Below are 121,950 nucleotides of genomic sequence, written 5' to 3'. Positions count from 1 at the left end.
CATAGAAGAAAATCATGATATGGTTGCCTTTGCTTCTACTTTTGGTCTCACAAATGGTTGTGATTACACAAATTCAATTATAATACAAGATACAGAAGCCCAACATCACTTAAATAGCCTTCTGCAGTTTTGACTACGTTATGATCATTTGGAAAAGTCTACCACTAGGTTTGTCTCAGGACAAGTTTAGGTGGCAGTAATGGCAACTCACTAAAATATCAAGGGGGAAGACATGTTGGCTCTTCCTCTTGGAATATCCACACCAATTTGTTATATTAGTGTTTTCTTCAGTGGCCAATGTGAGAGCACGAGGATTTATAGATATACGCACAGTGAATATAACAATCCTACATCGCACGCCCCAAACGCATCCCCATTCAAATGCCATGTTTTGGTGATATAAAAAATGGAGACCAAGATCAATTCTTTTCACTTTTTCCCCAACCATGAACCTGTCAAGTTCAATTAAAAAAAGGCAATCTTTTTAAGAGGGGTAGAGTAAAAGTCGGACATACAGTATTGTGCAAAAGTCTTGGGTCACTGCGAGGTTTGTCTTTATAAGTCTTTGGTTAATATGACTTTTAAAACATGAGTAATAGGACACAGCAGGTTTACACAAATTAAAAGACAAAACGTAGAGGAATGGAGTTTGAAGGGGAAAACAATTCCATTTCAATTAACAACTCAATGTGTCTCATTACTCTTTGGCAATGATCTGGATATTTTATTTTCATTTCTACAATGTGAGTCAATAATTGGAATTGTCCGATCATCGGAATTATTTTGGCACCTCACGTATTTTCCCCATCCTTCATTAACAAGATGGTAGTTTGCTAACTAAGAAGTAGATGGCCAAACAAACCCAAATGCAAATCTCTACAGTATGAATTGTTTGCACATGTATTCACAGGTCAATTTTTGAGGTAGTCTTGCTTTTATGACCATGGCATTGCCAAAACAACAAATGTTGTGGTTGCCCAAGTGGCCTTTTGCACAGTATTGTAAAACAACAAGACATTTAAAACAATAACAAAATAACATTAAAACAGTAAACACAATAAAACACTCAAACAATGCAGTCTCATGCTGAGTCAAAAGCAAAGTGACGTGGGGAGTGCATGTCGATTGTGAATGTAACTGCTAATGTGGGTTTGCTCTCTCTCCTCTGATGCACAACTGCATTTTTGGGATGGAAGATGCTGTGTATGATGCCTGACACCTAGTGGTGAACACTGATACAACAACTTTCAACTGTTCTGTGTCAGCGAGTTTTTTTATTTTCAAAAATTAATCGAGGGCCACACTTCACGTGCCCTCGTGCCTCCTTTCCTCTCCCCAGCCCCTTCTTCCAACTCTCCCATTGGCTTCCCAAGGCATTCTCAGGCCAGCCGCAAATTATTGTTTCTTCAGGGTTTCCTGGGTCGTCCCCCGATCCCCTCTTATTGGGACATGCCTCGAGCTAACAAAATGCCCAAGCCACCTCATCTGGCTCCTCTCAATGTGGAGGAGCAGCGGCTCGACCCAAAGTCTCTCCCGACTGGGCTTCTCACACTCTCTTCTGCAGAAGAAACTCATTGCTCCCACTTGCCTCCAAGCTCTTGTTCTTTCGGTCACGATCTACAGCTCGTGAGGGTAGGAAACGTAGATTGATGGGGAAATCAAAAGCTTCCTTTTTCAGATCAGCTATTTCTTCACCACGACGAACCGATACAAAGTCCGCAACACTGCCGGATGGAGACTCGATCTGCACCGATCCGCCTGTGGATCTCCCGCTCCATCCTCCCCTAAATTGTGAACAAGACCAAAAGATACTTGAACTCCACATAGGGCAGGATCTCATCCCCGACCTAGAAAGCCACGCCACCTCTTTCCGACTCAGGAGCCATGGTTTCAGGATTGAAGATGCTGATTTTCATCCCAACCGCTTCACACTCTGCTGCAAAACCCTGAAAAGACTGTCCCCTTTCATCAGGAGTTGAATCAGCCACAACATTCTTGCTTTTTAGATGCGTGTGTATCACTTTTGTGCTGCCATGAAAGGCTGCAGCCATCGCTTTTCTGGCTGTGTCATGGCCGAGCTGGTTCCGACTACTGCGCATGTGTGTCATCACGGAAGGCAGACAATAGTGGCATCAGCCTATTTTGAAATGATTGATCTTGCTTGATCTTTTTATGTCACAAACAACTGATGTTTGACAGGGATGTGTCGACCTTTTATTGTATATACATGGCACACTGTGTTTGTTACAAAGTAGTATGTTTTTAGAAAACAGTAGGAATTAAACCACGTAAGTAATGTATTACCTTACTCAGACAAATTCTACTTGTCTAGGTACATATATCACAACTATGATACTGTAACGTGGAGACTTCTGATGGGAGACGTCGTGTGCCTTCACAACCCTCCATTTCTACGTCTGTTATGGCAACCATTTTGTGTTTTCCACAATCACTACTCATTTATCTTTCCTCGATGAAAGAGAACAACCAAGGATATAAAGTAACAAAAGTGCTTCGGGCAAGAGTCAATTTAAGTTTGTTTTTCGTCTTTGAGTAGGGGTAGACTTGAAAGTGTTGCGCACCAAAAAGTCGCCGCTTCGACTCTTATTTTAGAAGCATACAAATCCACCTCCCTCCACATTTCTGCAACTGACGCCATCTCACAAATTCCAGACAACTGGCGCCTGAGTTCTGCCTCCAAGAAGGACATGATGAATAGGACACACCCTTGGTATGCTAGAGAAGGCTCGAATATAAGGCACACTGCAGTGTTCTAGCCCAGATTCATTACAGTCTCTAATCGTTGCTCGCAGCTCTTTTGAGTTTCGTTTTCTGTGCTTTTCTCTCCCTGTTTCATGCCGCTCGCCTATTTTTAAGCTTGAATTTGAGTGAAATGCACACAGGCACCAGGAAGGCGAGCCACTTTTCCAGCGCTGGTTCCTGATCCACCCCTTTGTTGTGGTCTATGCATGCCTGCTCTAGTCACATGACCACGTTTCCATGGCAACTCGGGTTTGAGTAATCATTTGCGTTACGACCTTTATTCCCTTGAGGAAAGGGGAGGGGGAGGTTAGACTGAGCCTGTAGAAAGAGAGAGCAAGAGGGAAAAGGAAAGACAGGCAGAAGGGGAGCGCCGTTGAAGCGCACAGAAGGAAAATAGGCAAAAACAACGGCTGCAGAGGGAGAATGCGGTCTCTTCTTGCCTTCATATTTTGTGTTTTATGTTGCTTTATTCCTACTCCATGCCAAATTCTACCTTAACACACATTTGGCAATTGGAACTAAAGACAAAGCTGCCACTAAAAGAGGCTCTGTACCTCACTTGCACCATAATGTCTGTGTGACTCACTGGGCGACGTTTGAGTTGGAGAAGCAGTAGGCATGTATGTTTCATAAGGCGAACACACGCACATGCAGGCACACACACATTGACACCACACACACGTCCCCTCCACTTCTTCTCAGAGGAAAAGCAGCACTGTGCCACATGTGCAAGTCTCAGCAGAAACAGATTCTGTATGTTCCTGTTTCTTGCTCTCCCGGCTGTGTTGTCATGGTTACCGAGCTAGTCCACCAAGGCAAGCTCTCTCTTGCTCACTCTGTCTTTCCTCTCTTTCTCTCTCTCTTCTCTATCTCGCTCCCCGTCCACTGTGGGGTGATTCAACCCATCAGTTGGCTTGTGTCACCGCCTAGGTGAGCTTTCAAGCTCCAACATCGCTTAAATTTAAGTGGGCTTGTAGGTTTGAAACAGAATAATACTTTGGGGAGGAGGGGATGTTTTCCAGCGCTTTGGGATGAGGTGGGCTTGACTGAAGGGGACGATGATAGACAATGTGGTTGTAACGGGGACGTGCTCATGGTGGAGGTGGTGGTGCTGGCTGCTTCCAGGTGCCTGTGACTGGGGCTGAATATGAATGAAGGGCCCCGGTTCTCCAGAGATGGCAGTTGGGGAGAGAGCAGCTCAAACCAGAGACCAGAGGAGTCTGGCTGCTTGAGAGGTCCCCCACAAGCTGCTGACAGGAGCTAGAGCTAGCCATCACGTTAATTAGTGTATTTTTTTTTTTACTCCAACAGCACCGAATAGGGGGAGTGGGTCAGATGGATGTGGGGGTGGTATATGACTCATAGACACAGTATGGTTTATTCATGATGGAGGAAGGGGTGTGTGTGCCTGTGTCTGTGCGTGTGTGTGTGTGTGTGTGTGTGTGTGCGTGTGCGTGTGTGTGTGCGTGTGCGTGTGTGTGCATGTGTGTGCGATAGAGAGGGAGGGAGAGAGAACATTTGATTTGCACATAGTCCTGTGTGTGTGTGTGTGTGTGTGTGTGTGTGTGTGTGTGTGTGTGTGTGTGTGTGTGTGTGTGTGTGTGTGTGTGTGTGTGTGTGTGTGTGTGCGTGTGCGTGTGTGCGTGTGCGTGCACGCGCATGCTGCTTTGGTAGATTGCTGATTGGCACCAAGCCAAGGTATTATTATGGTTTGAATATAATAACAGCCATGAGAGAAAGTTCATGTGAGTGTTCGCTTTATGTAGTTTCAAGTTATATACTTGAAGGAAAGAAAATCGTGCGGAATGATGCATTTGTATCCCCTACATTGGTGATATAGGTGAATTTAAAACCTGATGCAAAGGCATAGGCGATCCTATAGAATATTGGAGAAATTTGTGCTCTGCAGTTTGTACAGATGGATAATGTGATTGATCCGAGGTGCTTGCATTCTGTCCTGGCATCATCAGACTGATGAAATAGGTTGAAGGTGGCGCTCTCATAAATGACCTGACCTTGTCGTCCCTGCCTCGGCCCCTGACAGTGATCCTTCCCCCTGAGGGATGCAAGCAAGGAGTCAATAGTTTTGTCTTTGACTCAAACCAATCACCCAGGATTTACCATTCAAGTCCGGTACAAAGTGAAGACCCTCAGCAATTTGCGAAAAGGTATCTTCTCTTCAGTTGGTTGCCTTTGCTTTGTTCTTCATGTCAGAGCAAGGATTTGCAGGCTCATGGATTTGTTTGGGTGTGTGCAAAGAGGGTGTATGGGGAGGTTACGTTACAGCTATACTACATTCTAATTGTCTCTTCTTATCATTAGTGACAAGCATGACCTCTGTTATTGGCATATCTGCATTCTGCCTGCACTGCAGAGCCTCCACCACACTACGCGCGGCATTTTTCTCCCAAGAGCGGCAGGGCCCATGCCTCATAAATACAAACACAATCTCTCCTACACCTCCTGACTGCAGGACAGGACTCCACACATATCTGCCCGTGGAGCGAAGCCCATTTGCATACATATTAAAGTGACGCCTCAGAAAAAAGGAAGAGAGAGAAAGAAGGGGAGGGGGTAGCAGGGAGGGGGAGACAGAGAGGGAGAGAGCGAGAGAGAGCGAGTATATGCAAACAAGGCTTTCATCTAATATGCAAGAACCGGCATTGCTCTGGCATAAATCTGCATCTCAGCTCGGGCAAAGAGTGCAGAGCCTATTTGACAATGAATGAGCCTGGAATGGCTGACAGATGCACAGGGAACACTGCGCCCCTCAGAGGCCTGGCCGATTGATCAGTATGGCATGTTGCATATAGGAGCTGCAACTATGTGCGTTTAACAATAGAACAATAGGTTAAATCTATCAATGCAAAAATGGAGACTGATGTATGGTTAGGAGCGTTTTTCCACCTTTTACTGATTAATGTTGATGTGAGTCAAACTTAAAGGCACCCCATATTTATTCTCATGAGCTACACATTTCGGTACACCATGCAAATGTGATTTTGTATTGCCTGTGCTATAATGAAAGCTCCTGCGCAATGTAGGAGCATCAAATATAGGCGGCTAATCAAATACTTTGATAAACAGCTTTTTTGTTCATCTGTTTTACACTTTGTGTTTCTGTTCATATATTGTGGCTAAAATTTCACTCCATATGTTGCAGGTTATTTAATTGTACACCATACACTGCAGTTTACAGCTCTTGAAATGGCTGGTGCACTTAATGTTTTTGTTTCTGTGTACTGTATATGAATTAAGGCAAGAAAAATAAAAGGATCGTTGTCCAGCTTCTCACACGCCAGACTCCAAAATAGCTTTCTTTAAAATGTATTAACCCTTCAGCTTCAATAAAAACGAAGCAAATCATTAGAGTGGCTCTCTTGCAGTAGAATGATTTCTGGCCCGACTTCAGCAGCCAACCCCCCCTAGTCCACACCTGTCAAAGTATTCTTGAAAAAAACACCAAAGCCCCTGATGTAGTACAGTGCACAAATGCATTATGTCTGACTGCAGGTGTCAAACTCAAGGACCGGGGGCTAGATGTGGTTCACCACATTATTTATGTGGTCCATTAAAGCAAATAATGTGCATTGACTTCATGTTTCTTGGGGAAATAGTAAATTGATTTCACTTGTTTTATATTGCAAGCTTTATTTTTGTGTGTTTTTTGTTTCATGATCAGTCTCCCTTTTAAATAGATTTAATCATATTTGAACAGTTTTTATAGGCCTCTGATTTCATAACTAGTTATCCATCAATTTGTTGTGTATAAGAATTACAAGGTGATTGTACATTTATAGTCATAACAGTTCACCAAAGGAAACCATAAATACGGTGTGGCTCGCAACATAATGAGTTTGACACCCCTGTTAGGTTAGACAATTATACTGGAAAAGAAACCCAAAACACTTAATGAATTAATAAGTCAAGGATGAGATGATTTGAGTCGTCCTGAATTTTGTGGAGACTTTTGGGAAAATTTCACACTTCCAGCTTTGTGTGAACCATTTTGAGAAAGGCCACTTTCTGTTCCAGCATGACCGGGTCGCAATGCAGAAAGCAAGGTTCTTCAAGGCTTGCTTGCGTGAGTTTTGTGATGAACTCCTCACAGAATCTTGGTCTCGACGGTATCGACTCTGCGAGTACCTAAAAACAGCTAGAAAGCAACTTAGTTTGTGAGCTGAAAATTCCCATGCAAAGTGAAATCTAGTCAAAGGTGTTGGGAAAATCATATAAAGTACTTATAAAGTCGCTCTTAACTCTTTTAAGGTTTAGCATAATCATCTGGTTTGCTTCTTCAATATCTGTGCAGTCTATATATATAAAACAAATGTTCACAAGCTAAACTAGAGCACGAGTAAAACTTTACTTACTTTTCTTCATAAACTGGAGTGCTGCCATGAGCACTGGGTTTCCCCTAACTCTGAGTATTTCATGTTGGACACCCTTGAACTCCCTTTCCTGTTTTCCTGCCTGAGCTTGTCGCACTGAAGCACGCCATTCTGTCTGCACAGGTGATCTTACGCACGGGAAATGGAAACTTCTTGCTTGTGTGTGTAGTGTGTGTGTGTGTGCGTGTGTGTGTGCGTGCGTGCGTGCGTGCGTGCGTGTGTGTGTGTGCGTGTGTGTGTGTGTGTGCGTGAATGCATGTGTGTGTGTGTCCATACACGCATGTATGAAGCATGCTGGGATACAGGGGCGGGGACGGGCCTGAAACAGGATATGTTGGGAATAACACAAAACTAAAAAAGAAAAGTGTCACATGATCTGAAAGACAGAGCTGATTTATTTGGATTCAGAAGGAATCTGTTGCATGTGGTTTAGAGGAGAAAATGTTTCCCTTCGTTGCTCTTAGTGAGCTCAGACACAACACATGGAAACATTTTCCGAGAGGCCACTGCTCTGTGAGTGAAAGGGGGAAAAAAAAAAGCTCGAGACCTTTTATTTCTCCTCCCACTTTTCATAGTGACTAAATTGCATACATGTGTTTGCCATATGTAGAAATTTCTCCTCAATGTATATTTGTAATGCACTCTGGCTTGGAAGCGCAATTAAAAGATAGGTTAAGCGGTACAAAGAGAATATCTACCAAAGCACTGGGAAAGTGTTGCAGAGATTTATCAATAAACATCCAATTTACAGCCTCGATTTCAGCGCGTAATAAATAGACTTCCACTCAAATGAGACAGTTGCATGTCTGCTCTATTGTCTGCCATAAATATGCTGGAAGGGTTGGTTAAATATTGATAACGCCAATTTTCTGCCTACCCCACACACCCTCTCTCCATCACCATCACATACACAGACACACACACCCACAGACACACATCACGCACACATAGCAAACCCCTCCCTCTTTCTCTCCTTCTATCTCGCGGTTATTTCACCCTCATAGTAACCTTGCTTATGCATATTGCATATGTAAATAACGCAAGCCACCTCTGAAGTAATCAGGCGCATCCTCTACAGAGCAGCGTATTCCTGCGCTGTGTTCCAGAGTCGGAAGACCGGAGTGCTATTGTTAGCAGACGTCCTTTTCTTGAAGGGCTCATTCGACTCAAAATATAGCTCATTTGTTGAACTGTAAAACAATATGAGAATTTTAAACTTACCAATTTCAAATGTAATTGTAGACATTTCAGTTTACAGTTGAGTCACAAATCAGATTTGCATAAATTATTAATTTAAAATAAAATTAATGAAGTTAATTTAACAATATTGAACATGTCCAGTAGTTTCTGTTTTTGTCACTATTAATTGCAAAACGTGTAGTACTTCTTATATAGTAAATTATATAAAATATATCAATTATATACAATTTTCAGTATATCTGTAGTGTTTGTAAAGCGCTATACTGTATTCTCTTGTTATGGTAAACAGGGTTTTACGTCCAATGGCACAAAAAGTGGCACAAAAAAGTATTCAGCTAGCTCACATTTTTTGTGTAGTTTCCCCACTTTAATGTTTAAGATCATCAAACAAATGTAAAAATTAGACCAAGTCAACTGAAATAAAAATAAATTGCTGTTTTTAAATGCTCAATTGAATTTTGGAGTAAAAAAAATAATCAGAGCTACCTAACCCTGTGTGAAGAGGAACTTGCCCCAGTTCATTCTCACTGACCACACCCAAGCCTGGTTACCTCTAGATCATCAAGAAATCACCTGAATAAAACCTGTCTGACAAAGTCAAGCTGGCCCAAATATCTGAAAAATCTGCGACAAAATAACACGAGTCAAAAGAATTCAGTAACAGATGAGAAATGAAGGAATTGACAGCTGTCAGTATGAGAAGGTCACACTCATTCCTGAAGCTATAGGACTTCAGACAATCACAGACATTATCCACAAATTGCAAAAGTAGGGAACAGTGATGAACCTTCTCAGGAGTGGCCAGCCTCCAGAAATTATCTCAAGAGAACAGAGAGGACCCATCCAGGGTTCACAAAAAAAAAAAAAACAGATCAACGTCAGAACTGCTGACCTCTCTGGGTTCAGCTAAGAGTGACTCAACAATGAAGAAGACACTGGGCAAAACATCCATGGCAGAGTTCCAAGGGGAAAACCATTGCAAAAAAACTGACTCTAAATGTTTCCCAAGACTTTGGGGACAGTATTCTATGCAAGGATGGAATCAAAGGTAAACTTTTGGACGGTATGTACCTTCATTTGGCGTAAATGTAAGAAAAAGAACATTGTGCTAACAGTCAAACATGGTTGTGGTAGTGTGATAGACTGGGGCTGCTTTGCTACTTCAGGACCTGGATAACTTGCTCTGATTGATGGGACCATGGATTCTGCTCTATACCAGAAAATCCTGAGGGAGAATGTTTGGCCATCAGTTTGTGACCTCACCTTTGAGTTCTGCATCACAACAACGTCAAAGACGCAACCACAACAACAAAATGAAAGTTTTGGAGTCAAAGGCCAGACTTGAGTCTGATTGTAATGCAGTGGCCTAAGACTGAAAAGACTGTTAATGTTTTCACACTGGACTTTGTAGGTTTGCATTTTTGCCCTACCTTAATAATAAAAACTGTCTTATAAAAACTGCATATTTTGTTTACTTTTGTTGTCCTAAACTAACATTTAAAATTCTTTGTTGATGGGAATCATTTAAATGTGACAAACAAATGAAATTATGAAGAGGCAAGGATTTTTTTTTCCATAACAAAGTATCCTCTGAGAAAGAGTGTGGAAAATGTTGAATTTTTTTTTTTGCAGAGCCTTATTTAATGCAAATTATGTTCACAAAACGTTTACATTTTACAAGCAAATAAATGACCTTACTGATGCTGTATTGAAAATCAGTATTTAACATCTAATCCACCAAATACAACCACATACAACTGTTTACATTTTATGTTTAGGTGTGTGACAATATTGATTGATTATAATATTGAAATCTCACATTGTATCTATTTCACATTTTGGCTTCAGCTTTGACTCCACCACTTCAGTCCAAGTGTGTCAACAAATGGGTTTTACAAAGATATTAATGTTGTAATTTGATTGACAGCATCACATTTATATCAGTATGTTCGTCACAGTTGTGAAAATACACAACGCTAACCAATACTGTTTTAATATTTGAGTAACCTGCTAAGAATGAGTAGGGGCAGAACATTAGAAACAACTATCAGTATGTCAGAGTGCAGTTTTATACTGCTGCAAGGTACAGCCACATAAATAAACCTCCACATAAAATTCATTATCTCATTCAAATCTCAGCAGTATATTTGTAAAGCACCAGTTTAGTACAATATGCTAGTGTGCACAGAGTATGTATACAAATATTTAGGTTTCTATTTTTAATGTACAGTCATTTAATTTTGATCTTTTTACATGGTATACATAAAAGTTCATAGAAAGCATTCTGCAAAAGGGTTTTAGCTTTGCGTTGTCTGGCCCTCTATGTTACTCGGTAAATTGAGCTACGTTGTATTTACATGTGGTAACTTTTGCTTTATCACATTTATCGCACTGGTGTCCCAAATGCAGTAATGCAAATGTTGAAACGGTGGCCATTTACTAATGGCATTCTTGTTTAATATCAAAGTCAAAGTCAAAGTCAGCTTTATTGTCAATCCCTTCATATGTCAAGACACACAAAGAAACCGAAATTCCGTTTCCTCATCATAATATCATGAAAGATGTGTGCTAATTTACCCTCTAATCATTTTTCATGAGATGCTGAACCAACAATTCAATGCTATGCCACACATTTGTATCAATCTGCTCAGTGCATTTTCAATTACATTGCTGCAACAGTACGTAGATCCCAGGCTCCAGTTTACACGATTATCAGAGCATGATCACCATAATAGTGGCTGTCCCCCACGTTCACCTTTTTTGGCAGCAAATCAAAGTAATATCCAGGTGTTCCGTATGATGTCAGCCATCTGCATGTGCACACAAACAGATGTGGGATGACAGATCATTTCTCTACTAAGAGCTTTTACCTCACACCTCTGAATTCTGTTACAAGGTTTCTATTATCAGAGGCAGTCCTAATGACATCATTGACAGCTTCAGACTGTACACTCATGGTTTACTGTGTAATTTACTAAAGCCTGTCTTAACACTCATGTTAACAGCTGCATCAGAAATGTTTCTCCTCTCATTTTGCTAAATAAAAGTTCTCAGTGTGATGCGCTGCAGTATCAAGATCATTAAAAATATATCTTTTAACGTTTGCCATTTCTGGAAACTCAACAAATTAACAGATCTAATTCCCTGTATATACTCTGCATTACCACTACACAGTATTTGCTATGCTATGCTATGCCATTGCATTACTATGTAACCACTTTTCTATTAAGACTATCAAATTAAAATGTAATCATAGCAAGAGTGTTGCACTAATGAGTTGCTAATACATTAATGGTTTACTAATACATTAAGGCAACACTGTTGTAATATCCCCAAGAGAAAACATTGAATGTTTTTTCATCCTGATAATGCGACACGTGCATTTGCTAGAAATAAACACGCGCACGATCGAGGTCTAATGGACATGCATAACGAGTGGCCCAAGCAGTTACGGGTTCAGTACCCTGCTCAAGGGCACCTCTGTTGTTTTTCTTGGGAAGTAGAGAGGTATCTCTCCAGCCAGAAGCATATAGTCTGCGTTAGTAATGGGCGTGATCTGAACCAGACTCTCTTTATTCTGTATTAGGTAAATCTGCACTGCATTCTGCCGTATTCTGCTCCAGTACTCCAACTATTATACTTGTATTGTTCAATATAGTCAATGCTATTTACTAAGTATATAATTTACTTGACACATCTGCTATTTAAGTAGTCCAACCTATTAGTCCACAATGTGGTTTACAGTGCTTTATGTACAACTGCACTGAATCCTATGGAGAGGTGTTTTTTAAATTCAGATTTTTTTCTTTCTCCTCCGCTACATGAGTGGAGCAAATTATTCAGGGGAATTTACAGTACATCAATGACAGACAATAAGACGTTTATTGGTAAATAATCCCAGGAAATTGTCAAATCAATTGTGACTATTACCTTATAAAGGCCTTATTCTGTTTTATGAAAGTGGACCTAATGAAGCCTCTTTTAAATGTATATATCATACATTATTGTACGGTAAATTCACACTTCATAGCCAATGTAAGCATGTGTTGTTTCTATGATATCCACATATTTTCTTTATATTAGATTTGACTCTTTTCTACTTGTGAGATGTTGTTTTCAGTCCGCTAAAAATATTCTGTTGTACTGATTATTCCGTGTTACTGCATTATCCAATGCACGAGTCTGCTCCGCAATATACATTAAAATGTACCACTCCAGTCCTCCCTTCAAACAGTAAGTTCTCTATGTGTTTGGCTCTATGCATCCTGTTGTATTCTGTGACCACTAAAGTCAGGTGACTGTTGCCGCACAAAGATTCAAAAAGCCCGGAACACATTTAGTGAAATGCAGCATGGCCTTGCTTATATGTGCATTTGAATGAGGCATGGAGTGATATTTGCGTATAACAGAAGCACCACCTCCCTCCCATTGGACAGCTCCTGTGCGAGGGCGTGGCAAGGAAATATGAGAGTTGCAAACCCATGCCCTTACTGAGTAGACATGGAGCGCCATGTACATGGTCTACTCGAACCAAACAGGAGTCTCAACTAGAAACCTTGCCATTCCTTCTGTTCAAAAGGCAAAGGATTTGAAAGACTGGAGGAGAAGAGTGGTCCTGTCGAGGATGGAGTGTGCTTTTGACGCACAGAATCTGATCTCCATTTCTTTGAGGAAAATCCAGAGCTCCAGGACGCAGCGAGGAGGCATCAAGCTCCACAAGAACTTGCTGGTAACCTACGTGCTGAGAAACGCGAGGCAGATTTATATGAGCAAGAACTTGTCGCCGACGCCAAGGACGCAGCAGTACGAGGATGTCGCTGCAGCCCGAGAGACGCAAGAATACCTTGAATTGACCGGGAGCTTTACGGAGTTGGCCAATGACTTCTACTGCAACTTTGGCGGGGTGGACTCTGACACTTGGCACTGCGGAGCGCCCCAGCACCACTCCAGCTGCCAGTCGGCGGAGGTGGCGCACCAAGACGCATCGGCGTGCGCAATGGTTCCTCCAGGTGACTCTGACCTCATGGTGGCGGAAAGCTTTTGGACTTGTGCGGACAAACCCGCCTGGGAGTCACACGCCCCGAGCACGCAAGTTAACCACAAGACTGTCCTGGACTTGGACACGCATGTTGTGACGACTGTCACCAACGGATACTTCCACTCGGACTGTTGCGCGCAGCCAAAACCGTCTCAGAGCACGCAGTGCTACGCCAAAAAGAGACGGATGGACACAAGTTATCATATTGTTGAGCCAGAGTTCTATTTGTCTGACTTTGGGCCGCTGCCGTGTAAACGGCCAAGGACTGATGAAGATACACATTCAGACTCAGAAGCCTTGGACTCCACGAACATCTCCAACCTGATCTCGGTGTTGGGTTCAGGTGGACTATCTGAGTTTGTGAGTTGGCAGCACACGGACCTCGAGCAAATATTTGCCTCGCAAACTATTACTTTAAAACACACATTGTTAACAGGCAGTGGTTGGACGCGAGCAATCGAAGCATTTTGATTTGTATCATTGTTAGCTTTGTACCGTTTATTTCATTGCTTTCTAATAAAATATGTCACCACTGAAAAGCTTCTCTCTGCTCTTATTGAACGATGTCACATCCCTTTCACATGCAAATAAATTCATGTACAAAAAGGCAAACTGCCAGGTGTATAAATGGCATTTTGATACCAGGAAACATTGACAATATGCATTTATTAAATGCATATGATCTGTATTTGCTGGTGCGTTCTTGTAGTTGCAAAGTCTTTGGATTGTTTACTGGCTGGGTGGTTTAATGCGGGATCTTTGCAGCGACGCTGGAAGAGCTCCACCATGTGGCCAATATGGAGATGTGCATGCTCACGAACCACAGGCCGTGTTATTTTATAAATATTCACTAATATGTATCCGTGGGCATTCTGTCTGTTTAAAGCACAGTTATGTTTACATTAATGAAATTGCATAAAACGTTCAGCATTATCCATGACCAGTGTATCAAACAAACAGTATTATAAAGCTTCGACGCGGCCAATTAAGAATTGATATTATAATGTAGTTATTGGGGGCTGAGTTTATTTGGTTAACAATATTTGGTATAGATTGCGTCTGCATCAAAGTTGAAAAGCAGATATTTAAAGGGCTCGCAGTTGCCTTTGCGCGTTGGGTCCAAGGGGGGCGGGCGGCTCAGAATAGACGCTGAGCTCGTCCTTGAGAGAGACATGACCGCTCGAAGGTTTGACATCTTTAAAGACATCGGTGCGTCGATCTGACGGGATGTTGGCCGTTTTTGTCAGAACCGTGGTGAGTGTATAGTGAGTTTATTTTGCAAGCGCTTGCGTAATCCAAAGGTACGGACAATAACGTGTGTTTACTTTGACTGCACCGGGACGGTTTGACAGGGGGTGGGGCGCAACCTGCTTCGGACTGCAAAACTGTTTCGACACTATACCTTCTATTTTTCTCGTCTCTCTTCCATAGATTTTTATTTGCCAAGATGCAATGAAAATAAAAATAAATGCGTCAGTGTCGTCATTCACAAGACTAGCCTGCTTTTTAGCAGGCTGGCGTGCGTCATTACGTTAGCTTACTTATGCTTGTGCAGCCTTCTCAGTGACCTAATATCGCACTACCTGACGTTTAAAAGTTTTGCATTTATATATAAACGCGTGTTTTATTGAAACACACTGTCGTTTATTTGGAGCTTTAAGCACTGCTGACGCAACCAGTACGGTTATCTTTTTTCTAATTATTATATTTTGAAAATATTAACCGGATGTTTTTGAATAAACACACTTGTGGTAAACAAGACGGGCAACATTCATATTTCATATATCATGTTTCTTCTTCTTCTACTTATTATTATTATTATCATTATTATTATTATTATTAGTTAATTCCTAAATAGATATGGAATGGGTCATTGGTCAAAATGAAATGGGTCATTGGTCTGAGTAAGGTTCATGACCGGTGAGGTACCATCTGGAGTCGGATATGTACTCAAAATAAAAGATGAGCCTGTATTTTATTTTTGACTTTCAATGAAACATGTTTAAAGTCAGATATTTTTTTTTCAAGATTTGTTTTCAAATCTTTTAATGATTTCTTGATCAATTCCACATTTTTTCAACAATGTTATAGCAAGAAAAACAAAATAATATTTAACATAAGGTCAATTTAATGGGTTGTTGTTTTCAGATTGCTTGCACTCTCTCTCTCTCTCTCTCTCTCTCTCTCTCTCTCTCTCTCTCTCTCTCTCTCTCTCTCTCTCTCTCTCTCTCTCTCTCTCACAGACTTGAACGTACATGTGAGATCAAATGTTTGTGTGTGGTAACTGGAGGCAATGCTTCAAAATCAGTAGAACGCACAGATCATTGAAATAAGATATAGAACATAATTTAATGTAATCATTGCGAGTTATTTCCTTTCTTTTTTTTCTCTCTTTTTTGTACTCATGCAGAAATGTCTCACTTACCTACCCTGACCGCAATCCCTGGTGTGTCTGCACATGTTTAAAATGGACGCATCATGCACTGTTTCCGCATTTGGGGTACAACGACGTGCTACCTTTCAGTCACTAGTCAAATGCATAGTGAGAACATTGATAGAGTCTTACAGCTTTATAACATGTCTCCTGGAGAGGCATCAAGTTACCGTGAATGAAGTATTACCTTTCTAATTGCTCCAGTTATCCAAGTGTTGGCGAAGCGATCAAAGCACCCTATTTGCTGTTACACAGTACAGGCAGGTTTGTGTACAGACTTGCACGGCTTCCTTTTTCGCGCTCAACTCAGCTTTGTTTATCGAGCGCATAACCACTACAACAAGAAACAGTGAATAAAATGTAATAGAAATGCTTTATTGTCACTTACTGTGCTGCAGATGTAGCAAAATTGAGGTAATGAAAACACAAAATACAACTAATCATGAAAATGACAAACATACTACTAATTGCAAGATGAGGATATACTATGTCCCTCTGGCTCGAAAGTTGCTGAATTCCTATGCCCACAGCTTTGTAGCAGACTAGCTGACTTCATTGCCCCGCTAGCCGGCTACAGAGCAGGGATCCAGGGAAAAAGAGGGATTTTAGCTCTTCTGACACAAGCAGGGAGAAACGGAGAGACGGACACATTATGTGTTTGTTTCACCATTCCAAAGGTTCAACCATGGCAACCTTCTATTTTAAGTGAACATGGTGCAATAACATATTTGCTTTGTTGCTTTGTTGTTTTGGTGTCAGTTTTCACAAACCTACTGGAATGAATGTTATTTGTAAACCCTTTGAAATGATGTTCGCAGTCCTAAACAAGCTCCTCACTATTCTTTCTCTGTTTGCTATCCAAGTCTTGTGTTACATTCTGTTAATCTTTGACAACATGATGACATATTGATTAATGACCATCTAATGTCAGATTTGTTGGGCAATTCGGTGCTTATCCAAATCATCGTTGGGCACGTGGGTGACTCGACACAAGTGCTCAATAGTCATAATAGTCCATCTGTTTGTTAGCAGGACTGTGCGAAATCTATTCTGCACAGCTTTGTGGAGGGCCATGGCCCAACAAAGTACCAGTTGAATGTAGATTATCCAAGTTAGGATTGTTCTCATTTGTCAGAAATCTTTCTGATTCTAATCTAAAAATGCCCTCTACAGCTGCGGCCTGGCGTGGTGAAGCCATGCCGAATACTGAGGCCAGTTACACACATCCAGGAGAGGTCTCTGGTTCACCAGGAGGGTTTACCTAAGTTGCCTGTGCCACCCTTGAAGCAGACGTGTGATCACTACCTGGCTGCACTGGAACCTATCGTCAGTGAAGAGGAGCTTGAACACACACGGCAGCTAGTGGAGGAGTTCCTCAAAGGTGGTGTGGGAGACCGCCTGCAGAAACGTCTTGAGCGACGGGCACGAAAGACAGATAACTGGGTAAATGTTTGCCTTTATCATTTGCTGAGGTGGTAAAAGCATTTACAATATCTACAGCAGTGATTCTTAACCTTGTTGGAAGTAACGAACACCACCAGTTTTATATGTGCATTCACCGAACCCCTCTTTAATGAAAAATAAAATAATTTCTTTCAAATTCAAGACATAGATGTTTTTTACTGGTGCACAAAATGAGCCGTGCATGAACGTCACCTTGTTCAAAAAACAAAACGACTTCTTGTTCAAAGAGCAAAACGACTTCTGCTGCTGCCTTTGCAAGACCAGTTCAGATATCGGTCATCACCAATTTACACAATAAATCAAGTGTGTTCCGACCTCTGCAGTGGAGGCTCTGCCGAACCCCTGAGACCGACTCACCGAAACCCTAGGGTTCGATCGAACCCAGGTTAAGAACCAGTATACAGTCATATGTTATGTGTCGCCACTTCTGATTAATATTGTGTTTATGGAATATTAGGCAGCAAAAGCAGCTGTTTTTATCCATCTCATGGGGTGGCCATTTTGCCACTTGCTGTCGACTAAAAATGACATCACAGTTACCAGGTCTCAGTTCACAACCAATCACGTCTCAGGTTTAGAAAACTGGTGAGCCGTGAGATCTGGCAACTGTGGCAAAAAAATGAACAGGTGTATTTTGTCTGTTTAATTCATATTCCACTCATGAAATTTTGAACATTTTGAAGTTGACTTCCCTTTAAGTAGAAGTACAGATTGTGAATAGTAAAATTTGACTGTCAATTACCTGTCAAAGTGTATTTGTACTTTGTTACTTCACTCCACTAATCATTTGGTGTATATCAGCAATGACAACTTTTGTAATCTAATTCTTTGTGGCCCTCTTGGCTTTTTATTTTATAGCTATCGGAATGGTGGATGCAATCAGCCTATTTAGACTGTCGGATGCCGGTGGCTGTCTACACCAGCCCCGGTGTGGTTCTGCCACGCATGCACTTCCAAGATCGCCAAGGACAGATGAGGTGAGCCACCACACACAAACCTTTTCCACCTTTGGAAACCCAAGTGTCCAATACTATCAAATGCCCTGCTTTGTCACGCTCTTCCTGCACCCTATCAGATATGAACTTTTATAGACAATAAATATTTTGAGATTAACTATGTTAGTTTAGTGTAAACAAGTATGCATGCAACTGACGTTTCAAACCGACCTTTACCCATGCTTTCTTCGCCATGCTGGCTATTTAAAGCAGGCCGTCCCCAGGATTGCGCAGCTGTTTTTGACTGCTGTGACCCACGGGATATGCAGTGAACATGACAGCCACATTTTACAGGAGCCAATAGTGTATATGCTTCAGCAGTGCATTTTTTTTCATTCAATATAGCACTTTTGTACTATTTAGTTAGACATCTAATCAAATTATTATTTATACTTTCCTTTTATTACATTATTTATACTTTTGTATCAATAACACAGTGACATCTCCTCTGCAGGTTTGCAGCTAAATTGATTGCAGGAGTGTTGGAGTTTAAAAAAATGATCGACAGGTGAGTTTGACCAGACAAAAAGTACAATGGAACCTCTAAACTAAAGTCCAATTCGGAAGTCATGCTTAATGTAAGCGTATCACACTAAGACTTGAGTTCAGTGAGCATTGCATTACATATGCATGTTTTGCTCTAGTACGACACACACAAAAAAAATCACCACCTTCAATATGGGATGTTTAGACAAGAGTCAGCAGAGATTCACATTCCATGCAGTAATGATCTAGTTTACCTATATGAATCTTCACATATTAACAAAGTTGAAACACATTGTGTTGCTTTTATCTTTTAACATAAATCACACCATACATAAATTTATAGAATGTTAAAAACATGATTCATTCGAGTCTGATGCCTTTGACAACCAGTGGTTTACTGTTTCTACTTAGGCTAAGATTAAAAATGGTTGACTTGTTTTTATACTCTTAAATCAGTGAAAGTTAAGTGGCTGTACAGTTACAATGTAAAATGTGTATTTGCTTCTTCTTGAAGTATTCTGAATCAAATTCTCATTTTGAAATGTTATGTCAACAGTTTAGGCTCAGATCAAATTAAAACACTTCCAATATTTCTAAAATCCCAAAAAATCTTAGGTCAACCATGATAAATTGTGTTTAGCCTCCAAGGTCCCACTGTATCAATGTGGATCATCATGCAAAATAATTTTCTGATGTATCACAGTGACACCCTGCCAGTAGAGTACCTGAGCAAGAAGCCTCTTTGTATGGACCAGTATTACCAGATCCTGTCATCTTGCCGTATCCCCGGACCAAAGAGAGACACTGTTGTGAATCACGCGATGGGCAAAACACCCCCCACTCACATCACTGTAGTGCATAACTTCCAGGTACTACTCTAGATGGCACTGTTGTTCTTCTCATACATCCGTTGCACAGCCCATAACAGAGTGAAATGATCCTGCCCGTTTTCCCTTGCAGTTTTTTGTCTTGGATGTATACAACAGCGACAGAACCCCGCTGACAGTGGATCAAATCTACATGCAACTGGAAAAAATTTGGAATACCTCTTTACAGACCAACAAGGAGCCTGTTGGTATCCTGACGTCACAGCACCGTAACACGTGGGGAAAAGCGTATAATAATCTCATTAAGGGTATGGTGACACAAAATAGTCTTCAGTCCACTTCTAAATTGTTCTCAGATTTTAGCATAAAGTGACTTTTATGGGGTTTTTTCTTCACTCTGCAGATAAGACAAATAAAGAGTCAGTCCGTGCCATCCAAAAAAGTATTTTCACTGTATGCCTGGATGCTCCGATGCCTCGTGTGTCAGACGAGCTGTACAAGAGCCGCGTAGCTGCACAGATGCTGCATGGGGGTGGGGCTCGCTGGAACAGTGGCAACCGCTGGTTTGACAAGACGTTACAGGTGAGTGAATGCCTACCTCCTTAGAAGATAAAAATATGCAGATGACTGAGAATTACAATTCTGTATGAACCATCCACAGTTTATCGTTGGTGAAGACGGTACCTGTGGACTGGTGTACGAACATGCAGCTTCAGAGGGCCCGCCCATTGTGTTTCTCATTGATTATGTTGTTAAATATATGTAAGGTTACTTCTATTGTGCTTGGATAAACATTTTGATTATTTTTAAATGGACTGTAGATGATTGATAATCTTTTTTTTTTCACAGGCAAAAGACAGAAATAGTCCGTTCCCCCATGGTTCCTCTAACAATGCCTCAGAAACTGCGTTTTAATATTACACCCGAAGTCAAGAGAGACATTGAAAAAGCCAAACAAAATATGAACATGTACGTACATGTGAGCCTGTGTGTGTGATTGAAAGTATAATAACCACCTCTACTTGTTACAGTTAAAGATTTCATGCAACGTCTTGTTTTGTTTTTTTTGCATTGCCAGAATGGTACACGACCTGGATGTGAATGTTCTTATATTCTCTAATTTTGGAAAAAATGTGCCAAAGCAACACAATCTGAGTCCAGATGCTTTCATTCAAATGGCTTTCCAGCTTGCCTATTTCAGGTAAAAAAAAAGCCCCATTGACTTTAAATACTAGATGGTGCACATTGATGGAGTGTATGCATGACCAATTTGTCTAATTGTTGCATTTCAGGTTGTATAACACATGTTGCGCCACATATGAGAGTGCATCATTACGAATGTTTAAATGCGGAAGGACAGATGTGATACGTGTAACGACGAAGGAGTCTTTGGAATTTGTCCAAGCAATGCAGGACCCAACTAAACAGGTGTGGTTGTTTGTTGAAATATACTCAGGCCCCTGAATCACAATTCTGGTAGACAATCTATTCTGTGTCCTGATATTAAAATGACGCGGATGCATGAGAATATTCAGACTTGTTGACTTAATTTTTTTCCATGTTTATATGATCTGACTCTTGCCTACAGAACGCAGAGAGATTAGCACTATTGCAGAAGGCTGCTCAGAGACATGAGGAGAACACATACAATGTGAGAACTCAAGATTGGAATCTCAGACTTCATATCAGTTTGGATCTTAAGCAACAATGTATTTTCTTTTAAGGCCATTCATGGACAAGCCATTGACAGACATCTTCTAGGACTGAGGTTGCAGAGCATTGAAGATCTCACATCAATGCCTGAGATATTTATGGACACATCTTTTGCTGTGGCTCACCATTACAATCTCCTAACTAGCCAGGTATGGTTATCTAGACACAGTATAGAAAGCCAGAAAACAGTAATGCACAGTTGATATATACTGTATTTTTAAATCTGCTATTCTGCTTACTGCTCCTAGTGAAATATTTTTTTTATGTAGCATTGCTGTATTAATGATACATTTAATTTAGTGTAATCATCCCTGCGTTGCTATAATAAGAACAAATCAACTAAGGCATAACTGCATGCCCATTATTGAAAAGATAAAAAAAATATTTTTTTTCATTCCATCTTGACCTCTATAGTACTGTTTTAAACACAGCAAAATTTAACTTGATCCAAATAAAAATGTGTCCTTCGGAGGGATACAAGCAGCAATTGAATGCTGTTCTGTTGATAGAAGTTTGATTGATTGAAGTTGAAATAGTTTTAAGAGTCCTTAAATAACATATATTTAATTTTTTTTGGGTTCGCATCTCATTTGTTTACTTGTGCATGAGCCATCGTCCTCACCATGTCTGCTGGTTCCAGGTTGGTTCCAAGACCGACTGCGTGATGTGCTTTGGTCCAATGGTGCCAGATGGCTATGGAGTGTGTTACAATCCCACGGCTGAGCACATCAACATTGCGATCACAGCTTTCAACAGCTGTGAAGAGACAAATGCAGCCAAGTATGCACAGACTGTAAATGATGCTCTGTTGGACATGAGAGCTTTGCTGGAGGACACGGCTACAGCCAAGCAGTGAACCCAGAAACAAGCCTGGAGTGTTTTTAGGGGGGGGGGGGGGTACCGGGCTGTGTGCAAGCTGCAAATCAACCGGCGCTCAATGATAAGGAGCCGCAATGCACCCAAAAGTCTGGCAGGGCAACTTATTGTTTGTAAAGTTTCTGAGACGTGTGAGGCAGGACTCTTGAGGATGACTATTGAAACAAAACACAAGTCTCTCTGATAAAAATGATATATTTTGTTACATGGTGTTGAATGTCTATATATATATATATAAACATTATGAACTGAAATTGCACCTGTACTTTTTAAATTTAAAATCTTAACGCTAACATTCTGAATGCTTGCTCATATTTACTTGTTTCACAACAACAATTACGGTACATTGGCTATATCCGAAATATCTTGTAAAAAAGAAAAATAATTCTATTCATTAAGAAGCCGAAAAAGTTCCTCGTTGTACAAAGGAATATTCCGCTCTGAAGCTTCCCGGGGTGTGCAGGTAATCTCCATGGAATTCAACCTCGGCCATATTTCCAGAGGAGTGCCATTGAAACAGCTGTGAGCCTTTAAATACATTGGTCTTCAGCATATCCAAGTCCCGGATCTGAGCAACATGCAAGACAGGTTGCAGGGAATACCACACATGCCCAAATATTACCATTATTCCTTGCACAGTATTAAATGCAATATACTAGCTGAAGTGCCCACCATAATGTATGAAGACTGTGAATTTGTGGCATTGAGTTCCAATCCTATGTGCACTGCTTGGATTCTTATCTTCACTGAGGGAGGGGCATTGATAAGCACCCGACAGGTATGGTTAGTATCAGAAGTTATTGGATTCTCAAATACCCCGCTGGAGGAAAACAGCTGCTTGTCACAATCTTTGGAGAAAACCAAACATTTCATTTGTGAGAAATACATAGATACAAGCATCTCCTGGTTAGTTTTGTAACCTGTGATGTTAAAACAAGTACTGGCAATTTAGTTTGTGTTTTGTTTAAAAGGAAGTTAAACTGCACCGTGATTACCCTCACGTCTTTAAAAAAAAAATCTTTTTCGAGAGATGGGTATTAACTGAACAATGATTGATATAAAAGTATCGTAATTCGTATTAATATTCATGCAATGATTCACATACAGAAAATAATTGGGCATAAAATGAATTGCTTACTGTTAAAAATGAATCTGTATAAAATTAGCCAAAAAGAGAGATTTCTATGCCGCAAGATATTTTAAAAAACTAAATAATCCCATTTTGTGATCATGCCAGATTGTGTGTATTTGTGTGTGTGATGTGACTACTACTTTGACGGTGGCTCTTTTTCATGTTTCTCTGTGAGCTGTAGGTGAACACAATGCCATTCCCCGAAGTGAGCAAATTCTGCCGCACGAGAAGGACGTTGGTTCTGGTGGTCAGTGAGCTACCAGCCGCCTGGTCGCACTTCCTCACGAGTGCCAGTCGGTCAAAAAACAAAGCATATTCACCTGTGGGGACACATCCAATCAATTATTTTAGTTTTTTTTTCTCAAAATGCGGCATATGTAGTTAAACTATGTGTACATGCTGGGTAATGCTCACTCTTTCTGCAATTTAAGGAACTTGACTCGACTTTGATGTGAATGACCTCATCCAGCGGTCGGCCAATGGCCACCATGCAGGGACCAATAATATTGCGCAGGTCAACTCTACCTGTTTCTTCGAGGAGCAGCTCTCCACAGGCATCTGGTAATGAGCAAACACACTAATAGTAAACTCTTTAGTTCTTCATTAAAAAGCGTGATTTAAACAAATTACTGGGTTTAGTTGAAGGACCAGTGGTTGCGGTGGACTGCAACATGGTGACTGTCCAGGGTAGACTTAGAGGAAGATTGCCCATACGGTACTGTTTTGTTATTCTATATGGAGTATGAGACAGGCGAGAATCCTCCTCGAATGCAGGATGCATAGCTGGAGTGACTATTGAGGTAGGTGGCACATGCGTGCAGATATCCTTGCTGCAGCCCTGGATGGTAATGGGCTTGGGCATGTGCATGCATAAAAGTGGGCTGAGGGGTTCCGGCTGAGACGGGCCCATGCATGACACTGTCCTGGACTGAATGCCATAGCCACAGGACACTGAACACTTCAAAAAGAAATAGCAATACAATTATATATTCCATATTCACAGTATGCACAATCTGTAAATAACCACTCATATCTTGTATTTTTGTTGTCATAATTTATTCTACATGTTGACCTGACTAGTATTGCTCTAAGTCAGCTACAGGCTCCAGTTCAGCTATAGGCTCCAGTTCACCTTTAACCTTAATGGGGCCAAGTGGTAAAAACAATAGATGGATGGATAATTCCGGCATTGATAGATGTTATTGTTGATTTCAAGCTATAGATGTGTTATTTTCATGTTTGGATTCAATTTGAATGAATGTACCTGGCTCCATGGCTTTGCTTCCCACCTAAAGGTGCACACCTGCACCAGGCAGGGCACCGTGGTAGCAGGTTTGACTGATGCATGACATCTGTCATCCAGCACCACACTTTCTTTGCCTTGAACAAACTGGACACAGGAGACATTCCTGTGAGCTACACCCAGATTACAAGACACAGAGCAGGGTGACATACTCTGAACCCTCCACCTGAACACACACAAAAAAATATTTTTGTAATGACAGAGGCAGGGGGGAAAAGGTATTGTGTGTTTGTTTAGTTCACCTTGCCGGACAGTTGTGGGTGTTACATGACACCACTGCTGTGGGTTTTGGAAAGTCACTGCACTCAGAATTGTCCAGCACCTTCTCCTCCCCGTCGATTTCCTGAGCACAGTACAGCACTGTGTTGGCAACCCCTCCGCCACATGTTGTACTGCAAATGCCGATCTTAGATCGCCACCTGGTGGAGAAGAATATCTGTTTTTTCCTCCAAGATACAGTATAATTTATATTAGCACAATCAGTCAGTACTCTGGCAATATCATTAATTGTGTATTTTGTGCTTTTTGGGGGTCCCCAAATGGCCAGCGGGGCTCAAGCCTCATGCCTTCATCATATGAGATAACAAAAATACACACCACCCTGTATGATGTTTTTACATAAGACTACAAATTTTCTGCAAGACAAACATTTATGTCTTACATAGGAGGGCAAGGGAGTGTATGACAATTCTCGGATTTAGGAGGAGGTTTGGTTGAAGAGTCACAGTGGAAATCAGGTACCAGCCATCTGGTGTGATGGTCCGCACAGGAGAACCATACTTGCATTGATCCTACAATGGGAACGTACTTTGAATGAGTGATGTGCACACGTGACTTGGAAGTTATTGCACATGTGTGCTTACCATTGCCACATGTCTTGGAGCACTGAGTGACAACTGGACTCCACACAAACACAGGAGCTTGTCTGGAGCGTGATATCAAGCCAGACTTTAAATCAGGCTGATCCTGTTCAGGAAAAACAATCCAAAGAGACCCTTCAGACTTTGAAACAAGACAACATGGTCATGTCTTTTTTTTTTTTTTACCTCTATCGTTACGTCCCAACCAATTGGACAGACGTCCACTACACAGGGCACCGAATCAGGAGGTCTTATTTGATTTGAGCAGAATCTGTCATCAACTCCAACCTCTTCATTGTCCTCTTGCCGTACACAGGATATGTTTCTTTTTACTTCTCCTGGCCCGCACACTGCTGAGCAGTCCCCTGCCTCTGACACATGCCACCTTAGAAAACAAATAGCATTGTTTTATTTGCTTTAATTCAAATATACAATATCTGTCGCCGCAAAATGAATTGATGGTTAGGGTGCACTTACTACCTGGCAGGACAAGGTTGAAGATGACATTTTTCAACAGCATTCGGAGCTGAATCAGCCGGGCACTCCGAATCTGGAACTCTCTCAGCATCAGTGCCATGTTTCTGAACACATGTTACAGAACGTATCCTCTCTCCACTACCGCAGGAAGTGCTGCAGGATCCAAACTTTCCCGTGATCCAGCTGTAAAGTGCCGTATGAATATACCAGTGGCACAGGACAAAACACAGCTGTGTCGTAATTTTGGCATACTGACCTTGGCGGGCAGGCTGGAAGCTGACAGGATCTATGCAGTGGTAGAGGTGAAGGAGACTCATAACAATAGTGTTCCTCTAGATGTGTATTAGTAGTTTCTTTATCGACACATACATATTGATGCTTCTGCACACCTGTAAGAAATGTCTGCATGAGCCTATGCTGCATAATCTGGAGTGTAGATTGTCTCCATAGAATGGCATTGTAAAGTTTCTATCCCAAAGCATATAATATAAAAAACATATAATGATATATAATTATATATAATAATGCAATGATGAAAACATATACAAGCGCCTTTATGAATTGTACAGCTACAGAACAGATACACTTATCATGTTTGACACTTATAGCGAGCAATTTATTATTTCTTTGTATTCAGTATATGCCAGATGCACCAATCATTTTTCTGAGAAAAAATATCTAAACTTCTAAAAAGCATACAGATAAAAGTTGCTCTGTTCCTTATTGCTATACAGCAGTATTATGAATAAAAAAAAACTGCTTAAATTGACTGAATGCAATGGTTAAATGGCCAGTTTTTGGCTGTAATCTTTTAATTTCAATGTTTTTATGTTTACTATTTTAGCAACAGATTGAGTTTCACGCATCCTTCCTTACTCATCTGAATAAATAAAAACGGTGGCATACCTAATCCACAGGAAACAGAACATGGTGTTGTAGTAATGATCCATAATCCTTCAAGTTTTTTTTCTGTCATGTTGCTGCGATCATTTGGAACGTAAAACTGATATCTAATGTTGGGGTTTGTTTTCTCTCCATATTCTTTTCCATATTTGCGATAAACCTGCAATAAGAATACAATTTAAATGACAGGTGTTAATTTACCTTTGTTTATAATCAAAATGTTTATTACATCCTGACCTGAATGTTTATCTGCTGTTGTACTGGTCCAGGCAGCAGTAGCTCTTCCATATCAGGCAAGAGGTCAGGAGTCAGATGGAGGCGGTACTCAAGGCAGTTATCATCCAGTGGGGAGGGATATGTCATATTTAAAGCCATTCCACCCATTCCAGAGACAATATATTGGTCTCCATATAAGACAGCTATCGATGCAGAGGGCAAAAACAGAAATTTGCAATCCTGCCGCTGTGTGATTCTAAAGCGGAGCAAATATCACTCACCCATATGAGTGAATAGAGGTGCCCTGTTTATGATATGAACCTGTGTAGCATTTAATGGCACAGACAAGAAAGTGGTGTACTCTGAAGGTGAAATACAGGAAGTAATGAACAGAAGACAATATATTAGTTCAGATTAAAAGAAAATGTGGTAAAACTTGAATAAATGACGTGAAAATTGAGTTTTTCAGAGGTTCATAGATATGGCATTATTCTTACCTTTTGCCTGACCTCCAGTGTAAGAGTCAGAGGTCAGTGTGCAGGAAGATCCCTCGCCACCACACAAACCACACACGTCTCTCACTTTCCCAGAGTGTAACACACCGTCACAGCCGAAGATCTGATCAGCAGTAAATATTTACAATGAAATACAAAATTTAATGTAGCAATATTTTTACATGTATTCTTTTGTCTCCAAACGATCTCTACCAGACATTTCCCTTGCAGACAAGCAGCTATTGAACCAGGAGGTGGTTGGCCATCAGCCTCGCATCGTGTCCCATCAGCAAACTGAGATCCACGGCTCACAATGAAGGCTTCTCCCTTGGATTGGCACATGTATCTGCATTGCTCATCGCCTGATTACGGTGAGAATATTTCAAAACTAATTTCACAGGAGGAGTAGCTTTTGATTTCCCACCTTGTGAGAAGCCCACTGCAGGGATCCAGGTGTAGAAGGAGGCCTGGTCCGGATGAAGGAAAAGCGGATCAAGGTCTGTTTTGGAACATTGCTCAGCCATGAAATCTAGCTGGCTATTTTCACATGGCTGCAATGGCAAAGTTGCAAAGTTATTTTTAATAGATTGCTGTGACATTAATGATGAGGTAATTTAATGATGAGAAATTTACCCAGACCCAAAAACTAGGAAGAAATCTTACAAATTTTCCACTGCGTAAACAACATTGAGCTACTGTATAGAGGCCCTATGTAAACAAACTGAGAACTCACCTGCTGGTTGCAAAGTTCAGCCTCAATACCCATCCCCATGCAATCATTTCCACCAAAAGCAGGTCTGGGAGAAAAAAAAATCACTATTATTCATTAATCGGCTAAAAAATGCTGTCTTGTATTGACTATGATTTGTGTTAACCTTGGGTTGTTGCACTGGCGTGTGCGGTGAGTGACTCCACCGCCACACGTTCGTGAGCAGGGGGAGAACCCAGACCAGCCTGACCAAGAGCCATGCATCACTGCAGAGGTGCTGAGCTGATCTGGGGACACACAGCGCCCCTTCAAACACCACTGTGAACAAGAGAAGGGTAGCTTGTGGAAATCATGCCAGTATGTCGCTCAAAAATCAACAAAAGCTCTTATTACATTACTTGATTAGGTCCACATTGGGTCCCATCTAGCAATGGTACTAGAAGACGTTTGCAAGAGCTGTCATCATTTGGGTTAGTGTGACAAGATAGAACCCTGCACATTGGCTGATGGTAAAAGAAGCAATCATATTTGTAAAATGTCAACTGGTTATTGAACTATAACAGTATGGATATTCGATATTACCATGTCTGGATTGGTAAACGAGCAGCTTTTTGCATGACTTCCAAAAGCTATTCGACACTGGTCATCAACCCCATAATAGAGGCCAGGCTTCCAGTCTTGTAGGGAGCTTTCAAGAGCTGGTAGGTCTTTTACACATTCACCATTCCCTTTGCTGGGAACACAATTGCATGTGATACCCTTTTAAATTTTAGAGCTGTAAAACATGTTACTAAAAGATTCCCAGAGGATATTAGGTAAAAGAAAAAATATAAGTCAGGTGAGTATAAATCACCACATAATAATAAATGTTTCATGAGGAAATGTCAACAGTTAGATTATGTGGAGTAAAAAGATTATATTTGGCAAATGTTTAGATTTAGATATTCAAGATTCCTGAGAATATAATCACAAAATAAAGTGGAAATAATCTGTCTCTGTGTTTGCATGCGTGTATTTGTGTGTGTGTGCGTGTGTGGGTTTTGGAAGCGTAGCTGCCTCACCTGAAAAAAGTGAGCAGTTGATGTCTACTACAGGATGACCAGGTAAGATCCACACTGTTGTAGCCCCCGTCAGAGGCCATCATGAAGCCACTCCTACTGCATGTATTCCCCACACCATCATGATTGATGCCAAAACTGAGCAAAAAAATGTAAATCCTTACTTCACAACTTTTTTTACGGGGTATTTTAGTTGGGTCGCTGCATGCTATAAGAATACTTGACTGCACTGGCGAGGCTCAGGTTTTCTTGGGAGGGTCATTAGAATGGGGGGGGGGGTCAAAGATATTTCAGGGTGTCCTCAAAACAAATATTCTTTTTTTTGCAAGCCCAGAATTTTTTTTTTTAGAAAACACTGATAGAGTAAGGGGATTAGTGGTATTGTGGAAAATAAAATCCTGTAAAAATGGGAAAATACCCAAAAGCCATTGCTGGTCTGGTACCTGGGACGTCCAAGCATATTTCAGGGGGCAGCAGTGCCCCCTAGCTCTGCCACTGCTTAACTACTGGAAATATTTATTGAGGATTTATACTTGAAACCTCCCATTATAGTTGCCACCATAGGACAACCTGTTGTCTTGAAACAATACAATTGTGAGATAGACTCTGCGGTACCTGTGTGCAATCTCATGAGCAATGGTGATCCCAAGGTCAAATCCAGTATCCTCTGTGATCACACAGCTCCACTCACTGGAACAAGCACCTCCCAGCTGCGTAACTCCTCTGACCTGCTTGTTTCCATCAGGCAACACCAAGTCATACCTGTTTATAGTAAAGGTCATGTGAAAATAAAACATTGTTTCTCCATCACAGCCATTACACCTTATAACCACAAACCTCGTAATGTACAAGAGGAGATCACCATGCAGTGGGTCTGTGTCGTTCGACGGGTTTAACCGTGAGCCCCAGTCGCACACGCTTCGGAGAGAAGAGGTGATGTTTGTTGACATTTGGATCTCCGACTGAAAAGGGACAGAAGAACGGAATACTGTAAAGCAGGAGAAGTTGTGATCTGTCCGACTTCTACAAGGGGTTGCTGACCTCTGGTTCTGACAGGATGATCATGCGAACTAGGTGTACCCTCATGTTGGCGCCCAAAGTCATGTCTCTCAACAGTTCTGAGGCCTGTATGGAACAGTAGAAAGGATTGAATAGAAGGTGCATATTCTTTTCATAAAAATATTCCCAAAAATACATAAATTACAGGTTTTGAAATGCACACAAAGCTGATAAAACGTACAGAGATTTTAGAGATTCGTTGCTCATACTTACAATGTTGAGGTTGGTGAGTATGTAGCGTTCTGTATCCTGCTTGTGGACCTGCTGGACATCAGGTCCAACAACTACCAGTAGTTCCAAATGTGTGACATCAGGCATCGGAGTTGACCGACGAGGTCGACCTTTCACTGTTTATAATATAAATGACATGAGTTTTTTTATGCTCCAAACGTTGTCAGTTTTTTTCATCTCACATAGCTCTCATACCTGAGACACCAGGAGAAAGAGTATGTGAAACCACGTCTCTTTGTCTGCTCGAATAATCAAACTGCTGCCGAACAAAACAAACAAAAACAAATGTTCATTTCGGAGGTTTTGGAAGCTACCGATTGAAATTGTGAAAGACACGTTTTTTTATTGACATATTTTAGGGTTCCAGAAAAATAAAGTCCAACTCTGCAGGCAGTGGGTGTTTAACAGATGATAAACAGTTTAAAGTTGAAAAGTCCAATGTACTTAGCAGAGGCCCAGAGCGGTAAAATCACAAGCCACAGTGCTCACGTCGAAGTGAGCGTTTCTCTTACCTCGGCCGATGGATATCTCATTAGAGTACCGAAGCCAGATAGGAGTAACAGCAGACAGAGCAGAGTCAAGAACACCATTCTGGCTCCCCTTCCGGAGCACATACTTGGTCTGCTTTAGTACTATAGGACAATAAGTGATAGTCCCACACTGCAGGTTGGGATCCTGCAAGGGGGAATGACTAACGTGTGTATGCAAACAGCAGGGACAAAGTTGATGGATGAGACATTTCATTTGCTGTTTTTGCCTTGTGTGGGACCGCAGAGAGGCCCCTCATTGGTTGCCTCGTGTGTTTATACTGCGACTGTAGTTTGTATTTCAGCACTTCTGGCTACTGAGCATTCCGTTCCCCTTTTATTTGATTTATACTGTCATTGGGAGAATGACTGATTAGTGTCTTAATGAGAGAACATACAGCACTTTTAAATACTTTCTTTTCCTACAGCTGGCAGCACTTCCAACAGAAATTTGGAGACGCATGTTGCTGCTATCTATTATTACCAATAGAGGGCAGACACGATCCTAAAATTGTCTGAAAAAAAAAAGGGAGGATTAAAATCTATCCAGCATACGTACGTATCTACACGACCCATGACCACGCCGGGCAATTTTCAAGGCTTTTGTGACAGTGCAACGAAATTAAACGATGGAAACATTTTTGTGTATAATGACAAGTACAGAAAAATAGTATAAGTACTAGTATAGTATAGTATATAATGAGTACTCCTGGATAATAATTAATAATAATAATAATGAATTGTTATGTTTGCAAATACTTGTCAAATGTGAAAATAAAAATAGTCATTTCAGATTATGATGATTAATTTGAGTAATATGCACCATGTGGAAGTATTAAGACACCAGCTAAAAGTGAAACTCGATAAAAAAAGGACATATTTTTTCGTGCAAATGAACATTTTTTCCAATTTCCATGTTAAATGCAGAGTGACTGACCCATTCCTTCTTTTTTTTCCGGTTCCTCTCAGCTTTTACAATCCTGAGTGGGATTTTATTTCCATATAGCTTGGATTGAAGCCCCATGTGACATCACTGAGCTAGATATCTGGCCATTGTCAGTCTAAATCAAAAGCTGTGTGACAGGCATTACACCAACATTACTGCACCTCAATTCTGGATTTACAAAGTGTAGTCGACTGTGATAAGTGTTGTTGGACTCCCGTGGTCATGTCTGTTGAGGGATTGGATATTTATGATGGAATAAATTATATATCATGAGCCATATGGTCGCAACAGATAATGCCACAGGAAAATTGTGTTTGTTAGAACGAAGGAAGTCCTTTAACAGAATTGATGCAGTCCAAAATATCAGGCTCCTTAGTTTGAGGAAAGGCAAAATCTTAATTTTGACAACGTGATATTGAAATTATTGAAGGGGGAGCTCTATTACTTCTCTTCTCCACGGACTGACAGTTGGCTGGTGAAAAGTCTGCAGTGTAAAGTCCAACCTCTCAGTATTTCATTTAGAGATGATTTTAAGTAGAGTGGCTCTGTTGTGTACATAAAAGGATTCTCGTTCATCTGCTCCTCGCTGTTGATTTCTCCATCTGTCATGCTTGTAAAAAATTAATGTGTTCACTTCAACTATATTTAGATATTCTAAGGATGATGAGGACTCCTATTCAGACTTTTTTCCCTTACTGCTACAATGGTGTTAAGTTCATTATCTGGAATGTAAATCATATTTGAAAAGATGGATGTGACATACTATCTTCACTAAAATGATCATTGAGCTTGGTCCTGCTATTTTCTTATCTTGTCAGAACAGTCTGATCGAAGGCTGGTGAAATCTAGCACATCTTTCATCTCTGGCAGCCTTTTTTTCTTGCAAAGTTGGGCAAGCATTTATTTATAAAAGTGTCACAGTGATGTATCTTTTTCAAACAAAGATGAAAAAAATAAAAGAAGCATCTTTAATAAAAGGCCACATAACATAAGTTTTCTAAATATATAAATGTTCACAAGCTTGCTTTGTTTATCTGTGAACTCAAGAACATTCCCCACTGCTGATAGTTTTTACAACCTTCTTGTGTTTTCTCGGTTAAATTTGTTGACAGTAATTTCTCGGAAATAAAATAAAGGAGTTTCCTGCCTGCAATCTTTTGCCAAGCGTGACGAAATTCAGCAATAAAAAAAAAGAAAATACACACTGTGATAATTTCCAGTGGCTCCCCTAGTGGATTCCCCAGCTATTTTAACTGTCCTTGATTCAAAAGACAGACAATGACTTTTGTATGATTTTGTATTTAGTTTGCTGGCAAATACAAAACCGTCAGGCAAGTACGGTACATTCAACATTTTAACAGTACTTGGTACTTAAAATGTCGGGTATACATTGACATTTATTTATCCGCAAAATAAATATATTGACAGCTTAGCACATGTCCTGTTCAGGTCAGCGGGGAGTTGAAGCCTAGCCCAACTAACTTTTGGCAAAAGGCAGACTGCAACCTGGACTGCTCGCCAGTCAATCACAGGAACACGACACATGCATATAGACAACCATTTCGACTCACATTCACACCATCACAAAGTGAGAATTGAGCCTACGCTTGGAATTCCACCACATGGAAGTCAAGTGAGTGAACCACCAGTACACTGTCAGGCAATCCTTTGAAATCATTTTGAATGTAAACAAAAAGAAACATTCATGACAAACTATAAATCCTATTTGCTACATCAGTGACACAAATGGCATATTTCCAGTATTCATCATGTTAAAACAATTTTCCAGTTACCGAAAGCAGATTGTATTGGACTAAATATCTGCTTCATAACGTGATGCGCATAACCGCATTCATGATAATCGAGGAGATGCCACTGATCTCAGCATGAGAGAGATGAGGAGTCTCTCGTTAATCTAACCCATCCCAACGCTCAATTCCCCAGCCTTGCTCCCTGCAGTTGATTACAATAAGACGCTGCAGGTATAAGTGCAGTCCCAGGCATTTGGACGCAAGCCTCCTATGCGTGGGTAGAAATTGTCCTGCCGGGAGAAAGTCTTTTTTGCACACTGCTGAGGGGGAAGTGCATTTTGATGAGCTAAACATGAAAAATGCTTGACTTTCAAGTTTAGAGGAGTGTCATTCAGTTTAGTTCCATGTATTCACGTCACCCTAAATAGCAGCAAGAATTAACTGTACACTTAGATTAGGGATCAAAAGTATAGGGACACAGCTCTTAATAAACTAATCAGAGGCTCTTTTCTTAGTTTCTATTGAATGAAACGATAATAATATAAGAATACATTGAGAGTCAAAAAAGTGGGCTGGCTGTGGTCTGGATAATCACTTGTCAGTAACACACAGTTATCCTCATTTTGAATATCCTCCTTATCCCACAGTTTTTTTAAAGTCTGAATTTAAACTGGATACATTTTTGATTAAAGTTTGCATAGATGATGCCTCAGATTGTTCTGCCTAATACTCTTAGCTGCATCTTTCACATTTAATGTCTGAATCAGTTGTGATGTACCAGTCACTCTTCCACCACCTACTCACTGCCTTACAAGTCAAACTCCCAAGGAAACTCCAAGATTCTATTTAACACCCTCAACGATACTATCTCACCCTCCACTTCAACTGGTCTCAAATTAATAAACTGTAGCAGTTTTCTTTCCTTGGCAATCCTGTTTTCCCCCTCCCCTATCTCACCATCTGTTACCACACTTGACTCCTTTCAACCAATGTGCCTGCAAGACCTCGATGAGAATGTAAAGCTGTTGTGCTGCCGATCAGCGATAACCTTCACTTTCCTTATTTCTCTAAATGATACCCACATTTGCCCGTGGTTTGAACAGAACCACATCATCTGCAAAAGACCTAGAAACCGGACGCCTTCAATGCCTTGGTTGGCTTAGAAATTCTGTATAAACAAATGTTATGGACAAAATCTGGGACAAAGGGCAGCCTTGATGGAGTCCAACCGTCATTGGAAATTAATCCGGTTTTCTGCCGGAACCATGAACCAAACTCTGACATCTTGCCTGTGGATGGCATGATAAAGAATGACTGACGCACACGCGACTACCCCTCGTCCACCCCTTGTGGAGGCCACCCCCTGAAACATTTCTGTGTATACGTCCCTGCTGCTGACCACCCTGAAATTATGAACATTTTCTGTTCGATTTTTTATTTTTTATTGTGTTGCCATTGAAGGAAAAAGTTTGGTCTCCCTTGTTTTAGAGCGTAAATGATGAGCGCACGCTCGCGCGCGCGCTTGCAGGCGCGCAAGCACGCACCGCGTTGAGTCACGAATGTGTGCGCACTGAGTCCAGCAGCTCGATTGAACGTCACTCCCTGTCGGCGACTGGCTGGAGTAGCACAACAAGCGGCCATGCGCGAGGCAGCAGGGCCAGCACTTCATCTCTGCTCTCTCCTACGCTGACGGAACAGCGCCTTTCCTTTTCTGAGACTTCAGGTAAAATATTGACTGGTCATCAAATCTTATCCTTTGTATTTTCTCACTTGTTTTCATAGCTTCGCGAGCATGCATTTTAGTGCAAAACGTAGCGAGCTGAATGACTAGCAAGACATTGTACTGTAACCATAAACTGTGTGTTGCTATGGTATTGCCAGGCAACATCCTTCCGGCAGCCGCCGCCGCCGCCGCCTCAGCCGCTCACGATTTCTGATGCTTTAAAAAAAAAAAAAAAAAAAAGCCACGTCATACGTGGAAAAAAATCTTAAATATACCGATACTCTCTTTGCCCATCGTTGACATTCGTTTTATATGGTCGCGCTCATATGAGTTGATCGTTTTTTTCCCACCTGTTTCTCTTAGGATACTAATTTAATTGACATCGGCTCCGTTAGTTTAAATGTGAATGCCAACACTTTCCTTTTTCGTTCAGCTCTGACTGGTGAATACTTTAGAGATTTTTCTAAGCTTCTTTCCAGCAGTCTGTGGTTTGAGGTGACCACATACGACTCATTTCCACTACATCATCATCATCTATTCCTGCTCGCTCATCAGCCATCTATTACTGTTCTCTTGTGTGTTCAGGTCCATAGGAATACCTTGCAGCCCAGGACTTGTAAGGACACAAGATGATCTTTACCAGCATGACTTCCCTCAGCAGGACATCACTGGCCATTGACACATGCAGATGTGTGCAGTGAAGGTGCTTGCACACGACAATACTTCACTCATGTATGGCTTCAGTCCGGCATCAATGTATCCCAACAGCGGGCCTCTGGTTCAGAGAAATTCTATTATCACTCATCTCCTGTCTGCTGCGCTCGTAGGAGAGGAGGAAATCACCGTACCATGTTGTCTTGAAGCCAGCAACGAGGGGGCATTATGAGTCAGAATGGAGGAGGAGAGAACCTTTACTCGTCAAATCTGCCTATAAGCTTGACAGACAACTTATTTTGAGAGCAGGGGGTGCTCCTAAAATTGTACAATGACGCACCAAACAGGCTTCTTGTTGTTTTCTGGAAAGGTTCTCTATGTTGTTTTTGTTTATAGTTTTCCTAGTGCAAAGTGCCTGTGACAACATTTGTTGAGTGACAACTCCTCATCTCATCTGTCAAGATTGCGTGTTTATATATATGTGTGTGGGGAATATTGCGGAAGAAGGGATGGGAGAAGAGCAGTAATGTGAATGTGGCACGTGGGAGTGCGCTTCACTCACCCGCCGAGTGGTGACTTGCTTCCAAGGATGAAGGTAGAAAGACATCCAAGCGCCGTTCTTCTCCCACGGATTGCTGTGAAGAATGGAGCTGCTGCATGCTTGGAGATATCGCAACAGCCTGATGGCCCTTCATTACGGGGACCTTTGGCTCAATGGAGAGTGTATTCAGATTTGCGCTATAGTCTCTCGGTTTGGCGGGAGGTGGATTCATTCTTCCGCACCAAACCTCACTAATGTGTGTTTCCTTGGTTTCACTGGTGTCATTGCATTGGCCTGAACTGGTCTTTCTTTGTTTATGTTTCTGGCAGATCGAGGTAATACCAGGTGGATTTGAAGCTGTGGAGGGCTGAAAATCATGGGTAAATCCAACAGCAAACTCAAGCCAGAGGTGGTGGAGGAGTTGACGAGGAAAACGTACTGTGAGTATCTTCTGGTCTCTTTTTGCATGTCTTTAACGAGCAAATCCTGCGGGCGCTTTTAAATTGCAATGACAGCTTGCACAAAAGTTAAAGAGCAAAATGTGCATTATTACAGCTTCTTCTTATGGCACACTTTTCACTTTTTTATTTCTATTGTAAGTGAATAGATTAGAATGGCACCAATTAGATTCAGGTTGCAGGGAAAAAAGCAATCTGATTTCTGACAAATTTTAATATCGATAATTCAGGCTCTACGTTATAGGCGTACATTGTGCATGCTTTCGTTGAGCCGTAGGTTTTAAAAAAAATTTACATGCTGCATGCCATGTAATTAATTTGCACAGAAATAAATACACTGACACTACAAAGGCAAATTATTCATCTGGGACAGGAGCACTCGTCCACACTGAACGTAGATGCACTCTTGTATTTCCTCCTGATAATTCTTTTTCATTCCGCTTGCAGAACATAAACTAAACATTAACATTCTCCCCCTTGGTTTTCAATCAGCTTTGAGCTCAGTTTGATAATGACCAAAATTATGTCTTTCCTGAAAGACACCATTTCTGTGTGTATTATTGTTGGAGCACAACATCATCATCATTATTATAATTGTCATTGTTGTCAAGTGTGCAGGTGTGAGTGGGGGCTGACATCCATTGGCTGCTTAATCGCACAATGTTGCATGGTGGCACTCTTTGCAGCAGAGGGAAGGAGGGTCGCTGCGGCAGGAAATTGCTGTGGAGGAAGATGTGGGTTCATGCTGGGCTGGCCTGCTCGTTGCTGTCCTCTCGCTCATCCATTCTCTTTGGCTCCATCCACTAATTGCCCGCTTTGTGCAGGGAGGGGAATAGTAATTAGGATCTTATCTGGTTACCATCGCTGAGGATCCTCTCATCTCTGGTGATCCTACCAAGCTGTTCTCCTCCAGATCCTTCTCCTATCTCTCCTTGACTTGAGCCTCCCATCAATCTTATTTTGATACATCCTGCTACCTTCTTCTTGGTCTCCCATGACAACCTTTATCTCCATTTTCATCACCATTTTCCTTTCATTCTTGACAGTTTTGGGACTGAGGAAATGTCTCTTTCTACGTGTCTCTTTGTTTCCATTGTGAAAAAAAGAGTGTTTTTTTCTGCAAAATAATAGCTTGTGTTGACAAAAAAACAACCAAGGCATGGCCGGCAGTGAGCGCTGTCAAGAGTGTGATTTAGAAGCAGAGACATTTTTCTAAACTGAACATGAAGACATTGTACAGTCATTGAGAAGCTTACAAGAGTAGAAGAATGCTTCAAGAGATCCCAGATTCGGTCAGAATTAGTGTTCAGTCTAACATCGCATGGAAACACCAGCGGTTCTATTAAAATGTCTCTAGGGTGAAGGCTTGGCCTATCTAATAGCGTGATGATTCTTCTGTGTTGTCAGAGCTATGAAGAAGCTCACAGTGACATAGTGCAAGCGGGACGGGTTTTAGCAGACCCTCCAGGGCCAACCGGCCGAGTAGGCGCTGCGTTTTCTTGCATGGACGCATTACATTATTGCGCATTGGCTCTGACTGAGTTATATAACATTTCTAAAGTCAAGCTTAGCCATGTTGAACTACTTCCATTTCATGACTACATTGGCAATTTAATGGAAGTTTATCTTGGCTGACGGGCGTTAGATTGACTGTGACATTCAATGCCAAGGGCACACGAAGCCTTTCTAGGTGAGTTGTACAGATGAAAGCTACTCGACCCGGCCTCCTGCGTAATAGCCCTTATATGAGCAACTATCACAGATCACACAATTTTAAGCTTGAATATGGCTCAGATTACATGCCCTGCAACATAGGGTGTTAAAAAGACATGCTGAAATTGTACTGACATTTTTCTGGGACCTTTCGTTCTTCTGCTCTGGTTGCCCTTTCCTTTGCACGCACTACAACCAGAGTTGCTTTATGTGTTGCTTAATAATCACCAATTAAACTGGACAGATTTTAAGACAATGTAAAGCTGCAAGATAGTGCCCGTGCAGCAATGATAACATATCAAGCCATTTAAACTGTCCTCTTTGTCAACGCTGTGGCTGAGTGACCCTTCTTTGCTCAGCCTTTATGTCTCCTCTTGACAGGTCCTGAGGGTTCACTTGCACTAGTTTCCTCCTAAGTAGCCTGGATAAATTATCCTTTCATGAAACCTTTTGATACCATGAAATATTGGAGTAACTATCCACTCAAATTAACCTAGACTCTTGCTATTTTCACTTGAGTGATTGTTGCCACAGTTTTAATGTCCAAAACGGTGATCTTTAATGGTGCTATGAGTTTTCTCCATAAGCTAATGCCACTACTCTGTTTCTCTTGCAGTTACAGAGAAAGAAGTGCAACAATGGTAAGTGTGGGATTTCATTTTTCAATTATTTTTCAGGATACAAGTCACACATTTTGTCATAGTTTGTCTGCAATTAATTCTGAGGTGTGACTTGTATATATGATGCCATGCAATCAAACTGCAGGTTGATACTTTGGCTGAGCCAAAAGACTTTTTATTATTTGAAGTACTGTTCCACCCTGTTCTGTTCTGAAAAAGGAATGACTTTGAAGCCTTGCCGGTAACGCTAATGTGTCAACTACTTTTTTGCTCCATTTGGACCAAGACTGTCTGAAAAGAGAAAAATGCCCATGGCAAAAAGAAATTTGACTTTCAAGAATTTGAACATCACAAAACCTGATACTTCACAAGGCTTCTGGGAAGTATTCCTTCCATCTGTACCCCCATCCTTTTTCAGATCAGAGCCCACACGGTGATGTAACATTGACAGTACTTGCATAGATCAAAATGACACATATTTACGCAGAAGAGGCACCCCAGACCAGAAGAAGTCACACAACAGTGGTGAGAGTGATTATTACTGTGAGGGTGTGAATTTCCAAATGTAATTGTGAAGGCACTATCTGACACCCGGGGGCGCTGGGGTAGCAAGCAATTCACCTTCATTACAAAGATGATTCAAGCATGAGCGCAGTCCTCTCATTTGTTTGATGAAGGATGCTGCGGTCGTGGCTATTGTTGAGGAGGATGAAAAAACAAAGAATAGCACATCTGATAAAAAGGAGCACTGTAATAAAGCAATCATTCTCCAATGTTCCCACTTCAATTCTCCTGCTTTGTTTTTGTCTTTTTCATTTCACAATCTAATTCACCATGCGTGAAAAGAGGCCAGCCTTTGAGAGCTACTCACTTTTCATAAGGCTAGTAAAGGATAGAGCATTGGAGGTTTCTGTTTCTTCTAGCAATGGCCTTATTCTTTAGTGCATTGCGGTAGAAAAGCAACCCCAATTCCCTATGATGCAAGCTAGGCCACCATTACGCACTATTTTTTCATGGCAAAGTTTGCATGAATTGTCACTCGGAGATTAGCAGCAATCAACACTGCCGAGGGTGAAGGATGAGAAGGAATTCCACCAAGGGAAATGCCAGATGGCTTGTAATTAGAGCACATTCACAGACACAAAAATTAGCAGGGTTAGAAAAATGCTTGTGTTTTGCAGAAAATCAGTTCCCCTTTGTAATATCCACAAAATAATTAGAATTCCTACCTGAAATCAGTACCAACATGTCACTGTGACCTGAGGTCCAGTGCAAGGAATACTTTCCCTTTCAGTTCTTAATCATGGTCTTGTGCCCAGTTTTACTTCTGCTATGGCCCTGCAAGTGCATCACGACCCCAAGCATAGGCTCTATATCTGTCACCAAGTCAAATGTCTAATATGTGCTCATGTTCTTGACAAGTGAAGGTGATTGTGGTTAAGGCTGTGAGGACTGGCTGACACTGTGCTGACACTGTGCTGACACCGTCTTTCATCGGATTCCTCATTACGTGTTTGGTGAAAGTCAGTGATGGTGGAGTGATACACTCGACTAACCAGCGTGGTTTCAGTTCTCCCCTCAGTGATGGTGTGATTGGTTGTGAAACAAACAGTAGTCACTTACCAATAAGTGAAATATTTTATCGACTGAATTTTAAAATGATTTCAGAAAAATCTACAGCATACCATTGATTCCTTCTGCCTTTGAGCCACATTGCAGCTTTTCAAAGGATCAGTATTTGACTAAATTTTAGGACTGAGCATCTCGCCAATAATGGATGATTCAAAACTTATCTCAGTGATGCATAGTTCACAAAAGTGACAGACTTTAAATTACCTTCCCTAGAGAAATTTTCAAACATACATTTTGCAAATCAAATATACGTCCTAGTTTTTCAAAATTGGGAGCTTCTAAATTTAAAACCCCTTGGTTACCATACCATTGACTTACATTAACCTAAACATATTTAATTTGTATGGAAAGAACACATTGCTGGAATACGTCTGACATACAGTGTATTTGATGGACTAAATGCGCAGCATCTCATGACGTATTTCCCGTAGAAAGATTTGAAGGCGATCATCCCATTTCCATTTATTCTAATGATGAAGAAATCGAGCTTCATAAAGCAATAAAGCTTTCCAGCCATCAATGATAAAAAAGATCAAGCAGTAGAATATACATAGTTTTAGCAGTAGATGTTTTGTGCAAATGTGACAGAAGTAAGAAATCTAACATTGTAAGTACAATATTTATGAGTATCAATAAATCTGAGTTTAAAAGTGCCAAAAGTTATTGTGAGGATCGCACGCAGGACTCAGTGGATGGAAAATCAATGTTCTATCAAAAACTGGGCACACGTGCATGTTGACAACAAGCAAACATTATGATGTATTGGTCACACAAAAAAAACGGCGTACTTTTAAACACCAAGTATTCTTTTCGCGCACACAGTGACTCTCCAACTCGCCAACTGAAGGTCGCAACGCTGACAACACCCACAAAGTAACATGAGGTCCCGAGTGTTATTATGCAGGAGGAAAAGTAGCCAATTATACCAAAAATATTGTTAACGTGTATTTTTCGAATAGGTATATTTAATAGCTCGTGCTTCAAGGTAGAAAAGTCATCCAAATTAGTAACTTTAAAGACGAAGCCTTAGCTCCTCTAGCGAACACTGTGGAGTTACGAAGCTGCACTTTCTCAGTCCCGCAAGTGAGATACGATCACTTCAATATCTGATAGCCTGATTGATTGCTGGTGCTGTTATTTATTACTGCCAACAGAGGGCAGACATGTTCCTAAAATTAGTCTGAAAGAAAATAAAATGAAGATTAAAATCTATCCAGCATATACATCTATCTGCATAACCCATGACCACGACAGGCAATTTTAAAGGCTTTTATTACAGTGTAACGAAACTAGAATATTGCAATATTTTGTGCATTAAGAAAGGTGCGTAAAAAAACGTACAATGCGTACTACTTGATACATTTAAATTGTGATGTATGCAAATACTTGTTCATAGTAACTTAAAACTAATTTCATATTATGATTACTAGTTTGAGTAGTATGTGGCAATATTACAACACCGTATAAAAATCATACCCGATAAATAAAAAAATAGAACATTTGTTTTTCAACATTTAAATGTTTGATGTGGTTTATTATGTCAAGCGAGTTGAGCCCTTTCGACACCTGTGCCCTAAACAATTTGTCAATTGATAAAATGTCTACATACTTTGTGTGTGTTCCTTTTTTATGTATGTCAATTAATTCATTTATTTACAAAACGTGGATCACTATTATGCAACATAATACAACCAAATTGGGATTCACCGTGCAATATGTATCTGTATCATATTTCATTGACCAGAAACTCTTTTCCATGACTATAAAATGCTTCTTTTTATATTGTTATGTCTAACCGGAGAACAGCCTGTGAGCATGAGTTTATGTCAATGAATGCATTATCCTGCCTGCTAGATATAATAACCTTCAGGTAAAGCTTTCTGGGGAATTCCCATAAATTGCTTTGGCCCTGAAAGATGATACAGATTATCCATAGTGCACTGTGAATCCCACTTTGGTTATATGCTGTATAATAGTGAGCCATGCTTTCATCCCTCCATTTTTCTCCCAATAATTTAAATGTGATATGTTTTCTACCTCTTTTTTTCTGTACCTGTAGCAGCACTGCATCAAAGCACTACCATCTTGACTAGAAAGAGCTTCTTTCATCAGCTCCAGAGTAGATTAAAAGTAGTTTAATAGAAGTTTGGAGCCAGCAGTTATTCTCTTCATCAGAGCACCCCACCCATGCTGGCTTATTGAAAAGCATTTTCTAACTTGCGTGAGTGGTGTTATTATCCTGACATTTCTTTTTGTTATTCTGTGGGAAAGTGATTTTAATGTAATTACGATTTTTTTTTTTTTTTTTAGTATAAGGTTAGATTGTCTGCTGCATGCGCCACATGCACTGATCCCCTCATCTGACCAATAATAGTGGCATAATGATTGTGGTCCTGCCGCCATGAATGAAAAAACACTTTTTTTCATCTCTATGGTCGTTGTGTTTCTCTGTCCAACTCAGGGTTGCTTGAAAACACAAAGTTACAAGTGTGGGTGGGGGCACCAATGGCTCATTTGTCAGAACCGTACAGGGCTCCCCAAACCGATTGGTTTGATTCAGTGTTATAAGAGGCTGCTGCAATTTTGAACACTTAGTGTATTTTCACTGAAAATTCAAGACACCTGGAATTTTTTGCATGTTGTGAAAAAGTCACTGATGGTGTTGTGCCTTACTTCTTTACTGGCAGTGCACGTTCAGTTCAATGACGCTGTGAATGTGAAAGGCCGTCTGTCTATATGTGCATGTGCCTTGTGATTGACCAAACGCCACGCAACCAAGAATTGGATACAAAATGGATGGGAGTCTCTAAAAACAGAGCCATACAGAATTCAATTGAAAAGTAATGGACATTTACAAAAGCTCACAAATAAGTAAGTCAGAAAGATAGTTGACGTCATGCACTTTGCAGAGCCTTTGAATGGCCTCACCTTTTGATGTCTCCTATGGTTTGAAAAAAAAAGTTGGTCTCTGCTGGCATAAACACTCTTTTGCGTGCCGTAATGAAATTATTAGTGTTCAGTGTGGCTGCCTTGATACGTACTTGATTGAGCTGTACAAAAAAGCCTCCCACCTTTGAGTGACGGCTTTGAAATTGCTTATGAATTGCTTCTATCTTTTTATACATAAAGTCACTAGATTCAAACCACTCTGGTCTTGCTATTGGATTGGGGCGATTTGAGAGATGAGAGCTTTGCATTTCACCTGTTTTATCAGATGTATCCTGACTACATGTCCATTGCAGACGTAAGCTCTTTAGCATGATAACTCTACTCTTGCGTTTTTTACCTTTATGTCAATTGCTTCCGTTTTTTCCCTACATCTGTGTGTTTTCCTGACAGGTACAAAGGCTTCATTAAAGACTGCCCCAGTGGACAGCTTGATTCTGTGGGCTTTCAGAAGATATATAAGCAGTTCTTTCCTTTTGGAGATCCCACAAAGTTTGCCTCGTTTGTTTTCAACGTGTTTGACGAAAATAAGGTTTGTCATCTATATTTTCAATCGTAGCACAAAATATGGGTTGGGTTGTCCAGTCTCTTGTCGATTTATTCAGAAATATATAGAAAATATTTTTATTGGAAGACAGTAGCTAGCAACAGATATCTAGTCGCTACAGGCCTCTGTAGTGTAGACGTCACCTTTTCCCGTGGTTGTTCAAAATAATTTGAATGGGAGAATTTTGAATGCATTTACACTCCATATCCTGTTTGCAATCATCCTGAAGACTCAATTAGGGGAAAATTAACTGCTCATTAGCAGCTTATTTGAGTCACAGGTTACAGGGACACATGTTTGTAACCCGTTTATGCCAAAGAAGATTTTCTTTAAGATGCTGTGTGTCTTTAAGATGAGGCAGTCCCCCTTTGGCTGATGTTTATCTATGACCTTCACTCGCATCAGGCACACTGTGGTTGAAGATCTCAACAGTTTTTATGACTTATGCAATGAAAATGTCTGCTTGTGATAGTTTTCCGAGTCTACAGTCGTTCACTGGCCATGTCGAGCATTGATTGTCATAAGTGGTAACCCCAAAGTAGGTCACGGACTAATTTTGGGTGGGGTGCGGACAGCTAGTAAAGCATCATACTCATCAGTGTTTGAAAACATACCTGTGTTTTCAGAGGCTTGTGTTCTTTATCATTCATTTATAAAAGTGGATCATGACTTTGCAACAATAGGAATAGTGTGATCTCGAGCACACAGCTAAAATGCATCTAGTCAGGAAGTGAGGCTGAATGCAGCACCAACAGGAAGCCACTTTATATCAGATGGTCGCTGTTGCATTCATCACACAGTGCGACTGAGTGATGACTCAGCCTGAATCCACAGAACATGACCGTCCTGTCCAACCCAGAGTGTAATGATGCACAATACAAAGCATACATACTATCTGCATAGATTATGAGCTGTCATAGCTCAGGGAAAAATACGTCAGGTATGATAAAGGCATCATATTGAAAAGCCTGAAAGGATTACTTTCTACTCAGTCATGTGTCTGTGGAGTATAAGTTTTTAGACTCGGAAGCCATTGGCATCCATCTAACTAATGACCAGAAGTGTCATATTTCTGCCTCTAGAGAGAGCTAGATACTGGGCAAAAATAGCAACAAACTTGGAATAAATGTCTGGCCCTGTTTTGTGCAGCATGCTGCAAGGACATCGCTGAAGAAGTGTAAATGTCAACTAAAAGTCTTCCATCTTTATTTCTCACTTGTGCCATTTTCTAGGATGGACGCATTGAGTTCTCAGAGTTCATCCAGGCGTTGTCTGTCACTTCTCGCGGGACTCTGGATGAGAAACTTAGATGTAAGATGTACCCTCTCTCACTATTGTTGACATTTATATTAGAGGATTCAAAATTGGGTGTCACTGGTTGATTTGCATTTTAAATTGCTTCTGTTTTGAGTTTTGTTTAACTATTGAAGCCATTTTTCAAAAATCCTTTGAACTATGGCTAATGTGCTTTTTTGTTAGTTGAATTTATCAAGGTCACTTTTGAATGATGGCATTTGCTCACTAAATGCCTTTGCTCACTTTAATACTTGATTTCTCTTTTCAGGGGCTTTCAAGCTATATGACTTGGACAATGATGGCTACATCACTCGTGATGAGATGCTAAACATAGTCGATGCCATTTATCAGATGGTGGTAAGTTAATATTAGTAATAGTTTAATATTCAATTAGCCAAACGTGGTGCTTTTTAAATGGGGGAGGAAACTGAAGCACCTGGAAAAAAGGGGTGGAGCGTATACAAACTCCTTACAGGAAGTGCTTCAGTGGTTAAGTCCTGGAAAAGAAGGGCAAAAAGCCAAAGAAAAAGCAATAAATACACACAGTAATGGCTTTTCTATTAGGTTTGGTGTTTTTCTTATATACAATCTCTTTGGGCTGTTTGAAAGATTCACCTACTTGTTTTTAAAATGCTAATGAGTTGGTATTTCAGGGAAACACCGTAGAGCTGCCAGAAGAAGAAAACACACCAGAAAAACGAGTTGACCGTATTTTTGCAATGATGGACAAGGTTAGTGTTTCTATACTGCTTCTACAGACTTGATGTGCATTGAGTACAAGAGCAGATTGTGTGTATTGTTTACCATTAAAAAGAGCGTAGCGGCTACCTCCACGGAATTGAGATTGGCACTGTTAAATCTACAAGTACAAGCTGTATCTATCATTGTGTCATTCATACTGTCAACATTTTGTGGTAGTCTCCTTCCACACTGGCCCTCAGTGCCAGTGGCCACTCTCTAAGCTCAGGAAATCTATTTGTCTTCTGTGAATGATGAGATGAGCTCTGCATGGGTGTGTCCGAGCAGCACTTGGCGATTTGTGTCACAAACTGGCTAAAGTCCAAGCCTACTGAGCCAGCATAATTCCAATAGCAGCGAAAAGCGCCAAAGTGCTGTGCACTCTGGGGCCTTGTTAGCCCCCTGCTGGTAATATTGTGGTGATGGCGTCTGTGTCTCATGTTCCTTTTCCAGAATGCAGACGGGAAACTGACTCTGCAGGAGTTTCAGGAGGGCTCCAAGGCCGACCCCTCTATTGTGCAAGCACTCTCTCTCTATGATGGTCTAGTCTAACAATGTAAGGTGAGTGAAGTATTCATGTGCAAGCCACATGCACACTTAGCCAAGGGGAAGTTCGGACCATCCAATATTATGCCATCCTTATGTCATCTGAGCCAATAAAAGAAACGAAACAAAAATCAGCGACTGGCCTGAATCCAAAGCAAAGCAGCTGCTTTCTGTTCTCAGTTTGTTCTTATGAATTATTCAGGCGACCCACTTGTTTGCTGGCAATCAAATGGTCTTTCAGTGCCGAGCGAAGAGCCTCTTTCGCCGCCTCATGTAATCCACCAGCCTCTGCCAATTGTTGCTGACATCGTGCTCAGCGTTTTGTCAGCTGTGAAGTGATCTTGTGAATGCATATTTTGAACGCACCATTGAAGTGATTATCCTGCATGGTCTGAGCATAGACATGTTTATTTCAAATGGCCATCTCTCGCCTCACTTCGCTCGACGGATTCAATTTAGCATTGGAATCACACGCATCCAGCACCATCAAACGAGTGCATCGCGGTCTCCTAGCGATCCGTCCAGGATGAGGATTTGACAATCTGAGACAATTGTATAGGTTCCCATCAGGGATTGTGGGCACATTTTGCGATGCCATTCAAACCTGGCAGCAAAACCCACCGTCATTTCAACATTTGTTCTGCTGCTACTGTGTGCATCTGTGCAAACGTCGCAGCCGTCTTCTTTCCCTGCCAAAGTCCCAGGAGCTGAATTCCTTTGGAGGTTTTTGCCAGACTTTTCACAAGTGGACGCTGTGCTGTCATCATGGACTCTCGAGTTTAACATGGAAAAGTGTCTTGCATGGTGATAGAGTGAGCACTAATTTACTTGGTAAGTTACAAAGCAGTGTATTGTAATATGTAAATATAGTATTATGGCAATTTAGTTCCTGCTTTGCTGTATTCAGGAGTTTTCACCTTTTAAAACTGGAATGAAGTTTTATTTTTATCATATATGTTGAAATGTTTTGCACTGCGTTTTTCACTACAATTGTGGGATTTTTTTGTTCTCACGCTGAGTTTTCTTTCCCGAGAGAACTGAATTTTTATTTGTGGAACAGTGTTGAAGGAAAGGCAAGTTTCTAAGGATTGTTTTACTATATTTGCAGCCTGTGAATCCTTTTGTGTTTTCACTTCCCACTGAGCTTGAGTGTCTAGTGTCCGCAGTGCAATGGCCGAGCATCAACGCCTAAGCTCAAGGCTTAAATTTAAATTGAGCGTATTACCTTCATTCGCATTCAGCAGACAGCGACAGACACAAACACCAGTTCTGATTGTAAAGCTTTTGCGAGCTCTGCGGCTACTATTGTCCACTTAATAGTTGTCCTGATGTGTGAAACCAGAGCATGCAATCATGCCTTCTACCAATTTTTTTTGTTTTGTTGTTGAAGCGGTCACATTTAAGCACTGTCACTGATGTTATGCCTTATGCAAATAATAATTTACTGAATGACAAATGCCATTTACCTGTCATTGATCAGTAAGAGAGCACATAATAAAATGCATTTAAATGGCTGTGTGTTCTAGTATTATTTCTTAAGTCTTTTACATTTCACTACATTAGCACATTTTGTTTCAGTTGTTATAGAAACAGATTAAATGTTTGAGACACCGTCAATGTTGTGTTTGAATAAATAATGTTTTTTTTCCAAGTGCTGTTTGGTGTGGTTGCGTTCTTTTCTCCCCTTGCTTTTTCTGACTTTTAAATACTAAAGCACTTCTAACTAAATAAATAGGTTTATTCTTTTGGTGTCAGAAACATTGCTGCAACTGTCAGCGTTAATGAAAACTGAAACCTTTGCCCACATTTCTTATTATCAGGTTAGTTTGCCATCCTTTGGAATGTCAAGCTTCTGCTGTGTTAATTTACATTCAACCAACTGAATAAAAAAACATGTCAATAAAAACTAGACGTGACAATGTTTAAACATCGTCCTTGTGGTGCTTATGTACGCATATAATCTACCCTTTCTAAACGCAAAATGGATCGAAGGGGCATGTTGAATCGGGTTAAAGGCTGCAACGGCGGGGTCAAGTTACACGCACTCCTGCATCCAAGTCAGGTTGGGTCTCTGCAGGAACTTTTTAATACCTATCCCCGCCCCCGTTTGGAGCGTAGAGCACACGCTTTCCAGGGGTGCCGCACAAGTGAGCCTCTCCACATTTAGCTCCAAACTTTACGCACGGATGTGCTCCTCTGGACCTATTTCACATCGCATTTGGAGGCATTTTCTACTCAAGTGTATTGCCGATTTAAAATAGTCACGCCTGCTCTTTTATACGCCTGCTCATTTCTTTTTTTTTTTTTTTAACTTTAAACAACATTTTTACCTGCTGACGCGTCTCATTCCTGCAGACGGATGCAGTAGAATACAAAAAGATGAAGTGTGTCTTGATAACTTGCCTGGTCCTGGTGCTATGCAGCGTGCACAGGCTCCTCGCATCCCCGGCTTTGGAGGAAGGCGACGGGTCGGATGACAGCGCCTCGACCCTGGCCTTTGTGTTCGATGTGACCGGATCCATGTACGACGACCTTAAGCAGGTGATCGATGGCGCCTCGCGGATCCTGGAAAAGACCCTCAACCGAAGGACCAGACCCATCAAAAACTTTGTTCTGGTTCCGTTCCATGATCCAGGTATACTGTCATTTGGATTAAATGCACGTTTTAGTAAATTATTTGTTAGTATCTGTTTGCATAAATAAATATGTAAAATATAAAATACTTTTTTGCATGAATAAATATGTAAAATACAGCCTACTTCTTTTTATCTAACTTATATGTTTTGGGGTTACATACACGAAACAACAGCAAGTTAAACTGATAGACGCCATAAATTTGGATCGCATGGACGGAAAAGTGCAATATTGTGGTTATATGTGGTATTTTACCTTTTAATATAATAACCACATATTTGAAACACCTCAGACAGTGCCAGTAAAAACATCTCCATCATAGCAATATGCTATTATCATTTTATTTCAATCGTTCAAATTGTTACAATATCAATAATAATGAATAATGAAATTTGAATAATGTGGTTTTACTCAAAACTGCCACTCACACTGATGTAAATGGCAAAAATAGCTGTTGCATACGTAAGCGATCAAATATTACTTTCTGTGGGTAATGCTTGACAACAGACCAGTTAAGAATTCAAACTGAACCGATAGTTGGGGCAGGTAAGGCTGTGATTGCTCCTTCCCTGTGGAAATGCTGGGGCTTGAAAATAACTAGTCCTCTAATGGGGGAGGGTGTACAGCCCTGATGAGAAGCATATGCTGTCTGCCTGTGTGTAATTGCCCCAATCACCCTCCACCATCCTCCAGAGAAAACTCTCAGCCCCTCAGTGCACCCAGCATGAGTTGGTAGTGGTAGGGGGAGAGGGGAAAGTTCAGGTGGTATACCTCCTCACACATTTTGTATTGGTGAATGTGACCTTTCTAAAGATTCAGGATTGTTAAGAAGCTGTGGTAGCTGTGCTGTTGTGCTGTTCGGCCTTTATGGGTGATCATGAGGAACACACAATTATTGTTGAGAAAAAAAATCAATGAAATTGGTGAAGTAGCGTCTATAAGGCAGGTGCAAAGAATCACTACTGTGCGTTACAGTGACTCTGGTTACTGTGGCGAGGAGGCGGCATATGTAAAGTGAAAGGTGACATGGGGAACAGATTTTTTTCTCCACATGGATCCTGCGTCGGCTCATCCACCTCACAGCGCTGAATGAGGTGATCACGTTGAGCATGATGATGGTGGGTGCTCCAGACATATCACTGACTCCAACTGAATTGATTCGTTCTATTTTCAAATCAAACCGTCCTCGAGTTGCTTCGCACTTCATGTCTTGAAAACTGTATCAAATCAAATCTCTTTTGAGGAGCAAGGTCTATACTTGGCTGTTTTCAAGGAACCACATCAAGCACCTTTGGGATCAATAACAACAGCAATTCTTAAAGAGTCAGTTCGTCGTAGCTGCAAATGAGAAAACAGCTTTACTTTCCCCCCAAACTGCATTTCTGTTGGGTATACAGAAACTTGATGGTCTACCTTTTCATCCATGCAGACATTGGTCCAGTGTCCATCACCACTGACCCTACAAAGTTCCAGAAGGATCTACAAGAGCTGTTTGTTCAGGTGGGAACAGAACGCATGGAGCGATTATTGCACCATTAATACACCACAATATTATCTCAGGCTTTATGTGAGTGTATGTGGACTTTGTTGGAATAGGGTCAATATAAGGCAGTGCAAACAGTAGTTTAATCCCTGAAGATTGGAAACTGGGTAACTCAGGAATGTCAATTTCAAGGGAGAATCTTCTGTAATTTGTAATTTGGATAGAAACCAAAATCTGATGGCCGTAGTAGTATAATTTCTACACAGATTCAGCAATTGAAATTTGTATTAATTATGCCCTGACTTGAAATTGTATAGAACAAATCTGAATAAGTAATCAGGTCCAGTGGTATTTGAAGAAACACATGATTGTGACTCCAACCTACACAGGGTGGTGGTGACTGCCCTGAGATGAGTGTTGGAGCCATTAAGAAAGCCTTGGAGGTTTCTCTTCCTGGATCCTTCATTTATGTCTTCACCGACGCTCGAGCAAAAGACTACCGCCTGAAAAGAGATGTTCTCCAGCTGGTGCAACTCCGTCAGTCTCAGGTAAACATGAACAACCTTACATGATTGGGGAATGACCAATTCTGTATCGTAACGTTTAGTTCATGTCATCGTTTTATCAACAAGACAAAAAAAAGATATAGTGTGCGAGCTTCTGGGCACAGGAAACAAGTTCAGTGAATGTTTTAACCAACAGAAACTGGATGACTTCCAAATTGCTCCTTTTCCACAGCACAATGACAAGGCTGTACCTGCTACTGCTGCGCCCTTGCATTGCCAAAAGTTAAAACCACTGTTTCTAGTACCAACCAGGTTTCTACCCTGCTAAAAAGCAACATAAATTAGCATGATATTGTTGCGTTTTCTTGCTGGTGACACTTGCAAGACCAGCAGCAAAAGTAATTTTGTACTCTACAGGTAGGTATACAGTCACTGAATCAATGTTTAAACCCAAATCAAATAAAAAAGTCCATAGCAACTGAAGTACCACTGCGTGTATATGTCCTGAAAAGGACAACTTGTAATACAATGGTATGAGAAAGACTTGAATTCCAATGAAGAAAACTGTATTAAAGTCTGCATGACAAAAGGTGTCAGCATCACTATGGAGGCAAATGAAGAAAGGTGTCAAAAAGTCATCGCGGGACAAAAGTAACTCATCTCTTTTGTCTTGTTGCCAGGTGGTTTTTGTGCTGACTGGGGACTGTGGTGATCGCTCTCAGCCTGGCTACAAGGCCTACGAGGAGATTGCAGCCATGTCCTCAGGCCAGATCTTTCACCTGGACAAGCAGCAGGTCAATGAGGTGAGAGCATGACAAAGAAGGCTTCAATGTCAGTCCATTTCCAGAATGAATGTCTAATCGGATAGTCAACCTTAATGCGCCTTACCAGAGACAGGAGCAGAATTTAGGGGCGCTTTTCCCCTAATCAGTCAAGCATACAGAACATTGCAATTAGTAATTTAACAAAACAGCAGTCTTTAATAATAATTGGTAAAATGAGCTTGAAGACCCACAACACATTTTAAAAACATGAACATTTGAAAATGCTACTTGCAAAAAACACTTTCACTTTTTTCACCCTGTACATTGCACCTCTAAACACACATACAATTAGGACTCATAATTTACAATTGTCATTAAATAATTAACAAGACACACAAGACACCTCCTAGGCAGATGTAAAAGAAGACCGTCTTTCCTCAACTAGACACACATCCTGCCTGTCAACACAGCGCACGGCTGGGCACTGCTGAACCGGAGCCAACAGCTCTGTGTTCTGCTGGCCTACTGAACCCGTGAACTCAAACACATCTGTGTTGGGTAGGGTGGATGTTGGTGGTGTTGGGATGTAGGTCTGCTTTCTGTCAAGTTACGCATGCTTGTATGCAAACATGCAGGCCTGTGTGGGACAACTTCATTCTCACTCAATGACCCTGCCAAAAGAGAAGTTCCTGTATGTCAGATTGATTTATTCTGTTATGTTTTCTGTGTATTTTAAGATATAGGAGACTAAATTCACTACACACCTCAACCCCACGTAGCGTTTGCTAGAATTAACATCTTGACATGCTTTAATTCCATGTAAACACTTGAGATTTCAAGCCCCCTTGTTAACCGGTCTTGGGTCACATGCATTTAGCCAATTAGTACAAATTGTTTAAGCTTCTCACCCGAGTTATGGTAGCACTAACCTCAATACCCTGAACAGCCTTTTAATAAAGTGTGGCCAAATAAAATATTCTGTATGGAGTCTCAGTCTATGGTCTCCATGGAGGGAGAGTGTAGAGCAAACAATCTTATATTACTCCCTAATCCCAGGATATGATCTGTCACGGTTCATCCAACAGCTGCCCGATGGGGTTTGTGTTGGCTCTTCTCACAACAGCTCATTGTCAGCTCTGCCTTTTACATTCTGTACGGTACCGTAATTTGACTGGTCATCAATAATAACTTGCATAACATAACCTATTAAAGTGCAGTACAGGTCAAATCACATTGTGGAACACTTCAAAGTGATAAAATTATCAGTGGTAGACTTGAGCATTATTGGTGTGAAATAAAGACAGTGGCCTTAAAGCACAACGTAACAAATGTTTTTTTTTTGTGCATGATCGAGCCAGTTGTATGTTTTAATTTTCACTCTGTTCTACCGATACACTTTGCGTGTTTAAAAGGTGAATACAATCATCCTCATGCTTTTCTCATTAGGTTGATGCAGAGGAATTCAAGCATCTCGATTGCTTGTTTGCCATAAAATGAAACCAAGATAATATTTATCCTCAGGTCATCTTTTTGAATGTGTAAAACAAAGACTGCCTCACTGGAAAAGCAGGTGGACTCACATAAATGGTCTTGGCAGGTATTTTGCAGCTCAATTAGTAGTCTAGAGTGGTCCATCTGGGACTGATTCGCTCTAATAATCTTGATTTGAAGTGGGGCAGCTTCTTGCAAATTCTCCTGAGTGTGGTTTGTAGGCCGTTATAAATACAAAATTGACCCTTGCCCAACAAGAGGTCTGCAGTCAAGCTGTCGTGGTCGAACACCTGCGGCGCCAATTGTACTCTTGACATTTTTCAAGGTCGGGTAATATACCTGTACAATGGAGTCCCGGCAGTTAGTTTAGCCCATCTGTCATGCTTCTATGAATAGCATATGGAGTCTTTGCAAGACCCCTGCAAAACTGAGACACCTTGTATGATGTTTCAAAGCACTTTTGATCCTTTGCATCCCCACAAGCTGCAACAGCTCAGCATGCCTTAGTTGAGCACTGTTGCATGGACGGTCACACTCCCTCCACTTGTTTTTATCCGTGATGTGAGGGCAGCTTAATGTACACTTGTGCTCTATTGTAGAGGCAATAGACAGGGCCAGATGTAGGTCATCTCTTAGCAGTTTCCTGCTCTGCAGGTGATGACTGCACATATGGCAGACATTAGAAGCTGTTGTAAAACATCGAGAGGAACCAGCTGCTGTCAGCAATAGATAGACCTCATAGACATAATCGTGTAGGCCTGATGATTATGGTATCAAAGATTTCCTTTTTTTCCAATTTATTTTTATATTTTTTTATAAATGTCTAAAAATGTGTTGTGGTTGGCTCCTTGTCAAAGGGTCCACTGCATTTCTTTCCTTACAGATGCAGAATGACCACAATGCCTCACTATGCATGGTCAAAATAAATACTGCACAGCAGTTGCTGGTTAAGCCTTTGGAAGGTGAAGGACAGTGGGTCCATTGTGGCAATGAGACTGTGAAATGTCATCATTATTAATATCATTTTATTGCTGCTCCTGTTTTCACATGTCATAAAACAAAAGGAAACTGTAGTTAAATTGTAATTCTATAGTCTAAGATGTTTTTCTGGGGGACAACAAACGGCTGCCGTGATGTCTGCTTTTGCAATTGAATGTATTCGAGCCATCGCACACCGTTTTAGACCTCTTTGAGCCAATTTGGAACAAATTAAAAATAACATGTTCGGCAGACAAATGGGAAATGCCTGTCTAGTCGTGATTGAGTAAAAACGGGTGGTTTTATGAAACACTTAAACGACTGCTTTCTATGCTGAAGTACGAACGTCATGATTCATAAAAGTTGTGATGAAGGAGACACTCTGTCGGGAATACAAACTTGAAAATGTTTAGGTTATCACTTTGACAGTTTAGTTCTTTAAAGGAAACATCTGAGGAATACAATTGTGATGATGAAGAAGAAAAGTCCAAAGACAGAAAGCAGACCGCTGCTTGGGCAGGGAACAGACTCTCTGGGAAAGGTCATGGTCACGTCCTTCCTGCTTTTATCCTCTAGAGAGGGGAATCTTTCCAGATAAAGTTTGACAGACCCCAGGTTCATCAAATGCGCCTGGTTAAAATGTCACATTTATACCGAGTTTTTCTATGCTTGCTAGGTATTGATGTGGGTCGAGGAGACTATTCAGGCCATGAAGGTCCATCTACTGTCCTCAAACCATGACAGTGCCCAGGAGAACCTTTGGGAAGTGCCCTTTGACCCTAGCCTCCGCGAGGTCACTGTGTCACTCAGTGGGCCTGCTCCACAAATTGAGCTCAAAGATCCCCTTGGTATATAACATAACAGTTCTACCTAAACAGTGCGGAATGTGTCGACAAGCATTGAAGAGCTAAAATTGAAGTTTCTATTCCATCCAGGCCACGTAGTAGGTCCTGAGCAGGGTCTGAAAGAGCTTCTGAATATTCCTAACTCTGCTCGTGTTGTCAACCTGAAGTTTCCCAGGCCCGGAGCATGGAACTTGAAGGTACCACTCTTGGAAGCATTTATTATTGTTGTGTTTTGTCTTATGATAACAGGTTTTTATCCTAAAGGTTAGCTGCAGTGGCCGTCATACCCTGAGGGTTACAGGAGTCAGCAATCTGGACTTCCGGGCTGGCTTTTCAAGTTTACCTGTTAAAGAGTTTAACCACACTAGGGAGAGGCCAATCAAAGGTGCTGCTGATGTCTCTGTTATCTATTCATCTGCCTAAAAGCACTCAGGGAAATGACTCTTTGATGGATTTGTGTACTTTTCAGGACTGCCAGCATATGTTTTGCTGAAATGCACAGGCCTGAAGCCTCCAGGTCATCTGAGTCACGTAGAACTAATGTCTGGCTCGGGACGTTCCCTGCGCACCATTCAGGTGCCTCTGCCCTCTGACCTTGGCCAGCAAGGGCTTTGGAGTGTCCCAGAGATACGCACCCCTTCCCAGAGTTTCTTCATCAAGGCAACGGGCAGAGACGAGGAGGGCTATCGCTTCCAGCGACTGTCCAGTGTCTCGTACACCAACATAGTTCCAGGTGAGACTCGAGCTCCGTTCAGAAATGTCTTCTTAGTTATGCTGTTAAAGTTCTCACACCTCATCAATATCTTTTGTGCCCTTTAACCTTTATTTCCTCCTTTGTGTAGCTCCCCCAGCTGTGAACATGCCTGATGTGGTGAACGGTATCTACATGCACCCTGCTACGATTCGCTGTTCTGTGGAGAGCGACATACCTTACAGGCTAAGATTTACCAGAAGTGGAAGGGCACTTGGGGCGGAGAAGTTCTTCCAGTAACATTTCTTTTATAACTTCTGAGAATTTGTTAAATTTTCAATTCCAAACTCTCTGCACTTCTAATAATATAATTTTCTCAATCACACATATTCTTGGCAGTGAGCATGCTTGGAATTGCTTAGTGTTATTGGCTCATGTGCCACAAAGATCGAGATCATAGAGTGTCTACTCACTTGTCTTGATCAATTAATAATATTTCCATGCGCATCAAGCTCAATGCTCTGGTTTGAGTTACCCGAGATTTACTTGTGGTGGAAATTCCAGTGTGTTCTTGAGATTCGAACTGAATGTGACGTGAAATAAGATCTGGTTGCTCCTGTCATGTTCAGTCACTGAACCAAGCTTGTCTTTGTCCCAGGAAATCTGCCACTGCATCATGGGAGATTGACAATGCTTCAGCCGAGGATGAGGGCTTCTATGAGTGCATAGCACAGAGTGGTGGAGGTCAAGGACATGCCTTAACCCAGCTGACTGTTAGAGGTATTAACACGACGCTAAGTACATAAAAGATCTTTCTACAGTCAGTTCAGTTGGGCCAACCGTGGTTTGTAACTTTAAACTGTGGTTTGGCTAACATTCCGACGATTTACAGGCAAATCACTGACGCACATAGTGTAACATAGTTTGATCATTTAATTAAAGAAGAGCTATGTGTCAGTACAGTGATGCTTGGAAGTTGACATTTGGCCGGGAGTAGTATTTCAAACACAACTTTTTAGTTACAGTCTAATGTGGTTGACTGACTTTATTTGGCTTTAAACTGATGCTGTGGTTAAACCTTGTGACTGTCTGTCATGATTAACTTACTGTAAGTTAACAAGCAGCTGCATGAAGACTGTGGCGGAACAAGACAAAAATTTGAGTTGTCTATAAAAAAAAGAATCGTCTTTACTTTTTTCTACAGCCTGTCAGCTAAGATATTTTCATTTCATATTTAGTTTTTAAGTTTTACCAACAGTATAAAAGCCTGCACAATATGGATCTTACCATGCCTTATAAGATATAATGGTTTAGAAAAAATTCTACCCGAGTGTATCATGTAGCTTGTCACCACCTCTGCTAAATTTTATATACATTTTGCTAAATAAATTCCAATATGACTAAATATATCACTTTATTCCATATTATTATTATTAATAGTATTGTTTGTATTACTATTATTATTATTTCTATTAAAACCTGATGTAATAGGGTAGATTCAAAATTAGTGCAAAAAAACCCCTACAAATGTTATAAATAAAAAATGACCAGTGTAATGATTGACCTATGCCTTGCCTCCAATTTAAGTGGATTGGTAGTGAGATGTCAGTCAGTAATGCTGAAACGATTTCTGAGACTTTGCAAAATGAGAGTGCAATTTAATAATGACTATAACAATTCCTCTGTTATTGTGCACTTATGGTGAAGCTGTTAAATTTTGGTCTTGTCTCCTACAAAACAGAACCTGCTCCTGTACTCAAGCCAGCAGTCAACGTGACTTCCTTAGTGGGAAGTGTGGCTGTGTTGACCTGTAAGGTAGAGGGCTCCATGCGCTACAACCTGACCTGGATCCGAGCAGGTCGCGCCATCCGAGCTCGTTCGGGGAGGGTGAGGCTGCTGTCCAACTCGTCCCTTCAGATTAGCAGCGTGAAGATTCAGGATGCTGGGGATTACCACTGTGTGGCCTCAAATGCCCACGGAGACAACAGAATCACTGTATGGCTCTTTGTCCCAGGTACGGCACGATCACACTCCAGTAGGCATCTGTTTAACTACTTAACACACTGGGCCTCCTGGTTCCTGTCGGGACACTGTCATCTGGTTTCCATTACAGCGTGAGCCACCCTACAGTCAGGTTGAGCTTCAACCTTGTCAGAAAACGTTTCTCATGACGCATGTTAAAATTTGTGTTTTCTATTGTAGCATGACCTCTGACTCTCCTGATGAATTTCGCAAACAGCAGTTTCATTGCTGGGTTGAAATCTTTACTGATGTTTAGTTTGAATAATAAATGATATAATGTCAACAAGGTCCCAAGTAACTGTCAGCTTTCTTTGGATCATTGGACTGCAGAGGCACCTTCTGTGGTACTTCACCCCCAGAGCCAGGTCTTTTCCCGAGGGGATGAAATCCGCCTCGTCTGCTCAGCATCCGGCTCTCCCCCTCCTCTGCTCTTTTGGAGTCATGGAAACATGTTCCTTGCTAATCGGCCGAGGTAAGAGGACTCTCAACCCACTCAACACCTCCGGCACAAAGGACTCATTACATTCCACTCGAGCTACAACAAGAAATTGCCACATCCTGTTTGAATCATTGTTCTGGTATAAAGATTGTTTTGCCAAATGCTGTTTATGTGCTTATTGAGGCAAAAATAAATTACTTGATACACAAGAGAAACACAAATTCTTTGCACTAATGTTCGTTTTTTAGTACATCTGCACATGTAATCAGTGCAAGACTGCTTTGTGAATTCTTCCAATTACCTGATGCAGGTTGAGTCTACACGAGCGAGGAGTTGTGACCATAACAGGGGCTGTCCCAGAGGATGCTGGGAATTACACATGTCTGGCAAGCAACGTGGCTGGGACTGCCTCACAGTCTGTCTTTCTTACTTATGCAGGTATCTAATTATATCTTCCGTCTGTTACTAAGAATAATTCCCTCACTGTGTTTTCGATTCTAAGAATTATTTTAATAATGCTTCTCAAGCAGATTATTTTAGCATTGTCTCACATAAAATGATACTTTCCTTGTTTTACCCGCATTTATTGAGTTAAATTTTGAATTTCACTCATGGCTATCAGATGTCACAAAGAAACCAGACCACTGACTTGCCATTACTGTTTCTAAATGTCCGTTTTTTTGACAATATTGATCTGACAGGGCAGTGAGAGCATTGTAAATTGTATGTGGCTGTGTTGACATCGATATTCATTGCAGTGAACTCTTCATCGTTTTACAACAGTGTAGATTGCAGAACTTTTGGGACTTTTGATTATTGGCCGACTGTTTATCTGCTTTTTTGTTTTTTATGTGTTGCTTCATAAGGAATCTATTTCAAATTGTGTTGACTTCAGGGAGATATTTATTTAAATGATCAGTTTATCACTTTATCAGTGATGTAGCTGACCTTGGGAACGCCCTGTACTTTTTGTTTTTGTTTCAAAATAAAAAAAGGATGAATGAAAGTTTAACATTTACAACAGAATAACATTTATTTTTATTTTAGAAAAATGTATTTCCTTAATTTAAAACAGATACTTTTACCACTGTTGGTGAACAGGGCTCTCTTATGGTATGCACAATAATTGAAGAATGAAGCAAGCTTACAGTAACATTTCTGTAATGTTCAGTTGTGTGCAAGTTTATGAAGGTTACCAATGTGATTTGAGATTGGACGAGGGAGTCAAGTGGTTGGGAGACCCAAAGCAGAGCCAGAGGTAGAGAGAAGTACTTTGGAGACATGTGGGCTGATAAAGCGGGTGGGGGGAAAACTCCATCCGCACGGTGTGTGGTTTGTGACCAAGTGCTGCTCCGCTAAAAAACAAGAAACAAAACAGCAAATCTAAATCTTGCTCTTTTCCTTCAGAGGTGCCTATCATAACAGTGGTGCAGCAGGTCCTACTTGTAGCTGTTGGGGATGATGCTACTCTGGAGTGTCAGGCCAGTGGAACGCCCACTCCTCTTGTCCATTGGTTTAAAGGTAACACTCATTGCTTTAATACATCGAAATGCCAAAGACAAATTGGAGCTCAAGTTCATTGTGTATTTCCAGGGAAACTTGAGGTGGGCTCCGCCCCCTTTGTTCAGCAAGATGTCCACCGTGGGACCCTGCACATTGGAGGAGTACAGGAAGTAGATGCTGGTCAATACAGCTGTGTGGCCAGCAGTCCTGCTGGGACCTCATCTGGCACAGTCACTCTGCAGGTTGGAGGTAAGACCAGATTGCCTAAGTCAAGTCAATTACAAGGAAATGGATCTCTTACCACTTATCGCACCACAGTGGGACCTTTGTTCTCTGAGGCACCGGTTGACATGGCGGCTAATGTAGGGGAAAACATCACCCTTCCCTGTGTGGCTCGAGGTTTCCCGCAACCAACTGTGTCTTGGTACACTCAAGATGGCAGACACATTCTCCCAAGGACAGACAATCACAGCAGAAAAAGGCAACTGGAGAATGGATTCCTTCTGATTGAGAGTGAGTTACCCATAATGCATTGACCCGATCCTGAGCTTTGGTCTGCATCATTTAAAGAACTTGACGATTCCCTTGAACTGGCCTGTCAAATATTGTACAAGCTATTCGTCAGCAAACAAAACAAAATATCATTGACAGTACAATAATCCTTGTCAATGGCATGTCGTGACTATTTTTTAGTAACCTGCATTTATTTAAGGTGTTTAAGTTGAGCTGAAAAACATGTTCATCTCCCAGCAAGACTGTGTAGGCCGTGTTTGTCACCAAGCTGACAGCACAGCCAAACCATCAATCCTGTTCGTTTCTATTTTTAACTCCTAATTACAGCCCAGTAAGATAAGATAAGATCACTTGTTATTGACGTGCTGACATAATTTATATTGTTTCTGCTTGTGATGCTGAGGATGCTCCGTTGCTAGGTTTGAAGCATCTTTCATGTTCAAATTTACGACAGGTATCTGGCTGGATGACGAAGGGCTCTACACCTGTGAAGCCCAAAACCAGTTTGGAACCATTAAAGCTGAGGCCAGAGTTAGTGTCACTGGACTGGGTAGGCTTCCTTTGTTTGTGACTGAGCAATTGTTTCTGACTGTATACCTACAAAGTGCAAATGCTTGAACTGGCTACTACTTGATTCATACAATTGCAGAGCCCCCACTCTTAGCTCAAGGTGCCCCTGTCATTACCACTGGCATCGGGCAGTCCCTGAGTATCCCATGTATGCTGCTGGATGGAATCCCACTCCCAGAGAGACAGTGGTCACGAAATGGGAAACATGTAAGATCTAATTGTGAAAAAATGATTACTGTGTACATTTTCTTTATTGTGTGACATCTGTTTTTGTTACTCCGCCAAGGTTCAATTGAACGGGAGAATGTTTGTGAGGAGTGATGGTAGTTTGTACATTGAAAGAGCTGTCCCAGAGGATTCTGGCACATATGTTTGCACAGCAGTGAACGTAGCAGGCTCAATGAACATCACAGTGAGCTTGGAGGTCCATGGTAAGTCGTCTTCCGCTTTCACACCCTCTTCTTGCACTTGAGAAGATTTGAAGCAAAGTCATTACAGAAACAACTGTAATTCAGGGGATTGACCACCTGCTGCCGTCATTGTGAGAGGCTTCAATTTGTTACATGCTTTGAGCAGTGGGGTCATTTTGCTCATAAGACGATAATGACAGACAAGACAGATTATGGTTCATCAGTTTGTAATGAATAAATGCCTGGAGTGCCGATAGAGTTTGCCTTCTAAGGCCGGTGAGATTTGTGAGGCCCAAGCAAATAGTCAGCTGTGCTTTGTGACCTACTTTCTTTTTCTTCTTCACAGTGCCCCCAGAGATCAACGGCGGGCCCTACCGCTACATAGCTAACGAAGGTCTAGCCATCACATTATCATGTGAGACCAGTGGGGTTCCTAAGCCGGTTGTGGTCTGGTCCAAGGTGGGAGTTTGATGTTTTCTGTTATTCTGGTGGCATGTATTCCTGACTTTGATTCACACGTCCCTTGCTAGCCTTTCTGATAAAAATAAGACATCATAGTGCCTGGAGATAGGAATTCAGCACCGGGCTGCTGACTTTCTACTTACAATATATTTAACCAAAGCGCTCAATTAAACGTAATTGGTAAGGTGAGCTCAAGGAGTCACCCATAGTATTTGTTAGTAATGTATTTTTGCAGCATTTTGCAGAGAGTTATTCAATCTTGTTCTGTGAGAACATTGACTGTATTTTGTTAATTGCTTGACCATGTTGCACTGCATGAACTTTGAAGTAAGCTGCTCTTTGCCATTCAATGAATTATTCACAAACTCCCTACAGTTGACTGGGGATTTGTCCAGCGCTTCTGCCTTTTGCCTTAAGTCTGCTAGAGTTTATCCAGCCACTGGCCTTGAACAGGATAAGCCATATAGAAAAGGATGGAACAAATGGATGACATATTCCCAACATATCAAATAGCAATTTGTTGCTGTAGGTTTCCTTCTTTCATTGCCAAGTTCTAGTTCATATGACATTCTTTAACTCCATTCGACTAAATCTTATCAATTGTATTTTATTATTTAAGTGTTTTGATCACTGTGGCGTATGTGGCTAGCACATTTGCCTCACAGTCAAAGTTTCTGAGTCTAAAACTCATATTGGACCCTTTTGAATGGAGTATACACGTTTTCCCTGAGTTGAGATTCAACCCAGAATGAGATTCAACGCTTTGACCGTGAGGCAGATATACTACCACTTGTTCGACCATGCTGCACACACGTTGGTGCAATATAATTTAACATCTGCGCACACGTGTTGGTACAATATAATTGGTATCTCAGTAAAATATATGACGGTGTCTCAGTTTGTCATGTGTGGAGGAGAGCCATAGTGGTTTTAACACTTGCTGTTTGTTGCTTCAGGGAAGGCAACCTCTACCTCGTGACAGCTCCTCGCTTCAAGCTGACCCCAATGGATACCTCCACATCCCTCACCCCACCACTGACGATGCAGGAATCTACATCTGTACCGCCACTAGTTCTGTGGGTTACGCTAGTCGAGAAATCCAGCTCAGTGTCAACAGTAAGGCAAATAAACCCCGACACAGCAGTTTACCCGAAGTATCACTCACAGTTTCCCTTTTTCTAGCAATACCCAAGATAATGGGTGTGAGTGACCATGACAACATAGTAAAAGTGGCTGCAGAGGTGGGAACAGAGGTAATTCTACCTTGTGAGGCCCAAGGGAGTCCGACACCACTGGTCACGTGGAACAGAAATGGCCAACCCATCCCCCCTGTCACAGCAGGGTAAGTGGAAGGCTTTTTACATGACTGTGGCAACAATGTCATGCGTGGTGAAAGATAAAGGTGCTCACCGTGCCTTACGTCTGATCTACGCCTGGGGGCCTGTCTGTGTGTCGTCTTGACTTACTAGCTAAATTGAGGTGGAACATCTGGTCCTGCGTGGCTCACAGTCATGTGTGGCCAGACCAGCGGGATGACGAGGGAGCCGAAAGCTGCAGTGGTGACACAAATGCAGAGTGGCTTCTCTGAAGAAAGGAAATGTGGGTGGTAGTGTGGGGGATGCCGGGAAGAGGGGAAGAAAACTAACTGACAAAAAGGAGATACAAGCCCTGTCTGCCTGAAGATGGGAATCCCTGGGGTGCGTTAGCAATAAAAGATGCTGACTCTTTACTAGTTCTGTCTGATGAGTATAACATGTCTGTGCGAACAACCCCCACACGGGCCCATGCTCTGCAAACAGAGCCACTTCAGACATGTGCAGGCTGTACAGGTCAGAAGAAGCAAGCAGGGTGCTGATTGTTGCGTCATGTCAATTAGTGGGTTGGGTAGATTTCCATCCATCCAATGTGAATGGTGAAGACACAACTCTCGCGGTCTGGTGTTTTAAGACCTGACACTTCACAAGTTAATCTTTGTATCAGACAATGTACACTAATGTGGGCACTGATGGATGGGTGAGAGCGAATAGGCAGTCTCATCCTGTGTGCTTAAGCTTGCGTAACCCTGAAAAGCAACATTTTGCTCAAAGCACCGTCACTTGGCGCCTCAAATGTCACTGCTTTTCATCACGCACTTGGAGGACTTGGGTTAACTGTGATAAGCCACAGCATGGAGTAACAAGCCATTTTTGCTTTCCACTGAAATAAACACTTTATTGTTGTAATTCAGTTGCCTAGCAAAAACACTTATCTACCATGACTGGGAGAGGTCTGTTTACATTTGTGTGTATTTTGCATTTATACAACTCTACTTTGATGCTGTTCAGATGAACACAAACTCTTTTCAAGTTACTAAGCAGCATTTCACTCCCTTGAAACATTAAACAGCTGGGCATGTTTTAGCTACGAAGCATACTTTATGTTCGTCTCTTGACAGGCGAACTAATGGCTACATTGGCACCAGTTCTTCTTGAGCAGATGTCCCAGTGATGTACGTCTAGCATCACGGTCAGGCCTTTCTTTAACTCAAATCACACGTGAGGCCATCGTGAAGAGTGATATACTTAACACACAGTAATATTCTATTGACGTTGGCATGTCTGTGACCTTTCCCAGGGTGACTTCATCAATTTAAACTCTGGCTACCCTTTTACGCCGTAATTACCTTGCACAATGGTAACAACTCAGGGGAGATCACTCGACCCTGGAGGAAGTCTGCATTCCACTGAGTGCTTTCTTTTTTTAGATCTTACATTTATCATTCAGGGCGGCACACAGTCACCATTCAGACTCTCACTGGTTTTCTCAGGGCTCCAAACAATGAAAAAAAATCCTTTCATCAGTTCACGAAATATTTCTAATCCATTTTCTACGAATTTTGGGTCGCCTTAGGACACAGGTGTCAAACTCAAGGCCCGGGAGCCAGATATGGCCTGCCACATCATTTTATGTGACCCGCGATGACAAATTGTGCATCAAATTTGTGTCATTACTAGAATTGCAAATTGTCTTCACTTTTAATAATATATATATTTTTTTAAATATTTGACCAGTTTTTACTCGTCTGATTTGAAAACGAGTTATTTGTCAGTTTGTTTTGTAGCTTTTACTGTATATAATATGAGGTGCTCATACATTTATTTGGGTTGACAGTCATAATGGCCCTCCGAAAGAAGCTATAACTACAATGCAGCCCGTGAAAAAAATCACTTGATATATTTTAGGGTAACAAATGTACTTGAAAAAAAGCGTCATTCAAGGAAAAATATTTGTTTTAAACAGGAAAATGTCTTATTAGTCTTCCACATGTCTTGCAAAAATAGGAGAATTTGAGGATTTTATTTCTTTCAATTAGAAAAATGTCCTTTTTATAAATGCAGATCTTCATTGAGTCATTACTTGTTTTTTGTGTCATTTCTTTGCCGCCCCCAACATTCCCCAGGTTCACCGTTTTGCCCTCTGGCTCGCTGAAGATAACTGATGTACGCCTCATTGATAGCAAACTGTACACTTGTACTGCTGAGAATCCAGCCGGCAATGTGTCCTTAAGTTACAATTTACGCATCCAAGGTAACTTTGTAGGGCATTAGTAAGAAGTCAGAAATATTTTGTTGAGAACACTTTCATGCTGGTAGAATTCATAATTAAACATCACTTCTCTCTAGACTGGTAAAATTATCATTAGGTATGATAAAATGTATGTTTAAGGTTGCTCTTCTGTCCTCAGCCAAGCCCAGGATTCAGCCTGCACCCCCTCTACTGAAAGCTCTGGTGGGACAAACAGTCACGCTCCCATGTGTGGTCCAGGGGGAGCCAAGCCCAGAGGTCAATTGGTTTCACAATGGACTTCCAGTTGGGATCAAGGAGACGTCACCTCTTAGGATCCAGCAGGTCAGCCAAGCTGACAAAGGAACTTACCAGTGCGTGGCTCGTAACAGTGCTGGACAGGAGACTTTGGAGATCATGCTGGAAATTCTTGGTGAATTTTTGAAACTTAATACTACCCTTTTATGGCTTGAGTTAAAAAAAAATCATTTTCGCCTCCATTAACTCATAGTATATATTTAAAAAGTGTAATGAAGTTAAAAGTGTCTAGTGCCACATTTTCCAACCTCAAAATATGTCCCAGATCACATTTTATTGGGCCACCAAGAGAGTCGAATGTTGCAAGTCATTTTTTTGCCCATGAAGCTGAAACCTATCATATTTGAAAACCATTTTTGATTAATGTTTGTTCCAATGAATATGCGGGTAGTTCGGATGAATATACTATGTTCTGTAATTGATGATTCATTTGACATTTGGGTTCTGGAGAGAAACCAAATGTGTGATTTGAAACCTTGGTATACCGTGATACCATTTTGGTTTTGCAACCCTTTCTCAGTCTTTTGATTCTGTATATAACCAAATTTTTATCCCCACAGAGGCCCCATCTTTTGCCGAACCAGGAGATTCCATCATGGAGAAAATAAGTAACAGCAAGGTAGTCATCCCTTGCCCCGCTGAAGGTAACAATAAAATGAATGAAAATTCTCCTCTCACAAACTCACAGGGTTAGGAGGGTCATTTTAGAAATGGACTGTTAAAATGTACTTTGAAATGTAATCCAAATGCCATAACATAAGAAAGTAACTTGATCACTCTCATCCATCCACACCAACCACAGCTCCTGACCGTAGGTGAGAGTATAAAGTAGATCAATCGGTAAACCAAGAGCTTCGTCTCAGCTCAGCTCCTTCACCAGCACTGACCGATAATGACTGCAGATGCCGCACTCATCCAACTGTCAATCTCCCGCTCCATAGAGTTACATATTTTGGGTATTCTGATTACAAAACACCACCACGTATGCCGTTATTCCCCGAGCTTGTGAAAGCGAGACAATTGGCTGCAGGAAATAAGAATCCCCACTCCAAGTTGTTCTCCATATAACTTCCTTCATGAGGAAGATGCAACCCAGTTTGTTATAAACACCCAGGGGAGTTATAAATTCACCAACAATAGCATTACTTTTAAAAGAGGTAATCATTTCAGAAACACATGGTGGATATCAATCAGTCGAAGTCGACCACTGCAAATAAATTCAAGAGTCAATTAAATGAGGTCTAACGTGTAAAACGAAACATCTGTTTGCATTTCCTTCCAACAATGAGATATATTTGCTTCAGAGCTCCTTAATTGTAAACATGTGTCTAGAAAGACACCAGATGATAAAATCACTGTTTTTTTTTCCTGAATGACCCGTGGGAATAATTTGGGGGATTTGAGCAAAGGTGCCATTTCTCTACACAACACCTCTGTAGAGACAGACCCAACCGGTCTATACTGCGCTCTGCTCTCAATAGTTATGAATTTGTGTTTGACGCGACAACCCCCCCTTTCACCTTTTCCTCATTCCACATTTTGTAGTCTTCTTTTACCACTTCTAGCTTCTTCCTTTGTGCCCACTTCTCTGTGGAAAACATCTGTTTGAGTTTCCGAAGCTTGAGCGTCATAACTTTGAACTACTCTTACTACTTAACACTTGTCGTAGGTAATAAATCTCGATAACACGAAGCCCAATCTTTCAACAAACCTTGATTCTACATATTGGTTGGCTTTTTTTTCTCTCACGGTGCCCTTGAAATTCCAATCTGACAGTGAAAGTAAACTGAACCCATTTTTAACACGCCTGCCGTGCTCTCTAACATGGAGATGCGTGTTTTGTTTTGCTGTTTGTTTGTTTTTTAGCTCGGGCTTGTCCCCCCCGCCCCCCCAGAGACTTATATTAAACCTCATGTATTTCTGCCTTGAAGGTTCTCCACCACCAAAGGTGCGCTGGTTCAAGAATGGCCTGGAGATACATCCTGGACAATCAGAGTTTTCTGTGACGAGGGATGGAGCTCTTATAATTAGCAGAGCTTCTGCCAGTCACAGTGGCGACTTCAAATGTGTGGCAACCAATGAGGCGGGCTCTGTGGATAGGAAGACCAGATTGAAAGTGAATGGTAAGACCTCATCCCCATTTCTATTGGGAAGTACAAAGTTCAACACAAATCTTCTGTTGTCCTGTGTTATTTCAGTTCCTCCTGAAATCCAAGAGGATGGTCAAGCACATAACCTTACTGTGACCTTAAAGCAGCCTCTCACTCTTGGCTGTGATGCCTTTGGTATTCCTTCCCCGACAATTACCTGGACTAAAGATGGTCATCTTGTGAGTTTGTGACGCGAGTGTCCCATTGAACTGGACCTGCGTGTTAATATACCCAAGTCATAAGTGATTTTTCAATGCCATCATGTGGTCTTCGTTGTAACTACAAGATGACGCAAGGGACAGTCGGGTGACTTTCTTTCTGTCCAGGTTGACAGTCCTGGGCTGTATCTGCAAAATGGGAACCGACTGCTTAAAATCTACAGAGTCCAGCCAGAACACGCAGGAATGTTTGCTTGCACCGCTCATAACTCAGCTGGAGAAGCACGAAGGGAATATCATATTGTGGTGCAAGGTGAGCTCACAATGCAATAATCCCGCCTATTTGTTAAGTGGCGTCACTGACATTTGTCAGTGGAAAAATATCGCTTAGATCATTCCTGCCATAAGCACAGCTTCACAATCTAATGATATCAATTCCACATACAAGTGTTGTATTATAAATTATGTTTGTAAAAAGATAAATATTCCAATTTTATTTACATTTTTAGAGCTTTACTCATGCACGCCTACCAATGTATTATTGTGGCAGTAGTCGCAGTAGAACTGCACTATCCATCCATAATGGGATTACATTTATGTATGGTGTATTGTAAGGCTGCTAAAATATCACGTTTTATGAATTTACATGCGTTCAGTGTTGAGTAAGTAACACCATATTGTGTGTTAACAAATTGTTGCAGCTCCACCAGTGATCTCAGGAACATCCAAACTCCAAGATATAACAGCCGTCCTTGGCCAGGAGGTGGAGTTTCAGTGCAGAGTTAGTGGGCGCCCAGCACCCAGAGTGGAATGGAGTCGCGACGGAGAGTATGCATCGTTTTTCAGACGTTTATTTCAGCATCCACTCCAAGGATATGATATACTGTATCGGTCTTTCCTGTTCTCAGGGTGCTATCCCGTGATGGAGATCCACATGTGGAGTTCCTGGAGGATGGCCAGGTGCTGAAAGTGAAATCAGCCCGGCTGAGAGATCAAGGACTTTACCAGTGTTTGGCCAGCAACAATGCGGGGACACAGCTACGGCAGTTCAGACTAACAGTGCAAGGTTTTCATTTTCTTTCCTTGCTCATAATTATGAGAGAAAAAAGTAATGAAAGTTATTAAACAATTACTATTGGGGATGAGATTATAGTCTCAAAAGTGTTTTGGTAACAGTGTTGTTTTAGGTATAAATACTTCAAATTTTTCTGTGCATGAACGGTCTGCTTTCTGTGCAGCTCCTCCAACAATTAAGGGTCCTGGTGAGACCTCAAATGTGACAGTGGTGCTGGGCTTCCCGATAGTCCTTCTCTGTGATGTAGAAGGTTCACCCATGCCGAGCATCACCTGGTTGAAAGACAACCAGCCCATTGTGTCGAGCGCCCAATTGACATACACGCAAGGTGGGCAGGCTTTAAGGGTGGGCTCAGCACAAGGGGACAGCACAGGCCTTTATACGTGCCGGGCTTCCAATCCAGCTGGCACTGCTGTCAAGCACTATTCTCTTAGTGTTCTAGGTAAGGCGCATTTTCATGTGTTTGAGGCCAAATTGGTTGTCCAACGATGCATCTCATTCTGCTTTTCTTTCCTCTCAAGTACCCCCACAAATCGACGGGGACCCAGCATCTATCGGCACTCGGGAAAAGAAAGTACGAATCAATGACAGTTTAACTCTCTCCTGCCTTGCTAAAGGTTTCCCTGAGCCCAAGGTTGCCTGGTTCAAAGATGGGCAGGTTAGTGAGACACAGCGTTTCCAAGATTACAATTAGCTCAGATGTTTTACAGCACAAACTCACAATGTTCATCGCTTCTATATGCAATAGCATATCCTGGGATCTAAGTCAATTATTTTTATCCTTTAGCCGTTGACAGGAAACAACCATGTTGGCATTTTGGTGAGTGGGGCCTTCCTGCAGCTAGAGAATGCAATGCTGTCCCATGAAGGTCAGTACACATGCGTGGTCACCAACTCGGCAGGAGAAGACAAAAGATACTTCCATGTTGCCGTACAAGGTGCGTTAAGCCGTATCAAAGTTTTATCATACGCCAGTTGAACAAGGCTCTAAACTAGTAGAAACTTGGCATCACCTTTTAGTTCCTCCGGTCTTCCATCGCGTGACTAACAGAGAAGCAGCCTGGGGTGTGGAGGACAGAGAGGATGAGGAGAATGAGGACATGGTAGCCAAGCGGGAAGTAATCCTTGGCCATCCCATCAGCCTCTCCTGCGAAAGTAACGCCATACCACCCCCCAAGCTCAATTGGTACAAAGATGGACAGAAGCTCACCAGCGCTGACGGAGCAATATTACTGCCAGGTCAGATTAGAGGTCATTATGTGAGCTCATATTTGATGACTAAAGACCAAATTGCTCATCTTGGTTTTCTCAGGTGGACAGGTGTTACAAATTGCTCGAGTTCAGAAAGAGGATGCAGGAAGGTACACATGCGAGGCCGTCAATGAAGCTGGAGAGGATCATTTGCATTTTGAATTGGAGGTCTTGGGTAAGCATGAACGCTTGTCTAATTTTGTTGCATGATAAAAAAAACAATCCATTGCATTATTTGGAATTGGCAGTATCACCTGTGATCATGGGGGCATCTGAGGAGTTTATGGAGGAAATAGGAGCAGTGGTCAACAGCACTGTGGCCCTTCATTGTGATGTAACTGGACATCCAACTCCAGCTATCTCGTGGTCTAGAGATGGACAGCCAGTTGACACGGACTCACAGCATCTCATCAGTGAGGACAGGACACAACTGCAGGTAAAGCAGTGTTGTTCCACTGAGCCAATAAATTGAAATATGACCTGATGTGTTTTGCAATAACTTTCATCATTTTATATAGCTCCTCAGTGTGCAGGTTTCAGACATGGCTGGATACTTGTGTACAGCAGAAAACAAGGTCGGGTCAGTTGAGAAGCTCTTCAGTCTAACTGTTCAAGGTAAAGAAAATATATGTTGTTCTTGTGTTGTTGGATTTATTTTCATTGACTGTCTATTCTATCATTGCTGAGTATTTTTGACTCGACTCACATCTACAGTATGTATTTTTTTGTCATAGTACCACCGAGAATATTAGGCCCTAAAGAGGAGGAGCTGAGTGTGACTGAGGGTCATATGGTGTCATTGCTGTGTGATGTACAAGCATACCCTCCACCAGAAATCACTTGGACCAAAGATGGGCAGATCATCCGCTTTAGTAGCGGTATCCACCTATTGCCAGGTTAGATCTAGGACACAACAAACCTTCAATAACGATGACCCAACTGCATGTTTGTCATACAGTATGCTGTTATGGTCTTTGTTATTCCTTTGCTTTTTTTTCTTTAAAGGATATTATTATGGAACTTTAAACAGTTCTCTGGTGTCTTTGTATGATATCTGTGACAGAACATCTGTGCCTGTGTCAGAACATCCCAAAGCTCAAGAATTAATGCATGATGATTCAATATAGATTGTTGAGTATAGATTTTGTTACTATGGCAGTGTGAGGTGGAGCTCTGGGTGGCTGAGCTGCAAAGCATTCACAAGTGCCAGCTTTGATTATTGACAGCATAGGAGCTTCCCTCGCAGAGCCGCTGAATTACACTTGTCAGTTAGTGTGCGCATCCGTAAAGGTGGTGCATGCAGCGGACATCCCACTTTGCTCCCCACCCTGATTACATCAGCACTATATCAGTGGAATGTGCAGCTTATATTGAAGGACACAATTATCCAATGTAATTCAGGGAAATTTGACAATGATGTGAAAGTGACTTAAACGACAGTTGAATTATTTTGTAGTTTCATTTCCAAATTGATGGGTGGACAGGCAGTCCAGACAATGCAAGTATTTTAAAAGTAGATTTGATATGTTGCCATTCCTACTTCATAGGTGGCCAAATGCTACAGCTGCCCCGGGCAAGACTGGAGGATGCAGGACAATACGTGTGCACGGCCTCTAATTCAGCTGGCCAGGACCAGAAGAGTCTACTCCTCAGTGTTTATGGTGAGCCATCTGCACACGTCAGCGTCATACACAGATGATTACATTTCAAAGCATTGTCTCAGCAAAAAAAAAACAGTTTATCACAGCTGTGACAGAGAATGCGTAGCTTAAAAGTGACTCATGACAAGTTGAAATGAATCACACAATGAGATCATGTTCTCATTCTAAATGCAAACCAACAGTCCTGCCCACCCTGAAGTCTCGTCTTGATGCCGAGTCAGATGTGGTGACCCCGCAGCTCGGCTCTTCTGTAACCCTGCAATGCGAAGCCCATGGTGTCCCTGAGCCTGAGGTCACATGGTATAAAAATGGACTCCAACTAGTTCCAGGGAATGGACTGAAGACAGATCACCACCAACTGGAGATCACAGGAGTTCAGGTCAGGAAAACTTTAAGCTTTCAAACACAACTTTGCTAACTCCAAAGCCATTCCATCATTCTACGCTACGCTCGCACACGAAATCCATAATTTGGAAATGTCTTTACTCCCAGATGGCAGACGGTGGCACCTATACTTGCAAAGTATCCAATGTGGCTGGCCAGGTAGACAGAACTTTCCGACTCGCAGTTTACGGTGAGAATATCTCGTGTCATGCACAACAGTAGTGAACCAAGAGTGGTGACAGTGTTTAAACTACAGTGCAAATATAAATTTACAGTTCCACCTGTCCTCGATGAGCCTCTCTCGGAGGCCCTAAACTACACCCTGGGCTCTCTTGTATCACTTCGGTGTGAGGCCTCGGGAGTCCCTGTTCCAAGCATAACATGGCTCAAAGATGGAACACCTATCGGTAAGACCATGATAAAGAAATATAAATACTATAGGAGTGTAACATGATATTGTATTTGTTTCCAGAGAGTAGCCTGCAGTGGCAGTGGTCTATCCGAGGGAACCGCCTTGAGTTGGGGCCTCTTACTCTGTCTCATGCCGGAACTTACACATGTGTTGCCAAGAACAGTGAAGGACAGGAACAAAAGGACTATATTCTCACAGTGCAGGGTAAAGAATGATGTCTATTAACTGAAATAAATGACGATCGATTCTCATTTAAAATGTGTTATCCAAGAAAGAAGAAACTATTGTTTGAGTTGACCAGTTGTCTTTTTCCTCTGTAGTGTCACCTACTATTCTGGACTCTGATCATCCATCTGAAGTTAGTGCACCCATGGGTGAAGAGATAACACTTGAGTGCAGAGCAGCTGGAAACCCCACACCTCACGTTAGCTGGCTCAAAGACGGCTTGACTTTGGAAGGTTCCGATACTCGTCACATTGCGTAAGTTGTTTCCAGTCCATATTTGCTAATAGAACAATAATGCATTGTATGAGGTCATAGTCATACTCGATTATTTGTATTTGCAAAGTAGCTCGATTTGTTTTACAATAGTCACTTTGACATTCCCCAAAGGTTTGGGGATTATATTGAAAATCATTAGCTCTAATGTTTATAAACATAAGAGATGAATGTGTAGGGATTTGTTGATGGTGCATTCATGGGGAACATTAATAGCAGCTGGCATACAGATGTTCAGTAGCTTGTATGCTAAATGGAAGTTAGTGCAACAGACAGCCATATATTTGACCGTGAGAAAGACTTGGGGAGGTGATGATAATGATGAAAATGTTGTTCTGGTGTTCATAGCATGTCCACTTTTTTTGTTCTTGTTTTTTACCAGTGTGACGCCCGATGGCAGCACATTGACATTACTAGGCCTTAGTCCTGAGGATTCTGGAACATATACCTGTTTGGCTGTCAGCCCTGCTGGTCAGGAGAGCAAGATCTACACTCTCTTTGTCCTTGGTCAGTTTTAACATTCTACTGTTGTGCTTTTTGATCAAATTACATGTTATTGTTTGACTTTTTTTCTGGTCACAGTACGACCATCCATCTTGGGCGAGACCACCGAACCCAAAGTGTTACAGGCCGTACAGGACAGTGCTGTGACTCTTGAGTGTCGTGCTGATGGAGATCCTCCACCTCAGATCAGCTGGCTCAAGAATGGACAACCTCTACTTTTATCACCCCATACACGCCTAGTTTCTGGTGACTCCGTACTTAGGTCCGTCTGTATTGTTGATTTCTGTGTATACGTTGTAAAATTATGGTTAGAAGAAATACTGACTGTCCCTTTGTCTCATTTAGGATTTCTCCCGTGCAGTTGTCAGATGCTGGCGTTTACACATGCATAGCTCGCAGCCGAGCTGGTCTTGCTGAACTTAGCTATGACGTTCAGGTCCAAGGTAGTTGATGTTTAATGCATAAAAACGATGCAACTCGCACTAACTCATTATTTTCCATCAATTTTGAAAAAGCATTATTTGTAGCATTTTGGATTCAGGTGTGTCACACATGTTCTACAGTGCCTCCTGGTGTGGATCATGTGGAACCTGTAGAACCGGTGACAGTTGTGCAAGGATCGTTAGTAACTCTTACCTGTGAGGCCCGTGGTGTTCCTCCTCCAACGTTGACTTGGATGAAAGACGGCCAGCCGCTATCACTTCATCGGAACCTGCTGTTGGATGGACAGGAGACGCGGCTGCAGCTGCCTGATGTGGCACCTTCGGAGGCAGGCCTCTACAGCTGTGTTGCTAGCAACCAAGCTGGAAGCAGCACAAAGAGTTTTAATCTTACCATTCTTGGTAAAAAACTTCAAGTGTATTGTAAAACTGAAACTTTGTTTTATCCCGGTATGAACACTTTATGACAAAACAACTTTTATTCTGATCCAGAGCCTCCAAAGATATACGAATCTGATGACCCACTGGAGCTGACGATTGCAGTAAACAGCCCTCTGGAGTTGGAGTGCTCTGCAGAGGGAGTACCACCCCCTACCCTTAGCTGGCTCAAGGACGGTCGTCCACTGGAAGGAAACGACATCATTCAGGAGGATGGACACATTCTTAGTATCAGCAAAATTCAGGTAGATAACAGCATCTAACAGCAACTAAAGCTACAGTGTATCTGCCGTGTAATGCTTTGTTGTCAAAATATGTAAAATGTATCATAATTGCACCTACTAAGCTTAAAGCTAGAGAATGGCTCTGAGAATTAAATGTTTTAAAAAGAGGATTAAAAAATCTCAAAGCTCAGCAGGTATTTGCAATTAAAAAGAGTTGAGAGCTGAATTCAAGCGTCTTTGGGTTTTTGAAAAACGCTATACAAATTTAATGAATTATTATTATTAATTCAATTGTTTGCTAGAATTGGTCACACATTGGAAGATATAAAAATGTCAGTCATCATTCTCATCACTCATTGTAGACAATGTAGTATGATGCATCTGATTTCTTTCCAGTACAATACACTATAAACAAACAAAAAAAGCATTGAATATAAATCTGAGACTGTCAAAATGTCAACATGACATGCCGCATGTGCCTTCTTCAAGGTTGAGGATGCAGGTCTGTACACCTGCTTGGCCAGCAGCTCAGCCGGAGAGGATGGAAGAAACTATTGGGTTCGAGTACAAGGTAAGAGAAAAAAAATCTATTTCTAAGGAGCACAGTGTAATTTGTGTGTAATCAGTCGAACATTCTTTCAACTACACAAAGCGATGCCGTCAGAATTAGTATGTGATTATACAAACCTTGTTCATACTTCAGTCCCACCGACCCTTCTTGGCTCTGAAGATGTTAGAACATTGTCAGTGCCAGTTAATGGACATCTGACCCTGGAGTGCCTGGCTGACAGTGACCCCCCTCCTGATATTGACTGGTACAAGGATGAGGTCCAGATGCAGGTACAGGATGTGAAAACTTTCACAAACAGCTAATGAAGTCAAAGAACATCTGTAACTCGCATAAATTGTCTACTTTGCTGCCAACCTTCTGTCCAATTAGCTGGGTGGCCGCATTCAGCGGCTCGCAGGAGGCCAGTACCTTGAAATACAGGACGTCAGACCAGAGGACAGTGGCCAGTACAGTTGTGTGGTGACCAACATGGCAGGAAGCACCAGTCTCTTCTTCATTGTGGAGATTCTCTGTAATTTGCTCTTTAACAGACATGGTTAAAACTGTTTTGACATATTGACTCCAATCATACGTCTGCCTCTCAGTGCCACCAGTGATTAAGGAGAGCACCGCAGTGGTCACAGCTCATATAGGCCAGGATGCAATTTTGCCTTGTGAAGTTGAAGATGGCACGTCTCCAACAATTATGTGGAGAAAAGATGGCTTCCCCATAACCCACGATAACAACAAGTAGGTCTTTATTTTCTTTTAACGTGGTTAAAAGGACACATTTTCCAATTTCACAGAACATCATTTTTTAAGCTTGTTCCACATCAGTTCAGGTGAAGTTCATTCTTCTAATAAACCATGTAATGTACTTCCTCCAAGTGATTCTATAGGAGATGCCATTTAATGTTCAGTACCTAAAAAGCAAAGTCAGTCAGACTGCCAATTTTGACGGATTAATTTAATTTGAAGCATATTCATGAATTTTAATTTGCAGCACAAATGAAAAGCATTTTTAGAAGCTTTTTCAATCAACAATACAATTCACACGTTTTCAAGAATTTATATTCATACTAAAATTGAGTTGCAATCACAGCGTGTATTAAATCAACCAACCGATTTGTCTTTGTCACTAAATGATGATTCATGGAGAACATCAGAATCCCATTGGATGTATTTTATGAAGATGAATCAGTATGTAAAATATTTCAGGTACACCGTGCTACCAGAAGGCTCCTTACGTGTGCACGGAGTTCAGCTAAGTGATGCTGGCCGCTACCACTGCACGGTATCAAACCAGGCAGGCTCGGACCACCGGGGAATCGATCTCAGAGTGTTTGGTAAACAGAGCAAAACTGTAAATTATAAATCAATGTGATTGTGGTCAACATGTTGGATCTGCTCTGTGTTCCATTAGTGGGTCCTTCAATCAGTCCTGGCCCGTTCAACACAACAGTAACCACAGGCATCAGAGCTGTCCTGAGCTGTGAGACAACAGGCATACCTCCTCCTAAAGTGTCCTGGAAAAGGAATGGCTCCCCTCTTGATAGTAGCCATCAGTCTAATGCATACAGGTAAATACACCGTTTTGTGTATCACACCAGTGATATTGAAATCATAAGAAAATACTTAATTGGATTATTTTTTAAGGTTATTATCTTCTGGGTCACTGGTACTTTTATCGCCGTCCAATGAGGATGAAGGTTACTTTGAGTGCACAGCTGTGAATGATGTTGGAGAGGAGCGCAGGGTTATTGAGGTCATCCTCCAAGGTAGGAATTTTAAAGTGGTCCAGGTACACACCCACTTTAAATGTCTAAATTCAAGAAATGTGTTTTTGGTGTTTGATCTTGTAGTCCCACCGTCTATTGAAGATGATGTCACAACAGTCACAGCTGTGAAAATGTCTCCTGTGGAGTTGCCTTGTCAAGTTAAAGGCCAACCTCAGCCAATCATCTCCTGGACAAAAGGTGGAGCCAAGCTGGGATCTAGAGGAGGAAGTTACCGTGTCCTTCCTACTGGTAAAATACCAAATACTTGTCTTTTAGGGATTATCGCAAAACACAGAGTAGAAAACACATCTATTTTATTGTTCATTTTCAGATCAATTTTTAACCTGAGTTAAAAAAAAAAGGAAAAGAAAAAATATTAATCAGTAAGTTAGGCGGACTTCTGAAAAGACATAAATAAATCTTTGGAAGAGTTGGATGTTAGGGTTAGGGTGGTTTCTCAAGTATAAAAAGTGGACATATTTAGGCAGACCCTGATGCAGAAGTTCATTTTTGTAGTCTGCAAGGTAAACAAAGATTGACTGTGAGGCCAGGGGTGTTATGCTTCTTCTAATTGGAGGTCTCATGCCATTGTTTCCTCCACTGTTTCTCCCATGGTTGACATAAATTAGTAATTCTAAAACTTTGCTTCTGTGTGGACCTGTGGAAACTTTGTGCGTGTTGCCAGTAACCGCTGCACTGGTGAAACTGATTAAAAGTCTGTTGTATCAAAATTATGTGTTTATATGTGACAACTGCATATGCTATATTTTCTGCAGGGGTGTTGGAGATAACTGCTGTGTTACCAAGCCATGCCGGCAGGTACACATGCTCAGCTCGCAATGCAGCTGGAGTGGCTCACAAACACATCTCACTTACGGTGCAAGGTTTGTTTCCATTTGCTAGCATCAAGGTACACGACATGACTGTATTTTATTTAAAAAGCAAAGTTGAAACTAGGGCTGGGCAAGTTAATACAATATTTTCACAGTAATTTACTAATCTATTAATGGAAAGAATTATTTTATCACGCATTAACACTGTTCATATTATTTATTATGAAAATCTGTTGCTTACAGCTCCAGCACTCACTGGAACCAGAAAACTAAATATAGTGGCAGTCTGGCGATCAGATATAATACAATAATGTCATAATTGTGTTGGCATTATTATTATTATATATTTTTTAATAGAAAGATTTCATTAAACAAAAGGCTTTGGTTTGCTTTGGTTACATGCTTTAAATTGAGATTCATAGTGAATATTATAGTAAACTGCTAGTGTATGAAAATGTCACAAGTGTTAGCCCTGCAAATATTATGGCATTTTTATTTATATGACAATACATTAAAATAAAAAGTGTGCTCTACACTACATTTCAATTTTGGGGGAATATGCGTATATTGCGATTAATTGTGTTTAATCACAAAGACCTCATGCGATTAATCGTGACGATCGTTGCCTGGCCCTAGTTAAATAATTTCACTTTACCTTGATCCGACAGAGTCCCCAGAAATCAGACCCATGCCAGAGGAAGTCCAAGTGGTGTTACATCATGGGACCATCTTACCCTGTGAGGTTCAAGGATTTCCTAGGCCGTCCATTACCTGGCAAAGAGAGGGTGTTCCCATAGCAGCTGGTAACAAAAGCACATCATGAATGCTACGAAAGGGCAAAGGACATATTGGTTCTAAACATAACTTTTACTTGTTTTACAGGTCACAGGCTAGCTGTGCTCTCAAACGGCGCCCTCAAGTTTGCTCGTGTTACTCTTGGTGATGCAGGAATGTACCAATGCCTGGCAAAAAATGAAGCTGGTGTTGCTGTGGGAAGAACTAAACTTGTGCTTCAAGGTATACTTTGCTTGCAAAAAATAAACGAGACATGCCTGCCACTTGCATTCAAATTGTATGACATGATAATAATATCATATGGTCTTACCCTTGTGTGTCCTCAGTTCCACCCGTGCTGAGTGTGCCCCATGTGGAATACATTGCTGTGCTGGGCCAACCTGTCAGTTTGGAGTGTGCGGCCGATGGCCAACCCCAACCGGACGTTACTTGGCACAAAGACAGGAGACCTTTACTTGACAGTGCTCATATTCATATATATGCAAACGGTACACTGGTGATCACATCTACCCAGCGCAGTGATGCTGGGACGTACACATGTACTGCCAAAAATCTTGCTGGCAGAACCGGTCAAGACATCAGACTGGTGATTCAAAGTGAGTCAACTTGTGAAATTACACTGCTTTGTGGATGTTGATTAAAAAGGCATCAAAGCTCCAAGAATAGATGAAGTGATTTAAGTTTGGAAAGGCATATTGAGGTTTTTGCATGGACCCTAAAGAAATAGTTGGGTGTTAAAGATATGGTAAGAGAGCAATTCAAACACATTTGTGTGTTAATGAGATATAAGAGGTAAATTGATGTTTTTTTTGTTCTAACACAAAAAGTCTGACGTGATCAGATGAAAGATTGGATAGTGTTGGGAATGACAGCGTATACCAAAGTATTGGAAAGCAGGCTTTACAATATACCGTAGTCATCCTGTCGTTGTGTTTCAGTTCCCCCGATGATTCTTCCTGGTCAAACAGAGATGTCAGTCATTCAAGGATTTCAGGCCTTGCTACCTTGTGCTGCTCAAGGTTCACCAGATCCCAAAGTATCATGGGAAAAGGATGGTGAAGTTTTGCTCAAACGTCCAGGCAAATTCACCGTCCTGCGATCCGGAGAGCTGATTATCGAGAGGGCTGAGGTGAGTGTGAGAACATTAGTAGCTTAGGTGTCCGCCTAGTCTGGATCTATTAATAAATTTGCTTTTTCTTACATAGCCAGGAGATGCTGGACTTTTCACATGTGTAGCCACCAATGAGGCAGGATCCACAAAACAGGATATTCACTTGTCCGTCAATATGCGACCTGCCTTTAAAGAGCTACCTGGTGATGTTACCTTAAATAAAGGGCAGGATCTGGCCTTATCTTGTCATGCACAAGGAACACCTTCTCCTGTCATCTCCTGGACTGTCAACAATAAACCTTACCCAGGTATCATTTACCTAAAATGGCATCGTTGTAGAGCTCCCATTACTAGCAGAAGGCCACAGCACATATTTTCCATAGTGTTCAAATGGACATTAATAGTCTCTATCGTGTCACTGTCGTTTAGTTTTAGAATCCATTAGTCTATCGATTATTCAACCGATTAGTCGAATAATCGGATGCAATTTGATTTGCTTTAAAGTGTATTAAAAATATTTTCCCCGATTTACTGTTTATTAACCAATCATTTTTGTTTGGTATTATTTAGTGAATAAAATGGCATTTTAGCAATTTAATACAAGAAAGATTGATGGTCATCACAAATACATCAGAAAAGATAAATCGGTCTGCTTTTGTGGAGGACTAAAGAAATCTGAGAATTATTACTTTTGAGAGGCTGAAATGAGAAGATTTGGGCAATGAAACAATGTTTATTCTTCCAGCCAAGATCTTTACCACTGACCTTGTTTCTAAATGATTTGTTATCAATCGCATTTTGTAGGGGCCACTGTAGATGAAGCTGGCAGGAACACCATCATAATCGATAACGTTACCATGAGTGATGCTGGAACTTATGTGTGTATCGCGGAAAACAGCGTGGGCTCCATCCGAGCGCTCTCCTTTGTCCGCATCAGAGGTAAACTTTGATAATGATGAGCATGCCCCACGCTCTATGCCCGGGCAACAATTACCACCTCAACATAATACTGTATGCTTTTCTTAGAGCCTCCTGTTCTGAAGGGTGAAGCCCACACGTTTCAAACAGTCACTCAAGGTGGCTCCGCTATGATCGACTGTCCAGTCCAAGGAGACCCCAACCCAGTTCTCCGCTGGCTCCGGAACGGAAAACCCCTGCACCGCTCTGTCCGCATGCAGGCACTTCACAATGGATCATTGATCATTTACAGCATCACCGTAAATACAAAGTTCACACAGTGTATTACCTGCACGTTAGTCAAATTTGAATCATAAAGTTTCCAAAAGCAAACTTGAGAAAAGGTTTTTCTCAACGGAGGCGCATTCATCCAATCAGGGCTTTATCTGTGTGGCTGACTGAGTGTCCTGCTTCCACCACAATCAGATTGGAGGCACTTCAGTTAGAAACTAACTGCATTATCAACAGAGGGAGGAGGTCGACAGGGAACTGGATGTTCCCATACTCTGGCCTGCTTTGCTTAGCCTCTAACCTTGTTATGTGCCTAACTGCTGCTGTAATTGCATCGCCTGAAGCTGAGATTCTCACAGACACATGACTGTTCTTCCCACAGACACATGACTGTTCTTCCCACGGTGCAATCTGATATTCTTCTACCTGGCCCCAACAATATTTTGCTAGTCACATACACTCTCAACTGGCTAACTCTCAACAGTGTTCTCATGTTTTGTCTTGATCCATATATTGAATTTAATTGCCCCCCTTATATCATCTTTAATTACACCGTCTCTCACTCTGTCAAATGGCGTAGGCTCAAGAAGAGCACCTCATGGCCCTGATCAGAAGAAGTGTTTATAGATGTATTGTCCTCATGCTTTGTTTTTATGAGAGCAAACTTTTTTTGTAAATATAGTGCCAATCACATCAAACAATAGATGTTTGTCATTTTAATCTACAGGCTGCAGATGAAGGGGATTATGAATGCGTGGCTGAGAGTGAAGCAGGGTCAGCTGAACGGACCATTACTCTCAAGGTTCAGAGTGAGTCTTTAGTTTTGTTTATAATTTAACTTTGTTTAATGAATGGACATTACTTGGACGTGATACCGTGCTTTGCTTCCCTAACAAAGTACATAACTCCTTTCCTCTTTCTATTTCTCTTCCTTGATCATTTATATAATTTATGTTTGTGACCACATCACTAGTTATTTTGGTTGTGACAAATATCTGCTCATGGCCACAATAAATTTGTCCCTATGTCTTAGTTAATGGAGGCTACTCCAACTGGCAAGACTGGGGTCCTTGTAGTAGCATCTGCGGTCAAGGCTTCCAAGAGCGCAGTCGACTTTGCAACAACCCAGAACCAGCTAATGGTGGACGAACATGCAGCGGGCCAAGTATTGACTCCAGGAAATGTCAAGCCGGCCTTTGTCCAGGTTTAACTAAAATACTATATTTATCTTTTATTTGTAAAGTAGGTACACAATGAAATATTATGTAAAAAAAAAAAATCATAAATGAACAAATATTTTTCTGCAGCGGAGCTATCAAAGACATTGATTCAGAAGGGCCTCAACTTTTAATTTGTTCATATTTTTAAAAAATCTTATTAGTGAATACATCTACAGTCACACTTCAAACGCTCTGTAATGATGCATGAGGAAGGAGTCACGTTACATCTTACCCTTATCATGCAAATGTGTCAATGACCATGACATTAATTTGTGGAGTTATTTCAAGCCCCATTTATTTTCTCACCCAAGCATTATCCACACATATTGGTAATGTATTTTTTTTCTAATGAAAGGTGAAGCCCCTCGCAGGACCAGAGGAAGTCTAATAGGCATGGTCAACGAGAGAGAGTTTGGAGTGTCCTTCCTAGAGGCCAACATCACAGATAATGAAGAAGATGGCAGCAGCACTCTCCAGGCCCGTCTTGACAACATTCCTCCAAGCGTTGGTTAGTGGTCACAACAAATACTACTTTTGGCTTTCTTCATTTTGTGTACCACGTTGATCCTAGTATCATATAGTGTACATTGTATTCTGTCTGTTTATTGATGATGATGATGTGGTAGGTCCCTTGCTGCGGGTGCTGGTATCTGTTTTTGCACCCATCTACTGGACCACTGTGCTTCAGCGAGAGACCACGAGGAATGGCTTCTCCTTCACACATGGTCAGTTCAAGCAGGAGTCTCAACTGGAATTTGAAACAGGTTTGTTCTTGATTTTACATATTCATCATCAACCATCATACAAACATGAAAATAATGAGTTCTACGTCATGATGTTCACAAAACAACCACAAGATGGCGTGACTGACTAATGTCTTTGAAGGCCAAAGTTTCTAAATGAATGTGCAAAATATCCTTTTATGATATTATTGTTTCAAAATCTTTCAACCAGGCGAAGTCCTTCGTGTCCTCCATGTGGCTAGAGGACTGGATTCTGAGGGAGTTTTACTGATTGACATTGTAATCAATGGATTTGTACCGCCATCATTAACAACCTCACATGTCAGCCTCCAGGTGTGTTCACAAAAGTCCTTGTTGTCTGAGGAGTTTCAGCAGTTTTCTTGATTTTTATGATCGATTTTATGTACTCTAGGAGTTTGATGAGTCCTATGTGCAGACGGGCCAAGGACAGATGTACTCATGGTCATCACAGACCCACCAGAGAGGAGGTACCCCCATGGTGCTGCGTTGCAACCACACCATTATCTACGAGGGCGAGGAGACCCGCCAGGGCCCTCTGCTCCAGCTGTTGAAGGTTTCCGGACTGAATAGTGTCTACAATATGCTTACTCTTACAATGGACTTCCACTTTACATCACACCTTCTCATACCAGGTCAGAGGAAATTATTTGGAGAAAATTATACAAATAAAAAAAATATTTAAAAATATTTAAAAACAAAGACATCACAGTCAGCGGTTCTGTTTGCAGATGGTCATGAAGACAGTTGCCCGAAAGGCTTTGTCCTCGACACAACCTCATACTGTGCTGGTAGGTGGCCTCTGTCTCATTCATGGTTTGGCAGTGTTTAACTTTAAATATATGTCATTGTGCCATTTTATTATTGTAATTCAATGTGTGGTTACGATTAGATGAAGACGAATGTGCGCTTCAGTCTCCCTGCTCTCACTCGTGTAACAACATCATGGGAGGGTTTTCTTGCGTCTGCCCTTCTGGCTTTACCATCTCGACGGAAACCAACACATGCCAAGGTGAAATACCAACTGCATCGAAGGGTTGTAATTTGTATAATCCATGTGAAATCTCTTATTCATCACCTGAACCTGACAGATATTGACGAGTGTGCCCAAGGCTCACATATGTGCCACTACAACCAGCAATGTATCAACACAATGGGCACTTATCGCTGCCAAGCCAAGTGCGGAGCAGGATTTAAGCCCAGCATTAAAGGAAACAGCTGCGAAGGCAAGTCACCATCTTACCATGTGCACTATTTCATCCATCCAGTCAGTGGATGAACCCCAAAGTGGTCACCAGCCAATAGATAGCTACGTAATTCTGTGTTTTAGATGTGGACGAGTGCCGAGAGTCTACCATATCGCCGTGTCAACATCAGTGTCTCAACACTTTGGGATCCTACCGCTGCATCTGCCACCCTGGGTATCAGCAGTCAGGACACCAATGCATCGGTCAGCCATTTAAACACAAAATTGGTCCTTTTATACCACGTCTACTGCAGACTAGTGTTTGATTAGAATGATGAAATGACGAACCCCTTTTTCCAGACATCAACGAGTGCATGAGGAATGTGTGCCCAGCTCACCAGCAGTGTCAAAACACTGACGGAGGGTACCAGTGTTTCGACAGCTGCCCAGCTGGCATGACCAAAGCAGAAAATGGAGTGTGCATGGGTTAGTGTCTGTTCTTTCTCACTTCATTCGTTTATGAGAATTTCCACTGCCATCCCAGTTTCCTACTCCGCAGGAGTTACATTATGTAAGATAATCATTGAAAGCTCTAAGAAATGTTTGAAACACTTTTTTCTTGAGTGGGTGAAGATGGGGATGATCCCATTGGCACTGCATTTTATATTGTGTAACAGAGTTTCACAAGAAATCTGCTGCATTGCTTAGCGGCAGCACGCAGCCATTGGTTTGCCTCTATAAAGTCAGCAAGAGCTTTCTTGAATGCTATAATTTCTTGTGCAGATTCCACAGAAAGATACTCAAAAGGAGTACCAACAGACTAAATACAAAACCACAAGTCAAACAAGTTGGTCCAGTTTAGTTGACTTCGCTATGTTAGATTTGGAATCATAAACCTTGATTTGGCTTGTGTTTACACTTCAGCAGGGTGTTGCCGTCATGGGCAGTATTTTGGATGTGTGCAACGTAATGAAACTAAGAATTAATGCAGCACATTGTCATGATTCACACAGTTTTTTTTAAAAAGTAAAATAATTGTTTTAGGTACTGTTAAATCTTGGTGGTGGCCATGTTTGGTTGAATTTTGGGAAAAGCTCCAAAAACTCCCAACGGCACCCTGTGTTTTAACACTTTCTCACTTGTGCTTTTAAAAAGTTGATGGACCTTTTCTCTTCCAGATATTGACGAGTGTCAAGATGGAAGTCACATGTGTCGCTACTCTCAGATCTGTCAGAACACAGTCGGAGGTTACGGGTGTATATGTCCCAGAGGGTACCGGTCTCAAGGAATTGGTCTGCCATGTCTGGGTAGGTAGTTTATTTCTTTCAGATTAGACACAAATCTGCCTTTGTAATAATGACTCTCCTGTATACATTCAGACGTTGATGAATGCCTGCAGACGCCAAGCCCATGCGTCTTTCAGTGCCGCAATGTGCCGGGCAGCTTCAGATGCTTGTGTCCACCTGGAACTGTGCTGCTTGGGGATGGACGCTCATGTGCAGGGCTAGAGAGAGGACAGATCTTTACTAATGGGACCAGAGTCAGAGCGAGACTTCGGCCGCAGCTGGTGTCATCCCTTGGCAGGCCAATTTTGTCCCGTTCTCACGGGGTGTCTCGTATTACCAGGCAGAGCTGTCCTCTAGGATATACCAGCAGAGATGGCAAATGTGTTGGTAAGCTTGCATCAAAGGCTGACTTTAACCTTGACTAGTTTGTTGGCGGTTTTGTTCAGCCAGGGACCCAGAACCAGTCACATCATATTGTGGTCCAAAGCAGGTCTCGATCTGGCCATTTCTTACAGAACTATACTATCTGGGCTTGAATGCCTAATGATTTTTTTTGTAGTGAACTATAGTGTGATAAAAGTCAAAATAAATTAATTCATGATGTCTGTGTTCTGCATTTCAATTCAAATGTATTCTTCAGAGATAATTGCACAAATAGGATGTACTGTAATTATTTTTGAAATCAGTATATTTCAGGGGCAAAAAAGTATTACTATTGTTTATCATGATAGTTTCTGGGACAATATGTCATCCTAAAAATTCATTTTCACAATTACCCTTGGATAAAGTTTACAACTTCACACACTACTCACTATCCTGCATTGTCATTTGTGTAGATGTGGATGAATGTCTGCTCAGGAAGCCCTGCCAACATGAATGTCGAAACACCATTGGCAGTTTCCAGTGTCTGTGTCCTCCAGGCTACCAGCTGCTACCCAATGGCAGGAACTGTAAAGGTACCAGAGAATCCGTTTGTGATGATATCACCTTCATCTCTTCCACAATTACAACAAGTGGACTTTCTTCCCCACTCTAGACACTGACGAATGTTTAGAGCAAGGCATTCAATGTGGCCACAATCAGATGTGTTTTAACACCAGAGGAGGATACCGGTGCTTGGACACTCCCTGTCCTGCATCCTACCAGCGGGGAAGAAGCCCGGGGTAATACATGAGTATATAATAGAGATTGCATTTCAAACGCATTCAAATGTCTCAACATATGCCTCCCTTTCTTGACTCTTTAAAAGGACATGCTACAAGCCATGCTCTCTGGACTGCGCCACCGGAGGCTCTCCTCTGCTCCTGCAGTACAAGCTCCTTACGCTTCCCTCTGGCATACCAGCCAATCACAACGTAGTGCGGCTGTCCGCGTTCTCGGAGTCAGGCATCCTGCAAGAACGCACATCTTTTATCATACTAGAGCAAGAATCTGAGACGGGTCTATTGGGACAAGCATTTGGCATCAGGGACGACACAGGCCGGGGGATCATCTACACAAGGCGGCTTCTTGACAGCCCAGAACTTGTACGCCTCAAAGTGCAGGCCACCACCATTTCACAGCAAGGCCGTTTGACATACCAGAGTATCTTTATCATCTACATTTCCATCTCGTCATTTCCCTACTGAGCTGCTTAACAACTCTAGATACTTTTAAGGCAAATCTCCAGAAACCTGAGCCTCGGATGCATTACGTGACTGATAAATCCTGTGGATACTTAGGACTGAAACATGGTGAAAGAACTTAACATTGCATTATCGTGGCCGATACGACTGGCCAGAGAAAATTGAATCTGTCGCCCCAAAAATGGAAAGAAATGTATTAATTGCTTCAGTAAAAACATGATCCAAAACTTCCAAGCTTGGGTCTTCCGGTGGATAATTCAATGTCTGGTGGTAGTGCTTCTGATTATGCCTAATTAGGGCAAATAAATGAAAATGCAAGAGAAAAGTAGCTTGATCCGTTTTTAAATTTTCATCATTAATGACAATAAATTATATTGACATTAGGGATTGCTTATTCTACAATTTAAAAAAATTCTGACTGCTTGAGCCACTTGTTTAAAGTGACAAACCAGTGGAGCGTGTGTAACTGTGTGATCGTGTTGCATCTATGCAGCTTTTTTGTATTCTGCATTTGAATGTAAATACCGTAATTTTCGGACTATAAGTCGCGTTTTTTTTCCATAGTTTGGGTGGGGGGGCGACTTATACTCAGGAGCGATTTATATACATATATATGGGTTTTTTTTCACTTTTTTGGGCATTTTATGGCTGGTGCGACTTATACTCCGGTGTGACTTATAGTCCGAAAATTACGGTATGTTTAAAAGTGCCTTTTTGAATGTATCTGAGTAGACTTTCTTGAGGCTGTTACTCAAATGGTGCTAAAATTAATTGCTTTTCTTTACAGGTATTGACTGCATTCATTCTGTTGATTGGTGCAGATCCAAATGTCTTCCGTGCTTACATGACCTTTATACACAATGCTGATATGGGATTTGTTGGTGTAAAAGAAGAGGAAAAGGGTCATTTGCAACCCACGTTAGCCTGCGAAAAAAGAGATTATACTGTTACTTATACTGTTGACCCTACTCAAACCGTGTTAACCCACTTTCACTGTAAATTGTATGTGTGTTGAGTACAGTATTTGCAGAAATAAAAAAGACAATTTTTTTAAAAACTTTCTGTTGTTCCTGTGCCACCATTTTTCTAAGTAAAAAAATGGATCATCAGCACCATATGGATGTTTGGGGGGGGGGTTGATGACAGCAAATACCTGTTTTAACATTGATATTTAAAATAAGACGTGATCCATTAACACTTTGAACAATCCACTATAACTTTAAACAATACCACTGACATCTGTTTCTAAGACAAAAAGTCAATGTGGAAAAATGCCTTTCATCATCAGTAAATAATGTGTTTGTTACAGATGAAGTGCTGAGGCATCCAGACAAGAATTAGGTTTGTATTCAGGAATGGAGAACAGAGTCCCGGCACCAAGGTGCTCCTGCTTGTGCTGGCTACTAATGAAAGCAGAGTGGAGATACGAATGACGTCAAACTCAGACAGCATTCATATCCAGGTCAACGACTAATATCTGGAAAAGCAATAAGGAAACAACTATTTCCATGAAAACCTGGTCTCCAAGAGACTTTTGTACGCACAGGAACTTAATAAGGTAAAACATATGGTGGAATGCTTGTGTTTATTATAGACTATTAAACCATCTACATTTTGAACTATTTCAACAATGAACGCAACTTTATGAATTTACCATTATACACCAACACAATGAATTTGAATTAAAATCGTCAAGATGGTTTCATTTCCTCATTCAGCATCAGTTTTGTAGCATTTGACTGAATATGAGGAGTGTTGTTCTGTCTTTGAATCCTGGCTCCAAATTTACAATTTGTTTAGTGTGCTGCGTGTTGCTAAGTGCAGTGTGGAAAGACATGTCACCGCTGTGCCATATTTTCTCCAATTGATGATGAATTGATTACTTCAGATAATAATTAGAGGACGTGAAATCTTTCTGTACACCATGGCTTTTTGATTAAGATGTAAATACGAAAATGGCAGGAAAATCCATCAGAACTTTATTTGGGGGTAAACCAGAGGCATTTTAAACTGACTCTCATTCAACACGAGTTTGAATGCAATTGTTTAATTCTGAACACAGCTATTAAAAGGTGTGCAACCATATAATCTCAGCTATTTATTTTAACCTCCCCACTCATTTTTTTATTTGAGCTGTTCAAGTTGAAGGTCACATTAATAGCAAAAATGGGTATGTTTCTAAATGTTTGATCTTGGTCTCGTTTTTTTTTAACATCGCAAAAACTTTGCATTTCAACAGGGGTGTGTAGACTTTTATATCTACTGTGAAAAGGCAAAATGCCTTATCGAACTGTAGAGTGCAGAACACTATACTGCAAGTGGAAAGAAGACAGCACTAAACCATTAAATTAATCTTGTGGAAATCGATGTGTGGCTACAATCCAGCAGATGTCTGCGTTCACTTCTTTTCAAAAGGCTGTACAAGCACCATGAAGACATCCGTTAAGGTAGCCAGCTTATGTATGTTTTATTTCACTCTTTTCATATGTTTCACATACCATCATTGAGATGTTGAGTAATACATAATATGCCTCATAAATATTTTCAAGTACTGATTTTATCTCTTCTCTTGAGATTTCTTTGATTTGAGTCTTTTCTTAAAAACCAGAAGGAAGTTGGCTCGGGTAATACCTCAGCTTCTCAGCAGATGGAGCTGATGTCAGATTGCTCTATAAATGATTTTAACGGATCATCTGCATCACTGTGCTAGGGGCTGTTGGGTCTCTTTGCTGTCATCACTGTCAGACGTGAGCTGCTGATAGTAATAACCGTGTGTGTTGAAGATTATAACAAAACAAAACAGTGCAACTAAGATTGCTCTCAGCAGGAAGCGTGTTCAGCATTCAGGGGAATTAATTTAAAAAATTGACACCTATTTATGGCATGATTGGGTTTTTGCAATGTGGTTACGTGCATAAATTGTGATGTAATTAGTCAATTCACAGAAATAAATTATTTGCTTGTCATTTCCTGGAAATGAGCAAAACTGAACATCAAGTAGTGTTGGCTCGTGAGTGAACGATTCGTTCACAAGAACGAATTTCTTTCAGTGAACTAGAGTGAACGAATCACTTCCTAAAGTGATTCGTTCTTTTTTCAGTTCATATGACTTCAACCAGTAGGTGTCGGTAATGCGCATTGACGCTGGTGCTACCTTGCCGTAAAACAAAACGAAGAAGAAAATGACGTAACTTCCCGTTCACGAACGAGTCGTGAATTGCATTTCCCGTTCACCAACTGAACGGATCTGTGAGTGAACGAGCCAGTGAGTGAGTGATTTGCATTTCCAGTTCATCGCGAGAACGGATCAGTGAGGGAACGAGTTAATGGGTGAACTGCCTTCCCGTGCATCAACGGATCAGTCAGTGAACGTGTTGCGTCTCCTGGCGTGAACTATGTAAGCCAGAATGTAGATTTACGATTTGCCAAGGAAAGAAAGAACCACTCACTGAAACACCACTTCTTTGGTATTATTATTATTATTTTTAATAAACATTAATGTTAAAACTTGTCTGGTGTTTTATTCCTTGTTTTTATATCCGCCAATTAAAACATAAAAATCAGACATTTGGTTAACTGCTTTATATGACAATATGTGTAGGTACACCTCATGGACACTTCAATATGTACACTACACGAGGTAAAAAAAAAAAAGAACAAATAAATAAAGGGTTAATTGCACAATAAAAGCACATGTTTATATCGTCTCACACCTGGGATCGAACCAGGTTCATTCCGAGTAAGAGCCCATGTCACTAACCAGTCGGCTATTTTGACCAGGCAGCCCTTTGCTGTTTGCAGTCTTATGTACTAGTGATGTGCATTCCAGTTGTATGAAAATCTTTAGAATCGTGACGTCACTTGGACACTCCATTAGGTACACCGCCATTTTCAAGTGTCCCTAATAACAGGCCACTTTATTAGGGAAATATCATGGTCGAAGGTCACACGTGTCAAGCTCTAGTCCTCAGGGCCGCGTTCCAATATGTTTTCCAAGTTACCCTCGTTAAACACACCTGCGTGAAAAGATTTTGGTCATTTTCACGTTCTGCAGGAGCTAAAACTTTTCACGCAGGTGCACTTAACGAGGGAATCACACGGACACTCCATTAGGTACACCGCCATTTTCAAGTGTACCTAATAACAGGCCACTATATTAGGGAAATATCATGGTCAAAGGTCACAGGTGTCAAGCTCTAGTCCTCGGGGCCGCGTTCCAACATGTTTTCGAAGTGACCCTCGTTAAGTGCACCTGCGTGAAAAGTTTTAGCTCCTTTCACGTTCTGCAGGAGCTAAAACTTTTCACGCAGGTGCACTTAACGAGGGAATCACACGGACACTCCATTAGGTACACCGCCATTTTCAAGTGTACCTAATAACAGGCCATTTTATTAGGGAAATATCATGGTCAAAGGTCACAGGTGGCAAGCTCTAGTCCTCGGGGCCGCGTTCCAACATGTTTTCCAAGTGACCCTCGTTAAGCGCACCTGCGTGAAAAGTTTTAGCTTCTTTCACGTTCTGCAGGAGCTAAAACTTTTCACGCAGGTGCACTTAATGAGGGAATCACATGGACACTCCATTAGGTACACCGCCATTTTCAAGTGTACCTAATAACAGGCCACTTTATTAGGGAATTATCATGGTCAAAGGTCACAATGTCAAGCTCTAGTCCTCGGGGCCGCATTCCAACATGTTTTTCAAGTGACCCTCGTTAAGCGCACCTGCGTGAAAAGTTTTTGGTCACTTTCACGTTCCGCAGGAGCTAAAACTTTTCACGCAGGTGCACTTAACGAGGGAATCACACGGACACTCCATTAGGTACACCGCCATTTTCAAGTGTACCTAATAACAGGCCACTATATTCGGGAAATATCATGGTCAAAGGTCACAGGTGTCAAGCTCTAGTCCTCGGGGCCGCGTTCCAACATGTTTTCGAAGTGACCCTCGTTAAGCGCACCTGCGTGAAAAGTTTTAGCTCCTTTCACGTTCTGCAGGAGCTAAAACTTTTCACGCAGGTGCACTTAACGAGGGAATCACACGGACACTCCATTAGGTACACCGCCATTTTCAAGTGTACCTAATAACAGGCCACTATATTCGGGAAATATCATGGTCAAAGGTCACAGGTGTCAAGCTCTAGTCCTCGGGGCCGCGTTCCAACATGTTTTCGAAGTGACCCTCGTTAAGCGCACCTGCGTGAAAAGTTTTAGCTCCTTTCACGTTCTGCAGGAGCTAAAACTTTTCACGCAGGTGCACTTAACGAGGGAATCACACGGACACTCCATTAGGTACACCGCCATTTTCAAGTGTACCTAATAACAGGCCACTATATTAGGGAAATATCATGGTCAAAGGTCACAGGTGTCAAGCTCTAGTCCTCGGGGCCGCATTCCAACAAGTTTTCCAAGATTCCCAAGAGCTCTAGCCACTACACTATGGAACCCTCGCTCACATTGCATAAAATATATATGGTTTTATGGAGCAGCTCACAAGCAAATAGTTATATGGGACAGCACACGAGCAACTGTGTTGCAAATTTGTCTATGATAAAATTTTGTAGATCTCACTGGGATTCGAACCGAGGTCACTGGGGTGAGAGTCCAGAGCACCAACCACTACACTATGGATCCCTCACTCACATTGCGTGGAATATACGTATATGGTTTTATAGATCAGCTCACAAGCAAATAGTTATAATGGTTATATGGGGCAGCACACGAGCAACTGTGTTGCAAATTTTTCTATGATAAAATATTTGAGGTCTCACTGGGATTTGAACCTGGGTCGCTGGGGTGAGAATCCAAAGCACTAACCACTACACTATGGAACCCTCACTCACATTGCATGGAATATATATGGTTTTATGGACTCTAGCTCTAACTCTAACCCTTGCACTAACCCTAATCCTAACTCTAACCCTAACCCTAGCTCTAACCCAACCCGAGCTCTAACCCTAACCCTCGCTCTAACCTTAACCCTATCTCTAACCCTAACCCTAGCTCTAACCCTAGCACTAACCCTAACCCTAGCTCTAACCCTAGCTCTAACCCTAACCCTAAGTCTAACCCTAACCCTAGCTCTAACCCTAACTCTAGCTCTAACCCTAACCCTAGCTCTAACCCTAACCCTAGCTCTAACCCTAACCCTAGCTCTAACCCTAGCTCTAATCCTAACCCTAGCCCTAACCCTCTAACCCTAGCTCAAACCCTAACCCTAACCCTAGTCCTAGCTCTAACCCTAACTTTAGCTCTAACCCTAACCCCTAGCTCTAACCCTAAGCTTTAGGGAGGTGTATGGTTATATGGGGCAGCACACGAGCATCTGTGTTGCAAATTTTCTATGATAAAATATTTTAGGTCCCAGTGGGATTTGAACACGAGAGAGTCCAGAGCACTAACCACTACACTATGGACCCCTCGCTCACATAACATGGAATATATATGGTTTTATGGAGCAGCTCACAAGCAAATGGTTATAATGGTTATATGGGGCAGCACACGAGCAACTGTTGCAAATTTTTCTATGATAAAATATTTTAGGTCTCACTGGGATTTGAACCCAGGTCACTGGGGTGAGAGTCCAGAGCACCAACCACGATCCCTCACTCACATTGCATGGAACAAGCAAATTGTTATAATGGTTATATGGGGCAGCACACGAGCAACTGTGTTGCAAATCTTTCTATGATAAAATATTTGAAATCTCACTGGGATTTGAACCCAGGTCGCTGGGGTGAGAGTCCAGAGCACTAACCACTACACTATGGAGCACTAACTACTGTATACACTATGGAACCCTCACTCATATTGCAGGGAATATATATGGTTTTTATGGAGCAGCTCACAAGCAAATAATAGATCAGTGGTCCCCAACCTTTTTTGCACCACGGACCGGTTTCGTGTCAGAAATATTTTCGCGGACCGGCCTTTATTTATATTTATATATATATGTATATTTATATACATATATATATATATAAGCACTTCACTTTTTCCATTATTTGTTAGGTTACAGACGCAGTTCAAAATGGAATATATTTTTCAACCTCAACATTTTACACACAAATCTTTATAATGAAAATAAAAAAAAAGTGTTTTTAATTTTTTCCAAATGTATTAAAAATGTAAAAAACCTAAAAGTACATACACATTCACAGTCTTTGCCGCGGTGCTCAAAATTGATCTCAGTTGCATTACTGATCATCCCTGATAGGTTCCAATAGCGTAAGCCGTAAATGGAGTCTAACTGCAGGAGATTTAGTTGATTTGCCATGGTTTGGAAAGGCACACGCCTGTCTATATAAGGTTCCATGGGTGTCAGAGCACACCAAGCATGAAGTTGTACACCTCCAAGACAGGATTGTCTGGGGAAGAGTTCAGAAGAAATTCTACTGCTTTGAAAGTTCCGATGAGGACTGTGACCTTCGTCATCCGTAAATGGAAGAAGTTCAGAACCAGCAGGGCGCTTCCTAAAGCTGGCTGCCTGTTTGAATTGAGCAATCTAGGGGAAAGGGCTTCAGTCAGTGACGCGACCAAGAACCCGAAGGTTTCTCTGTTAGTGCAGAGAGGAGAGCTTTCCAGAAGGACAACCATCTCTGACCAATACCAGCCCTATAGTCAAGCATGGCGGTGGCAGCATAGTGCAGTGGAGATTTTTGTCAGCAGTCAGAACAGGGATACTAGTCATGATTGAGGAAAAGGAACAATACGCAAAGGTCCCAGGCCCAGATCTTATGAATCCAATCGGAATTGAAAATTCAGCTGGTACAAGCATCACAACAAACATCTGATACGAATAAGCCACCTCGCGGTTGTGAGCAGCATAGGGGTGACATTAGAAAGCATGAGGAAAAGTCAGTGCTTACGCTCTGTCGCCATGTGACTCATGGTTATTAAATTCATGACAGTAGATCTTAAATTTCACTTTTTGTGCCCATATCGATTTCATAGTCTGCAACTTTATTCCTTACTTCTGTCCCACACCTCCACTGAGCAGACATTTCCTACAGTAAGACATTTTCTGACAAAGTGATTATAAACCCGTTGACATGTTCCAGACAGCAAAGAGACAAAGTTAGCGACACATTTTGCGACAGAGCGTAGCGTTGTAAGCCACAGAAGCAAAGATGTCCGTCAAGTGGTAATGAAAAAATGAAGAGGCTAGAAAAATGGCTGGAAAGAGTTCTCATCAATGTTAATGTGGTCACATGTTTGTCGAATGACTAAATAGGCAGATGTTCATCGTTAACTTGTGTTGCCACCGAGAGGAGCTGGTAATGCTATTTAGTTTTGGTCATTGTGTTGCGGGATTAGATATTGTGTGACTTTGGGTGGAGTGCATTGAACGTGGGTGGCAGGTCTCAGTCTAAGCGCTGACAAGCTTTGTTAGTTTTGTCATGGAACATAGTTTGATGGGCCAGAGTGCATTATTGACATGACAAAATGGCAGAGAACCAGCACATGAGGTCACTTGTTTCCAAGAAGATGGAATATGTGTCCAAAACCTTTTTTCTTTGTCAGGGGTGTCACTGGAAAATAACAGTTCAACTATGAGTAATGCCACGGTTGCAGAAGGCTGTCTCACTCATTTTGGGAGGATTGAGTTATTTGGGAGGATTGGTGATGTCGTGATAATGATAGAAACTATAGTGTCTCCATGACCAATTGGCCGTGCATAAGTGGCAAGTTGGGCACAGAGTGAGCTTTAAGTACATGGTATTCATTGTCAACATTATAACTGTCCTTCCTTATGCTTGTTCTCAACTTCTCCAACAGAATTCGCAGAAAGATTAGGTCATGCCACGCCAAGAATTTAAATTCAATCAGGCTGTGCTTTGCAATGACCACATGCAGCGATGTTAGCAACATGCTTAAGTAAGTTAAATAGGAACTAGAACATACTTTGTCATCACTGCACGCAGTTTGGAGACAAATTAATGAAACTGGAGCACAATTACAGATGAGATATTACCTTTCTCTCGTCAACGGTTGTCCGGCCAATAAATAATACGCTAATGACTGCTCACGTTTTCTTAACCAGAGCAACCATGTGACCTGTCGGAAATTACCACACAGATGAAAAGAATGGTTGGGTAATATTTACTCATTGCCATAGCAACAGTAAGCTATAAAAACCCCAAGAAGTAGGTCAGTGGCAAAATACACACAACATACGTATAATGAAAGGTAAATTGCCTTTTAATGTCCTGACTTGTTACCTTTCTGTCCGTGTATTCATTAAGCATCTTAGTCATCATTCATGAGGTAACATTAGGTAGAGGCCAAAATCTCAGACACAAGTGTCAATGAGCATGAGCTCATAGCAGTACGCAGTACAAACAGGATGGGAACAAGAAGGTGATTAAAGGAAGCCCACCTCTCAAAGCAATCAGCCTCCTCTGTGGGGCAATAAATACAAAGTAGCGCAGTGTGCGGTATATTCCTTGACATTGTTCATTTCAGCCAGCTCGACCATATTTCTCGCACACATATGGGAGCAACTCACTAAATACATGAGAGGCTTGAGGTGCACTGTTGAGCTTTACAGATTTATATGGCCAGCTGCAGAACGAACAAGATATCCTCTCACTGTTGTGGTCTCACTTGAATAAAGCCCCTACCTACACTTGCTAAACATTTGTCCACAAGAGATGCAGTCTGCAGGGAAAATATTTTCATGTGTTCTAAACATGTTGGCTGGAGTTGAGCTGCCGTCTGAGAGCTTGCGTCTGCTTCGTTTTAATGTGCGCCAGACTCTGACTTCATTGCCACAATGCTGACCACAGTAGTTCCATCCATCCTGCTTCCCGATCTGCCAGCCAAGTCCTGCTTCCTATCATTACTCCCCAGGGCTGCCGACTGGGGAAAATCAGATGAGTATCTAAGCCCAACTAATTTTTTACTTTCGGATGGAAAGTGGTAAAAGACCAACACGTGATTAAGAAAAAGGAGACCACACGCAAGTCTTGGTTGCTGTCCCTTAATTGACTCAAAGCTTCTGTTCTGGGGCGAGACTGACTGCTGAGGTGTTAAATTTAAAAAATACACGGAGCTGCTTCCAAATTTTGAATAAACATTTTGTAGCGAATCCTAATTCACAATAAACCAATGAAATATTACTGAGATATGTGTGCGTGTGTGTGTAGTGTCTTTTTTGCTCCTGCTACAGTTGGGAAGATACATTTTTCTGAGGCAGATGTGGTCGTCCTCCAATAAATGGAAGTGAATAGCAGGAAGTCTGACAACAACTAAATGTGGTTGCAGTAATGGCAGCAGCAATTTGTGAAGTTAATATTATTTCATTATTTAAATTAACCGGAGTAAGACAGCTGCTTCCTGGGTATGCAAAAAAAAAAAAAAAAACTGGCCAAAAAGAAAGTAGTTACACAGGTTGGATAAATATATCACAGAATTACTAAATCAGCAGCTCTAAAACTTGGCCCACCACCAGCAAGCAAAACATTGGTTGGCAGCGCAAGCCAGTTTACTGCCCCCTCAGGATATTTTGTGTCCACTGTATCATGAGACCAAAGCCCGCTATTGCCAGACCTGCAGTTCCTGAACTAATCCCAGGTTTGAGATTTACTTGCCTGGTAGACAGGTAATTGTCCATGTTGCTGTAATGATTACTTTCCGGCACAGACAAAGATGTATAAGATTAGTAGTAAAAAACTACTGTCTCGAGGGCCTAACAGAGATAGAAACATCTTGGGCTAGCTACAAAAAGAACACTTCATCAGAGCAGCGATGGATATGTCACAGTCATAAATAACTTAACTGCAAAGGCAAATGGAAAGCCAAGAACAGCAGTGTCGTTTTAATCTTTGTACACAGCAACGGTGGATTAACTTTATTCCAAATATTCTGAACAACCTGATGAGTAATACGAGTCAGATGAAACACACATCCTCACTATCATTCCAGATGTCATATAATTTTAGCATGTAAGCTTCCAGTCTACTTGTGAAACGATAAACAGATGTGCATATAACACACTATATGGATATAAATACTGTGATGAACCTAAATCAATTCAAGTCAAACATGAGTTAGGATAGACCCCTAAAATCTGACTGAATCTTAATTTGTTATTTTACCAAGACATGAGACATTCAATTATTCTGACTTTGTGAGTACATCTTGGGGAAATTCATTTTCTTTGTTTCTATCAAGAACTATGGTTTACTGTGGAAGATTTTTACTGGTCCATTTAGAGATTTGACATCAGTTTTGGGATTATTTTGTGACCAATCCAAGACTTTTTTTTTTAGTAATTGCTCAAAATATTCACACACATTCACACATCTCTTTTGGGATACATGTTTTGTTTCTGCAAGTAGGGTTCCCCTATACTTTTGTTATAAGGTTGAAGTGGAAGCACATGGTGGAATTGAATATACTACAATTAACATAAATACCATTTACAGCCTCTGCTGTGGGGTCTTTTTTTTTATCAGGGACAGGAAAAAAGTAATTGCAGGCTGAGATCAGCGGATACACACTGGATGTAATTGCAACCTCACATCATTAGCTCAAGACAAAAGAATGAAATCTTGAGAAAAAAAAACAAAAAAATGACCCTAACACGTTCCACAACTTCTCAGATGTAATAAATACTCACAAGTGACATGTTTCGTGCAGACAAAAAAAGCCCATGAGCAGTGTTGTTCTGGATAGCATTATCATTGCATTGTCATTAGTCAGGCATTCACTTTGTCTGCCTCACAGTGTCAATGTAGCTAGGATGCTCTGAATATGAGTTTTTCCATCCTGGAACTGTGAGTGGTCATGGCTGACATCCAGGAAGATATGACCTCCAGCGGTTCAAGCCTGAGGAATCGGGTGGTACTGAGTGCTTGACTATCATCCATCACAGTTAGTAGTGCCCCGGGACATGCTGCGAGGCATGGCCAGTTGGCCACAGCACACGCTCTCTGGCTTTCCTCTCAGTACTCAAAATACGGCGCTCCTTGAAATCCAATCCAAGCCACACTTGTAAATTTAGCTTGCCCTCTACTCTTTAAAACATAGAGGCTAACAAATAGTGACTTGGGAGAAAGAACAATTCACCATGATAACTCACCGACAAGTTGCCTCACATCAACATCTATGTCACTAAATCCACAGTAAACCACTGAGAAAGACGAGTTGCCTCAAGTCAACATCAATGTCTCCCAACTATTGTAACTTTTTAGTCTGTGCCTTTAACCATATATTGATGCATATTAATTGGAATGACTTAGAAGCTAGATATGAATGTTCATAGCCAACATGTTGAGTTGGTCAATATTAATGTTTAGTGGAAATATTTATCGAATTGGTAAAAAAAAAACATTCCATATTCATTGTGAAGTAAACTTCTTGAATGTGATATCTGGGTCCATGTCAGTCCTAAAATCATGCAGACGCCAAAAAATGGCACTGCTCAGTATATGTCATGATCGTTTTTGTTTCTGGCATATTATTTTAAACATGTTGGAAAAAATCTGTTCTTCCGTCACCTCTTATTTTGCCTGCACCTTCACGTCATGCACAGCAGTGCCATTTTCAGCTGACTTTCAGATGTGTTATTTAAAGACGAGATTTATCTCATTCGTGACAAACCACATTAGGTTTAAATCGATCAATTTTGATACATACATTGCAGAATGTACAAAATGAATTGTGCGGCAATTTCGCACTATTGGCAGCTGCAGCTGTAGTAGTTTGCCTTTGTCCACAATTTGAAAACTACCGTAATTTTCGGACTATAAGTCGCGGTTTTTTTTTCATAGTTTGGGGGGGGGCGACTTATACTCAGGAGCGACTTATATACATATATATGGTTTTTTTTCACTTTTTTGGGCATTTTATGGCTGGTGCGACTTATACTCCAGTGCGACTTATAGTCCGAAAATTACGGTAAATGAAAAGAATCCAACTAACAAGCTACTATAATTTAATCGCAAGCCGTGTCACAAGTGTGTGACTAAGCCTGTCACTCCAGGCCTGAATAATTGAAATGTTGAAATTGAGACTTAGCCTTGAACATGACAACACTTAAAAATAACTGAAAATAAGTGGTGACATAACAGTCGCCACTACCACCCACGATTTACATCATTTGAGCATAAATAGTGGACAGACCGAAGAGTGTAATACTGTCTGGAGGACTTGCTCTTTCAAAGGGAAATATTCCGCATAGCCAGTGGAAATAGCTGGCAAAATAGCGGTGAAATTGTCAAGACTAAACATTGGCTCAAGTACATGGAAGTTATGACATTCAAATATTAGGTAACTGTGGCTCATTCTTTGGATAATAAATCTTAATTAAAGTTCTTCTCTTTCAATTTACTATCATTAGATGGAGGGGGGGGGGGGATTTAATCATCATTGGAGTAAAAGGTCACTTTGTTCCCATAGTTGTGTAAATGTAGTAAACTGTTGTCTTCCTTTCTACATGAGGTGCTGTAATCAAGTGTGGTCGTTCTCACAGTAATGAAAGAGAGCCTTTACGCATGATCAAGCATCTACTAAAGGAGTGAAAAAGCTTTTGAGATTATTGCATTCAAACTGCTACCTTAAAATCTTGCACAATAGAACACAGAACTGGATCCATTGTCACAGGGAGTATACACACACACGCACGCACGCACGCACACGCACACAAACACCCTTAAAAAAGTTTTATTCAGGAGAGAATTAAAAAAACAGGAACCAAACTGTTCCAAAATCAATCAGGATAAAAGGCTTATGGAAGGAAACCTGTAAAGTGAATGTTGCTGCCAGATGAATATAAAAGAGTATTTTCAACCATCATTTTTTGCACCAATTTCAAGTCCTCGCCAATGTCAATGTCACATGAACAAAGATCTGCCAAATGGTAGCAATTCTAAACATACTATAAAATGAAACGACACTTAACTGTATGCATCTGCAGGGAATACAGAAGTTTTTAGCAGGGAATAAAACACAGATTTGGATGTGGTTTCCTGTAACCTCTTACTGGCAAACCTTTACTGAGGAAGTAAAGCCATTCTGGAAGGATAGAATGCATTCGGGATAATAAGCCTCTAAACTAAATGCCACTGCTTGATTATGATTCATTAATCTTTATCTGAGGGGCCCAGTGGTTGGCACGTTTGTTTGTGTATTTGCATGTCCTCTCTATACTTGTGTCTCCAACCTCATCCCACACTGCAAATCATGTATGTAGAGTTGATGGTAAATTTCCTATGGGTGTAAATGTAAGAGGGAATGCAGGTTGTCATGCATCAGATGTTTGATTGACAGGTGATCAGTATGGGGGATTGCCCTTCTCACCCCAAGTAAGGTAGAATATCCCCAGGTTCCCGCTGTCACTGAACAAGAAAAAGCGGTGTGGAAAACGAATCGATGGAAACCACGATTTGCACTTTTTCTATTGGATTCAATGATTTTAACAGAAAAATAGCATCCAAGGCTCATGTCTTTCAAAACCATGTCTACAAGGCAGAGGTTGAAGAGTCAAAGACTTCAGTTACATGTCCATAAATGTTTCCAAGGTACCTTTCCAAACTAAACAGAGACGAATGGTGTCCACATTGAAAGTGCAGGTCTGGTGTTGTAGTCTGACCTTAAAGTGCAAAAAAAAAAAAAAAAAAGACGGCAGACACTCAGCCAAATTATGAGATCAACGTAGGCTCTGACGGCCGCCAGCGCTGAGGGGATACCAAGTGTACACATGTGTTTGTTCAAAAGTGTGGACCTATTAAACTTGTCTACTTGTCTGATGTGGTCCAGGAAATTCCTCACAGCTTCATGTAAGCCACGTTAAGGTTATGCCAGTAAATTCTCTGCAGCCAGATTTCTCCAGACTAAGGGTTATGTGATATAGTAAGGAACTTGTGAAATCAAATATGTTAGTGAAATAATCATTATTTTTGCTATTATTAAAAAAAATCAGTTTGTAAATTATTTCATTAATTAGTCTCTCAAAATGTGATATTTACTGGAAAAAAAACTCAACTAAATGTCTTGGAAAGCTGTTTTCTGTTCCAAACATGGTGCCAAACATATAACCTCATGGATGGTGGAAAATCCAATTCCCTTTGGTGCCTTTGCGGTGACTTGGGTTTTCTTCTGTGAAATTGGGATCTGTCTTTTGAGTAAGAGCTTTGATCTGGAAAATATTACTGTGGGTGGAAGAACATGGGAAACAATAATATAAGAAAGAGGCCTGTCCATCCTCTGGTCCCACAGTGCTTTGGTGATCTGCTCGAGCCCGCATCTATTAGTGCGCCACAATTACTGACTTCTTTTATTCGTCTTTACCTACCTACTAAAGTGAAGATGGCTAAAATTGCTTTGGATCTGCACAAGAGCACAAATCCCTCAGGTGAAATATTTTATGCTGTTATTCCACTCTTTGGTTGATTGGCTTCACTCACGGTTGATTCCAAAATGAATGCTTTATTGACATTGTCAGGGGGGATCTCCTTTCTCTTTGCCAGCGCAGATGTAATCCAGGTAGATGACACTGGCGTATTAACGGAGCTTGCCTGCTATGTGGAGAACGTTCCGTGTTCAGTCAAGGACTTCCTCTTCACACATGGAGAAGTAATCAAGACATGGAGACAAATGGGGCATGTATGGTCTCCTTCAAAGTAAAATCTTCACCTCTGTTTAAGACATTGAGAGAGTCAAAGGTTTCCTGACACTGATTAACTACTGTTTTCGCAGAGGAAACCATACCTAATTATCTGTAAGTTGTTGCCCAACAAAAGTCACCAAAGGGGCAATAAACTGAAAATCTAAACTCCACTTTTACCACTGAGGCAAAAAGGGTTTAAGTGAAATAATAATTTGTGGTTCTGTTTCATGTAACAGATACAAAACAAGTATTTCCATTTGATGTTCAGCCCATTTGTGGTACATTCATCATTGTTAACGGAGAAAACTGTATTTGCAAAACTCCAGTTCAATTAATCTGCCTTAGCAAGGATCAGAGGCTTATACTGTAACTCCCCTCCTGCATATAGTAGCATCAGACCAAATCTGGAACATAACTATTTATTTGATTAGGTATAGCTCATGTTTTAACCAAATAATTGATACGCTTCTTTTATGGCAAAAAATGCACAGTGGGTACCAATTTAAAACCCCAAGCAAGAGCACAAAAAGGCTTGAGTTAAGTTTCATTGCATTAACCCAGTCACAGTTCTTCAGTTAGAAAAAAAGACCTGTGCAGAGTTTGAAATTTAAATTTGAAATGATCTAAAAGCTCTTACATTGGTATTTAGTCAGTTATCCTTGTCTTGCATATAAACTAACATCTGCCAGACTATGACGACATTTGTTGCAATTTATCAAATACAGCAGGCACTATTTGGAGTGACTCCTTCGGGACTAGTGATCAGGCTAACTGATCATGGCTACTCTCGCAGTGTGTGTGCTTCCGTGCGTGCGTGTGTGTGTATATGCACCTCTCAGGTATGCAATTCCTGAGAGGTTTACCGATTAAACTGAAAAACACATGGTAACTCATCTTATCTGTTCCTAGGCTTAACAGAACCTTTCTGTCAAGCCACATTTGAAAACATGTGACAATTCACAATTTGGAACATGACAAAAAAGAGAAAAGGACTCCTGAAAAAAATATTTTGATAAAATTCACTATGTGTAGCCAATTTAACTAACCCGAGTTCAGCCTTATTGGTGCCTTTATTTAATTCCATTACATCTCCAAATATTGTGTGATTCTGTTATTTGCCACGTGTTTGCATTCAGACCATCATCAGCCATCAATAATGAGCACATATAAAATGGGTCAATAAAACAGCAACAGCAAAAGTGTCAGTAATAAAAAACAGGCACAAGAAATTGTAGTTCCCTTGGTAATTGCTTGAATGCTGAAACGTGAGTATGCCAAGTCAAATTTCCAAAGAATAACTTTTTTTGTTCAATATTTTTTACTTGGGTTACAAAACCTTGCAGAAAAAAATGAGCTCACAGTTTCATAACTCACTGGAGCTAGTTGAGCATCCTTAAATCTCACCAAAAATGAGGTCAGTTTAGGTAGTATATTTTTACAGGTTGTTCTGTGGACCTCAGTTTTCCAAAGAACAGGTCATGGGTGGGCTGTCATACAAACCTCAAGACATGTCAAGTAGGGTCAACAATGATATTTGGGCAGCCTGCAAAAGTATACAGTACTTGTATGCATAAGGAGTGAATAAGCCGAAAAGACAGCAGAGAGGAATACGTAATATGTTTCAATTTGTAGCAAAACAGCCAAATTGTAACCTATGCTGCAGGCTCAAGCAACTACATGTGGTTTGGTGAGACACTGGTGGACACACTTGACTGAATTTGGTCACATAAACTGGAGCGAGTACTCCCTGGGAGTTTCGGGTCAATGCCTTTCAGTTGGAAACCTGCTCATTAAATTCTTCTTTGTTTTTCTTTTTTAAAGCCAAGATGAATAAAACTGAAAATGTATCATGTATCTGTTGATATTTTTATGAACAAAATTAATAAAATCTCGATAATGTCACAAGATTGTTCTTTTTCCTAGTTACGGCTAACTAGGTTGTGGTGTCAGTCAAACAGTCAAATCTCTTATTCGTGCATTTAGCTATGGATGGAATTTGGATTATGGAAAGCTGGAAGTCTGTATGATGGCTGTCAGGGGTTATTCTTAAACAACCGTGTTGAAGGTTAGGTTGAGCTCTGGTTTTCCACGTCCCTGCTGCAGTCCATTATTCCATAAACAAGAGGGAAGTGAGCAATCGGCTACTGGGGGGTGCCGCTCAAGTCATTCCCAGGATGTCCTCTCCGCAGGACATCAGTCATTAAAGCTAGCAGACCTGAACCTAAATACACAAGCACATAATGCGTCTTGTTCCCGACAGTTCAGGGAAATAAACATGCTCCGATAACTGCACAAGAATTAGTTTATTTCTTACTTTCTGCTTTTTCCTTTAAAATCAAATCTGTTTAGTGAACACATCAAATAACCACATAAGTGTGACAGAGATTTTTATAATTACATTGTCACTTATATTTATCAGTATAGTGTACAGTTTTAAAAGTTGCATTGGTTTGTCTGGACTTTGTTTTTAGACAAGCACCGGTCATCAGGCAGAAAAATAGGTCAAATATGCAGCTGACATAATCGACAAAGACAGTCATAAACTTCATGGACAGAGTTTTTTGCAACCTGAACTTTACTACTTGCACTCCCCGTAAGGGTTCAGCCATATTTTATTACGGTGCTGGAAGCTTTTTTAATAGCCATACTGAAATGGGGAATTCTATTTTCAAATTGCATGACTTTCACTCGTGATTATCAAACAACCCCTGTTTGAAAGCAATCATTTGAGTATGTGTGTTGATTCTTTCCAAATGATGTAAGAATGAGGCTGTTCAAATTTGATGAGAAACCATATGCTAATCTGGAGCACTCATGACAAACAAGCATTGTAGTCTTGACCTTCTAGCACCAAGTAGTGGTCCTTCCAGTATGATGTGAGTTTTTGGGGGTCTTTAAGATAAACAGCAGGAAAACAGTGAACTCTGAAAGGGTTATCTTAATAAATAAAGCTTGGTCATGCATGTGGGGAAATATTCTTTATTCATTTTGCAGATTCCTCTGCAGTTCAAGAGTAGGCCACACATACAACAATAGACTAATGAAGCTTTCATCTTGATTTTTGACACATTCCATATTTGTTGGTCTTATTTGGTGCTTTCTGCAAAAGTTAAGATTGATCTGACAGTCCAGTCCCCGTATTCCACTCACATAATAAATCTTTAATTTTTCCAAACCCATACCATGGTCCTGCAGGTCCTGTCACCAGACAGTGAGCTTGACACAGCAAGGCCATGGAATATTAAGTCAATTTTTTTCCATACCATAACACAGGGGAAATATCAATTTCTGTCCTGAGTACTATCGGGTTTCTGATACAGATATTGAGAAGACACATGGAGGGGAAAAAAGGGCACATTACAGCCACAACTAACATACAGTAAGTGATTTTTCATTTGGGAAAGGGTTGTCAATCAGTTAAGCATAACAAACAGTCAGCGCGACACTAGGCAAAGGTTGTTATGGGTCACCAGAGAATATTCCACCATTGTTGGCGGACTAGGAGATGTCCTAGTATGTGTGTGTGTATATATATGTGCATAATGTATATATCAAGGTCACATGAAGGTGCTCATGTGAGATTTCGACAATAATTGACAATCTTACTGTCACGAAATGAAATTGGAGATGTAAGCAATATGCTTCAGAACACGTGTTAAACTCAAGGCTCCTCATTTTATATGGGACATGAAAGCAAATCCAGCATGTTTTTTTTTTCTATAATCTGTTGGAAATTTTCAAATTGTCATATTCAATACAAAGAAATGACATTGAAATATTGCATGCACTTTCTTGCTACGTTATTACAGCAGCTAGAAGAAAGATAAATCTTGACTTCAGATTTGAAAACAAGCTATCCCATCAATTTGTTGTGTACTGTGTGTAATAATATCAGGAGGTGATTAAATCTATATATTTTCAAATTTCACAACGCTCCTCCAAGGGAAAGTGTAACTCCAATGTGGCCCACGACAAAAATGAGTTAGACACCCATGCTTCAGATTGTCTCACTAAAAAGCAAACACAATTCTTTGCTAGATAAATTCAAATATTCAAGTGTTTTTTGCTTCCACAAAAAAACACAGATTTTTGTAAAAAATAAAATAAAAAATGGATAAAAGCAGACAGTGTAAAGATACCAGAAGTCTCTGAACTTGCATTTGAATGCTGAGTAATGCAAATCAGTGAGCTGAAATGTAAAGAGAGAAATTAACTGAGAAGGTGAAATAAATGCTCAAATGCCCCTGCACATTACAGCAATACCAAAATAGCATGGAAATATGCTTACTTTGACAATTTAGATTTACATTGTCAGTTGTACGTTGCCATGTCATCCTTTCCATTTTAAAGTGTGGTCAACGTTTAAACAATAACATTTTCCCATGACATATGCATGTGCAATTGCTTACATTCTTCCACTTGCTAAAATTCACGGATGGAAAGAGTATTAATCATAGCATCAACACTGTGGTTTTGGATGAGACCCAAAAAGTCACACAAGTATTGAGAAAAACGAACATACACTTTCCAGCCTCTGAGTAAGAGGAACATTTCATATTCAGCTGCAGTTGTCATCTGAATGGAGGGATCCAAAGAACAGCATGAGTGGAATAGTCCAAGTTAATATAGGACATGGTGCATCACATGGGAGATGATCAGAGCTTTGATTGAACTTTTCCTGACAGTTAATTTTTTAGGAGGTTATGGAATAAATGTGCCCCCGTCTTTATGGAAGAGGATCTTGTTCCAGGAATTTTGTCACATTGAGCCAGTTATGCATTTTCATTGTGTCATCAGGGAAATATAATGTGTTTCCTTCATTTCGGAAGGAAATAGAATAACAATCTGTGGCTTGAATAAAAAACTAAATGTTTATGATGAACTTCCACAGTCAGAATAACAAGTGTACTGTTGTAATCACAGTTAACAGCACTGAAGACTAAAGAACTATAATGTTAAAGTCATGTATCCTTTCCATTCCTAACATATTTCACAACAATAACATTGCCTCATCATTGGCAAGCTCTTTGATTCCATTACCACATGACTGCAATTTTGGAAGAACTGTTGCCAATATTGAAAGCTCAAGTCTTAAATGGTTCCGGACATCTTAAACCAAAACAAATGGAAAGTTGTGATTGCATAAAGTGAATGAGAATTCTCTATAATTACATAGAAAAAGGGGAAGGGGGGGGGGCTGAAGTCGTAATTAGATTATTCAAGTGTTTGTAATTATAAACACATTAATATCCTAGCTGACATTTTTACACTGCTACTTACACACACAACAGACATATTCAATTAGCAAAATGTGCCATTTGCTTGAAATAGACGCAATGGTTGATTTTTGCTCAAGCAATATCGGTCCAGATCGTTTTCACAAGAACATTACAGATGAGTTCATGGAAAGAAATCACGTGGCAAAGATGTCAAGGAACACATGAGGCAACCTCAAGATGTTGCCTGTTTTGACACATGGAAGAGAAAATTAAGAAGAGTCATGTAAGGTCAATCCCTGTTCATCACGGGAAACTGCATTCTAGTCTTACATGAGAAAAGGGAAAAGCTGCAATAGTGACACTGTATTAAAAACATATTTTATATGTAGTTCTACCACTCCCACGTGTGTTTAGACTTATTTAAACACTTTTCAAAGTATTTCTTAGCACCTGTTCTCACTCACACGCACAGACGCAAACAAACACGCACACACACAATACTCTGTGATGGTTGATGCAAAAACTCCCAGTGGAACAAAAAGAAACCAATGATAACATTATTGGCTAGCTGGTTAAAAGCTCCATAAATTTGATTGAGGATGGAACAAAAACACAACACAACAGACAACATCCAAGGAAACGGTATTGAAAGCCAAGTCGCAGCTTGCAAAATTTATCAAGCTTTGGCATGACTGATGGACGTCACTAAGCACAATGTGTCATCCTTTCTCCACTCGTGCATGGACAGAAGTTAGTACAGCTTTGCCTCTGATGTAATAGCATTACTATCTTGTGGTGTGACGTAATTCAAGATTTGTTTTCCCGACTGAGATTCAAGACCCTTCTCATATTTCACCTTCAGACCATTACCCAAGGGGGAGTTGACCTTCATCCAGTTCAAGTTGAACACCTGGATCTACTTCCTTTCCTGACTGCCGCTTTCCGGCTCTTTTGGTGTAGGTGCTCATTATCACCTCATTTGCATCTGATCAGTGAAGCACACAACTGTTGTCCAGCACCAGAGGAACCATGCAGTCCCAGACCAAAATAGTGGTGATGAACCACTGATCAGTGGGCAGGGCAGATGGTTGGAAATTTGAGTGGACGTCATGCGTGTGTGTATGAGCAACCTCTTTTGTGCCATGACGAGGAGGTGTGGAGTACAGGCAGTAAGAATGTGTTCGATATTAGAGAAGGGAGGATCTAAACTCAATTTGTCTGCTTACTGAAACTCTGCTTCAACTTTTTATCATTTAAGAGCACCAAGAAGGAAGAGGGAGAGAGAAAGAAAAAGGGAGTGGAAGAGAGGTGCAGCTGAGAGAGACAGCCTCTTAGAGCTTTGAGGCAGAAGTGATGGATTCAGCTCACCACAAAGTGACAGTCTTCTAAAGTGCCAAAGGTAGCGCACAACCTGCCTTGGACTCAGAAGAGTTACCTTGTATTACTTTGTATTGTTGCTTAATTCAACTTTTTTTTTTCTCGGGGAAGTCCGAGATTCAACCTTGTGCTGGGCACATAATCTTTTTTTTAATTTATTTATAACCTTTAAGGCACTTTTATCTGTCCTCTGCTGGAAAGGACTGAGATGACTAGAGAGTGAGTAATGAGGAAAACACAGGAGGACAAATCCAGCTCTCATTTGGAATGACTTTCTATCAGGAGGAACTACAGTTGGATCAGCTACCATTGCAAGACAACTGAGGAAGCCTCATCAATACAATTTTCTTGTAAGCTTGAAGTCTTCTACTTTGTTCTCATAAATTAAGTTTGCAAAAATGTTAAATGTCATTTACATTTTTCTCACTTGCGTCAGTGTCCAGGTATGAAACAAAATGAACAAGTTACTTGAAAATGAAGTGAACTCAAAGCTAAGTGAACTCAATATGTTGAGTTGTTAAGTCTAGTAATCTATTTTGGAACCAAAACGTTGTTACTGATGATATCTAAACTGTCATTTGAGTGGCTTTAATTGATTTGGCTGAGGGGGTTAATCCAGTGCAGGGGGATGATGGAGAGCAGGCACTCAAGGCTTCTTCACTATAAATCTTCTCACATAGTCAAAGCAAATGTTGAGAATGTCAGAGTGATTTTATATCAAACACATTGAGATATATAAAAAATGCAGCTCTTTGCATAGATTGTATTTTGCAATTCATTTAAAACCCAGTGTACACGCTCAGGATGTCCCCCTGGAGCTCAAGAGGATATGGAGGCAGCAACTTGAATCCTGTCTTTGTTTCTCTTGCCATGGTAGTGTTTGGATAATGTGGCTTTGTAGTAGAACTTATCAAAACAGTTCAGGAGACCCCAACTCCCAAATTAACTCAGATGACCTCAGGCGCAATATGAATGAGCAGCAAGAGAAGTCAGAATCCAACAGAAAATTCAACTGTGCAAGTGTGATAACGTTCATCATGCTACAAATATGTTTGGGAGTAGATGTACTAGCAATAGGAAAAAGTGAGGTTCCTGTTAAAGTAATAAAATGGTGATAATCACGGAGAACAATTATTAAATGCCCTGTAGCAGACAGACATTACTCAGCAGAGTTGATGCCAATTTGAAAATGCTGCACAGGAATGCTGTAAAGTGACCGCTTAATTCCAACGAGTGAAAAATAAATCCTGCTGTGTGGTTATGTGGAGGTCACAAAAGAAAGTAGGACAAACGGCAGTCATGTTGCATAGGTACGGATAAATGATAGAGGTCCTGCATCCACAAGGTCTTGGTCTCTCTACATGTGTGCATGGCGACTCACTCTAATGAGGTGACTAAGAATGTGAGGAATGCCATGCTCAAGCTGAAGCGAGCGGGACGAGGGTGAGAGACATCGGCCAGTCAGGGAGAGGTTGCCCAGCGTCTAATTAATATAGTATGAGCAGTACCAAATGGGCTGAAGTGCGGCACCGCTCAGAGGTACATTGACCTAACTGCTGCACTCTTCTATTTAACATTGAGTGGAATTACCCAAGAGGAGCTGCCAATCAAATAAAGATAGAGAAGACTTTAACTGTGCTTCTGTCTTTAGCGTGCAGAAGTACAATAAGCTACATAGTATATTGCACTTCTCAACATCTACTAATTCTAACTACTACTATTATCCACTAAACAACACCTTGTTAAACTGACCTAATTTTAGGATATTAATGAGCTGCAGGGCTTGTTGACAACAGATAGAAAGGATTATTTTTTTTCTGCTGTTCCCTCTGGCAGACTGTGGATGGGTTAATAGCAGGCTACATCAGACAACACAGATGACTCTATACGGTCCCCAGGAGACTGAAGCCTGCAAGTGCTGTTATTTTAAAAATGCGTTTTCAAGGAAAAAGAAAAGCACACAGCATGTAAACTCACACAAAAACACATTCCCTTATGAGCTGCAAATATTTTTCACTTGCACTTTGAAGTGAGACTTTGAGCAGGAGAATCCGGACTAAGAACGACCGGTATGGGACGCCTACGCAGCAGGGGAAACTCACAGAGCATTTCACTGAGATGGCTCATGTTCCATGGGGAGCCACCAGTCAAATATAGACGTGGGTGCATTGCAGAGGACAGGCTCTACTGGTTTCTTATCTATCTTGCCAGGTGTGGGCTTACTTTGAAGATTTTATTTAGACTGGAGAATTTCATTCATAGGATGATCATGTGTGCTTCTTACTCTAATTTCTAATTATTAGGTAGGCCCATGATAAATCTTCTAGAAGAATTAACAGTAAAAAAAAAAAAAACCTTTATAGCTCATTTGAATTTTTTTCACCTATGGACAATTGCTTTCTCTTCCTCATTCATAAATGGCCCACTTTATTATATGTTGTTGTTTTTTTTAATCGCGCTAGCATACATGTTCTAAATTCTAAAATTAAATAATGAAAAAAGAACAAAAGAACCAGTGAGGAAGCTTATAAAGAAACCAATGAGGCACAAAGGTTTTATACTGCAAAACAGATTTCTGGTGATCTCATTCTAGATTGAAATCACACTCTTCCTTTTCTTCCTCATTCCTCCAGGCTTGGTGAATTGCACACAACCTCATGGATACCCCGTCAATGGTCCTACTGGGACTCCTTCTTTCTTATGGGCTCGTCTGTCAGATTGATGGGTTAGCCCAAGAATTTGAAAGTAGTGACGATGGTTTGGAGAGAGAATTTCTATATGCAGGGAGAAGCAAACGCGCTCCTGTTGACCAGCCGCAGGACAAATGCTCTTACACTTTCATCGTGCCGCAGCAAAAAGTGACAGGGGCTATTTGTGTCAACTCCAAGGAGCCAGAGGCCACGCTGGAGAATCGGGTCAATAAGCAGGAGTTAGAGCTACTAAATGTGGAGCTACAAAAGCAGAAAACGCAAATCGAGACTCTTCAACAATTGGTAGAAGTTGATGGAGGCATTGTTAACGAAGTCAAGCTTCTGAGGAAAGAAAGCCGAAACATGAATTCCAGAGTCACCCAATTGTACATGCAACTCCTCCATGAGATCATCAGGAAGAGAGACAATGCCCTTGAATTAGCTCAGGTGGAGAACAAAATACTTAACCAAACTTCAGAGATGCAACAACTGACCAGTCGCTACAAAGACTTGGAGCACAAGTACCAGCACTTGGCCTCTTTGGCCACCAACCAGTCAACTCTTATTGCCCTGCTGGAGGAGCAGTGCCAGGGTCGACCTCCTTCCCGACACGTCCCCGTGCCACAGCCACGGGCTCAGCCTCCTCGACCGTCACCACCTCTTACCAGGCCTTACCAGCCGCCAGTTCTTCCTCGTATTACCAAGCCACTCAGCAATGAGATACAGAATGATCAGAAGTCTCTTCCGCCTCCGACTATGCCTACCATCATACATAACCCATCCTCCACTGACAAACCCTCAGGTAAGTCAGATGTATAAAGTCTATGGTTCTATGAGCAGACGAAATGCCTTGAAATTCTTAAATACTGTCAATGGTTGTTTGTTTGAATGTCTTCATTAAATTTTCAAAATTAAATGTGGGCCAAGTTTCACTTTCCTCAGTGGCTCTTGGACAGTGGCTGAGTACTAAAACTTGCAAGAATCAGTTTGATACATGATGTTGCAGCCTAAATTGCCAAAAGTTGTCATTTTCATTAAGATGTTTTGGGGGACTAATTAAGTTGCATCCATCCATTCTGTCCTTCATGAGTAAATAATTGCCGTGTCATAGAACTATAACTCACTGGGAGACGCAAACTCCGCCACGATAAAGTAAAATCTGTAGGAGGAGATTACAACTAGTACCAAGGTCAAATTCGAATACTTTTCAGATTACTTTAGGGGGAAAAAAAGTAACTGAAGCTTCAACGAGACTGGTGATCTACACATTTATTTAAATACTGTATATAGATTCTATCAAAATGGGTGGAAAGAATCCTAAAAGAAATCTAAGGTTTCATAATAGCAGAGGGAGGCGGAATTAAGGAAACCAGTTCTACGCATGCACATGTTCGTGCATGTTCTATGACTCAGTTTAACAAGCAAACTATTCAGTCAATATTGAAAAGAAGGGTTCAAGCCTTTGAAAGTGCCTCTGAAGAGTCAAGCATTTATCAAGCATTGAAAAGTGACACAAAGAGGCACAGCAAAGAGTAAAAGAGAAATCTTGAACTGAGTACTGAAAAAAAGGGGAAGGCGTGAGATACCAAGAGGCAATGATGTCATTTGTTCCACTTGCACCAGGCACGAATCAAGTCATGTGTTCTCCCAAGGAACTGGACTTCTCAAGTATTAAAGAGCATGGAGGGATAGTTTTCTGCCTCATAACAGCTCTACAAAGACATTCTTGAAAGTAAATTAACGACATATGAGACACAATGTATCAACCGATTATGTAGCGCGTGTTCGCAATGTGAAATCGACATACAGTACATTTGTGATGTCATCTTATCAAGATTAATGCAGATAGAATAGTGTGATTTATTGCCCCTTACATGATGTGTACTTGTCTTCCAAAATGTCAATGCACCCCAGCCTGTAATAAATGCTGTCAATATTGTGCTGGAGCACTTTATTTATGGCACCAGGTGGCACACTGCACAAGTGTTTAAACACTTTCACACACGGTTTGGGAGGGCGGCTGCTGCACTATTATAGTGTGTTGCCAAACAAGTTCACAAATGAAGTGTATGGTAACAAAAGGACTGAGAAGCAAGATTTGCTGGAAGTTTCCAATAAAAAACAAAAGAAAAACTCCACATTATATGCAACCTATTCATAGCATTAAGTTTAACTCTGCGACCCTGGTGAGGATGAAGCGGTTTAGAAAATGGATAAATGAATGGATTAATTCTGACACTGTAAATGTGTCAGTTAAAAATGCAATTAAATTGTATTTCGAACACAATTAGTTTGAACATACAATGAGCCATTAAAAAGCATCCCAATTAGGCCAAAAGTTCCCCCCCCCCCCAATAATATTCTACATTTGTCTCTTCTTCAAACTCAAATAGATGAAAAAATAGAAATACACAGCTAATTTCCATATTGGAAGTAATCCAATCCTGTGAGGAAATAAGAGACGTGAAAAGTATGCTACTGTTTCATCATTCCACTGTCAGGGTTGCTTTTTACCCTCATGCCAGTGTTTCCTTTGGCTCCACAACCAGCAACCATTTCCCATATGAGAGGAGAAGCCAAAGTCAATTTTACTGTTAAAAAGAGAAGCACATTCTTGAGGGATGGGATTCCCTTTGTCAGAATCCAAAATCTATTTGTGGTTTCTTTTGGAGATGCTGTTAAATGTGATGACAGGGCTTTCTGGATAAAATATCACCTGCTTGACGTAATGCCATGTTTCTATCCAGGTCCATTTAAAGACTGCTTGCAGGCTCTGGACGAAGGCCACACCAACAGTGGCATGTACTTGTTAAAACCAGAGAATGCCAACCGTCTAATGCAAGTGTGGTGTGATCAGAGACATGACCCAGGTGGCTGGACCGTAATCCAGAGGAGAGTGGACGGCTCTGTCAACTTTTTCAGGAACTGGGAGACATATAAGGTACCACCACCTCACACCAAATTCAGCATGCTTAACTCATGCTTAACTCAAAGTTATGCTGACATTAACCAGATGTGAAGAAATAATGAATCGACAATTATTAAACTCTTAAAAGCCTCATGTAGCACTTGCACAAACCATTGCAAAGCACACATGACTCATTGATCCAGTCAACATCTGCTAGTCTGCATTTACTCTCACACGAAAAAAAAAAATCAAAATGTTAGAATGTCTGACTCGTGGTTGTGTAAGATTGTTAAACTTTGGAATTCCGTGAGAGGAAATTTGTTTTGTTTTTAGGATCAGGAAACATTTGTTTACTGGCAAATCACAAGGTTCTAATTAAACTGTGTGCAAACGGCAGGAACAGAATTTTCCAAGACCAAATATTTGAACCTCCTGAGATCAGAAATTGCATTCGTGTGATCATCAGAATGAGTGTTGTGTGATTCAAAGCATGTGTTGAGCAGGGGATAGTACAAACCTTTGAGCATTATGACTGATGCTGGAAGAAAACATTTAGAGTAAGGATTATGTGCCTTGCTTTGTTTTCAATAACGAAATAACATCACAGACACTTACTGAACCCTGAACGCTAGTCAAATGTGACTCATGCTTCATTTACAACAATGCTTATTTAAGATAAACATAGAAGAGCTAAATTCATAAGCTTCAAATTCAGCTTCAAAAAACAACCGGCTTCCCTGAAATTTCCCATTGATAAATGAGATGTTGAAAATTTCCCAACACAAGGATTACATAATCACACTAGTGTTTCCTTACTTGTACACTTCACAGCAAGGGTTTGGAAACATCGATGGCGAGTACTGGCTTGGTCTGGAAAATATCTACTGGCTGACTAACCAGGCAAATTACAAGCTGCTGGTAACTCTGGAGGACTGGTCTGGCAGGAGGGTGTTTGCCGAGTATGCCAGCTTCAGAGTCGAGCCCGAGGCTGACTTTTATAAGCTACGAGTGGGTCGTTACCATGGCAACGCCGGCGACTCCCTCACCTGGCACAATGGAAAACAATTCACAACACTGGATAGAGACCATGATGCATATACAGGTACAAATGATTCAATAAATGAGTTCATTTAAAATGGTCAATTTTCTATTAACTCTGTTAATTCCCCACAATGTCTTCAGGAAATTGCGCTCATTACCAGAAGGGAGGCTGGTGGTACAACTCTTGCGCCCATTCCAATTTGAATGGCGTTTGGTACAGAGGAGGCCACTACCGGAGCCGTTACCAAGATGGAGTCTACTGGGCAGAGTTCAGGGGAGGAGCTTACTCACTAAAGAGAGTGATCATGATGATCCGTCCAAATCCCAACACTTTCCACTAGCTATTAAAAAAACATGCTGCATTTCCCTGAACAAAACACAAAAGATTCACAGCGGCTTTTTTACCATCACAGCATCTCATAATCATTAGTACATTGCTCAGGTACATTATTGTATAGTGCAGCGTGAACTGTTTCTCTTACGTCCCCGCTTATTTGCACCAATCTGCGAGAAAGACTTTAAAGAAGACATTTGAGAGCTGAAAATAAAAGTGTGTTAGCAAGCAGGTCATGAAAGCAACGTACTGTATAGAGTCACTGGTTCACTTGTATCATAACAGTCTGTCCAGGGAACAAGGTTCATATTTAGAGTTCATCATAAAGCCCTGATGTGATCTATTCTACAAATGTATTTATGACCCTTCCAGTTGACCTTTGTGTGACAGAAAATACAAGTTTACCCATTCATCGATCAAGTTTCCGTATAATTTCTTCTCATTAATTTTGTGCAATCTAGACTGGTTGTCATCTTATCACAGGGTGCATATACAATAGATAAACAATCATTAACAATGTATCATATGGCGGATTTTAGTTCACTTCATCCAACATTCTACATGTCGTGGATGTGAGCGGGAGAAAAGTACCTGGAGAAACCCCACACAAGCTTTGGGGGAACATGCAAATTCCCCCCAAGTGGGCCTGACTGGAAAACCCAGGACCTCTTGACTAAGAGGCAGACGTGATAACCAGCACAAGTTTAATCATGATTTCAAATAACATTGAAAAGGGAATCACGTCAGTTAGGTAGAATTTCGGCAGGAATATATTTTCTACATACAATGTATCCATGCAGTATCAGACACAGGAAATGTATCCCATGACTATTTTTAACTTCATTTTAAATGTATGATCAGTGCAGTGACATTGTTTTCTACTTAAGTCAAATTATGGTGTAAAATTATTGCAGTTTTCATGTTCCCTGATGTTTGACTTTTTGACATACAGAATGTTGTTTCTTTTTTGTTATTTTAATTCTTCAACTGCTTAAAATGTTATCTGTCAATTTGTCTGTATGAGCTCAAGCATTGTATTTACTGTACAAATTGAGAGGTTTGATGATGTTAATGGAAACAAATATGCGTTTGTACATAAGATATTTGTAATATAATGTAGTAAATCCATTTATGGTACAAAAAAAATCGCAATAAAATGTGTACAGATTTTCCCCTCCTTTATTTCATGAAAAAAAGAAACAGCCAAGATAAGTGATTGAATCATTTGAGGGAAACAGCATAAATCCCCCCCATGCTAATCATTTCAAGACATCTTGATTTTGTGGATCTAGCCTGGGATGAAGGAAAAATTTATGAGCGGGGAAAAAGTTGATAATCTACTGTGAGTTTTACACTCATCACCATATCTCATTCTCCCCGGAATGAATTTGAGTATACTGACTTTAAGTGCTCCCACTCAAGGATTATTATTTGACTACAGAACATTTTCTGTGTACTCCTGATGACTATTTCATATCATTGGTTCAGTAATTACCCTTTTAAGAGAGATGAAGCTGACTCGAACCCATTGCTTTTCAGGATTTCAATAAAATCTGAAATAATTGCAATGGCCAGAGTCAATATGCAAAGAAAACAAAGCACATGGTTAACACTCCAGCTCGAGTGATTATTTTGCTTACAGACCGTGAGCTTATCACCATTTATAGTAGTTTGTGCCATTTAATGAAGCTAGTTGGTATAAAGGAAAGTGGTTCCTTTTAAAACCTAATTACCACAGTAAAGCACAACCGTTTTATATAACAGAAATAATTACATCTTGAGGATACACTTATGAATTGCTGGTAAAATAAAATCTAGCTCCATAGTATAGATTTAGCAGGCTAGAAAAATGAATAATGAAACGTGACAGGCTTGGCCTGTTCAAGTAATGCATCGAGCAGATGTGTTTGCTGTCAGCAAAACCTTCCTTCACTTCGCTAAAAGTGTCAATGAGTTTTCCAAAGACAGCTGGAAAATGAACCCGTAATGACTTCACTGAGATGAACAAAAACCTCATCATGTCATACTTGGATGCCAGACGTGAGGGTTTCCGAGAGAAAACAATCGAGGATGAATTCCTGTGACTGACAACTTTACAGACAATTGGACTTTTCTTAAGAGGCACGTAAGCAACAGAGCAAAATAACATGCACTATATAGAATTTTTCCTTCATATAAAACCCAACATACCATGTTGTAGGGTTGACAAAGATTTTATCTTACATTTTACTGAGAAGCGCTCCGCTGGATTCTGGAAGTGACCAAAAAGAAATGTCATCTAAATGGTATTTGAGGTTTCAAACGAGAGACAGAGAATCATGGTCAGCAACACGACTAGTTCAGGATCCAGGAAGGCTCCAGATTTTCCTCGTCACCATCACTTACATCTTAAAACCAGTTTACTTTACCCGATTTGCGGTTACGCAAGGAGAATGTTTCATCCTCTCCATAAACAGAAACAACATGTTGCGTGTCTGACGACTCACCACCATGGAAAGCCTTAAGCGAGATTGGCCGGTGTAGACCCTATACTTCAACCGACATGGAAAACCAGGAGCTGACACAGTGCTGAGTCAGCACAAAGACAACCACATTTCCTGAGTTGTCAAACCTGAACATTCAAACCTCACATCTGCAAAAGTCCATGTCCTTGAACCGTTACAGAACCATTTTCCTATGCCATGTCACATCTCTTTACATTCTTGTGTTGTGGTAAATTTGATCTTACCCATAGGAACCACAGAGCAAATTATTTAATTGAGACCTTTAAACACTCATAAATCAAGCTACAACTGTAGGCACTCATCTATTTCTAATAAAGAGCATTTCAGTTCAGCTATGTAGCTGACCAGAAGGATGGACTGGGATTCTCTTAGCGGCAGAAAATTGTCATGGCTGACAACTAAGGTGTTTAGCAAATTGCCGAATCGCCTCACAGATCTGAGGTCGGGGGTTCCAATCTTTAGGTATTCTTGCTTCCTCGCACATTCCACAAACAGGTTAACTGAAGACTTTAGGCTCCATTTTCCTTGGCGGTGCAGCATAATAATTCGTACATCTTGTTTTTGTATCATGCAAGCCTCATTGCTTCCGTTAAGGAGTTTGGATACCGTTTGGTGCAGTGCTGGGAATTGTGGCGTATCGAGGGTATTTACTATGATTTGCTGGCTGGAGGAGATTAAAGTGCATGCCTGCAGCAGCCACGTCTAAGTATAGGCACAGAAACATGATTTAGGTGAATTTGACCGTGACCAAATTTGATCTTGAATTACACCATGCCTCGTGTTTGTCTTGTACTGGGCCTGAAAACAGAGCCTGCTAAATTGTCCGTAAGTGTGAATGTGAGTGTGAAAGGTTGCTTGTGAGACCAGTTTACATGTTCAAAGAAAGTGGGGAGAAGTACAAAAACTGTCAATGTGATTCATGATTTGCATTGACTTTTGGTTTTATTACACTTTTCTGTGCAGGAAGTTTGAAGTTTTTCAAGTTTTTGCGAATGCAGGATTTCAAAATTGCTGGCAAGGTCATATAGCCACGCCAATGGTAACCCATGATAGTAATTTTCCATTCACTTACCTTTCATGGGCTACGGGATAGGTTTAAGATGAACCCTAAGTAAGCATTGTATGCCTGGGCTGTATTTTATTGATGGCATTCTTCAATGGCTAAAGCCCAACTAAGTTGACACAGCAGTGATTTGTTTTGTCAGAGCATTTCTTAATGCAAGATGGCATATGCCTAATCATCTAAACATCTTAAATAGAAAACCAATAAACACTGCATCTGAAAAAGGTAAAAACCGTATGCTTACTTTCATTCGTAATGCACCCTTTTGCTGCTGTAAAATTATTGTGATACATATGGGAGTTATTAAGGATGCCTGCAATTGGAAAAACATAATAATGCGGTGAAGCGTCTCTTTAGGAGAATAGTCACTTCATTGTTTAGTGGAACTTCAGGATTGCACTCTTCCCATTTTCCAAAGGCTCAGCATTTGAACTGATTTCCGACTAGGGATGTGTGCAGAATTGTCTAATGCTTGACAACCTTTGGCCACTTTTTCATGCTCTGTTTGATGTTGTTCCAAAGCATCACGCAATTCTCTGCAGGGAACTTGAAAGAAATTTCTCAAGATGGTCAAGCTATATTTTTCTTAGCATAGGACGTTTATTCTTTAGAGGATAGGAGTCTATGTACTTTAACGTTTTATTGAAATTGTCACCAATGTGACCTTGGACAGCTTTTTAGCATACAGTATTTATGCCAAAGCTTTCCTCATGGGTAACACTGGTCAACTGAAACTTTGTCTCTAAATGTATTTTGGACACTGATTTTAAAATGTCTTTACTTTTTTCCCCTTCTGCACATCAGGTTTTTGAGATTTTCATCTTTTTTTTAATTTTTATTTGTTGTGCTATAGAAATCTTGTGGAATAAGGATCTTCCTGTATGTTCTCAACTTCTCACTTATATCTATTTCAGGAAAAAAAAAATCCGATTTTAAAATGTCTTTACTTTTTTCCCCTTCTGCACATCAGGTTTTTGAGATATTTTCATCTTTTTTTTTTTTAAATTTGTTGTGCTATAGAAATCTTGTGGAATAAGGATCTTCCTGTATGTTCTCACTTATATCTATTTGAGGAAAACAAAAATCCACCTGTTACTGAGTTTAACCCTTAATTCATAAATATTACGAAATATATTAATATATTACGTTATTGTTATTTTATTATTTGTGCCGTTATGAAAACCTAATGTGAAAAACTGTTTGTAGATTTCAAATCTATGTAAAAAATAAATAAATGT

At 41.0% G+C, this 121,950-nt stretch overlaps 6 protein-coding genes and 1 long non-coding RNA gene across 13 annotated transcripts; 5 read left to right on the top strand and 2 right to left on the bottom strand.

Moving 5' to 3' along the window:
- The first annotated feature begins 12,627 nt into the window (after positions 1-12,627).
- Positions 12,628-13,931, top strand: LOC119126980 (immediate early response gene 5-like protein). The gene has a single exon (XM_037258591.1). It carries the CDS (start codon positions 12,865-12,867, stop codon positions 13,861-13,863), a length of 999 nt encoding a protein of 332 aa, XP_037114486.1. The 5' UTR covers positions 12,628-12,864; the 3' UTR covers positions 13,864-13,931.
- Positions 13,932-14,495: 564 nt separating this feature from the next.
- zgc:154046 (uncharacterized protein LOC562075 homolog) lies at positions 14,496-22,441 on the top strand. Its single transcript, XM_037258590.1, has 14 exons — positions 14,496-14,646; positions 17,000-17,269; positions 18,149-18,267; positions 18,740-18,793; positions 19,475-19,640; positions 19,732-19,906; positions 20,002-20,180; positions 20,260-20,360; positions 20,448-20,567; positions 20,677-20,799; positions 20,891-21,026; positions 21,187-21,249; positions 21,323-21,460; positions 21,952-22,441. Exons 1-14 carry the CDS (start codon positions 14,620-14,622, stop codon positions 22,165-22,167), a joined length of 1,887 nt encoding a protein of 628 aa, XP_037114485.1. The 5' UTR covers positions 14,496-14,619; the 3' UTR covers positions 22,168-22,441.
- On the bottom strand, positions 22,367-31,323 carry adamts13 (ADAM metallopeptidase with thrombospondin type 1 motif, 13). The gene is made up of 29 exons (XM_037258589.1): positions 31,142-31,323; positions 30,825-30,888; positions 30,612-30,745; positions 30,381-30,464; positions 30,177-30,301; positions 29,955-30,101; positions 29,343-29,477; positions 28,864-29,014; positions 28,680-28,784; positions 28,448-28,599; positions 28,306-28,369; positions 27,997-28,123; positions 27,786-27,934; positions 27,576-27,696; positions 27,360-27,440; positions 27,100-27,281; positions 26,866-27,022; positions 26,216-26,348; positions 25,963-26,142; positions 25,669-25,867; positions 25,486-25,588; positions 25,284-25,413; positions 24,865-25,041; positions 24,584-24,788; positions 23,950-24,277; positions 23,734-23,877; positions 23,460-23,639; positions 22,860-23,035; positions 22,367-22,755 (listed from the first exon to the last, which is right to left on the bottom strand). The coding sequence occupies exons 1-29, from the start codon at positions 31,241-31,243 to the stop codon at positions 22,582-22,584; spliced, it is 4,209 nt and encodes a 1,402-aa protein (XP_037114484.1). The 5' UTR covers positions 31,244-31,323; the 3' UTR covers positions 22,367-22,581.
- Positions 31,324-35,371: 4,048 nt separating this feature from the next.
- On the top strand, positions 35,372-48,781 carry ncs1b (neuronal calcium sensor 1b). 4 transcript variants are annotated; one of them, XM_037258558.1, is made up of 10 exons: positions 35,374-35,576; positions 36,162-36,279; positions 37,101-37,211; positions 39,559-39,583; positions 44,534-44,672; positions 45,920-45,998; positions 46,252-46,340; positions 46,637-46,714; positions 47,175-47,282; positions 47,470-48,781. In XM_037258558.1, the coding sequence occupies exons 3-9, from the start codon at positions 37,148-37,150 to the stop codon at positions 47,271-47,273; spliced, it is 573 nt and encodes a 190-aa protein (XP_037114453.1). In that variant the 5' UTR covers positions 35,374-35,576; positions 36,162-36,279; positions 37,101-37,147; the 3' UTR covers positions 47,274-47,282; positions 47,470-48,781. The 4 variants fall into 4 exon arrangements, with proteins under 4 accessions (XP_037114455.1, XP_037114453.1, XP_037114454.1 ...); XM_037258559.1 differs by adding an exon at positions 36,010-36,071 and having other exon boundaries at positions 47,175-48,781; XM_037258557.1 differs by having other exon boundaries at positions 47,175-48,781.
- Positions 48,782-49,414: 633 nt separating this feature from the next.
- hmcn2 (hemicentin 2) lies at positions 49,415-88,485 on the top strand. Of its 2 annotated transcripts, XM_037258555.1 has the most exons (81): positions 49,415-49,902; positions 51,331-51,401; positions 51,774-51,932; positions 52,571-52,693; positions 55,800-55,971; positions 56,059-56,165; positions 56,233-56,353; positions 56,438-56,701; positions 56,811-56,955; positions 57,318-57,439; positions 58,401-58,673; positions 59,012-59,153; positions 59,431-59,558; positions 60,528-60,641; positions 60,714-60,872; positions 60,942-61,136; positions 61,591-61,686; positions 61,786-61,913; positions 61,993-62,137; positions 62,463-62,575; positions 63,535-63,694; positions 63,761-63,920; positions 66,018-66,145; positions 66,303-66,554; positions 67,000-67,083; positions 68,371-68,562; positions 68,638-68,768; positions 68,916-69,060; positions 69,449-69,575; positions 69,656-69,813; positions 69,986-70,264; positions 70,344-70,480; positions 70,610-70,760; positions 70,843-71,061; positions 71,135-71,248; positions 71,322-71,509; positions 71,592-71,688; positions 71,808-71,969; positions 72,621-72,734; positions 72,917-73,113; positions 73,227-73,308; positions 73,394-73,525; positions 73,591-73,734; positions 73,851-74,010; positions 74,411-74,535; positions 74,611-74,794; positions 74,878-74,975; positions 75,096-75,374; positions 75,465-75,655; positions 76,124-76,205; positions 76,338-76,474; positions 76,575-76,716; positions 76,790-76,934; positions 77,403-77,530; positions 77,608-77,764; positions 77,841-77,962; positions 78,047-78,211; positions 78,739-78,846; positions 79,464-79,598; positions 79,678-79,812; positions 79,917-80,186; positions 80,529-80,719; positions 80,796-81,009; positions 81,506-81,640; positions 81,728-81,918; positions 82,617-82,698; positions 82,923-83,093; positions 83,465-83,617; positions 83,736-83,873; positions 84,064-84,185; positions 84,265-84,505; positions 84,602-84,661; positions 84,763-84,882; positions 84,962-85,096; positions 85,201-85,320; positions 85,417-85,542; positions 86,235-86,363; positions 86,436-86,729; positions 87,179-87,298; positions 87,379-87,505; positions 87,592-88,485. In XM_037258555.1, the coding sequence occupies exons 1-81, from the start codon at positions 49,647-49,649 to the stop codon at positions 87,968-87,970; spliced, it is 12,597 nt and encodes a 4,198-aa protein (XP_037114450.1). In that variant the 5' UTR covers positions 49,415-49,646; the 3' UTR covers positions 87,971-88,485. The 2 variants fall into 2 exon arrangements, with proteins under 2 accessions (XP_037114450.1, XP_037114449.1); XM_037258554.1 differs by having other exon boundaries at positions 77,841-78,211.
- Positions 78,840-82,091, bottom strand: LOC119126958. Of its 3 annotated transcripts, XR_005098733.1 has the most exons (4): positions 81,948-82,091; positions 79,901-80,018; positions 79,667-79,757; positions 79,470-79,595 (listed from the first exon to the last, which is right to left on the bottom strand). It is a non-coding gene; the product is annotated as an uncharacterized LOC119126958 (long non-coding RNA). The 3 variants fall into 3 exon arrangements; XR_005098735.1 differs by lacking the exon at positions 79,667-79,757 and having other exon boundaries at positions 78,840-79,566; XR_005098734.1 differs by lacking the exon at positions 79,667-79,757 and having other exon boundaries at positions 79,480-79,595.
- Positions 88,486-109,939: 21,454 nt separating the features above from the next.
- angptl2b (angiopoietin-like 2b) lies at positions 109,940-118,315 on the top strand. Its single transcript, XM_037259426.1, has 6 exons — positions 109,940-110,194; positions 110,346-110,522; positions 112,806-113,664; positions 115,610-115,803; positions 116,602-116,872; positions 116,953-118,315. Exons 3-6 carry the CDS (start codon positions 112,830-112,832, stop codon positions 117,150-117,152), a joined length of 1,500 nt encoding a protein of 499 aa, XP_037115321.1. The 5' UTR covers positions 109,940-110,194; positions 110,346-110,522; positions 112,806-112,829; the 3' UTR covers positions 117,153-118,315.
- Positions 118,316-121,950: the final 3,635 nt, after the last annotated feature.

Source organism: Syngnathus acus, chromosome 9 (assembly GCF_901709675.1).
Source record: "Syngnathus acus chromosome 9, fSynAcu1.2, whole genome shotgun sequence".
Taxonomy (NCBI): Eukaryota; Metazoa; Chordata; class Actinopteri; order Syngnathiformes; family Syngnathidae; genus Syngnathus; species Syngnathus acus.
This window is presented reverse-complemented; position numbering and strand designations above follow the sequence as displayed.

Bases quoted from the DNA above. Each gene is read 5' to 3' on its own strand.
- LOC119126980 (XM_037258591.1), top strand. From the start codon at position 12,865: ATGTACATGGTCTACTCGAACCAAACAGGAGTCTCAACTAGAAACCTT.
- zgc:154046 (XM_037258590.1), top strand. From the start codon at position 14,620: ATGTTGGCCGTTTTTGTCAGAACCGTG. The intron at 17,270-18,148 runs GTAAATGTTTGC...TTTATTTTATAG, and splicing joins CACGAAAGACAGATAACTGG to CTATCGGAATGGTGGATGCA. The intron at 21,027-21,186 runs GTGTGGTTGTTT...TCTTGCCTACAG, and splicing joins TGCAGGACCCAACTAAACAG to AACGCAGAGAGATTAGCACT.
- adamts13 (XM_037258589.1), bottom strand. From the start codon at position 31,243: ATGTGCTCCGGAAGGGGAGCCAGAATGGTGTTCTTGACTCTGCTCTGT. The intron at 30,465-30,611 runs GTAAGTATGAGC...TGTTCCATACAG, and splicing joins TACTCACCAACCTCAACATT to GCCTCAGAACTGTTGAGAGA. The intron at 25,868-25,962 runs GTAGTAAGTGCA...TTGTTTTCTAAG, and splicing joins CTTCAACCTTGTCCTGCCAG to GTGGCATGTGTCAGAGGCAG.
- ncs1b (XM_037258560.1), top strand. From the start codon at position 37,148: ATGGGTAAATCCAACAGCAAACTCAAGCCAGAGGTGGTGGAGGAGTTG. The intron at 37,212-39,558 runs GTGAGTATCTTC...TTTCTCTTGCAG, and splicing joins GTTGACGAGGAAAACGTACT to TTACAGAGAAAGAAGTGCAA. The intron at 44,673-45,919 runs GTTTGTCATCTA...GCCATTTTCTAG, and splicing joins ACGTGTTTGACGAAAATAAG to GATGGACGCATTGAGTTCTC.
- hmcn2 (XM_037258554.1), top strand. From the start codon at position 49,647: ATGAAGTGTGTCTTGATAACTTGCCTGGTCCTGGTGCTATGCAGCGTG. The intron at 56,702-56,810 runs GTGAGACTCGAG...TCCTTTGTGTAG, and splicing joins GTACACCAACATAGTTCCAG to CTCCCCCAGCTGTGAACATG. The intron at 62,576-63,534 runs GTGGGAGTTTGA...TTGTTGCTTCAG, and splicing joins CGGTTGTGGTCTGGTCCAAG to GGAAGGCAACCTCTACCTCG.
- angptl2b (XM_037259426.1), top strand. From the start codon at position 112,830: ATGGATACCCCGTCAATGGTCCTACTGGGACTCCTTCTTTCTTATGGG. The intron at 113,665-115,609 runs GTAAGTCAGATG...GTTTCTATCCAG, and splicing joins CTCCACTGACAAACCCTCAG to GTCCATTTAAAGACTGCTTG. The intron at 116,873-116,952 runs GTACAAATGATT...CAATGTCTTCAG, and splicing joins AGACCATGATGCATATACAG to GAAATTGCGCTCATTACCAG.